This window comes from Hypanus sabinus, chromosome 7 (assembly GCF_030144855.1).
Source record: "Hypanus sabinus isolate sHypSab1 chromosome 7, sHypSab1.hap1, whole genome shotgun sequence".
Taxonomy (NCBI): Eukaryota; Metazoa; Chordata; class Chondrichthyes; order Myliobatiformes; family Dasyatidae; genus Hypanus; species Hypanus sabinus.
Genome location: NC_082712.1, coordinates 13,289,203 through 13,433,381, shown reverse-complemented (window position 1 = coordinate 13,433,381; position 144,179 = coordinate 13,289,203). Strand labels below are relative to the sequence as shown.

At 44.4% G+C, this 144,179-nt stretch overlaps 1 protein-coding gene across 1 annotated transcript; it reads right to left on the bottom strand.

The window, feature by feature from the left end:
- Positions 1-33,023: 33,023 nt before the first annotated feature.
- LOC132396474 (hepatitis A virus cellular receptor 1-like) lies at positions 33,024-122,091 on the bottom strand. The gene is made up of 4 exons (XM_059974016.1): positions 121,989-122,091; positions 44,343-44,726; positions 34,567-34,965; positions 33,024-33,079 (listed from the first exon to the last, which is right to left on the bottom strand). Exons 1-4 carry the CDS (start codon positions 122,089-122,091, stop codon positions 33,024-33,026), a joined length of 942 nt encoding a protein of 313 aa, XP_059829999.1.
- Between the last annotated feature and the right edge of the window lie 22,088 nt (positions 122,092-144,179).

The window sequence follows — 144,179 nt, the reverse complement described above, 5'->3', positions numbered from 1 at the left end:
GTCAGGCAAGACTGTCAACAGGTGCGCTTTGCACCTTGGACCCAGAGGAACACTGTTTCATTTGATTGTTTTCAAGTGCACCGGTGAATGACAATTGAATTTGAACAAACTCATTAACATTTCACACTACAGCCACATGTCTCTCAATCCCATAGATCAGACGAAGGGCCTTCAATCACAGGTACTCTGCTGCTTCAAACACCTACACTTATCTTTGGTTAATCCCAGGCTCATGAACATGCCTGAAAGAAACTAATGACTCTAGTGCTGGGTTGGAATTTATGCCATGGGCCGTTAACATTAAGCAAGGGGTCCATGGACCCCAGGTTGAGAAACCATGCTCTATAATTTACATAGAAGACAACTGTCTTACTGATAGAGGAAACTTTATTCATGTTATTATTTAGAGATACAGCAAAGTAACAAACCTGTGGCGCTTACATACACAAAAGTGACTAATTGCCCTCTCAACCCATACATCTTTGGAATGTGGGAGGTAACTGGTCCACCCAGAAGGAATCCATGCAGTCTTGGGATGAGCATACAGACTTATTACAGACAGTGGTGGGTAGTCGCTGGCACTGCTGTTTGCATGTTGTCCCTGTGGCTGTGGGTATCCCATGGGTGTTCTGTTTCCTTTCCGATGCACAAAGGATGCATGGGATGATTGGTTAATAAATTATCCTGAGTGCGTTTTGGAGGCAGTTAATGGGCATTTATGAGAGACAATTGGGGTACAAGAAAATAAAGAGGGAATGGAACAACTGGGACCACTCTGCTGGGAGCCAGCATAGTCCAATGGCTGGATGGTCTCCCTTGGAGTAATAAGCAATACCAAACAGTTCTTGATTTCAAGTACCGTCTGTAGATAGAGCTGAACAATTCAATACAACACACACAAAATTCTGGAGGAACTCAGCAGGTCAGCCATCATCTACAGGAATAAACATTTGACATTTCAGGCCAAATCCCTTCATCAGGACTGCAAAGGATGGAGAGAAGCCTGAATAAACAATACAGGGAGTAAAATGAGTACAAATTAGAAGGAAATAATTGAAGCCAGTGGGTTGGGGAGGGGGGTTGATGTAAGAAGTAGGGAGATGATAAGTAGAAAAACCAAGGGGCTGGAGAAGAAAGGATCTTATAGGAAATTATAATGGAAGATGGGAAATGGGGAAGGACATTAGGACGGCTCCGGGGCAGTTTATAGGCAGGGGATGGGATGAAAAGAGCTAAGGGGGCAGTGTGGGGAATTGAGGAAGAGGGATGGGGAGGGGGATTAGCAGAAGTTGGAAATATCGATGTTATTGCTTTCAGCTTGAAAGCCATCCAAACTGAATATGGTGTGCTGCTCCTCAAATTGAGAGTGGCCTCATTGTGGCAGCAGGTGGGACCATGGACCAACGTGTCCGAATGGGAATGGGGATTTTTGGATGGAACGAAGGTGGTTGATAAGAGAAACATTAAAAAGACAAACATAGTAACTGTTATGGATGGTTTTGGTAAGATGTTCCCAGTGTTTAAGTAGGTGCTTCCAAGCGAAACAATGGAAATAGATTAACTTATCACTACAGTTGTAGAGTCTGAAAGTGTCAGCACAAAAACTGACCCTTTGATCCATCGAGTACACACCAAACTATTTGGGCTTGGCCCATCGATCCACACATGGTCCATTGTCCTCCATACCCCTTTCATCTATGTACGTATCCAAACTTCTCTTAAGAATTGTAGGCATTCTGTTCAGTAAAGAAATTATCCTGTGGGCCCACAACGTGCATGACAACCTGTTGCCTATCTATGCAGCCCATTCCAGCCCAATAGGTGCATATTGCTGAATATTTGCCAAAGAAGTGTTCAGTGTCCTGCCTAAAGGGCTACTGTCCTGTTGCACTCATGTCCATTATCATGAAGTGTTTTGAGAGGCTTGTCATGAGGCATATCAAGATCCTGCTGCCCCCCTCACTGAACCCCCTGCAGTTTGTGGACCTTCCCAACCGCTCGACAGACGACATCATTGCCATCACCCTCCACCTGGCCCTAATCCACCTGGACAAAAAGGACACATACGTTCATACAACACACACAAAATGCTGGTGGAACACAGCAAGCCAGGCCGCATCTCTAAGGAGAAGGACTGTCAATATTTTGGGCTGAGACCCTCCTCACACATTCAAATGCCGTTCATAGACTTCAGTTCAGCATTCAACACTATCATCCCTCAGAAACTGATTGGAAAACTGAGCCTACTGGGCCTGAACACCTCCCTCTGCAACTGGATCCCAGACTTCCTGACTGGGAGACCTCAGTCAGTCCGGATCAGGAGCAGTATCTCCAACACCATCACATTGAGCACAGGGACCCCCCAGGGCTGTGTGCTCAGTCCACTGTTGTTCACTCTGCTGACCCACGACTGTGCTGCAACACACAGCTCAAGCCACATCATCAAGTTCGCCGATGACACGACCGTTGTGGGTCTCATCAGCAAGAACAACGAGTCAGCTTACAGAGAGGAGGTGCAGTGGCTAACGGGCTGGTGCAGTCAACAACCTGTCTCTTAATGTGAACAAAACAAAAGAGATAGTTGTTGACTTCAGGAGGGCACAGAGCAACCAATCCCTGCTGAACATCAACGGCTCCTCGGTAGAGATCATAAAGAGCACCAAATTTCTTGGTGTTCACCTGACAGAGAATCTCACCTGGTCCCTCAACACCAGCTCCATAGCAAAGAAAGCCCAGCAGCATCTCTACTTTTTGTGAAGGCTGAGGAAAGTCCATCTCCCAGCCCCCATTCTCATCACATTCTACAGGGGTTGTATTGAGAGCGCCCTGAGCAGCTGCATCACTGCCTGGTTCGGAAATTGCACCATCTTGGAACACAAGACCCTGCAGCGGATAGTGAGGTCAGCTGAGATCATCGGGGTCTCTCACCGCCATTATGGGCATTTACTGTACACGCTGCATCCGCAAAGTAACAGCATTATGAAGGATCTCACACACCCCTCATACAAACTCTTCTCCCTCCTGCCGTCTGGGAAAAGGCACCAAAGCATTCGGGCTCTCATGACCAGACTATGTAACAGTTTCTTCCCCCAAGCTATCAGACTCCTCAATACCCAGAGCCTGGACTGACACCTTATTGTCCTATTGTCTTGTTTATTATTCATTGTAATGCCGGCACTGTTTTGTGCACTTTATGCAGTCCTGTGTAGGTCTGTAGTGTAGTGTAGTTTTTTTTCTGTGTTGTATTTTACGTAGTTCAGTCTAGTTTTTGTACTGTATCATGTAACAGCATGGTCCTGAAAAAAACATTGTCTCATTTTTCCTATGTAGTGTACCAGCAGTTATGGTCGAAATGACAATAAAAAATGACTTGACATGACTTGATATCTTTCTACGCCTTGCCTATCTAGGTACCTGTGTCAATGCATCAAACACATTCCAGAGATTAAACAGTCAATGTGTAAATTTTGGTTCATGCAAAAACCCTTTCTCACTCTCACTCTATTAGCTCATATTGTATTATCTTCTGTGTAACGTCTGTTGGAAATTGGAAACACTCCGACAAACAGCAGATCGAAACTTCATCAATAATTGGCAGTCAGAGAAGATCTGTTTTCTCTAATAATGATGAGAGGAAATACCAATGCCCATGAATGTAAAACCGACAAAGTGTGTTGTATACAGTCCTGTCCGTCACACGCAACGTCCTCCCCACCATTGAGCACATTTAAAAGCAGCACTGCCACAAGAAAGCAGCACCCATCATTTAGGGCACCCACCATCCAGCCCACTCTCCCTTCTCTCTTGCTGCTATCAGGAAGAAGATAAATGCCCCTTAGGTTGAGGAAGAGTTATTACCCTTCAGTCATCAGGTTTCTGAAATAGTGTGGATGACTTCACCTGCCTCAGCACAAAACTGATCACTGAACACAGCTCGTGAACTCAGTTTCAAGGATTCTGCAACTTACATTCTTTTTTTTATTGCATTTTTAAGTAGTTACAAAATGAAGTATGGAAAAACAATGTATATATACCCTTCCCCCCTCCCCTTATCCCCTCCCCCCTAACTGCCCTATAGAGAAAAAAAGAAAGAAAGATTGCCTGGTTGCTGGAAGATCTCCACATGCTCCATGCAATTCGTAATAACTTTAATATGTATATTTATTTCTTTCCCCAAATAACCAATTGTTTCATCTTCAGAACATTTATAGATTTAATCCTGTCTTTTGTAAATAAGGGCTCCAAATTTTCAGAAATGTTTCATATTTATCTCTTAAATTATACGTAATTTTTTCTAATGGAATACAACCATAAATTTCTTTCTTCCAAGAATCTATACTTAAATATGTATCCGATTTCCAAGTAACTGCAATAGCTTTTTTGGCTACTGCCAGTGCAATTTTTATAAATTCTTTCTGCTATTTATTTAGTTTGAGTTTTGGTTTTATCCCTTCAATATCACCTAATAAGAGTAATATTGGATTATGAGGAAATTGTATTCCTGTAATTTGTTCCAGTAAAAGTCTTAAATTTGTCCAAAAAGGTTGAATTTTAGAACAAGACCAAGTAGAATGTAAAAAAGTACCAGTTTCCTGGTTACATTGGAAACACTGATCCGATAAGTTTGGATTTAATTTATTTATTTTTTGTGGTGTAATATATAATTGATTTAGGAAATTATACTGCACTAATCTTAACCGAACATTTATTGTATTTGTCATGCTATCAAGACATAGTCTTGACCAATTTGTTTCTTCAATTTTAATATTCAAATCACTTTCCCATTTTTGTCTTGACTTATGAACTCCTTGTTTAATTGCCTGTTTTTGAATCAAATTATACATACAAGATACAAATTTTTTTAATATTTCCTTTTTGAATTAAAATTTCTATTTCATTAGGTTTCGGCAATAACATTGTTTGACCTAATTTTTCTCTTAAATAAGCCCTTAATTGAAAGTAACAAAATAAAGTATTATTTGATACTTTATATTTATTCTTTAATTGATCAAATGACATTAATATACCTCCTTCAAAACAATTCCCTATATATCTAATCCCTTTTTGAATCCAATTATATAAAAGTTGATTGTCCATTGTGAAAGGAATAAGTCTATTTTGAATTAAAGATCTCTTTGCTAATAAAGATTTTTTTGTCTCATCATCAACATTTATCTTATTCCATAAATCAATCAAATGTTTTAATATAGGAGATTCTTTCTTTTCCCGTATCCATTTAGATTCCCATTTGTATATAAAATCTTCTGGTACGTTTTCTCCCATTTTATCTAGTTCTATTCTAACCCATGCCGGTTTATCTTTCTCGAAAAAAGATGCAATAAATCTAAGTTGATTTGCTTTATAATAATTCTTAAAATTTGGAAGTTGTAATCCTCCTAGATCAAATTTCCATGTCAATTTTTCCAACGATATTCTTGACATCTTACCTTTCCAGAGAAATTTCCTCACATATTTGTTTAACTCTTGAAAAAACTTCTGGGGTAATTGTATTGGTAATGATTGAAATAAATATTGTAGTCTAGGGAATATATTCATTTTTATAGTATTTACTCTACCTACTAATGTTATTGGTAATGCCATCCATTTATCAAGATCTTCCTGAATTTTTTTCAAAAGTGGTAAATAATTTAATTTTTATGTTTTTTATGTCATTATCAACTCTTATACCTAAATATTTTATACCATTTGCTGGCCATCTAAATTGAGTTATTAATCGACATTGATTATAATCTCCTTTAGTAAGAGGTAAAATTTCACTTTTATCCCAATTTATTTTATAACCCGATATTTTCCCATATTCTTCTAATCTACAGGATAATTTGCGTAGTGAATGTAGTGGATCTGTTAAATAAAGTAGAACATCATCAGCAAATAAATTAATCTTGTATTCTTCCTGATTAACTCTGAAACCCTTAATATCTGGATCCATTCTAATTAATTCAGCTGGTGGTTCTATTGCCAACACAAACAAAGCAGGTGATAATGGGCAACCTTGCCTAGTTGATTTTGTTAACTGAAATGATGTTGAAATTTGACCATTTGTCACTACTTTAGCTTTGGGATTAGTATTTAAGGTTTTAATCCGTTTTATAAATGATGTTCCTAATCCATATTTTTCCAATACCTTAAATAAAAAATCCCATTCCAATCTATCAAATGCTTTTTCTGCATCTAAAGCAACTGCCACACTCATTTGCGCTAAATGGATTATACTAAATAACCGGGTTACATTATCTGCCGATTGTCTATTTTTGATAAATCCTGTTTGATCCATATGCACTAATTTTGGTAAGCATTTAGATAATCTATTAGATAAGATTTTTGCTATTATTTTATAATCGGTATTTAATAAAGAAATAGGTCTATATGATGCTGGTTTTAAAAGGTCTCTATCTTTTTTTGGCAATACTATTAAAATAGCTGTTGAAAAAGATTCTGGAAGTTTATGCGTTCTTTCCGCTTGATATATTAACTCCATAAAAGGAGGAATTAATAAATCTTTAAACTTTTTATAAAATTCAGGTGGAAAACCATCTTCTCCTGGAGATTTATTACTTTGAAGTGATCCCAAATCTTCCTCAACTTCCTTCAATGTAAAAGGCGTATCTAATCCCTTTTGTTCTTCTGTATTTAATTTTGGAAGAGTTATTTGTGATAAAAATTCTTCTATCTTAACATCATCATTCTTTGATTCTGATTTATACAACTCAGAATAAAAATTCTTAAAAGCCTCATTAATTACTAGAGGCTTATAAGTAATTTCATTCACTTTTGTTTGAATTGCATTTATTGCTTTGGAAATCTGATCTGTTTTTAACTGCCATGCAAGAAATTTATGTGATCTTTCATCTAGTTCATAATATCTCTGTTTAGTTCTCATAATTACTTTTTCTGTTCGATATGTCTGGAGTGTATTATATTTTAACTTCTTATTAATAAGTTGTCTTCGTTTTTCTTCTGTCATATTTCTTTGAGATTCTTTTTCTAATTTTGTAATCTCTTTTTCCAATTGATCTATTTCTATCATATATTCCTTCCTAATTTTAGATGTATAACTTATTATCTGGCCTCTCAAATATGCTTTCATTGCTTCCCATAATATAAATTTATCATCAACTGAATGTAAATTTGTATCTAAAAAAAACAGAATCTGCTTTTTCATAAAATCACAAAAATCTTGACATTTTAATAGAATTGAATTAAATCTCCATCTATAAATTGATTCCTCTTTATCTATCATTGTCATTGTCATTATTAAAGGAGAGTGATCAGACAATATTCTTGCTTTATATTCCACATTTTTCAAGATAGAGAGTATTTGTTGATAATAGGAAAAAATCTATCCTAGAGTATGTTTTATGTCTATTTGAATAGAATGAATAATCCCTTTCTTTTGGATTGATTCTTCTCCATATATCAATCAAATTTAAATCTTTCATCAATGATAGAGTTAATTTTGCTACTTTTGATTTTGTAATAGCCTTTGTTGATCTATCTAAAACTGGATCTAAACAAAAATTAAAATCTCCACCTATTAATATTTTATCATGTGCGTTAGCCAAATTCAAAAAAACCTCCTGTATAAATTTTACATCATTTTCATTTGGTGCATAAATATTCATAAGAGTCCATAGTTCTGAAAAAATTTGACAATGTATAATTAAATATCTTCCTGCCGAATCAGTTAATACATTTTGTATTTTAATTGGTAAATTTTTATTAACCAAAATTGCAACTCCTCTCGCCTTTGAGTTAAATGAAGCTGCAATAACATTTCCAACCCAGTCTCTTTTTAATTTCTGATGTTCTATATCCGTTAAATGAGTTTCTTGTAAGAAAGCTATATCTATTTTCATTTTTTTAATATATGTTAAAATTCTTTTTCTTTTTATTGGTCCATTAAGCCCATTAACATTAAAACTTTAAAAATTCAATAGATTAGTCATTATTTTTAATTATGTTACTCCAATCTATAATAATATCTAATCTTTCAACTTTCATTGTATCCTGGGAAATCCTTTTAGAAGTCTCCATGTTGCTATGTGTGTCCCCACCAATCATCCAGGCAAAAGAATAGAAGAAAAATAGAAAGTAAAGAAAAAAACAAAATACCCCCCTACTAATGTTGTGAAAGAAAAAAAAACACAACATTACCCCCCTCTATTGTACGGGTCATGGCAATCGCCATGATTACACACGTGAATCCCGTAGTAACCGATTCAAAGCTCCCCAACCCCCCCGCAACATAAAAAGTATATATTAAAAAAAACATACTATTCTCAGTTATTATTTCTAAAATTTTACTTTTCTCCCTTATATCATCCTTAAATGTCGACTTACATTCTTCATATTGTTATCTATCTATCTATCTATCTATTACTTGTTATTTTTTGACAGCTGGTCTTCTTTTGCACAATGGTTACTTGTCAGTTCTAACTTTACTCGCTTTTTCCCTCTCAGGGACAATTCATCCCTTTAAACCCACCCACCACTGTGAGACCTATTAGCAGGTGTCGGCCATTTGTCTGACCGACCCTGCTCCCCCAGACAACACAATCATGATGGACCGTTCACCTCAGGATCCTTCATCTTTAATCTCTTTGCCATTAGGAGACTATGCAGGACCTCAGAAAGTCAGGCAACATCTATGAATAGAAATAAACCGTTGACATTTCTGGCCAAGATCCTTCATCAGGACTAGACTGACAAAGGGTTTCACTCCAAAATACCAGCTGTTTATTCCTTTCCATTGATACTTACTGATTTGCTGAATTCCTCCAGCTTGTTTTTGTGTGTTACACTGGGATTCCATCATCTGCAGTATGTTCAAAGGTTCATTTTATCATCAAGGTATATATGCATAATAGAACTCTGAAATTTGTCTTCTCCACGTAGCCATAGAGCACAGAAAATCATCTGTTGGAAGACATCAATGCCCTCCTGCATGAAAAGAAATAAACAAAAACCCAAAAACCACGAACACCCCAAACCCTCCCTTACACAAAAACTACAGATCACCCAAACCCCAGCCCGCCAATCTGCAGCAAGAAATAATGGGCGAGACCACGAGAAAAAAACATAGAACTGTAAGAGGCCAATATGAACTACAGTCCAATCCATAAATCTCAGAATTTCAATAACATCTCCAAGAAAATCAGGAGTTGTCTCAGGATGCAAGACAGATTATGTGTACAAGACTATAAGTCACAGGCACAGAGTTTGGCCATTTGGCCCATCAAGTCTGCTCTGCCACTCAATCCTGGTCAATCCTTTCTCTCCCTCCTCAGCCCCGCTCCCCAGCCCATTCCTCGTAACCTTTGATGCCCTGTCCAGTCAAGAAGTTATCAATCACTGCCTTAAAAACCCCAGTGACTTGGTCAGTACAGCTGCCTGTGGTGACAAATTCCACAAATTCATCACCCTCTGACAAAAGAAATGTCTCCACATCTCTGTCATAAGATTGTGCCCTCTCCCCTATCATGGAAAACTTCCTTTCCGCATCTACTCTGTGCAGACCTTTCAACATTTGGAAGGTTTCAATGAGGTCACCCCCCCCCCCATCCATCTAAATTCCAGTGAGTACAGTCCCAGAGCCATCAAACATTCATCATATGATTACCCTTTTGTTTCCAGAATTATCCTTGTGAACCTGCCCTGAACCCTCCCCAATGCCAGCACATCTTTTCTCAGATGAGGAGTCCAAGACTGGTCACAATACTCATGATGAGGCCTCACCAATAGGTTCAATAGGTACATTTAATGCCAGAGAAATCCATACAATATACATCCTGAAATTCCTTTTCTTCACTAACATCCATGAAAACAGACGAGTGCCCCAAAGCATGAATGACAATTAAACATTAGAACCCAAAGCCCTCCCCAGCACCCCGCTCCCTCGCACAAGCAGCAGCAAGACAAAGCCCCCCCCCCCCAGCAAAGCATCAGTAAAGACACAGACTTGCAGTACCCCAAAGACTATCCGTTCCCCTGGTAATTCGACATACCACAGGTTCCCTCTCCCACTTATAAGGGAAAAAGAGATGTTCCCATATCTCAGCGAGAGGGGATGCATAATGAAAAACTGATTTATGATCTTAAAAGTTTGCTGCATTGCATTTTCCGAGCTCTGCGCCCAGAGAATCGGCCCCGAGGCTCAAGTCCTGGACACACAATAGACAATAGGTGCAGGAGTAGGCCATTTGGCCCTTCGAGTCAGCACCACCATTCAATGTGATCATGGTTGATCATCCAGAATCAATACCCCGTTCCTGCCTTCTTTCCATATCCCTTGACTCCGTTATCTTTAAGAACTTTACCTAACTCTTTCTTGAAAGCATCCAGAGAATTGGCCTCCACTGCCTTCTGAGGCAGAGCATTCCATAGATCCACAACTCTCTGGGTGAAAAGGTTTTTCCTCAACTCTGTTCTAAATGGCCTACCCCTTATTCTTAAACTGTGGCCTCTGGTTCTGGAACACAACAGGCAGCTAACCCACTGCTCCTGATGTTCCATGTTCTCCCGCAATGCCTCAGTCAGGGGCACCGGCCTTGAATTTCCCGTCTCCAGAACCACGAAAATCCGGCACCCTGAAGGCGAGCTTGCAGGCCTCGTCCTTGGGGAATCAAAAAGCGCCGGTCATGAGGCCCTGAGAGCGGGTCCCATTCCCACAAAGAACCAAAGTCAGAGTGTAACTCTGGGTCAGGGTCTTAAAAAGATCCTTCAAAAGCGAAAAAAGACATATCAAAGATAGAAATAGAGCTGTTTTGGAAGATGCAAGCAAAAGAATCACCATTTGGCGCCATCTTCATTTTGCTCCACCCTTCCAGTGCCTTATAAAGCTTCAGCATCACATTTTGTCATTTTGTCACTCATAGTTCAGTCCCTCCCCACCTACATCCAGAATACATCCCATGCCCTCCACCACTTCAATAACTTCCAGTTCCCCGGTCCCGACCGCTTTATTTTCACAATGGATGTCCAATCCTTATACACTTCAATTCCTCATCTAGAAGGCCTCAACCCCCTCCACTACTTTCTGGACAACAGACCTCACCAGTTCCCCAACACCACCACACTCCTCCGGTTGGCAGAACTGGTACTCACACTTAATAACTTCTCTTTTGGCTCTTCACACTTTCTTCAGACCAAGGGTGTAGCTATGGGCACTCGCATGGGCCCCAGCTATGCCTGCCTCTTTGTTGGTTATGTGGAAGAGTCTATGCTCCAAATCTATACGGGTGCTGCTCCCCAACTTTTCTTTCAATACATTGACAACTACATTGGTGTTGCTTCCTGCGTCCATGCTGAGCTCATCAATTTCATCTACTTTGCCTCTCACTTCCACCCAGCCCTCAAATTCACTTGGTCCAGCTCTGACACTTCTCTCCCCTTTCTCAATCTCTGGAGACAGACTGTCCACTGACATCTTCTATAAACTGAAGGACTCTCATAACTACCTCGACTTCCCATCCTGCCAAATGCAAAAATGCTATTCCTTATTTCCAGTTCCTTCGTCTCCTCCGCATCTGGTCCCAGGTTGAGGCTTTCTGTTCCAGGACATCTCAGATGTCCTCTTTCTTTAAGGATCGTGGTTTCCCTTCTGCCATCATCAATGGTGCCCTCACTCACATCTCCTTCATTTCCCGCACTTCAGCCCTTACCCCATCCACCTGTCACCACAACAGGGACCGAGTTCCCCTTGTCCTCACCTACCACCCCACCAGTCTACAGATCCAGCACATTATCCTCCGCCACTTCTGCCAATTTCAACAGGACCCCACCATTAAGCACATCTTTCCCTCTCTACCCCACTCTGCTTCCTGCAGGGATCGTTCCCTCCACGACTCCCTGGTCCACTCATCCCTCTCCACAGATCTCCCACCTGGCACTTATCCCTGCAAGCGTAAGTGCTACACCTGTCCTTACATCTCCTCTCTTACCACCATTCAGGGCCCCAAACAGTCCTTCCAGGTGCGGCAACACTTCACTGCTGTGTCTGTTGGGGTCATCTATTGCATTTGGTGCTCCCTGTACGGCCTCCTCTACATCGGACAGACCCGACGCAGATTGGGGGACTGCTTCATTGCGCACCCTCGTTCCATCTGCCACAAGAAACAGGATCTCCCGGTTGCCACCCACTTCAACTCTGCTTCACATTCCCATTCGGATATGTCCATACATGGCCACGTCTACTACCATGGTGAGGCCAAACTCAGGTTGGAGGAGCAACACCTCGTATACCGTCTGGGTAGTTTCCAGCCCCTTGGCATGAACATTGAATTCTCAAACTTCCGGTAAATCCCTCCCTCTCCCTTCCCCCATCCCACTTTCACTCTGACTGCTCTTCCAGATGCCTATCACCTCCCTCATGGTTCCACCTCCTTCTACTACCCATAGAGCTTTCCCGTTACGTTCCTTCTTCACCTTTCCTGCCTATTGCCTCTGCTTCCCCTCCCCCGCCCTTCGTCCTTTCCTCTTACTGGATTTTCACCGGCACCTACAGCCTTCTCCTTCCCACCCTCCCCTCACCTTCTCTATAGGGCCCCTGCCCCCTCTCTCTTCAGTCCTGATGAAGGGTCTTGGCCCGAAACGTTGATGCTTGTTTCCACGGATTCTGTCCAACCTGCTGAGTTCCTCCCGCGTGTGGTACGTGTTGCATCAATCCACTGAATGCACACTTGCCACATTCCTGCAAAATTCCTCATTCTCGCAGAACTTGAGGGCACAGTCTCAAAACTGAGGAGTGACATTTTAGGACTGAGGTAAGGAGGAATTTTTTTAATCAGAGATCAGTGGATTTGTGGAATTCTCTGTAACTGACTGCTGTAGAGGCCAAGTCCGTGCGTATATTTGTGTAGGTGTGTGGCGAAGTGGTTAAGGCTTTGGGCTAGCGATCTGAAGGTCATTAATTCGAGCCTCAGCCGAGGCAATAGGCAGGAAAGATCAAGAAGGAATGTAAGCGTGTGTCCTTGAGCAAGGGACTTAACCACACACTGCTCCTGCATGTTCCAGACCACCAGTGGTGGCGGTTGGACAAGACAAGGTGAAGTTGATAGTATCCTGATTGGTCAGGGCATCAATGGATATGGTGAAAAGGCAGGTGTATGGGGCAGAGTGGGATTAGCCATGATGGAATGGCGGAGCCGACTCGATGAGCGGAATGGCGTAATTCTGATCCTATGTTTACATTCTTATGGGAATGCAGATTGTTTCAGAAGGGTGAAACGGAGGGAAGGCCAGGACGTCTCTGTACGCTAAAAGCAGGAGTTCAGCAGTGACAGTTTGGAAGCAAATGTTACATTGAACTTCATTGCAAGGTGATTTGAGAACAGAAGACAGAATGTTGCTGCAGCTGTACAGGGCCTTAGAGAGAACCTATCTGAAGTTTGTGCAGTTTGGAGTTTGTCTTTGTTGGGATGATTTATCAGAGAGTGAATGTAGTGAAGGTGTATGAAGAAACCAGAGGGAGCAAGAATAATGCCTGATGAGAGAGTGAATTAGTTGGCCCCATAGACACTGGAGTTGAGAGGAATGTCTAAGAACTCATAGAACCTTGTAAGATTCTAACAGGACAGGATAAATATCGGAGAGCATGGAACCGGAAAACACAGACACTGGGAAATCAGAAAGCTATTTGGAAGTAGGAACAGAAATGTCTACACCCAGCTGGTGGTAAACATATGGAGCGAGGAGGCCGGGTCTGCTGAACCGGTTTGGAAAACTGGTCTTCTCAGCCTCCCTTGGGGGATCGGTCTCGTCCGTCTCTGTGGACAGAACAAGATCAATTAACGTGATCCACGGCAGTTGTACAATGAGACCAAATCCGGCATCCCTCTTCACTTATAATTTTGGAAGGGAATAGGATTGAGACATGAACGGAATTCCCAAAGGGTAGATTTTATCGTCGGTGTCAGCGTTCGACACAGATATGGTTTTCAGCCCATGTACACATCAAATTGGAAGCTTTACAGTAACGCAGCAATAGAGGTAGTGGTGTTGATAGGAAGCCGAATGGCCTTAGGCTATAGGATAGTATTGATCGAATAGTATGGTTCTTAGATTAAGACCATAAAACAAAGGAGCAGAAATAGAAGATTCAGCCATTCTATTCTGCTCTGACATTCGACTGTGGTTAATTTACTATACCTATCAACCACACTCTCCTGCCCTCATCCCCTATGGTTCTCCGCCTTACATACATCCAGACAGACAGACATACTTTATTGATCCCGAGGGAAATTGGGTTTCATTACAGTAAGTTCCACAGACTCAGCCACCTGTGGTGTAAGGAAATTTCTCGTAATCTCTGATCTAGGGGGACGTCTTTGTATGAATGGCAGAGTGAAGTAATTCTGGCTGGGAAGTGGGTACAAAAATCCTGGGTGCAACGTAAATGCAACGTATTCTGTAATGGATCAAGGTTGTAAATTAAGGAGGAACCTGATTATCAGTAATATAAGAAAAAGTTACGTGAGTTGAATCACTTTTCGATTGTTAATATGTTTGAAGCGGTTATGACGACAGTTTAAACTGGATTACGGTGAAGGGAGATATGGCAGAGATTCAGTCAGGAGCCAGATCTCTGAGAGATTTGCGTCGTGGGCGAGCTTTGTGGAGAATGAGAAGAGCAGAATCACCCCGGGTTGACTGATTGCCCTGGTCCCAGTGCACGTGGGATGGCGGGAGTCGAGACTTCCCTGTATTGCTTTTTCCGCGGAGGTCCGGGGTGACATTTTGTGCACATCAGAGATTAGATTTGTAGTTAGAACATAGAACATTACAGCAGAGTTCAGGCCCTTCGGCCCACGATGTTGTGCCGAGCTGTCAGCCTTCTCTGAGCTCAAGCTTTTATTTATTATGTGATGGTTTACAGACACAGGGCTGAGCAGTCCCTACCAGCCCACCGAGCCGTGACACCTAGCACCTCACCGATGTAATCCCAGCCTAATCACCGGACGATTTACAATTAACAATTAACCTGCTGACGTCTTTAGATTGTGGGATGGAACCGTAGCAGCTGGAGGAAACCCACCCGCACACGGGCAGAACGTACACAGTTCCTAACAAAGGACGCCAGAAATGAACGCCCAATGTGTAATCGCATCGTGCTAACCCCTGCGCTACTGTGGCGTCCTAACCCATCCCTCCTGCAGATCCTCACATTTGTCTCTCATTCAGTAGGTATTTAGCGGGTACATTCAATCCAAAAGGTATCTCAAAACGCTAAGCAGCTTACAAACACTTCCGAAGCAGTCACTCTTATGATGTAGTAGTCACTCTGATGAGTATTTCTGCGAGCTCCAACAAACAGCGATCGGGCAGCGAGTTTTTGTTGACAACTAAAGACTGGGACGCCTCAAGTGTTTGAATCACGTCCCAGCACCCACCGACTGTCCCAGTGAATCAGATTAGAGTCACGTCACGGCCTGAGCCTTCAGCATTATTACATACAGTATCCGAGTAGATCACAGTAGAGAACGGCGCCCATCAATCAAAAGCCGAGAGTTTTCAGTCCGAGTGGGATACACAACGTCAGCACGGCACAAGCGTCTGTCCCTGAAGAGAAAGTGAGACAAGTCAATCCAGACTCAGGGAAAGGGGGAGAGACTGACTGAAATCTGTAGGTGTCGAGACATACATATAATGTAGCAGATTTACCCTGACGGAGCTACGGAAGATAATGTGTATGTGAAAGAAGAAGAAAAGGATATTACTAAGAATGTGGAGATCACAGTGACATGAATTAAACATTAGAACAGGAAGTTTAGCCTGGAGTCAGATCATAGATTATAAGATATAGGAGCAAACCTGTCCATTCGGCCCAACAGGTCTGCTCCCCATTCCATTATGGCTGGTTAGTTATCCCTCTCAACCACATTCTCCCGTCATCTCGCCGTTAACCTCCACAGTCATCTACGTCAATGTATTCCACATATCCACCACCATCTGGCTAAATAAATTCCTCCTCATCTCCGTTCTAAGGGACGTCCCGGTTTCTGAGGCTGTTCCCTCTGGTTCTTGACTCCCCCGCTATATGAACACTCTCCACATCCATTCTATGCAGGCCTTTCCACATTCGATAAGTTTCAATGGGACCACCCGCTCCCCACCCCCCCACACCCCCACATTTTTCTAAACTCCAGCGGCAGGCCCAGAGCTGTCAGATGTTCCTCATACATTAACCATTTCATTCCAGGAATCATTCTCCTGAAACGCCCCTGGAGATAGATAGATAGAATATATTGTACTCCAGTTTTCAAACACTCCCTTATTTAAAACCATGACAAATTATTGTCCTTCCGCTCTACCATATTCCGACTGACTTTCCGATCTTCTGCATATTACCCCACTGGGTAAAGTTCCCTTTCATTTGTAATGACCAGTGTGTGGAAATTTTTTCTTTGGCCAGTGACGGCAACCTGTGTGCTGTGAATAATTTCGTCAATAAAAAATAGTATAACTAAGCCCGTTCTAAAATCTGGAGATAAATAATTGCAAACCCCATGTTGTCAACTCCGTCCGCCTCAGAAACTGGAAAAGGAAATGTGACCGTGTATGATCGTGGAATATACTTAACATGCCAGCAAGGGAGAGGGTGACAACCTTCTGAGCGCAGTTTAAATTCCTCTGTGTGTCAGTAGCAGAAGATGTGTGTGCGTGGACACATGCACACGAGGGGGAACATTATACCCCAGATGAACACTTGACAGTCCCTCACATAACTATAGTAAGGGATCTTTACTCCATTAGTGTCATAGAGAAGTACAGCACAGAAACAGGCCCTTTGGCCCATCTAGTCCATACTGAAACCATTTTAACTGCTTATTCCTTTCGAGTTGCACCGGGGCCATCGGCATCCATGTACCCATCTAAACTTCTCTCTGAAACATTGAAATCGCGGTTGCATGCACCACTTGTACTGGCAGCTCGTTCCACACACTCACGGCCCTCTGAGTGAAGAAGTTTCCCCTCATGTACCCCTTAAACTATTCACCTTTCACCCTTAACACATGATCTGTGGTTGTAGCCCCACCGAACCTCAGTGGGAAAAGCCTGCTTACATTAACCCTGTCTATACCCTCAAAATGTTGTATACCTCTATCAAGCCTCCTCTCAATCTTCTACATTCTAATGAATAAAGTAACCCATTCAATGTTTCCTTACAAACCAGGTCCTTCAGACCTGGCAACATCTTTGTAAATTTTCTCCGTATTCTTTCGACCTTATTTACTTCTCTCTGGTAAGTAGTTGAGTGAAACTGCACGCAGGCTTTACCAAATACTTATACAACCTCGACATAACATTCCATCTCCTGTACTCAATACATTTATGTACAAAGGCCAATGTAGCAGAAGTCTTATTTACAGCCTTTATACTTGTGACACTTTCAATGAATTATGGACCAATATTCCCAGAATCTTTTTTCAAAGATTTTTTTGCAAGCCCTGATAACTTTCCCCACTGTCCACTACAACCCCATTCTTGGTGTCATCCGCAAATTTGCTGATCCAGTTAACCACAGTACCATCCAGATCACTGACACAACAAAGGGCCCGGCACTGAACACTGCAGCACTCCACTAGCTACAGACCTCCAGTCAGAGAGCGAACCATCTACTACAACTCTCTGGCATCTGCCTCAAATCCGATTTATTACATCATCTTGGATGGACATCATCTGTACCATTCTGACCAGTCTCCCATGTGGGACTTTGTCAAAGGTTTTACTGAAGTCAATGTAGACAACATCCACTGCCTTGCCTTCTTCAAATTTTTCGGTAATGTCCTCAAAAAACTCGACCAAATTGATTAGACATAACCTACCATGCATGAACCCGTGCTGACTAACCTTAATCAGTCCATTTCTATCGAAATACTTACATGGCCAGTCCCCTTAGAATACCCTCCTTTAGCTTTCCCACAACTGATGTCAGAATCACTGGACTATAATTTGATGGTTAATATTTGGAACCTTTAAAAACAGCGGAACATAGGTATCCTACAATCCTCTGGTACTTTTCCCGACACTAATGATGATGTAAATATCTCTGCTAGGTCTCCGGCAATTTCTGCGTTTGCATCGCTTAGGGTCTGAGGGAATACCTTGTAAGGCCCTGGGGATTTATCCACCCTGATTTGCCTCAGGATAGCAAACACCGACTCTGCAATCTGTACAGGACCCATGAAGTTAATGTGTTTTGCTTCACTTCTATAGAATCTGTGTCCACATCTCAAGTAAATGCAGGTGCAAAAAGTAATTAAAATCTCCACCATTTGTTTTTGCTCCACAGATTAATTAGCAATCTGGCCCTCCAGAGGATATTTTGTACATTGCAATCCTTTTGCTTTTAACATATCACTAAAACCCCTAGGATTTTGCTTCTCTGTTCCTGCTAGAGTAACGTCATGCCTTCTTTTAGCCTCCCTGATTACTTGCTTATGTGTCTCTTGCATTACTGCTACTCCATAAACTTCTCATTTGTTCCTTCCTTGTCATATGGGGGGCTTTGGGAATGGACCCAAATGCAGGACACAGACACTGAAGTACTAGGAACGGGACGGGACAAAACTAAAGGACAGGACAGGTTGCAGACCAGGCTAGGGAAGCAGGACCAGGCCTGGTTTCTTGGAGCTTGAGGCTCGTGGCTCGAGGCTGGGCTCTTGAAGGCAGACTCGGAACCGTACATCAACATAAAGCCAGGGCTTATCCATCAACAAGCTGGGACTCCTCTTTAACAAGACACAATCATGAGATTGGACAGTACATAGACACAGAGCCAGGACCTATCCTTCAACAAGCCAGGACTCAACTTTCACTCCACACCAAGGCAGGACAGGTCCACCCATCAGAACAGCCAGACTTACCCAATGGAGGCAAAGACAAAACAAGACAGATTCCATCTGCAGGGCAACAGCAGAACAGCCTGAATTACCCCACAGAGGAGAAAACAAGACAGATCATCCCACAGGGCAATGGCAGAACAGCCTGACTGACCCCACAGGGTGAAGACAGGAAGAGACAAACATCAAAGAACAACAGACAGTTCCATCTCTGCATCAGGGCTGCTCCAAGTCCCAGTTACAGCCATCAACCTCCACTGGCTACAGAAACAACCAGATCCCCACCTAGCTCGGAGAGGCTGACAGCCACCCAGCTGGCCCAGGAAGCAGCTGAATCCATACTGCAATGACAGCAAGACTCCAAGAAGCCATGGTTCTCCAACATGGCCTAAAGCTGGCAAGTAGCTGTTCTAGCCTTCCACCAGCCATTTGCTCCCAGGGAATCTTGACAAGACAACCACCCAAACACACTCAATCCCAGGGCCACTTAAGTACCCATCCCCAAGATGAGCATCAGCTGCTCATGGTTAAGTCCAACCAAAACAAGGGACAGCCGGAAGACCCGGAGCCCAGAGTCCGCGGACTGGACTGTGACATTCCTTCGTTTTCCTGCTATGCACCTTCTTTCTTTCTCTTAACCCGGGCCTCATTATCCCTTCAAAATGTTGAAACAAGCTAATGGCTTTAAGGTGGCTAAATGCAGTGTTCCCCTACAGAAACTTCTGTCACCTGTCCTATCTTATTCCCTAACAGCAGATCCTATCACACGCTCTCATTGGGACTTCCACGTACTGATGAAGATAACTTTCTTGAACACAAACTTTATCCTATCTAGTCCTTTTATGCCATGGGATCCCCAGTCAATAAGTGGAAATGCAAAATCACCTCCAATACCAACCTTATGTTTATTGCAGCAGTCTGCGATCTCTTTACATCTAAATCCTGCAGACTGTCAGATGGTCTGTAATATCGCCCCATTAACGTGGTCATAACTTCTTATCTCTCAGTTCCACCCATAACGCCTCTCCAGACGAGTTCACCAGTCTATCCTGATGTCCCACTGCCCTGACATTTGCTCTGACTAGTAACTCCACGCTTCCTCCTTTAACCCTTCCCACTCTGTTATGTCTAAAACAACAAAACCCCTGAATGTTAGGGTGCCAGTTCTGCCCCTCCTGCAACCAAGTTTCTCTCATGGCTACAATGTCATAATTCCAGGATCTGATCCATAGCCTGAACTCATCCACCTACATTATGATGCTTCTTGCATTGAAATATACGCCGCTCAGGACATAGTCGCACCATGCTGAACTTTTTGATTCTCGACTTTGAGGTTTTTCAACATCTGTTTCCACAACCTCTCCACTAATTGTTCTGGCACTCTATTTTCCATTCCACTGCAATTCTAATTTAAATACCACCATGCACCATTAACAATCCTTCACGCTGGGATGTTAGTTCCACACCAGTTTAGGTGCCAACCCTCCCTTCTATACCAGTCCACTTTCCTTCAAAGAGATCCCAGTGATCCTTCACTCCTACATCAACTCCTTACCTACGTGTTAAACTGTATAATTATCTAGTTCTGGTGTCACTAGCCCGTGACACGAATACCAATCCTAGGATCACAACCTTGGAGGTCCTGCCCTTTAACTTAGCAATTAACTTTCTGAACCCCCTGTGCAGAACTCGTCACTCGTCCTTGGTACCTGCATGGATCACAACCTCTGGGTGTTCACTCTCCCAATTCAGATTGCAGAGAACTTGATCCGAGATGCCCCGGAACCTGGCAGCCGGGAAGCCACATACCATCGGGAATCTCTTTTTCACCCACAGAGACTCCTGTCTGCTCCACTAACTAACGAATCCCTAACAACACAGGGTGCCTTTTCTCCGTACAACCCTTCTGGGTCACAGAGCCAGACTCAGTGACAGAGAAACGCCCGCTGCAAATTTCCACTGCGAGGTCATATTCCTCCCCCACCCCGCCCCCATAGTGTCCAAAGTAATAAACCTGATTTTGAGGGGGGTGGCCACAGGGGTACTCTGCACTGGCTCCTTTACCCCTTTCTATTTCCTGACTGTCACCCACTTCCCTATGACCTTGCCCTTGTGTGTAACTACCTCACTACATGTCCTATCTATCATCCCTTCAGCCTTTCGAATGACCAGAGTTCATCCAATTCCACTCCAACTCCTTAACACGGATTGTTAGAAGCTGCAGCTGGCTGCACTTGTCACAATTGTAATGATCAGAGATACTGAAGGAATTTCACAAATCCAAAAATACATCACATTGATATACCCTGAAGACCAAAGAGATTTTGGCATGTTGGTCCTCACAAATCAAAGTATTGAGTACTAGAATTGGCATGTTATGTTCAAGTTGTATCAGATGTAAGTGAGTATTTGTGCATTTCTGGTCACCCTCCTGTAGCCAAGATATCAATAAGTTTGAAAGAGTGGAATGAGCTTCCTGTAGAAGTAGTAGAGGCCAGTTCAGTTGTGTCATTTAAGGTAAAATTGGATAGGTATATGGACAGGAAAGGAGTGGAGGGTTATGGGTTGAGTGCGGGTAGGTGGGACTAGGTGAGATTAAGGGTTCGGCACGGACTAGGAGGGCCAAGATGGCCTGTTTCCATGCTGTGATTGTTATATGGTTATATGGTCATAAAAATATGACAAGATGTGTTGGTCTTGGGGACCTGAGCTACAGGGAAAAGTTACATACGTTAGGACCTTATTGTCTGAAGCGCAGGAGAATAAGAGGACATTTGATAGAGCGATACAAAGCTATGAGAGGAATAGAACAGGTCCATCCATCCGCCAAAAGCAGAACCTCCAAGTGACACAACATTTGAAATCTGATTTCCAACCCGTTCTGACATCTCAGTCTATGGCCTCTTTTTCTGTCACAATGAAGCCACCCTCAAGATGAGGAGCAACACATTATATTCCATCTGCGAAGCCTCCAACCTAAAGGCATGAATGTTGATTTCTCCTTCTGCCCTTTGTCGTTCCCAACCACCACCGATTACTTTCCAGCTATCCTTCTTCCCCTCAATCCACATGTTCATTCTGGAGCCTTCCGCCTTCCATTCTCGTCCCGAAATGCCGACGGTTTGTTCATTGTCACGGACGATGCCTGTCCTGCTGTGTTCCTCCTGCATTTTGTGCATGCTGCTTTCCATGTGCAGGATCTGTGAAATTCCAAGTGTTATGAACAGGGTAAATGCAAGGAGGCCTTTCCCCCGGAGGACGAGCGCGATCAGAACTAGACGTCAGGATACCGGGTGAAGGGTGAAATGTTCAGAGTGAACATGAGGGAGTGTTTTTTACTCAGTATGTGATGAGAACGTGGCTGGACGCGGGGTCAATTTCACCCCCTTATGCGGATGTGAGGGGTGTGAAGGGCTGTGGTACCACTGAATTTCCATGGGACTAGGCAGCACAATTGTTCAGCATAGACTAGATGGACCGATTGGCCTGCTCATGTGTTGTACTGTTCAACTGTTGTCAGGGCAAGAGGCTTATTTCACAATTGGTCCATTGAGATGTCCCATCGAAGCTGACCTTGAGCCTGGTGGTCGGTGATTTCAGGCTCTGGCATCTGGAGAGGACAGATGAGAGGACCTCCGGGGTATTCGGGCTGTCTGGTTCTGCTGGCCCTTTACCGAGCCGAAGTCCGCAGAGGGGAAGCTGGTTCCTGAGATGTGCTGAGCTGTGTCTACGGATTCCTATGGTTTCATGCAGAATAATTCCCACAGCAAAGCATTATATAAGCAATGCTTTCTATTGTGCATCGATAAAAACGTGTAATCTACATCGCGAGAACGTAAACATTCTTTGTTTGTGCCCTGCATCAGGGTCTGTGGTAAACTATGTATACCTGTCTGGACACGCCCCTCTGCTGACTGCTCCTGTGGCTTCTCCCACAGACCCCTGTATAGAGGCGATTGGGGCACTGCTCCTCCCTCAGTCTCCGAGATGTCGTGCTCCCTCTTGCTGCTAATAGAAGCCTATCGTTCACTTCCAGTCTCCGAGAGTTATTGATGGTGCATCAGGGTCCTTCCCCAGCAGCCTTGCTCCTACATTGTGACAGAGCGCTCTCGCCGAACATGGACCCAGCAGACACAAACACTGTTTTTTCAAACTCTCGTCAGCCAGAATCCCGCACAGAGTGCAATTCAAGACAGTGACTCAAAGTCCCAGTTATCACTTTAGCCACGGGGTAAATACGTCAGTTATATAAGGGCAAGGTGTTGTTCTGTCTTGCCCGCCGACCAAAACCCCCTTCACCACCCGGGTCATTGATAATCCGGGCAAACCTGTTGGTCGCCTGGAGGCTCCCATTGGGGGGTGGATACTGTCAGGGTCCGGATTGTGTTCACTTTAAATTTACCTTGTTTGTGTTACGATCCGACCGTTGGATCCTTATTTCCCTTTAATTCCTGGTTTTCCCGTGTCCCTTGGACTTGGTGATTAAAGGCAATTTACTCGCGACCGAACCGGCAGTTTATAAGTTTCCGGCTTCAGCCGTTCAGCGAGTGAGTGTTAACGAAGTTGGTGTGAGTCAAAGTCATCCAGCCGGAGCAAGCCACGTCTCCTCCTGAAGGAAGTACCAGCAAGCCCGAGCAGGTCCGGCAAGGTTAACCCGCCAGGGTGAGTCAAGAGCTCACCGCTGCTTGGGGCAAACTTGTGCCCAGTTATAGTACCGACTATCGTTGTGTGGTCTCCGTATCCATGCCCTGTGTTTCAAAGGCGTCCTGACACTGTGTCAAGAAGAGTCCCGACTCCGTCCTGTGTCTAAGGAGGATTCCCGGCTCAATGCTTTTTATCCTGTGTCTGAGTCTGTCCGGGGAATAAGAGTTCCGGCTCCATATACTGCGTCTAAGGAGTCCTGGCTCACTGCTCAATGTCCTGTGTTTAAGTATCGCGTCCTGGCTCCAAGGTCCACGATCCGAGTCCTGGTTGCGATGTCCGAGTTCCAAGTCCTAGCCCAGACCCTGAGTCCCAGCCTAGTCCAGGGCCTGAGTCCTTGTCCATTACACCTATTCCCGGTTCCACTTTGCTCTCCTTGATTTCTCTCTGTTCTATCCTTTCGTCCCGGCTCTCCTTGTAAGTAGTAATAAACTCTATTTAGTTAACCCGACAAAATGTGTTTGTGTCCTGCATTTGGGTCCTTCCCCAGCACCCTTGCCCCCACATTATGACACCCTCCATGACTTCCTCCTTCTCTGCAGCCGTGTCACTATCTCCGATCAGCAGTGTCACGCCTTCATCTCTCTTTCCTCCTCCCCTGTCCTTTCGGAAACATCTAAAGCCTGGCATTCGAAGTAGCCATTCCTGCCCCGAGCCATCGAAGTATCTTTAATGGGCGCAACATCACAGCACTGATCCACATTCTAAGCTCAGCCGCTGTGTTTGTGAATCGTTCAAGAGTGGAAGGGAAAATACTGGAAAACATTTTACAGGACAAAATTTATTATCAGAGATGAAGCAATAGTGATTCGAGGCAAATTTATACCCCTGAAGAACAATTCCAATGAAACCACAAGTACAAATCCAATCAGAAAGGAAACCAACTAGTATGGCAAAATGTCATGAGCATTCTTCAGGACTGGGAAGGAAGGGGGGAAGGTGCCAGAGTGTAAAGGTGGGGGTAGGGGAGGGCCAGCAGGAAGCTGAGCGGTGAAGCCAAATGGCTGGGGAAGGTCAAGAGCCGACAAAGGAATCTGATGGGACAGGAGAGTGGACCATAGAAAAAAGGGAAGGAGGAGACTCGGTGGGGGGGCGGGTGGAGTAATAGTTGAGAGGAGGTAAAATGGTCAGAGTGGGGAATAGAGGAAGATGGAGGTTAGGGTAGAATTGATTTACCGGAAGGAGAAATCGATATTCATGTATTCGGGTTGGAGCTTACCCAGGCGGAATATAAGGTGTCGCTGCTCTGCCCTGAGGGGGATCTCATCACGGCACAAGAGGAAACCATGGAACGACACATCAGAACAGGAATGGGAATACAATAAAAATGTTCAGCCATCGTAAAGTTCCTCTTCTGGCGAATGGAGCGGAGGTACTCTTTGAAGCGGTCCCCCAATTTACGACGAGTCTCACCAAAGTTGAAGAGGCCACATTGGGGCCACACTGGACACAATAGACAACCCCAGCAGATATTCAGGTGAAGTGTTGTCCCACCTGGAAGCACTGCCTTGGGCCCTGAAGGGAGGTGGTATATGGGCAGGTACAACACTTAGGCTGCTTACAGGGATAAGCGCCAGGAGCGAGATTAGTGGGAAGGGAGCGATCCCTATAGAAAGCGGGGGGGGGGGGGGAGGTAAAGATACGTATGTTTAGAGGTAGGATATTCAAATGAATGTTAGTGTTTTTCCAACAAAAGACGCCTCTGATAAAGCAATGATCCCTAATTACTGTGTCACTATGTCCTGCTAAGTACAGCTCACTGAACTGGGGTTTTCTTTTCATCTTGTGATGGAAAGGCTTCAAGCAGATTAACAATAAAGGTTCAGTTCATTGCAGTGTGCAAATAGATTAAATGGACTTCCTAACCAACAGAACAGGCTGCCGGCAACGGTGGTGGAGATGGATACGATAGGGTCTTTTAAGAGACTTTTGGATAGGTACATGGAGCTTAGGAAAACAGAGTAAGCCTAGTAATCTAGTAACTTCTAAGGTAGGGACATGTTCGGCACAACTTTGTGGGCCGAAGGGCCTGTATTGTGCTGTAGGTTTTCTATGTTTCTATTATAAGGCAAACCAGGAAGTGCGACGCCATGACAGGATGAATTGTGAGATCAAGAAACCATCTAAACTTACAATTATCAACAGTCTTATAACATTGAGATACTGTAGCATGCAAAAGTCTTATACCTGGGATGCCGAAGACTTTAGCACAGCAATGTATTTGACAGCATGAAGCAGAAAGTGAGTTTGTGAATCTGGCAGGAGCAAAGTATGTTTGAAATGGCGAGGGTGGAATGTCGAGGGAGGCTGCTGTAACACAAACCTCTTACTCAATGTCACCAAGACCAAGGAGCTGAGTATTGACTTCTGAAGGAGGAACAAAGAGATCCATAAGCGAGTACTCATGGGAGGATCAGAGGTGGAGAAGGTCAGCAACTCTAAATTCCTCCGTGTTTTTATCTCCGAGAATCGGCCCTGGACCCGCCACCTATGTGAAATTGCAAGGCACCTCTACTTCTATACAAGATATTTAGAGGAATAGACAGAGTGGACAGCCAGTGCCTTTTCCCCAGGGCACCACTGCTCAGTACAAGAGGACATGGCTTTAAGGTAAAGGGGAGGGAAGTTCAAGGGGGATATTAGAGGAAGGTTTTTCACTCAGAGTGGTTGGTGCATGGAATGCACTGCCTGAGTCAGTGGTGGAGGCATATACACTAGTGAAATTTAAGAGACTACTAGACAGGTATATGGAGGAATTTAAGGTGGAGGGTTATATGGGAGGCAGGGTTTAAGGGTTGGCACATCATTGTGGGCCGAATGGCCTGTACTGTGCTGTATTGTTCTTTATGAGTTTGCGAAGTATCGGCACGACATCTAAAACGTTGGCAAACTTCTACAGATGTGTGGTGGCGAGTACATTGACCGGGTGCGTCACAGCCTGACAGGGAAACACCAATGCCCTTGAACGGAAAATCATACAAATGTAATGGATACGACAGAGTCCTTCACGGGTACAGCCTTCCCCACTATTGAACACATGTACACAGGAGGCTGATGCAGGAAAGTAGCATCTGTCATCAGGGACCCCGACCACCCAGGACATGCTCCCTCTCACTGCTGCCATTGAGAAGAAGGTACAGGGGTCTCAGGACTGACAGAACGAGGGTCAGGAATACTTATTACCCCTCAAGCATCAGGCTCATGAACCAAACGGAATGACTTCATCAACTTCACTTCATCATTAGATAATAAAACATTAAGACACAGGAGCAGAATTAGACCATTTAGCCCATTGAGTCTGCTCCATCATTCCATCAATGCTGATCCAGATACACTTGCCTTCTCACCAAATCATTTGATGCCCTGACCGAGCAGGAAACGATCATCTTTTGCTTTAAATATGCCCACAGTCTCTGCCTCCACCACAGTCTGTGGCAGAGAATCCCACAGGTTTATACTCTGGCTAAAAAATTCCTGCTTCCCTCTGTTCTACAAGGTCACCCTTCAGTTTAGGGACTGTGCCTCTTAGCTCTGGTTACCTGCTACAGAGGAAACATCCTCTCTACATCCACACTATATAGTCCTTTCAACATTCGTTAGGTTTCAATGAGATCTGCTCACATCCTTCTAAATTCCAGCGAATACAGGCAGAAAACTGCCAAACAGAACTCGTATGTTAACCCCTTCATTCCTGGAATCCTCCTCGTGAACCTCCTCTGGACTCTCTCCAAAGAAAGCACATCTTTTTGGAGATATAGGCCCAAAACTTTTCTTCGAACTTAAAGAAAAAACAGCACAGTGTGTCTTAATGCACTCACCATATTCTGTGGAAATCAAACTTGCCAACTCTTATAAGCTGCACCTCTGCCCACTCCACAATACATTCGTCCCCACACACACACACTTCAAACTTTAAACTACATCTTGCTATATTTGGGGCCATGGAGCATTGTGACCAGTTTTGGGCCCCTTCTCTAAGAAAATATGGGCTGGCATTGCAGATGTTCCAGAAGAGGTTCACGAGAATGATTCAGGGAGTGAGAGGGTTAACATAAGAGGAAAGTGTGATGATTCTGGGTCTGTTCTCGATGGTGTTTAGCAGAGTAGGAGGGGGTGAGCTCATTGCATTCTGTCGAAAAGCCGAGATCGAGGAGATGGTGAGAGGATGCTTCCTATAGTGGCGAGTCTAGGACCAGAAGGGACAGTCTCCGAATAGAGGGGTGTCCTATTAAAACAGAGATGAGGAGGACTTCGCTAGTCAGGGTATAGTGAATCTGTGGAATTCATTGCCCAAGGTATTACATCGAATATCCTAACATGGATAAAAGAGATCAGGGTATGAAGGGTCCCAGCCAGAAACATCGACTGCTTACTCTTTTCCATAGATGCTGCCTAGCCCACTGAGATCCCCTCGCATGAAGGGAGCCTTTTCTGGGTGCCTGCCGGTAACTCGTGATGTTGCACAGGGGCCTGTGTTGGGACCAATTCATTGTACATTATACGTTAATGATTTGGATGATAGAATTGTTGGCTTTGATGCAGACTTTGCAGATGATACGAAGATATGTGGAAGGCAAGGTGGGTTTGAGGAAGTGGAATGACTACAGAAGGACCTAGACAGATTAGGAGAATGGGGAAAGAAGTGGAGATGGAATGCATTGTCGGTAAGTGTATGGTCATACACATTGGCAGAATAAATGAAAGGTTAACTATTTTTTTTAAATGGGGAGAAAATACAGAGAAAATACAAAAAAAGCAGCTGAGCAAAATGACTTGGGAGACCTTGTTTAAGAATCCCTCAAAGATAATTTCCAGACTGAGACTCAGAAAAGATGACCAGTTCAGGTCGACATCACACCTACTCACTGTCTTCTCCTGTCCATACTACACCAACTGCTGCCACTGGGCTATAAACGTGCAGGAGCAGTGTGGGGTTAAGTGCGTTGCACACTGCCTCAGCTGGGGCTCGAACTAATGACCTTCAGATCGCTAGCCCAAAGCCTTCACCAATTGGCCACACGCCCCACTCACTGTCCTCAGCCCAATAGTGATTGCTGTCTGTGCAGCGTTTACCACCGCCTTAATTAGGCCTCTATCTACGATCGTTCTCCAGTTCTACATATTTGGCATGTTCAGCCCAGAATTCTGCAACAGGTTGTAGAGTCAATGTAGGAAGAGGTCAATTAAAAACAGATAACATTTCTTCATGTGGAACATGGTGTTCTCGTTGGATCTTGTTGCGTCTGCACCTTGTGGTTGGAAAACCGGTCTTCTCAGTCTCCTGCGGTGGATCAGTCTTGTCGCTTTCTGTGGACAGAACGAAACGGTTAACACGAATCTAGATCATGCAATGACACCACATCCGACTCCCTCCCCCCAATTCATTTATAACCTTTGAAGGGATTTGGATCGAGAGATGACTGGGAATTCCCACAGAATAAATTTTGTCGTTGGCATCAGTGTTTGACAACAAAACTGGAGATGAGCCCAAACATTGATTCAGTTGGAAACTTTACGGTGACATAACAACATAGGTCATGTTGTTGACAGGAAGATGGTCTTAGGCTATAGGATAATATTGATAAACTTGTATGGAGCTTAGATTCAGACCGTAAGAGCATATGAAATAGCATCAGAGTTTTGGCATTCAGCCCATCTATTCTGCTCTGCTATCCCATTGTGGTTGATTTATTATCCCTAACAACCCCATTCTCCTGTCCTCATCCCGTCATCTTTGACACCCTTACTATTCAGGAACCCATCAATCTCTGTTTTAAGTATTCCCACAGGCATTTATGGCTGTAAATTCCACAGATTCAGCATCCTCTGGCTCAGGAAATCCCTCGGAATATCCATTCTGAAGGAAAATCCTCTGTGAATGGCAGAGTGAATTTAATCCTGTCTGTGATTCAATTTCTAGGATACAGGTATTTGAATATCAGATTTCTTAGGATGAATCTGGAAGAGAGGGAAGTGGATACAAAAATCATAGGAGCTAAGTAAATGAAACGTGTTGGGGACAGTAACAGATCGAGGCTGTAATTTAAGGAGGAACCTGATTATCAATGATATTAGAGACATGGAAATCATTTGAATACTTTTCAGTGTCAATATGTTTGAAGTTGATACACTAACAGTTTAAACTGGATTATTGTTGAGGGAGATGGCTGCAGAGATTCAGTCAAGAGCTAAATCTCTGAGGGATTTTGCCTCATGGACTAGTCTTGTGTAGACCAAGAGACCAGATTCACCCTGGGTTGACTGCACTACCTGATCCCAGTGCATGTGGGATGGCTAAGAGTCGAAACTTTCCCGTATTGTTTCTTCTGGGTTCCAGAGTGTCCTTTTGTGCACATCAACATTAGATTTGTAATTAGAATGTAGAACATTCCAGCACAGTACAGGCCCTTCAGCCCTCGACGTTATGCCAACCTGTCAGCCTTCTCTAAGCTCAATCTATTATTTATCATTTTGTTATTTACAGATACAACGGCCCACCAGGTTGCGACACCCAGAAACTCAGGGATGTAATCCCAGCCTAATCACAGGACGGTTCTCAATGAACAACTAATCTGATAACTGGAACATCACAGGACCGTGGGAGGAAGCCAGAGCACCCGGGGAAACCGACGTGCACATGGGAAGAGCGCACATTCTTTCTAACAAAGGGCGCCAGATGTCTAACCCTTTCCTCTAGACCTGCCGAAGGGTCTCTGCCCGAAACGTCGACTGTACTTTTTCCATAGATGCTGTCTGGCCTGCTGAGTTCCTCCAGCATTTTGTGTGTGTCGCTTTAAGTTACACCATCTGCACGTTTTCTCTTGTTTCCGGGTACGTTTAATCCGAAATGTATCTCAAAATGCTAAACAGTCTACAAACACTTCTGCAGGAGTCACTCTTATGATGCAACGAGTATTTTCTACGGTGCTCCCACAAACAGCAAACAACAAGTACTGACTGGGCCACCGCAAGTATTTGAGCCAGTTCCCAACGTCCACCGACTGTCTGAGAGAATCGGATTTCAGTCACGTCACGGCAAGAGCCTTCAGCATTAGTACATACAGTACCTGAGTTTGTCACAGTAGAGAACGGCGCCCATCACTAAAAGGGTGAGAGTTTTCAGTCCGAGTGGGCTACACAACATCAGCACGGTTTCAGAAGCGCCTGTCCCTGAAGAGAAAGTGAGAGAGGTCAATCCAGACTCAGGCAATGGGGGAGAGACCAATAATGTGGACTGATTAAAATCAGTCGCTGTGCAGATGAATTTATCATTCAGCAGATTTTTACTGAAGATGATAACTTGTGTGTGACTCCCATCCACTCCATAATGTACTGGTTAGGCACAGGAGTACATTCAGCCAGAGACTCATTCCACCGAGATGTAACACTGAGCGTCATAGGAAGTCATTCCTACCGGTGGCCATCAAACTTTACAACTCCTCCCTCGGAGTGTCAGACACCCTGAGCCAATAGGCTGGTCCTGGACATATTTCCACTTGGCATGATTAACTTATTATTTAATTATTTATGGTTTTATATTGCTATATTTCTACACTGCTCTTGGTTGGTGCGGCTATAACAAAACAAAATTGCCCTCGGGATCAATAAAGTACGTCTGTCTGTCTGTTTTTCTGCTCAACTCCATTCTACTGCCATCTCCCATAAAATTTGATGTCCTTTCTAATCAAGAAGTTCTCAACCTCCACTTAAAGACCAAGATTTGACCTTCACTGTCATCTGTGGCAACAAATTCCTCAGATTCACCACCGTCTGGCTGAATAACTTCCCCCCAACTCTGTTCTAAAGGGACATTGTTCTATCCTGAGGCTGTGTCCTCCGGGTGCTCCGGTTTCCTCCCACAGTCTAAGGATGGACCGGCTCGTCGGTTAATTGATCATTGTAAATCGTTGTGGGTTCAATAGGTGGGTTTCTGGGTGGTGTGGCTCGTTGGGTCGGAAGGGCCTGTTCCGTGCTGTATCTCTAAATGAATAAACAAATAAATAATGAGGTGGAGAGTCCATCTTATCATACTGGGGGACCACTCCGTAGTTATAACTGTAGGATAAAAGCTGTTCTTCAGCCTGGTGGTCCGTGCATCCAGGCTGTTGTACCTTCTGCCCAGTGGGAGAGGGCCGAAGAGAGAATGTCCAGGGTGGATGGGAGGGTCTCTGATTTTGCAGTCTGTTTCACAGAGACGGTGAGAAGTGTGGACAGAATCCATGGTGGGGGGCTGGCTTCTGTCTTGATGAAGGGGTTAACCTGTGAGGGGAGGTTCAGTCGCCTGGGACTATACTCTGTAGAGTTCAGAAGAATAAGGGGGGATCTTATAGAAAGATACAAAATTTTGAAAGGGAAAGATAAGATAGAAGCAGGAAAGTTGTTTCCCTTGGTAGGTGAGACTGGAACTAGGGGGCATTGCCTCAACATTCGGGGAGAAGATTTAGGATGGGGATGAGGAGAAACTGTTTTTCCCAGAGAGTGGTGAATCTGTGGAATTCTCTGCCCAGGGAAGCAGTTGAGGTTTCTTCACTAAATATATTTAAGAAACAGTTAGATAGGTTTTTACATAGTAAGGGAATTAAGGGTTTTGGGGAAGAGGTAGGTAGATGGAGCTGAGTTTACGGACAGATCAGCCATGATCTTATCGAATGGCGGGACAGGCTCGATGGGCCGGGTGGCCAAATCCTGCTCTTATTTCTTATCTTCTTATGTTCTAATTGATCCATGTGACAGGTTGAGCCCTGTAATCGTGTCCTGTCTGCCTCCTCCCCCTGACATTCTGCAGAACCGCAGTCGGGATTAGGATAATTTCACCGGCTTGTGCTTTGTGCAGCAGTACATTGCAATCATCATCATTGGTATGTGCTGTGTTGTGTGATGTGGGCAATCACAGTCTCGTAACCATGATGAACACACACAAAATGCTGGAGGAACTCAGCAGGCCAGGCAGCATCTCTGGAGAAGAGTAAACAGCTGATGTTTCAGGCTGACCCCTTCATCAGGACTCACACCGTGCAGAACAGGCCCTTTCATGAGTTCTGATGCAGAGTCTCAGCACAAAGCATCGACTGTTTACTCAGTTCTGGTGGGAGGAATGTTTGAAATTCTGAGATTGATGTGGCTGTTGGGCTGTAGTTTATTTTGCTCTCCTTCAGTTTCTGTTTTCTTTCCTGTTGCTGATTGGTGGGTTGGGGTTCTAGAGGGACGATGTATTGTTTTTGTGTGAGGGAGGGGTTGGGAATTGGTGTCTGATGTTCCTGTTGACTGTTCTGTGTGGGTGATCTGTGTGGGGAGAGGGTGTTGGGTTTGGTGTTGTCGGCACTGTATTTTTTGAGAGGGAGGGGGTTGGGGGCTTGAGGCTTTCGATCTTCTGACGATCATCTTCCATGTGGGTGATCTGTTGGCTTTTGTGCGAGGGAGGGAGGTGGGGGGTTGAGGTTGCGAGATTTTTCTTTTTCCTTTTCATGTGGGGGTATTGACGTAATGAATCCCATGGTTTATCTGGATATCATGGTTATCTGGAGAAGATGAATATCAGAGTTGTATTCTACATGCAAACTTTTGACAATAAAATGAACCTTTGATCCTTTCCCCATAGACGCTGCCTGACCTGCTGAGCTCCTCCAGTATCTTGTGTGTGTTGCTCTGGATTTCCAGCAACGGCAGATATTTTCCTGTTTATGACCATGATTGTTCTTGGCAAATTTTCTACAAAAGTGGTTTCCATCACCTTCTTCTGAGCAGTGTCTGTACAGGATGGGTGAGCCCAGCCATTATCAATACTCTTCAGAGATTGTCTGCCTGGTGTCAGTGGTCACATAACCAGAATTTGTGATCTGCACCAGCTGCTCATACAACCATCCACCACCTGATCCCATGGATTCACGTGACCCTGATCAGGGGCTAAGCAGGGGCTACACCTCGCCCAAGGGTAAAGTGAAGACTAGTGGAGGGAAGGAGTGTCTTACACCTCCTTTGGTAAAGACGTATCTTCACCCTGACACCCCGTTATACATTGCAATACATATTAATTAAAAAACTGTAAATTTCAATAAGAAATATATACCTACATGTATAATTTTAAATTAAATAAGTAGCACAAAAAGAGGGAAAAATAGGGAAGAAAGTGAGCTGGTCCTCACTTTTCTGATTGTCCATTCAGAAATCCGACGGCAGAAAGGAAGAAGCTCTTCCTGAAACGCTGAGTGTGCATCTTCTCTGGGAAGCTTCCTGATCCTCCGTTAGAACTCCACTCATTCCTCCCAAGTTCAGGCAAGGCCCCACCAGGGGGCCCGTTGAAGGTCTGGGGGCCACCCTGTGTGAGGGACCGTCTGAGATGGAGTTGTGGTGGGGAAATGGAACTCATCACCAGCTGAGGCTGGGAGTGGCCGATATAACATTCATCCCCAGAGTCTGGACACAGAATACAATGGGTGCTGGAGGTTCCGACCCATCCCTGAACACTGCAGAAGATGCCGAGATGGTGTGGGAGAGAGCAGAGGCCTCTGTGGACGTGCTGGAGTCCGTCGTGGGTTGGGGACAGGCCCCTCCCATTGGTGCTGCCTTCCTCTTTTGCTCAGTGCTGCCCCCCAGTGTTCACTTAGTGAGAGACAAGCTGGACCAGGACAATATCCAATCTACCATCCAGCTCCAAGCCAGACCACTCAGGAACTTGGGCTATATTATGTCTTTTTGTGACTGTATGCTTTTCTGCCATCATAACAATGTGTACTGTGTGCTGTTGCTACTCTGCTTTACACCTTGTCCCTGGAGGAACACTTTTGTTTTGCTGTATGCACGTGTGGCTGATTGACAATTAAACTTGAACTTGAATGTGGTGACGGGTTCTTTTCCGGGTCTGATCTACAGTCAGATCTCACTCGGGGACAGACAGATAAACACGGGGGTGGGGATTGATTAGAGAAAGGATAATGGTAGCAGGCTTCCCCCCACCCACCCCTAAAACCCTCCCCATGCCCTGCAGAATGTGTCAATGATTTCTTACCTGATCTGACCTGCAGCCGGATCTCACTCTGGAACACATGGATATATGGGGGTTTGACGTGGTCTCTGGTGGGCCAATAATAATAATAATAATGCTGGCTTTTCCTGAACTCAGCCAGACACAGGTAGCTGTGACTGTCCTCCACTCTCAGCTGCTTTATACTGGTCGAGGCGTTTCCATGCTCTGGGTCCCCGACGAGCTCGTACCGAGTCACTCCGTTTTCTGCTGCCCACGGTCCATTTCGAATACGCCTGAAGGTGACGATGTGTCGATAGGGATCCTTCCTCATCCACGTCACCGTGTGTGCGGTGAATCTCTGCTGAGGCCGTGTGAACACACAGGGTAACGTGGCCGAAGCTCCTTCAGTCCCGTTCAGCACTGGAACACTCTCGCCGGGAGCTGAGGGAAGGACAGGTGCCTGAATATATCAGTTAACACCCACCAAACATGTTTAACCACTGACAAAATTTCCAGCCAACAAAACAATAAATACTCCCCTCAGTGACCACCAGAATGAAAAGACCCCCACATGTGTCTCACTCATTGCAAACCATTCAAACTAGGGAACCTCTTTCGAATATAAAACAGCCCCATCGGACTGGAGGCAGAGAAGCCTAAATCTCACACCACCACGTTCAGGAACAGCTAATTCCCTTCAGACATTCAGTTGTTGAACCAATTGACACCATCACTAATCAGTGGAGTGTAACAAGACCAATCAGTACAGTCTAACAACACCGATCAGTACAGTGTAACAAGACCAATCAGTACAGTGTAACAACACTGATCAGTACAGTACAACACCAATCACCAGTAGATACAGTCACTGTACAATGTCACTTCAGCGTAACAACACTAATCATTACAGTGTAACAACACTAATCAGTACAGTGTAACAATACTAATCACTACAGTGTGAATACACTAATCAGTACAGTGTAACAACACTAGTCACTACTGTGCAATAATGCTAATGACTGAAGTATAACATTAACCAGTACCGTGTAAGAACATCAGTCACTACATTGTAACACTAGTCACTGTAGTGTGACCACTCTATTCACTAAAGTGTAATAACACTACTCACTACAGAGTAACATATCTAGTCACAACAGCATAACACGAGGCATAACAGTGTCATGGCACTAGTCACTACAGAATTATAACACTACTCAGTACAGTGTAACAACACTGATCTGTACAGTGTGATATCACTAATCAGTACAGTGTGACAACACAATCACCACAATGAAACAACACCAGTCAGTATTGTATAACAACACCAGTCAGTCCAGTGTAATGGCATTAGTCACTAACTTATTAACTTAGCTGTGGGAATATTTTGCATTATGAGCTGTGTGTGATGTGATACTGTAGATGTTTTCTGGGTGCACCGTGATCCAGAGGAACACTGTTACATTTTGTTGTGGAGATGTACACTCAGACGACAATGAACATGATCTTCATCTGTACTTCATCTTCATCTTCATCTGTATCTTCATCTACACTGAACCCACTCCAGTGTGATACTTACCGTACTGAAAGTGTTCAACAGCCTGAGCTGGTGTGTTTGAAAGGGAATCCTACAGTGAACCCACTCCAGTGTAATACTTACTGTACTGAAAGTGTTCAACAGCCTGAGCTGGTGTGTTTGAGAAGGAATTCTACACTGAGCCCTCTCCAGTGTAATACTTACTGTCCTGAAAGTGTTCTACAGCCTGAGCTGGTGTGTTTGAGAAGGAATTCTACAGTGAACCCTCTCCAGTGTAATACTTACTGTACTGAAAGTGTTCTACAGCCTGAGCTGGTGTGTTTGAGAAGGAATTCTACAGTGAACCCTCTCCAGTGTAATACTTACTGTACTGAAAGTGTTCTACAGCCTGAGCTGGTGTGTTTGAGAAGGAATTCTACAGTGAACCCTGCTTTCTACAAAGATGGTGCACTGAGCTGTTTACTGTTTACCTGTGCTGCAAACTACATGCATTCTCAGTTATACTTAAAGAGTAGGGGTCCCAGGACAGATCCTTGTGGCACTCCACTAGTCACCGACCTCCAGGCAGAATACTTTCCTTCCACTACGATCCTCTGCTTTCTTCCTGTAAACCAATTTTTTATCCAAACAGCTAAGGTTCCATTGATTCCACGCCTCATGACTTTCTGGATGAGTCTCTCATGGGGGACCTTGACAAATGCTTTGCTAAAATCCATGTAGACCACATCTACTGCCCTACCCTCATCAATTTCTTTTGTTACCTCTTCAAAAAACTCAGTCAGGCTGGTGAGGCACAACCTTCCCTTCACAAAGCCATGTTGACTATCCTTGAGCAGACTGGACTTCTCCAAATGCTCATAGATCCTATCCTTAAGAATCCTTTCCAATAGTTTTCAGAGCACCGACGTAAGACTCACCAGTCTCTAGTTCACAGGATTCTCCCTATTAACATTTTTAAACAAGGGGAGCTACATTTGCCATTCTCCAATCCTCCGGCACCTCCCCTGCAGCCAAAGAGGATTCAAAGATCATAGCTACTGTTCCAGTGATTTCTTCTCTCACCTCCCACAGCAACCTGGGGTATATCACATCCAGTCCTGGGGACTTATCAATTTTGATGTTTTTAAGAAGATCCAATATTTCTTCCTTAATCTCCACATTGTCCAGTGCACAGACCTGCTCTATTTCGATCTCACCCTGATCAAGGTCCTTTTCACTTGTCAATACTGAAGCAAAGTATTCATTTAGGACCTCCCCAACCTCCTGCACCTCCAAGCACATATTGCCCTCCTTATCCTTTAGTGGCCCCACCTTTGTTCTATTCATCCTTCTGTTCTTCACATACGTGTAGAACGCCTTGGGGTTCTCCTTAATCCGACATGCCAAGACTTAGAGCTCTCCTCAGTCCTTTCTTAAGCACCTTCCTGGCTATCCTATATTTCTCATGAGCCCCCCCTGTTTCCTGCTTCTTATATCTAACATATGCTTCTTTCTTCCTCTGGATGAGTTGCCTCACGTGTTTTGTCAGACATGGTTCCCTTTTCCTATCATTTTAAACTTGTCTCAGTGGGACAAACCTATCCTGAACACAGCACAAGTGGTCCCTAAACTTCTCCCACATTACTTCTGTGTTTTCACCCTTGGACATCTGTTTCCAATTTACTCTCACTAGTTCCTGCCTCATCCCTTCATTGTTAGCCCTTCCCCAGTTAAGCACTTTCCCATTTTGTCTGTTTTTATCCTTTTCCATAGCTATGCTGAAGCTAAGGGAGTTGTGGTCACTCTCACCAAATGCTCCCCCACCAAGAGGTCTGTCACCTGACCAGGTTCATTACCCAGAACTAGCTCCAGTATGGCCTCTCCTCTCGTCGGCCAGTATACATATTGTGTCAGGAATCCTTCTTGAACACACCTGACAAATTCAGCCCCATTTATCCCCCTTGCAGTCAGGAGATGCCAGTCAATGTGTGGGAAGTTGAAATCACCCATAACTACAACCCTGTATTTCCTGCACCATTCTAAAATCTGCCTGCTTATCTGCTCCTCGGTGTCCTGAGGGCTATTTGGGGGCCTATAGACTACTCCCAGCACAGCGATTGATCCCTTCCTATTTCTGACTTCCACCCAGACCAACTCAGTGGACATTCCCTCTGCAGCGTCCTCCCTTTCTATAGCCGTGATACTATCCCTGACCAGTAATGCTACTCATCTCCCCCTTTCTACCTCCCATTCTGTTCCTTTTAAAACAGCTAAATCCTGGTACCTGCATCAGCCAATCCTGTCCTTCCTCCAGCCAAGTTTCAGTAATGGCCACAACATCGTAGTTCCATGTACTGATCCATGCTCGAAGTTCATCCCCTTTATTCCTAATACTCCTAGCATTGAAATAGACACATTTCAACCCCTCTAACTGGCTACATTTATGTTTTGTCCCCTGCCTGTCCTTCCTCACCAACTCAGAACACATAGCATCATGCCCTTGTCCTTCTACCTTAATCTCTGCACTCACATTCTGATTCCCACCCCCCCGCCAAAATAGTTTAAACCCTCCCCAACAGCTCCAGCAAACCTGCCCGCCAGGATATTGGTCCCTTTCCAGTTCAGGTGCAGCCCGTCCTTTTTGTACAGGTCAGACCGTCCCCAGAAGAGATCCCAATGATCCAGAAACCTGAACCCCTGCCCCCTGCACCAACTCCTCAGCCACGCATTCATCTGCCATAACTTCCTGTTCCTACCCTCTCTGTCTCGTGGCACAGGCTGCAATCCCGAGTTTACAATAGACAATAGGTGCAGGAGTAGGCCATTCGGCCCTTCTAGCCAGCACTGCCATTCACTGTGATCATGGCTGATCATACACAATCAGTACCCCATTCCTGCCCTCTCCCCCATATCCCTTGACCCCGCTATCTATAAGAGCTCTATCTAACTCTCTCTTGAGTGCATCCAGAGACTTGGCTTCCACTGCCTTCTGGGGCAGAGTATTCCACATATCCACCACTCTCTGGGTGAAAAAATTTTTCCGCATCTCAGTTCTAAATGGCCTACCCCTTATTCTTAAACTGTGGCCTCTAGTTCTGGACTCACCCATTAGCCAGAACATGCTTCCTGCCTCCAGCATGTCCAATCCCTTAATAATCTTATATGTCTCAATCAGATCCCCTCTCATCCTTCTAAATTCCAGTATATACAAGCCCAGTCACTCCAATCTTTCAACATATAACAGTCCCGTCATTCCGGGAATTAACCTTGTGAACCTACGCTGCACTCCCTCAATAGCAAGAATGTCCTTCTTCAAATTTGGAGACCAAAACTGCACACAGTACTCCAGGTGAGGTCTCACCAGGGCCCTGTACAACTGCAGAAGGACCTCTTTACTCCTATACTCAATTCCTCTTGTTATAAAAGCCAGCATGTCATTAGCTTTCTTCACTGCCTGCTGTACCTGCATGCTTACTTTCATTGACTGATGTACAAGACACCTTGACGTTCTGTATCTGTGTACAGTCAGATGGCAATAAACTTGACCTTGATTGCTGCTTTTCTGATGCAACGCTCTGTGCCTGTGTTGCTACGGCAACTGGATTTTCACTGTACCTGTGCAGACACGTAGGCAGACATGCAATGAAAATCATCCCTGCAGCAGCAAGTAAGTTCAGTTCCACTCACCTCATTACAGGAAGGATGAGGAAGCTTTCGTGAGGATGTAGAGGAGATCTACCAGGATGCTGCCTGGACCAGAGAGGATGTTTAATGAGGAAAGGTTGAGCGAGCTGGAGAATTTCTCTTGGGAGTGAAGAAAGATGAGAGGTGACTTGATAGAGGTGAACAAGATGATAAGAGGCATAATCGAGCAGACAGCCAGAGACTTTTCCTGGAAAGTATTGGGGGGATGTCAGAGGTCAGAGGCAGGTTCATTACACACAGAGTGGAGGGTGTGTAGAACAGATGGAGTTCAACCCAGATAAGTGTGAAGTGATTCATTCTGGTAGGTCAAATTTGAATACAGAATATATGAATGGTAAGACTGGTGGCAGTGTGGAGGATGAGCTGGATCTTGGGGACTCTGTCCATAGGACACTCAAAGCTGCTGCACAGGTTGACAGTGGTGTTAAGAAGGTGTCTGGTGTACTGGCATTCGTCAGCTGTGGGATTGAGTTCAAGAGCCCTGAGGTAATCTCTCTTTTTCAACAAACTATACCGAAGAGATTGACAGAGGAATACTTTGGGACTCTTTTAAGGCTTTTATTCATGGACAAATTATCTCATATTCTGCTGGGAAAAGAAAACAAAGATATTTAGATATAGCTTTATTGGTGGATAAAATTAAAGAAATTGATAAGATTTATTCCGTTACTCCTACCAAGGAACTTTATAAGAAGAGAGTTGAGCTGCAAATGGAACATAGCTTACTGTTATCTTCTTCAATTGAGAATCAATTAATTAAGACCAGGGCTCAATTTTATATTCATAGTGATCGAACTGGTAAATTGTTAGCTAATCAATTAAAAGCTATTTCGACTAAGCGACAAATTATTAAAATTTGTAAACAAGACGGTAATCTGACTACTGATCATAAAGAAATTAATAATACTTTCCAAGATTTTTATAAATCTTTATATCAATCAGAATTTGATGGTGATATGTCTATGATGGATAATTTTTTTAACAATTTGAATATTCCCAAACTGACAGATGAAGATCGAAGTTTATTTGATGCTCCTATTTCTATGGCGGAGGTAGGAGAAGCTATTTCATCGATGAATTCAGGGAAAGCTCCTGGCCCCGATGGTTATATTATAGAATTTTTTAAAACTTTTTCTTCTTTGCTTTCCCCTTGGTTATGTGAAATCTTTAATGATGCATTTATTAAGAAGAGACTACCCCAGTCTTTTTATGAAGCTACTATTTCTTTAATTCTTAAAAAAGATAAAGATCCTACTTTATGTGCATCTTATCGCCCTATATCGTTACTAAATGTAGACTCTAAGATTCTTACAAAAATTTTAGCTGTTAGGTTAGAAAAGGTACTATCACAGATTATTTCAGGAGATCAAACTGGTTTCATTAGGAACCGATACTCCTTTTTTAATGTTAGAAAATTGATCAATATAATTTACACTTCCTCACCCACAACCCCAGAATGTGTTATTTCATTAGATGCTGAAAAAGCTTTTGATAGAGTTGAATGGATATACTTATTTAATGCCTTGAAACATTTTAACTTTAGTTCTAATTTTATATCATGGATTAAATTAATATATTATAAACCTGTTGCTTCTGTCCTTACGAATAATTATAGATCCTCTTTTTTTCAATTATCTCGTGGTACGAGACAAGGTTGTCCCTTAAGTCCTTTATTATTTAATATTGCATTAGAACCTTTAGCCATTGCTATTCGTGAATCCCCTAATATTTTTGGTATTACCCGTAATGAGAAATTATACAAGTTATCGCTCTATGCTGATGACTTGTTGTTATATATTTCTGATCCTGATAATTCTATTCCCGCTATTCTATCCTTGTTGGTTCAATTTGGTAGTTTTTCTGGTTACAAATTAAATTTGGATAAGAGTGAACTCTTCCCTTTAAATGCACAAACTTTACTGAATGACAGGATACCATTTAAAATTGTTACTGACAATTTTATTTATTTAGGTATAAAAATTACCAAGAAATATAAAGATTTATTCAGATTGAATTTTTTACCTATGCTTCATCAAATTCAACAACTTACTACTAGATGGTCTCCTTTATCCTTATCATTGTTTGGTCGGATCAATGCTGTTAAAATGATGATTTTACCGAAATTTTTATATTTATTTCAAGCCTTACCAATTTTTATTCCTAAGTCTTTTTTTGATAGCATTGATTCAAAAATTTCCTCATTTGTGTGGCAAAATAAAAACCCCAGATTAAGTAAAAGACAGTTACAGAAATCTAAAAAAGATGGTGGTTTAGCTTTACCCAATTTTAGATTTTACTATTGGGCGAATAATATTCGGAATTTATTATACTGGAAATTAGATTTAGATTTACCATTGTGCCCACAGTGGGTAAATTTAGAATGTAATGATACACAAGGATATTCTCTATTTTCTGTTCTTGGTTCTTCTCTCCCTGTTGATTTAGTTAAACTTAATAAACAGATATCTAACCCTATTGTCAAACATACATACGAATTTGGTTTCAATTTCGTAAATTTTTTACTCTAAAAAACTTCGTTCTTGATAGCCCTATCTTAATTTTTTCTTTAAACCTTCTTTAATAGATCAAGCTTTTAGCATATGGAAAAGGAAAGGTATAATATGTTTTCGTGATCTTTTTTCTGAAGGTAGTTTGATGTCTTTTGATCAACTTTCTAACAAATTTAAATTACCTAAATCTAATTTTTTTAGATATTTACAAATTAGAAACTTTTTGCATAAAGTTTTACCATCCTTTCCTAATTCAGCTTTGATAGATTTTTCAGATATGATTTTTACTTTAAATCCCTGTCAGAAGAGATTAGTGGCTCTTATTTATAATATGATTATGAAAATACAACCAGAGGTATCGGGTAGAATTAAACAGGAATGGGAAAAAGAACTTCAATACAATATTTCAACGGAAAAATGGGAAAAAATTTTACAAATGGTTAATTCTTCTTCTATATGTGCTAAACATGCTTTAATACAATTTAAGGTTGTACATAGAGCTCATATGTCTAAAGATAAGCTTGCTCGGTTTTATTCTCATGTTAACCCTCAATGTGACAGATGTCATTTAGATGTGGCTTCATTGACCCACATGTTTTGGTCATGTCCTACTTTACATAATTATTGGAAGGACATATTTGCTACCATTTCCTCAATTTGGAATATTGATTTACAACCTCATTTTATCACTGCAATTTTTGGTATACCAAATGAAGATGATAGTCGATTCTCCCCTTCAATTAGACGAATGATTGCCTTTGTAACATTAATGGCCAGGAGATCTATATTACAAAATTGGAAAGAAATAAATCCTCCTACCACATTTCAGTGGTTCTCTCAAACTATTTCTTGTTTAAGTTTAGAGAAAATTAGAAGTACTATTTTTGATTCATCAATTAAATTTGAAGAAACTTGGGGACCATTCATTCGACACTTTCATATGAATTAATTTGGCTTCTTCCGGACCTTTATTCTTATTATTCTTGTTCTGGTATGGAGTTCCGGAGTTTTTTGACACTATCATATACATATAAACTATTATTACTGCCCATGTTAGTTTAGTTTTTTTTCATTATTTTCTTAAATATACATTTTTTCTTGTATTTTATACTTTTTTTTCTTTTGATGATTATTTTTAATCTTTTTCATGTATAATCAATGTAGATTAGATTGATTATTGTACGATCTTTTTTCGCTGATAGTTTAATAAGATATTTTTATCTTGTTACTAATTTAATTTCAAATCTATTGTATTCATAACCTATTTAATATAATATTATGTTTTTTTATAAAAACTAATAAAAAGATTGAAAAAGAAAGAGGTAATCTCTCTAGAGTAGGTTACATGGTCAGTACAGCATTGTGGGCCGAATGGCCTGTAATGTGCTGTAGATTTCTGTTTCTATATTCTCTGTAAGAGAGGATCACTGATCCTCCAGGTTCGGGGGTTCAGCTCAGGGTAACAACCCTGACGGGTAAAACAATGTTGTTATGGAAACTGCAATGGAGAATCCTTCGACATCTGAGTGTGACGGTATTCCTGAGTCCCACTCGGGAATTGTATGACTGACAGCAGTGAAAACCGAGAGGAAGCTACTGACACGATGAAGGAAGCCCCGAATGCTGCCAGAGATGGAGGCCCTTCATTGCTGACTGAAATGGCAGCAGCGTCACGGACCGGGGAGAGAGGGGGAGGGAGAGAGAGGGAGGGGAGAGGGAGGGGGAGAGGGAGGGGAGAGGGAGGGGGAGGGGAAGAGGGGGAGGGCGGAGAGTGGGGGGGGGGGGGAGAGGGAGGGGAGAGGGAGAGAGACTCTTAGAGACACGGATGATGTAAAAATGGAGGGCATGTGGGAGGCAAGGGGGAGAAATTGATCTTGGAGCAGGTTTAAGGGTCAGCACAACATTGTGGGCTGAAGGGCCTGTACAGTGCTGTTGTTCTATGTGCTAGTGCACATGACAATCACATCTATTTGACATGATCGTCCTGCAAAATATACTTGTACATTATGAATAAAATGAGCTTTCAGTGAGATGAAATGTGAAATGATTAGTGTAGATTTACAACTCAATGCTTAAACATCGGTCCTCACCTCTCACAGACAGATTTGTTAGAACCACCGTTTGAAAGCTGTCAACATTGAGCTCCACCCGGCACCGATACCGACCACCGTCACTCCGGTTCAGTCGATCCACCATTATCGAGGCATCTCTCCGACTGAGGTTCCCCACGAATCGGAACCGCCCTCCTCCAGCCTCCTGTGTCGTTGTATCGCACCCGGAGGGGCCGGAACCGGGATGTGTGCACTTAAACACCGGTTTTGTAGCACCTGGTTCGGTCTTGTACCAGATCACGGAGCCGTTCAGGGCGACATCAGGAGGTGGGTGGGTGAAAGTACACGGTAACACGGCGGAGGCTCCTTCCACTGCCGAGACCACATCAGCGCCGGAAATTGACCAACCATATATCGAATAGTCTGGGGACAGAGAGATAGTGAGAGTGTATGTGAGTGAGTGAATGAGAGAGTCAGAGAGAGAGATAGTGAATGAGTGAGAGTGAGAGAGTGAATGAGAGAGAGTGAGATAGAGAGAGACAGTGAAAGAGAGAGAGAGGCAGTGATAGAGAGAGTGAGTGAGAAATTGAGTGAGAGAGAGAGATAGAGGACGATATTTGAACAACAATCTGCTGAAGGAATTCAGCCGGTCGAGCTGCATCTGTGGGTGTGAAAAGACGTTGAAGTCTTGGTTTGCATCGGGACTGTTAGAGGAATGTCGAATGGCCAGAGGGAAAGGGGAAGTGAAACTGGAATCTGAGGTGATTGATGGACAGAGGAGGGGTGAGAGAGGAGTCAGAGGTGATAGAGGAGGGGTGGGACAGGATACTGAGGTGATTGATAGATTGAGGAGGGTGGGACAGGAGTATCAGGTGATTGAGGATTGAGGTGGGGTGAGACGGGTCTGAGGTGATTGAGGTGGGGTGTGAGGTTAAGGGCAGGTTGTGCTGGGTAGGGAGGGGAAGGGGGATGGGAGATGTGGTAAGTGGTGACAGATGGAGAAGAGGGAAGGAAAGGAGATTCAGATGGAGAGAGGTGATTGTAATCAGTTGTTTGAGGGAGGACCACCAAGGACTCACTCTCCAGCCTGATACTCTGAGATGAGAATGGGACCCACTGGGGGAGATGCGTCTGGCAGGTGGAACCGGGTCAAGCGTGGGGAAGGTGGGGAAAGTGGGTGAAAAATCTGGGAAACAGACATGGAGATTCACAAACCTGCCTGTCCAGGCAGACCCATTGTCTCTGCTTGCTCCTGCCCCACTGAACTCATTTCTGCCTATCTCGACTCTGTTTTATCTCCCCTTGTTCAAACCCTTCCCACCTATGTCCGTGATTCTTCCCATGCTTTACATCTCTTCAAAGATTTCAAGTTTCCTGGCCCCCACCACCTCATTTTCAACATGGACGTCCAGTCCCTATATACCTCTATCCCCCACCAGGAAGGTCTCCGAGCTCTCCGTTTCTTCCTGGATTCCAGACCCAGTCAGTCACCCTCTACCACCACTCTTCTCCGCCTTGCGGAATTAGTCGTCACGCTTAACAATTTCTCCTTGGCTCCTCCCACTTCCTCCAAACTAAAGCTGTAGCCATGGGCACCCGCATGGGTCCTAGCTATGCCTGCCTTTTTGTCAGCCATGTGGAGCAATCTATGTTCCAAGCCTACACCGGTATCTGTTCTCCTCTTTTCTTACGTTATATCGACGACTGCATCGGCGCTGCTTCCTGCACACATGCTGAGCTCGTCGACTTCATTAACTTCACCTCCAACTTTACAATAAATATATATAAAAGTTCAATTTGATAAGCAGTGCAAAGGTTTTGCTGTTGTCCGGGTGAGCCAAGGCCACGTGAGAAGCCAGTGAGATTGCATCTACTGTAGACCTGTTGTGGTGACGGGCAAATTGCCATGGGCCCAGGCTCTTCCTGAGGCAGGAGTGGATTCCAGCCAAGACCAACCTCTCAAGGCATTTCATGGCAGTAGATGTGAGTGCCACTGGGTGATGGTCGTTAAGGCAGCTCACCCTGCTCTGCCTGGGCATCGACCGGTCTGATGTTACCCTTTTGAAGCAGGTGGGGCTTCTGACTGCAGCAGTGAAGGATTGAAGACATCCTTCATCTTTCCCAACAGTTGATTGACACAGGATTTCAGCGATCTTCCAGATACACCAGCAGGGCCTGACAACTAAATGATCAGTAATGGATATCCAGGACTGGGAACAGGCTGTGATCCATAGGAGGGTCCAGGCTGGGGGGTTTACATGTGCAATAATGGATACTCAGGAGTGGGCTACACGCTGCAGTTGGTGCTGTAGAGACCGGAGTGGGGGTTACGTCAGAATCAGAATCAGATTTAATATAGAAACAATAGAATAGACAACGAGATTGCATCACTGGCGTATGTCATGAAATTTGTTGTTTTGCGGCAGCAGTTCAAGGCAATGTATAATAATAAAACCTATAAATTGCAGTCAGTGCATATAAACTAAGGAAAGGAAATAAACAAGTTGGGCAAAAAGAGTGGAAAAATTCTGAGGAAGAGCTCATGGATTCATTGACCATTCAGAAATCTGATGGTGGAGGGGAAGAAGCTGTTCCTGAATTGGTAAGTGTGTGTCTTCAGGCTCCTGTTCCTCCTCCCTGATGGTGGCAATGAGAAGAGGGCATGTCCTGGGTGCTGGGTCCGTAATGATGGATGCCACCTTTTTGAGGCGTTGCATTTTGAAGGTGTCCTGGGTGCTGGGGACACCAGTGCTCACGATGGAGCTGATTGAGTTTATAACTTTCTGCTGGTCTTTCTGATCCTGAGCAGTGGCCCCACCAGACCAGACGGTGATGCAGCCAGTTAGAACGCTCCCCAGGTATCTCTGTAGAAATTTGCCAGTGTCTCTGGTGACAAACCAGTTCACCTCAGACTCTTATTGAAATATAGAGCGTTACAGGCTGGGGTCGAGTCAGGGTTTCGGGGGTTTGTCATTCTCGTCTGTTCCCCGGGGCCGATGGCTTTTACAATCCTGCCACTTCATTTTCAGGTGGGGAAGTGTTTGGAGAATCGGGGGCACCGGTTACGGAGAGGAGAGCTCTTGGAATTAGCACGGAGTGACGGAACAGTTGTAGCATTCAGGAGGACATTCAGCCCATTGAGTTCATACTGGCCCTGTGTAAGAACAACCCAGCCATTCCCCCTCCCCTCACCACCAGATTCTGGCATCTTTCACCTTCCTTTCCAGTCCTGGTGAAGGGTCCCAGGCCAAAATATTGACTGTTTATTCCCCTCCATAGAAGCTGCCTGAGCTGCTGAGATCCTCCAGCATTTTGTGTGTTACTCACGTTGTGGTCGATCGTGATGTCAGAAGTTCATTTTTATTACCTGATAATGGGAAACAGAATGGCTCCGTGAACCACAGGCACCTGGTGAGCCAGGGAGGCAACAACCGGGATTTCTCAGTAGCAGATGATCATAGATTTACTGTATTTAACATGAGAACATACAACACAGAGCAGTAGAGCACAGGCACAGGCCCTTCAGCCCACAATGTTGTGCTAAACCAATTAAATTAGTGACCTACTAAACTAACCCCTCTGCCTACACAATGTCCATTTCAATGTCCAATGTCTGTTCATGTGCTGATCAAAATGTCTCTTAAAAGCCACTAATGTATCTGCCTGTAACACCTCCCCAGGCAGAGCATTCCAGTCACCCGGCACTGTCTGTGTAAAACATTTACCCCTCACATCCCCTCTAAACCCCTTTCACCTTCAACGCAGGCCTTTGGTGTTAGACATTTCAACCCTGGGAGGAAGATACTCTCTGTCTGCTCTCTCTGTGCCTCTCATAATCTTACAAACTCTATCAAATCTCCCCTCAGACTCCGTCGCTCCAGAGAAAACATATAGCACATGCCCTCTAATCCAGGCATCATCCTGGTGAACCTCGTCTGTACCCTCTCCAAAGCCTCAACATACCTCCTACAGTGGGGTGACCAGAACTGTACACAATACTCCAGATGTGGCCTAGCTAGAGTTTTATAAGGCTGTAACAAAACTTCATGACTTTAGCCTGGGTGGAGAAGGGGAAAGGACACCGAGAATAAGAATCAAGAGGTTATAGTCATTGAGGGGGGATCTCTTTGCAACCTGATAGGTAACCTGAATATTTATAGGCCTAGATAGAGTGTATGTGGAGAGGATTGTTCCTGTAGTCGGTTTGAGTATTGATAGGCCTGGGTAGAGTGGATTTGGAGAACATCTTTCCTATAGTCATTTGGTGGAAGAACATCTCAGATTCCATCGGGGGGGGGGGGGGGGTCCTCCATCCTGAAAGCATCAGCATCGATTTCTCCAAGTTGTGGTAATTTCTCCTCCCTTCTCCCTTCTCTCTGATACGCCCTCCTTTTCTCCTTACCTGCCTATCACCTCCCTCTGATTCCCCTTCTCCATCCTTTCCTCCCATGGTCTACTCTCCTATCCTATCAGATCCCTTCTTCTTCAGCACTTTACCTTTTCCACCTATCACCTCCTAGCTTCTTACTTCATTCCACTGCCCTACCCAGACACCCTCTCTCTCACCTGGTCTCTTCTCTCACCACCATCTTGTACTCCATCCCCTCCCCCCCACCTTTGTATATTGTCTTAGAACACAGAATATAGAAATTTACAGAACATTGCAGGTGCTTCGTAGCATAATGTTGTACCAACCATGGAAACCTGCTCTAAAAACGGCCTAGAATTTCCCTAGCGCATAGTTCTCTACTTTTCTAAGCTCCACGTACTCTTGCGGGCTCTTAAAAGACCCTATTATACACTTTCATCACCGCCACTGACAGTGCATTCCACGCACTCACTTGTGAAAAACTTACTCCTGACATCACCTCGGTACCTATTTCCAAGCACCTTCAAACTATTCCCCCTCATTTTAGCCATTTCAGCCCTGGGAAAAAGCCTCTGGGTATCAACATGATCAATGCCCCTCGTCATCTTATACACCCCTATCAGGTCACCTCTCATCCTCCGTCACTCCAAGGAGAAAAGGCCAAGATCACTCAACCTATTCTCATAAGGTATGCTCCCCAATCCAGGCAACATCCTCGTAAATCTCCTCTTCGCACTCTCTATAGTATCCACATTCTTCCTGTAGTGAAGTGACCAGAACTAAGCACAGTACTCCAAGTAGGGTCTGACCAGGGTCTTATATCGCTGTAACATTACCTCTTGGCTCTTGAACTCAATCCGACAACTGATAAATGCCAACACACCATATACCTTCTTAACAACACTGTCAACCTGTGCAGCAGCTTTGAGTGTCCTATGAACACAGACCCAATGATCTCTTTGATCCTCCACACTGCCAAGACTTACCATTAATACTATATTCTGCCATCATATTTGACCTAGCAAAATGAACCACTTCACACTTATCCAGGTTGAAGTCCATATGCCACTTCTCAGCCCAGTTCTGCATCCTATCAATTTCCCACTGTAGCCTCTGACAGCCCTCCACACTATCCAAAACACCTCCAATCTTTGTGTCATCAGCAAACTTTCTAACCCATCCTTCTACTTCTTCATCCAGGTCACTTAAAAATTACAACGAGGACGGAAACCAGTACAGATCCTGGCGAAACTCCACAGTCCACCGACCTCCATGCAGAACATGGACCATCTACGTCACCCTTTGTCTTCTGTGGTCAAGCCAATTCTGGATCCACAAATCAAGGTCTCCTTGGATCCCATGCCTCCTGACTTTCCGAAGGAGCCTTGCATGGGAAACCTTATGGAATGCCCAAATGAAATCCATATTCACTACATCAGCTGATTTACCTTCATCCATGTGTTTTGTTACATCCTCAGGGACTTCAATCAGGCTCGTAAGGCACGACCTGCCCTTGACAAAGCCATGCTGATTATCCCTAATCAGATGATGTCTCTCCAAATACTCATAAATCCTGCCTTTCAGGATATTGTCCAGGAAATTGCCCACCACTGAAGTCAGACTCTCTGGTCCATACTTTCCTGGGTTATCTCTACTCCCTTTCTTGATCAAGGGAACAACATTTGTAAACTTCCAATACTCTGGTACTTCTCCCATTCCTATCGATGATGCAACGATCATTGCAAGAGGCTCAGCAATCTCCTCCCTCACTTCCCACAGTACCCTGGGCTATATCTCATCCAGTCCCAGTGAACTATCTAACTTTATGCTTTTCGAAAGGTCTGGCACATTCTCTCTCCATGCACACGTTTCCACCATCGCACCTAATGGGTCCTATTCTCACACGGGTCACCCTCGTGCTCTTCACATACTTGTAGAATGTTTAGGGTTTTCCTTAATCCTGCTCACCAAGACCTTCTCATGGCCCCTTCTGGCTCTCCTAATTCCATTCTTAAGCTCCTTCTTAGCAACCTTGGAAGTTTCTAGAGCTCTAACAGTACCTAGTTTCTTGAACCTTTTGTACGCTTTTCTTTTCTGCTTAACTAGATTTTCTACATCCTTTGTACACCATGGTTCATTAACCCTACCAACCTTTCCTTGCCTCAATGGAACATACCTATGCAGAACTCCATGCAAATCTTCCCTGAATATTTGACACATTTTGGCCGTGCATTTCATTGAGAACATCTCCCAATTTATTCTCCTAAGTTCCTGTTTGTTACGTACCCATAATGGTTTAAATGAGCCAGCAGCAATAGACCACGCCTGTAGTCTGGATTTGATGTTGAAACCACTATCTTTATTAGTATCTACTTAACATAGCAGTGTAAACAAGAATAATCAAAAGTTAACAGTGTTATGAGTATCCATATGTGTAAATATAACTCCCAAACTACTGAGCTCGGGGGGCGGGGGGGCTCCAGGCTTAAAATCGTGAGATGGTGAGGTATGAAAGTTCAGTTCATCCTCAGATTAAATGATGTGAGAGAGAGATTTGTAATCCAAGGTGAATGTCGAGAGAGGGCATTTATGTCGTATTCCACAAGTTCCATGGTGGTAAAACAAGATAACAATTGCCATAGGATTTATCCGTTGTTTTTCAAATCCTTTTACAGATTATCACCAATAGTAGCTTATCACAAGGATAAGGGAACTACAAATGGAACTACCACCCAGGCAAGGGTTAACACATAGGTAGATTCCACAAGATTGCCCCCATTCACACAACGTGATAGCCACTTATCAACGTGCTGGGTCAATGCTCAACCCACCCTTGTGGGCACTCGGAAGTTCCAACCATGACCCCTTAGTCACTGGCTTCCTTCCCTTGTCCGACTCCAACTGCGACTGACTGTGTGTGAGTGAGTGTCCTTGCTTAAATCAAAACAAGCTGCAGAGGTGAACAGTTCTGCCCCTCTCTCTCTCTTAGTGAGAATCAAACAGGAGCTGAGAAAGCTGGTGGCTGACGTCACTCAGGCATTCTCTCTTAAAATGACAGTCCACAGCAAGATAGACCTAGGGGTTCATCACACTGCCTAACAGCATCATATTTCCCCCGACCCCAATTACGTGTTTTCCCAAATTGTCCGCTCCTATCCCTCTCCAGAGCTATGGTGAAGAAGACAGAGTTGTGCTCATTACCTCCAAAATGTTCTCCCACAGAGAGATCTGACACATGACCAGGTTCATTTCCCAATACCAGATCGAGTACAGCCTCTCCTCTTGTTGGCTTATCTACATATTGTGTCAGAAAGCCTTCCTGAACACACCTAACAAACTCCACCCCATTAAACCCCTCTCTCTAGGGAGATTCCAGTCAATAGTAGGACAGTTAAAATCACCAATCACAACAACCCTATTATTAGAATAATCTGTCTCCCTATCTACTCCTCGGTATCCACATTACTATTGCAGGGTCTGTAAAAACACCCAGTAGAGTTATTACCCCTTTCTGTTTGTGACCTCCACCCACACTAACTCAGTAGACCATCCCTCCATGACTTCCTCCTTTTCTGCAGCCATGACACTATCCCTAATTAGCGATGTCATGCCCCCAGCTCTTTTGCCTCCCTCTCTGTTCTTTTTGAAACCTCTGAAGCCAGGCATAATCAGCAGCCATTCCTATTCCTGAGGCATCCAAGTCTCTGTAATGACCACAACGTCAATGTATTGATCCACGCTCTAAGTTAATCAGTCTTGTTTATGATACTCCTTGCATGAAAATAGACACATCTCAAACCAAAAGGCTGAGTGCAACTTCGCTCTAACATCTGCCCATCCCTCCTCACAAACTCACTACTGTCTCTACTTGTGCTCCAACCTCCCCATCTTCTGCCTTTTCACTTCGGTTCCCACACCCTGCAATTCTAGTTTAAACCCTCCCCAACAGCCTTAGCAAACCTCCCCGCAAGGATATTGGTCCCCCTCAGATTCAAGTGCAACCCGTCCTCTTTGTACAGGTCATACCTGCCCCAGAACAGGTCCCAATGATCCAAAAATCCTTCAGTCACACATTGATTCTCCATCTCATTCTATTCCTATACTCACTGTCGTGTGGCACAGGCAGCAATCCCGAGATTACTATCTTCGAGCTCCTGCTTCCCAGCTTCCTTCCGATCTCCCTGTATTCTGTCTTTAGGACATCCACCCTTTTTCTGCCTTTGTCGTTGGTACCAATATGTACCACAACCTCTGGCTGCTCACCCTCCCATTTCAGGATATTGTGGACTGTCCCCATCCTTTCCAGCCCAAAACGATGACTGTATATTCCTCTCAGTAGTTGATGGCTGATCTGCTGAATTCCTCCACCATTTCCTGTGTGTTACTCCATAGTGCACAGCTTCAGCTTAGAGGGACGTACCTTTAGAATGGAGATGAGGAGGGATGTCTTTAGCCAGAAGGGGTTGAATCTGTGGAATTTATCGCCACAGAAGTTTGTGGAGACCGTCATTGGGTGTACTTAATGCAGAGGTTGATAGGTTTTTGACTTCTAAAGGCATCAAAGGTTATGTGGAGAAGGCAGGAAAATGGGGTGAAGAAGGATAATAAATCCTTCTAAAATTGCGAGTTGCTACAGTGGTTACAGTGTACAGTGGTTACAGTTATGCTGTTACAGAACCAGCAACCTGGGTTCAATTCCCACAGTTGCCTGTATGGAATTTGATGAAAGGTCTTGTCTCAAAACCTCAACAGTTTATTCCCCTCCATAGATTCTGCCTGACCTGCTGTTTCTCCAGCATTTTATGTGGCTCTGAATTTCCAGCATCTGCCAAATCTTTCCTGTTTGTGCTTTTGCATGGAGCCAGCCTGAGGTCAATGGGCAGAATGGCCTTTTAAAAGGGCTACAACCAGTGCTCAATGCCATCAAGCAGTAAAACCTCTCACTTCAATGCACTTCAGTGGAACCTGTGACAGTTTTGCAAACAGCAATCCAATAGAGCACTCGATCAAAATGTCCATTATTGTCAGGTAGATTATTGAACTTGTAAAGCTTCTGGCAAGCAATAAACAAAAGCTGGAAATCTCGAGCAACAAACACAAAATTCTGGAGGAACTCAGCAAATCAGGCAGCACCAATGGAGAGGAATAAACTGTCAACATTTCAAGCTGAGATCCTAATGCAGTTCTTGCATCCTTTACAGATAGGGTAAATGCAAGCAGGCTTTTTCCACTGAGGATGGGTGGGACTACAAACAGAGGTCACGGGTAGAGGGTGAAAGGTGAAAATTTTAAGAGGAACTCAGAAGGTGGTGAGACTGGAATGACTCTATCAACAACACGGCTTCATTGGGAGGTTGAGATGGGGGTCAAACTATGACCATGTCCAACAAGACAGAGTTACTTACATACCCAGAGCAGAACTGGCTAATATGAGAGGGTCTAATTTTAAGGTGACTGGTGAAAGTATAGGGAGTAAGTTTTCGACTGAGAGTGGTGGGTGTGTGGAACGTCCTGGTGGTCGTAGAGGCTGAGACATTAGGGACACTTAGATAGACACACTGATGGAAGAGAAATGGAGGGTTATGTGGGAGGGAAGGGTTAGATTGATCTTGGGGCAGGATAAAAGATTGGAGCAACATTGAGAGCTGAAGGGACTGTACTGTGCTGGACCGTCCAGTGTTCTCTGCGTCCTTTTGGTATTCAATAGATGGCCACAAGTGTGAAGCAGAAAAAAACCATTGTTACTCTGGATCCAATGCAGCACAAAAATACAATAAAATAAAGAGCCAATAATAATAACACAATAAATATAAATACTGTACATATGATAGTTTCTATACATAGATTGATATATAGATTGACAGATAGACTTTATGTCCATAAAGTGACTCCAGGCTCAGGAGTGTCTGTACTTCAGGTGACTGACAGGAAATGATAAAGTTGTCATTCATATGGAACTTTATGTATATACAATCAATCCACGTATATAAGCTGTCTAATGTACTAATACTTATTGTGTTCTTTAGTATTATAAATTATTATGTTATTCTTCTCAACTTCAATATAATATCCCAACTCTGTACTCAATATGTCTTCACCAACATCTTGTACAACTACAACATCACACAACCCAGGACAACAGTGACCACTTGAGCACCCAGTCAGTACTCCCTCCTTCCACCGCCAGCGCACAGTGGCCGCGGTGTGCGCCGTCTACAACACGCAACGCAGTTACTCGCCCTGCTATTCCAGCAGCCACCACCTCTCCACATCAGGGTATCGGGTGGATGTGAACACCACCACCCGCAGGCACCCCTCCCAAGTATATTCATTTACTGAGACACAATACAGAATAGGCCCCCTCCGGCCTTTTGAGCCGTGATGCCTAACAACCCGAGCCTAATCACGGGACAATTCACAATGACCAGTTAACCCACCAACCAGTAGATTGTGGGAGAAAACCAGAGCACCTGGAGGAAACCCATGAGGTCACAGTGAGTTCAGAGTTCAGAGTTCAATGTATATATGGATTATACAACCTTGTGATTTCTCTCCTTACAGGCAGCCACAGAACAAAGAAACCCAAAAGAACCCATCATTACTACAGTCCTGATTGATTAGTTACAGAAACTGGGCCTCAGTACTTCCCTCTTCAACTGGATCCTCGAATTCCTAACCGGAATGTCACAATCTGTGCAGATTGCTAATAACATCTCCATCTCACTGACAATCAACACTGGTGCACCTCAAGGCTGTGTGCTTAGCCACTGCTCAAGTCTCTCTACACCCATGACTGTCTGGCTCAAACACCATCTATAAATTTGCTGACAATACCACCATTGTTGGTAGAATCTCGGGTAGTGATGAGAGGGCGTACAGGAGTGAGATATGCCGATTAGTGGAGTGGTGTCGCAGCAACAACCTTGCACTCAACGTCAGTAAGACCAAAGAGCTGACCGTGGACTTCAGAAGGGTAAGACGAGGGAACACAAACCAATCCTCATCAAGGGATCAGAAGTGGAGAGAGTGAGCAGTTTCAAATTCCTGGGTGTTTCAAAACATCGGAGGACTGAACCTGGTCCCAACATGTTGATGTGATTACAAAGAAGGTACGACAGCGGTTATATTTCACCAGGAGTTTGAGGAGATTTGGTATGTCACGTAAAAGACTCGCCCATCTCTACAGACGTACGGTGGGGAGCATTCTGACTGGCTGCATCACCGCCTGGAATGGGGGATGGGGGGTGGGGGGCTACAGCATAAGATGGAAGGAATCTGCAGAGAGTTGTAAAATTACTCGGCGCCATCGTGGGCTCGAGCCTCCGTAGTTTCCAACACATCTTCGAGGAGTGGTGCCTCAGAAAGGCAGCATCCATCATTAAGGACCCCCATCACCCAGGACATGCCCTATTGCTCCCTCCAGGCAGGAGGTACAGGAGCCTGAAGACACACACTCAGCGATTCCGGAACAGCTTCTTCCCTCTGCCATCCGATTTCTGAATGAACAATGAACCCTGAATACTACCTCATTACTTTTTTATTTCTGTTTTGGTGCTATTATTTAACTACTTTATACACATATATACACTTACTGTGATTCAGTTTTTCTCTGTTATTAGGTATTGCATCGTACTGCCGCCACAAAGTCAACAAGTTTCACAACATATGTCGGTGATATTAAGCTTGATTCTGATTCTGAAGGCCGTCGAACAGCCAATGTGCAAAGGGGAAAGATCGTGAAAACAATAAAAATAAGCAAATAGCATTGAGAACTGAAGAACGTACAGACAGCGGCGAGAATTGAACCTGGGTCACAGGGAATGTAAAGCATCACGCTAACCACCACACTACAGCTTCGCTCCAAATTCATCACCACCCAGGCTTGGAATTGTGCCCGGCCTTTAACTGGGATCAAACTTGGACGTCTCTTCCCAATAGTACTGGGGTTCATCGTCACCGGAAGGCAGTCCACCCCAGCACTCAGGGAAGGACAGGGTCCCAACGCCAACCCTCCACTGGCAGAACCAACGTCCAAATAGATCGCGCTGCGCCACAAAGTAAAACGAGCCTTTAGGAGAGAGACAACGGGGAGATAGGGGACAATGGAAAACACCTACTGTATCCCCGGACTGAGACGGACAACAGGACCGTGCAGAGACAAACCCGGAGAGAGAGCATTTCCAGCGCTTCAGTGTGGAGTCCTCTCACACTTCAGTTCTTTCTTCATTCTCTCGCTGAAATACAGAAGCTGCTCGATTTGCTGCTTCACTTCCTCAAAAAAAAATTCTCAGCCACTGTCGAAGTTAGTAGCTGGCAGGAAGTCATTTCAAACACAGTGCACTTTCTCATGACGGTAGTTACAAACTCTTCGCATTTACTGGAAGCAAATTTTATGCAAGTACGATGCTGTGGGAAAGTCTTAGGCACTTACATATATATAGCTTGGTGCCAAAGACTTTTGCACAGTCCTGCAGTAATTTGCAAACACCAGATTCTGCAAGTCCAGAGCAACACACACAAAATGCTGGAGGCACTCAGCAGGTCGGGCAGGAGGGGAGTGAACAGTCGATGTTTCAGGCTGAGACCCTTTCATTTCCATCCTGAAGAAGGGTCTCGGCTCGAAACTTTGACTCTGGGCTCTTGTCACTAGATGCTGCTTGATCTGCCGACATTAGGGTTAAGATGAGGGTTGAAATGTCCAATACCAGAGGGCATTGAAGGTGAAAGGGGGGTAGGCTCAAGGGGGCCGTAAGGGGTAAGTTTTTTACTCCGAGTGTGATGGATGCCTGGAATGTCCCCCCTGGTAGGGTGGTGAAGGCAAATACATTGGAGGCTTTTAAGAGACGTTTGGATAGGCGCATGGGTGTGAGGAAGGTGGAGAGATGGTGGTGGGGGGGTTGATTTACTTTTTAGTTGGTTCAGTGAACATTATGGGCCGAATGGCCTGTTCCTTCACTGTACTCTTCAATGTTCTCTGTTCTGTGGCATTTGTGAGTGATGATAAACCTGATGCTGATAGGGGACTCGATTGTGGACTGAGAGTGGGAAAGGGGACAGGGAGGGGGCAATCATGGCTGGGAAAAGGGGAAGGGAGCGGGAAACACCAGAGAGACATCGTGTAGTGATCGGTAAAACAGTTGTTTGGAATCAGATGATCTTGGCGTCTCAGGTCTGGGGGTGTCTGCACCCACACCATCCCTTGCCCCAGCACTCCTTCTCTGCCCCCGTCCCACACTTCATCCTCACCATTCCCAACAGCTTTTGCTTCCACCAGATTTACAAACTCTCTCTCCGCTCCACGTTGACAAATACAGAAGTCTTTGGCACCCCAGCTATATATAGGTGTCTAAGACTTTTGCACGGAACTGTAGAATTTCCAGAGAATTCTGCAGGGGGCTGGATAGAAAGTCATAGAACAGGATAGCACGGGAAAAGACATTTCGGTCCACAAACTACTTAAACTCGTAATTGAATGCTTAACTAAACTAACTGCTTCTGCTACACAAAGTCTATATCCCAAACCACAATTCATGCATCAGTCCAAGAGTCTCTTAAACGCCTCTACGGAATCTGTCTCCCCCCCCCCAACCCCGGCAGTGTGTTCTGCACACCCACCACTCTCTCTGTAAAGATAAATTTGTCCCCACACCCCCTTTGAACTTACCCCCTCCCAGCTGAATCACACACCCTCTGGTATCAGACATTCTTCAGCCAGACAGTCGTGATTCTGTGAAATTCATTGCCACAGACGACTGTGGGAAGCCAAGTCACTGCGTATATTTGAAACGGAGTCTGATAGTTTCTTCATTAGGAAGTGTATCAAAGGTTACAGAGAGAGGGCAGGAACATGGGGTTGAGGGGGAAACTAAATCAGACATAATGGAATGGGGGAACAGACTCAATGGACCGAATGGCCTAATTCTGCTCCTATATCTTCTGACCTTACAGTCCAATTCCTAGAGTGAACATGGATAAGATACATGGATCTGGCAATTGAAATTAGTGGGTGAGGTCAATGGGAAAGAAACCATAAAGCAAGGGACTGGAGGGGGAGAACTGACCAGGAGGAAGAGGTCCTGCAGATAACTGGACACAGGCGGAGTTAGTGTCCGGGGTTTCACCGAAGGCAGTGTGACCATCATCATGGGGGCACAGGAGACTGCAGATGCTGGAAACAAAATGCACCGCAGGAACCCCGGATTCAACATTCAACATTCAAATTGTTTCATATCATTTCCAGTAGACAAGTGTAAAGGAGAATGAAATAACTGTCACACTGGGTTCGAAGCAACACGAAAAAACACTGAGATAAAGAACACAATAATACAAAAAATACACAAAATAAGTATAAACGCATAAGATAGTTTCTATACACAGATCGGTTGTGTGTCCATAAAGTGACACGAGGCATAGGAGTGTGTGTACATAAGGAGATGTCAGGAAATAATGAAGAGGTGGTGGTGGGGGTGTGGAGAGGGGAGGGGTTGATCAGACTTGCTGCTTGGGGAAAGTAACTGTTTTAGAGTCTGGTGGTCCCAGTGTGGTGCTGATGGGAGTGGGACAAACAGTCCATGAGCGAGGGGTGGGTGGGTGTGAGATCATTCATGGTGTTACCTGGTCTTTATTGGCACATTTCTGTGTATATATGAGTTTGATGCTGGGTAGGCTGCTGCCAGCAATGCGTTGGGCAGTTTTGACTACCCGTTGTAAAGGGTTACTGTTGTTATAGCTGAGAGTGGTAATACGGACAAGCTCCCACTACCTATTAAATGCTCCCAATGGCGTGTGCCTCAAATGGCCTCTGACAACGAAGTCCAGCTCCTGGCCATCACGTGTGGCTCAGCTACTAAACCCAGAGGAACCGTTTCTAATGACAGGTGAAGGGGCATATGTGGGTTACTGACACTTTAAAACCAGTTGCTTTGGGCAGATGGGGCTTGTCAGCCGTGGTTGGCAGCTCATCTAGGAGAGGGAAAACTCTGATCTCAAATCTCCACCCTGTGGTGAACTATGTGCCTGTCTGGACACGCCCCCCGCTGACTGCTCCTGTGGCTCCTCCCACAGGCCCCTGTATAAAGGCGATCTGAGGCCTTTCGCTCGGCCTCAGTCTCCAGGACATGGTATGATGGACACTCACTCCTGGTTCCTTCTTCCAGTCAATAAAAGCCGATATCTCGCCTTTCGTCTCAGTGTGAGTTATTGATGGTGCATCACACCCTTTGTGACTGTACTCACTCATGAGGAAGGCTTCGGGAGTAAACCCCCAAGATGAAATTCTGGAGCTGGAGTCCATCAGGCAGATCTACATTAAGTTCAACACTGACTGGCAACTCCTCGATGCAACTGGTGCCAAACTGTACCAGTCTCTGCCATTCCTTTGGGTTCATCAGATGCTTGGAGAGGGGGAACGACACCCCTCTTAAATATACATAATGACTAGGCCTCCATAGCTGCCTACGGCAACAAACTCTAGAGATTCACCACTCTCTGGCTAAAGAATTTCCTCCTCATCTCTGTTCTAAAAGGATGCCCCTCTATTCTGAGGCTGTGTCCTCTGGTCTTAGACTCCCCACCATAGGAAACATCCTCTCCACATCTACTCTATCGAGGCCTTTCACCATTCGATAGGTTTCAATGAGGTCACTCCTCATTCTAATGAATTCTGGTGAATACAGGCCCAGAGACATCAACCACTCTGAATGTGACAAGCCATTCAATCCTGGAATCATTTTCGTGAGCCTCCTTTGAACCCTCTCCAGTTTCAGCACATCCTTTCTAAGATAAGGGGCCCAAAACTGCTTCCGATATTCAGAGGAACAAACAGAAGATTCTGTGGATGTGAACAGGACACCCAGATGCTATGTTGCCTCCCAGGTGCCAGAGTCAGGGGCATCACGGATCACGTCCTCAGCTTTATGTAGAGGGAGGGAGAGCAGCCAGACATTTTGATACATATTGGTACCAATGACATCGGAAAGAAAAGCAAAGAGAGAATTTAGACAGCTCGGTAGAAAGCTGAGAAGCAGGACCTCCAGGGTAGTAATCTCTGGATTGCTGCCTGTGCCACGCGGCAGTGATGGTAGAAACAGGATGATTTGGTAGATCAATGTGTGGCTGAGAAGCTGGGGCAGGGGGCAGGGCTTTGGTTTTGGATTATTGGGATCTCTTCTGGGGGAGGTATGACACTGTTCAAAAGTGACGGGTTTCACCTGAACTCAAGGGAAATCAATATTCTCACGGGCATGTTTGTTAGAGTTGTAGGGGAGAGTTTAAACTAATTTGGCAGGGGGATAGGAACTGGAGTTCAGGGACTCAGGATAGGATGGATGGTTGATGCAACATCAATAACTCTCGGAGACGGGAGGCAAAAGATAGGCTTTTATTAGCTGAAAACATGACCACGACATCTCGGAGACTGAGGGAGGAGCAGTGCCTCCAATATCCTTTATACAAGGGTCTGTGGGAGGAGCCACAGGAGCAGTCAGCAGAGGGGCGTGTCCAGACAGGTATACACATAGTTTACCACAATGGTAAAAAAGCAAAGATTGCATGCAGTCAGATTGTCAGGAAGGGCAGGCAGCCATCAGGGTGAGTGTCAGTGCATTAGGGGTGCAGAATCAAAAAGGGTAGCAAATACAGTAGGCAGCCGTCAATCCCAGGGGATCATGGGTCTGTGCCTCTGGTGGACTGTGTCTTCTCCAGGGTGTAAGCCTGGGTGGGAAGATTTGAAGAATCAGCTGTTGCCAATGCAGCGGGTTCCCCATCTCCACGTCACTGATGGAGTCCAAGGGAAGGGCAAACACCGATACAGGTTGGCACCAGTGTCATCGCTGGGGTTGCCAGAGTGAAGTTGTAAACAACATCAAACTGCTTTAAGGACCCCGGCTACGGATTTCTTCCTCAGGGTTTACTCCCGAAGCCTTTCCCATAGATGGGTACGGCCACAAGTAATGAAGGCCTAAAATCAGAGTTTTCCTTGTCCTCGGCAGGCTGCCGTCCAAGGCTGATGAGCCCCACCTGTCTGAAAAGCAAATACAGTACTCAAAGTGTTATATCACAATGTACTGAGAATAAGAAATGAGGTGGATGATCTTGTTGCACAATTACAGATTGTCAGGTTTGATGTTGTGTCTATCACTGAATCATGACTGAATGATGATTGTAGTTGGAAGCTGAATGTCCAAAGTTACATGTTGTGTCAGAGGGATATGAAGGTAGGCAGAGGGGGTGGTGTGACTCTACTGGTAAAGAATGGCATCAAATCAGTAGAAAGATTAGGGAACTGGAGCTGGAGCTGAATGAACTTCGGATCATTTGGGAGGCAGAGGCAGAAGTAAACAGGAGTTACAGGGAGATCGTCACCCCTAAGAGTCAGGAGACAGGTAGCTGGGTGACTGTCAGGAGAGGGAAGGTTAGACAGAATGAGCAGAGCACCCCTGTGCCTGTTCTCCTCAATAATAAGTGTACCATTTTGGATACAAATGGTGGGGATGACCGACCAGGGACAAGTTGCAGTGGTTGCATCTCTGGCACCGAGACTGGACCCTCAGCTCAGAAGGCAAGGAGAGAAAAGAGGAGAGCTGCAGTGATAGGGGATTTGATAATTAGGGGGACAGATAAGAGGTTCTGTGGGAGAGATTGAGAATCCTGGATGGTCTGTTGCCTCCCGAGTGCCAAGGTCCGCGATATCTAGGAACGAGTTCTCAGTATTCTCAAGAGGGAGGGTGAGCAGCTGGATGTTGTGGTCCATGTAGGGACCAATGATGTGGATAGGAAGAGTGAGGACGTCCTGAAAGGTGACTTTAGGGTGTGACTGGGTCCTGAATTGACCCTATGAACTATGCTCTTAAAAAGAAAGAGATAGAGGGAGGTGTCCAATGCAGAGACCTTTTTATTAAGAGAGAGAGAAGTGAAGAGTGCTCGGAAGATTGATGTTATGGTTTCTCGGCAGTTTGTTTTCATTTCCACAAGGACAGTGGCTGCTTGTACGTTCTGACAGAGAGAGAAGGGCAGAGCAGTTTGATGGACAGCTGGTGTTCGGCCTGCTGAATTAAATACCAGGTCAGCTGCTGGACTCGGACACACACAGTTTTGGACACTGGATGAGCTTGTTGTGCCCACAGCAAGGTGGGTTTTTGGAGGATCGATTCGGGGAAATTGATCAGTGACTCTCGCAGTGCAGAAAAGCTGTGATAAAAATATAATATAATATAATATAATATAAATATAATATAAAATATATAATCATTGTTAACCCGTTTGATATATCTGCATTTATATCTCTGTATTGTGTAGTTACTAATAAATAGCTTTGGTTTGTAGCAGTACCAGACCACGGTGTTTCCTATTTCTGCTGGTTCTTTAACCCATCACGGGCTACGTGACAAGGGGGTTAGGCACCAAGTTAAAGGACAGGACCTCCAGGATAGCAATCTCAGGATTCCTACCAGTGCCACGTGCAGGCGGGTTTAGAAATAGTAAGATAGCGCAGATCAACATGCGGCTGAAGACATGGTGCAAGAGGGAGGGCTTCAGATTTATAGATATTGGGAAGTCTTCCAGAGAAGGTGGAACCTGTTCCAGCAGGATGGTTTACATCTGAACTGGAGGGTAACAAATATTCTTGCAGGTAGGTTTGTGAGAGAGGCTCCAGTGGATTAAAACTAGATATGAGGCGGGAGGGGAACCAGAGTGTAGGAACAGATGTATGGGAGAGCAAGAAAAAGGAGACAGTAAAGTTCTTTGTACTTTAAGAGATAAACAGAGAGGAGGAGGTGGACAATTTCTTAAATGTATTTATTTTAATGCTAGGAGCATTGTAAGAAAGTTGGATGAGCTTAGAGCATGGATTGATACCTGGAAATATGATGTTGTACATATTAGTGAAACATGGTTGCAGTAGGAGTGTGATTGGCAACTAAATATTCCTGGATTTCATGCTTCAGGTGTGATAGAATCGGAGGGACAAGAGGGGGAGGTGTTGCATTGCATGTCAGAGAAAATATTACAGCAGTGCTCTGGCAGGATGGATTAGAGGGCTTGTCTCGGGAGACTATTTGGGTGGAATTGAGGAATGGAAAGGTGTAGTAACACTCATAGGGGTGTATTATAGACCACCTAATGGGGAGCAAGAATTGGAGGAGCAAATTTGTATGGAGATAGCAGATATTTATAGTAAGCATGAGGTTGTGATTGTGGGAGCTTTTGATTTTCCACACATAGACTGGGAAGCCCATTCTGTAAAAGGGCTGGATGGTTTGGAGTTTGTAAAATGTGTGCAGGACAGTTTAGTCCTAGCAGTACCAACTAGAGAAGGGGCAGTGTTGGATCTCCTGTTCGGGAATGAGATAGGTCAGGTGACGGAGGTACGTGTTGGGAAGCACTTCAGGTCCAGTGATCACAATGCCATTAGTTTCAATATAATTATGGAGAAGGTTAGGACTGGACCCAGGGTTGAGATTTTTGATTAGAGAAAGGCTAACTTTGAGGAGATGCAAAAGGATTTAGAAAGAGTGGGTCGGGACAATTTTTTATGGGAAGGATGTAATAGAGAAATGGAGGTTATTTAAGGTGAAATTCTGAGGGTACAGAATCTTTATGTTCTTGTTAGGTTAAAAGTTTGAGAGAGCCATGGTTTTCAAGGGATATTGAAAACTTTGTTTGGAAAAAGAGAGATATCTACAATAAATATAGGCAGCATGGAGTAAATGAGGTGCTTGAGGAATATAAAGAATGTAAAAAGAATCTGAAGAAACAAATTAGAAAAGCTAAAAGAAGGTACGAGGTTGCTTTGACAATAAGGTGAAAATAAATCCAAAGAGTTTCTACACTTATATTAATAGCAAAAGGATAGTGAGGGATAAAATTGGTCCCTTAGAGAATCAGTGGACAGCTAGTGTGCGAAATTGAACAATTTCTTTTCATCGGTATTCACTAAGGAGAAGGATATTGAATTGTGTAAGGTAAGGGAAACAAGTAGGGGAGTTATGGAAACAATGATGATTAAAGAGGAGGAAGTACTGGTGTTTTTAAGGAATATAAAATTGGATAAATCTCCAGATCCTGACAGGATGTTTCCCTAGGACCTTCAGGGAGGTTCGTGTAGAAATAGCAGTGGCTCTGACAGGAATATTTCAAATGTCTTTAGAAATGGGTTTGGCGCTGGAGGAATGGTGTATTGCTCATGTTGTTCCATTGTTTCAAAAGGATTCTAAGAGTAAACCTAGCAATTATAGGCCTGTAAGTTTGATGTCAGTGGTGGGTAAATTAACGGAAAATATTTTTAGAGATGGTATATATAATTTTCTGGATAGACAGGGTCTGATTAGGAACAGTCAACATGGATTTGTGCGTGGAAGGTCATGTTTGACAAATCTTATTGAATTTTTTGAAGAGGTTACTAAGAAAGTTGACGAGGGTAAAGCAGTGGATGTTGTCTACATGGACTTCAGTAAGGCCTTTGACAAGATTCCACATGGAAAGTTAGTTAGGAAGGTTCAATCAGTAGGTATTAATATTGAAGTAGTAAAATGGATTCAACAGTGGCTGGATGGGAGATGCCAGAGAGTAGTGGTGGATAACTGTTTGTCACGTTGGAGGCCGGGGACTAGTGGTGTGTCTCAGGGATCTGTACAGGGTCCAATGTTGTTTGTCATCTACATTAATGATCTGGATGATGGGGTGGTAAATTGGATTAGTAAGTATGCAGATGATACTAAGATAGGTGGTGTTGTGGATAATGAAGTAGGTTTTCAAAGCTTGCAGATAGATTTAGGCTAATTAGAAGAGAGGGCTGAAAGATGGCAGATGGTGTTTAATGCTGATAAGTGTGAGGTTCTACATTTTTGTAGGACAGGTCAAAATAGGACATACATGGTAAATGGTAGGGCATTGAAGAATGCAGTAGAATAGAGTGATCCAGGAATAATGGTGCATAGTTCCCTGAAGGTGGAATCTCATGTGGATAGGGTGGTGAAGAAAGCTTTTGATATGCTGGCCTTTATAAATCAGAGCATTGAGTATAGGAGTTGGGATGTAATGTTAAAATTGTACAAGGCATTGGTAAGGCCAAATTTGGAGTACTATGTACAGTTCTGGTCACCAAATTATAGGAAAGATGTCAACAAAATAGAGAAAGTACAAAGAAGATTTACTAGAATGTTGCCTGGGTTTCAGCACCTAAGATATGGAGAAAGGTTGAACAAGTTAGGTCTTTATTCTTTGGAGCGTAGAAGATTGAGGGGGGTCTTGACAGAGGTATTTAAAATTACGAGAGGGATAGATAGAGTTGACGTGGATAGGCTTTTTCCATTGAGAGTAGGGGAGATTCAAACAAAAACACATGAGCTGAGAGTTAGTGGGCAAACGTTTAGGGGTAACACGAGGAGGAACTTCTTTATTCATTGAGTGGGTAGCTGTGTGAGCTTCCAGTAGAAGAGGTAGAGGCAGGTTCAATATTGTCATTTAAAGTACAATGGGACAGGTAAATGAACAGGAAAGGAATGGAGGGTTATGGGCTGAGTGCAGGTCAGTGGGACAAGGTGAGAGTAACATTCAGCAAGGACTAGACAGGCTGAGATGGCCTGTTTCCATGCTGTAATTGTTATATGGTTATATGGTTGTAAGATGTGACATTGGTTCAGAAGATGTTGAGTCCTTGTGGGTTTAGTTATGAAACTGCAAAGGTAAAAGGACCCTGATGGCAGTTAAATACAGGCCTCCAAACAGTAGTTGGAATTTGGAATACAGATTACAAAAGAAAAAAGAAAAAGCATGTCAAAAGGCCATTTTATGATAGTCATGGGAGATTTTAACATGCAGGTCAATCGGGAAAATCAGTTTGGTAATGGATCTCAAGAGAGTGAGTTTGTTGAATACCTGAGTGATGGCTTTTTAGAGCAGTTTGTCATTGAGCTGACTAGAGAATCAGCTCTACTGGATTGGGTGTTATTTAATGAACTGGAGGTGATTAGGGAGCTTAAGGTAAAAGAACCCTGAGGAAACAGTGATCACAATATGATTGAGAGTTCATCTTGAAATCTGAGAGGGAGAAAGTAAAGTCTGATGTAGCAGTATTTCAGTGGTGTAAAGGAAATTATTGTGGTATGAGAGAGAAGTTAGCCAAAGTAAATTGGAAGGAGAAGCTGGCAGGGATGACAGCAGAGCAACAATGACATGAGTTTCAGTGCAAAGTGAGGAAGGTGCAGGGTAGATGCATTCCAAAAACAAAGCAAATCTCAAATGGCAAAATATACAATTGTGGTTGACAAGGGAAGTCAAAGCGAATGTAAAAGCAAAAGAGAGGGCAAGAGGCTGAGTACAGAGGAGTGGTGGACAACTTTGTTGAGTGGTGTGGGCTCAACATCACCAAGACAAAGGAGTTGGTGGTGGAGTTCAGGAAGGCGAAAGCACCCTGCATCCCCATCTCCATCAGGGGAACAGGTGTGGAGGTCGTCCAAGACTACAGATTCCTGCGAACTCACATGGACAATAAACTGGACTGGACTAAAACTACAGTAGCTCAGTACAAGAAGGGACAGAGCCGACTATACTTCCCCAGGAGGCTCCAGTCATTCAACGTCTACAGTCCTCTGCTGCAGATCTTCTACAACTCAGTGGTGGCCAGCATTCTACTCTGCATTGTGGTCGCTGGGGCAGCAGGGTGAGAGCAGCTGATGCTTAGAAGATCGATAAGCTTGCTAGGAAGGCTGGTTCTGTTCTGTGTGTGGAACTGGATCCCCTGGTGGCTGTCTGAGAGGAGGATTATGCTGAAGCTACGGAGCATTATGGACAATCCCTCTCACCCCTCCATGACATATGGGACAAAGAAAGGAGGTCCTTTAGTAACAGAGTGATTCCACCGAGGTGAATCACTGAATGCCACAGGAGATCCTTTCTCCCTCTGGCTCTAAGTCTCTACAAATCCAGCTCCTTAACTATATTAGTATCTGGCTGCATTGTTCATCTGTATTTTCCGCTGTTAATTTTTAATGCACATTTTGTATTTTTTAATATCCCAATGCTTACATTTTGTATTTTAAGATTATATTTCTGACTGAGCAACCTTGCAACAATAATTTCCTTTGGGATAAATTAAGTGTTACCTTATACAAGAAAGCAAAAATGAGCAGGAAGATAGAGGATTGGGAAGCTTTTAAATACCTAAAAAAGTCATCAGGGGTTAAAGATGAAATATAAAGCAAGCTAGCAAACAGTATCAAGGTGGATAGAAAAAGCTGTTTTCAAGTACACAAAACATAAGAGAGAGATGAGAGTAGATACAGGACCACTAGAAAATGAGGCCAGAGAGATAGTAAGGAGATGGCAGGTGAACTAAATGAGTATTTTGGAAGACACTAGCATTGAGCCAGGTGTTGGATAGTGTGAGGGAAGAGAAGCGAGTGCAATTACTATTATCAGGGAGAAGATGCTCAAAAAGCTGAGAGACCTAAAGATACATATGTCACGTGGACCAGATGAACTGCACTCAAGGGTTCTGAAAGGTAATGGTAAAGATTGCAGAGGCATTTGTAATGATATTTCTGGCATGGTTCTGGAAGACTGTAAAATTGCAAATGTCACTCCACTCTTTAAGAAAGGAGGGAGTCAGCAGAAAGGAAACAATAGACAATTTATCGTCACCTCAGTGGTTGGGAAGATGTTGGAGTCAATTGTTAAGGATGAGCTTATGCAGTACTTGGTGACACAGGACAAGATAGGACAAAGTCAGCATGGTTTCCTTCAGGGAAAATCTTGCCTGACAAACCTTTTGGAATTCTTTGAGGAGATTAGATGTAGGATAGATAAAGTGGATGCAGTAGATATTGTATATTTGGATTTTCAGAAGGCCTTTGACAAGGTGTCACACGTGAGACTGCTTACCAAGTTAAGAGCCATGGTATTACAGGGAAGCTATTGACATGTTTAGGGCATTGGCTGATTGGTAGGAGGAAGAGAGTGGAAATTAAAGATTCTTTATTTGTTGGCTACCAGTGACTAGTGGTGTTCCACAGGGGTTGGATTTGGGACTGCTTCCTTTTATGCTGTATATAAATGATTTAGATGATGGAATAGTGGCTGTGTTGCTAAATTTGCAGATGATATGAAGATTGGTGTAGGGACAGATAGTGCTGAGGAAACAGGAAGGCTGCAGAAGGATTTAGACAGGTTAGGAAAACTGGCAAGAAATTGGCAAATGAAATACAATGTTGGTAAATGTATGGGCATGGTAAAAGAAATAAATGTGCAGACTATTTTCTAAACAGGGAGAAAATTCAAAAATCTGAGATGCAAAGAGACTTGGGAGTCATTGTGCAGAACACCCTAAAGGTTAACCTGCAGGTAGAGACAGTGGTGAGGAAGGCAAATGCAATGTTAGCATTCATTTCAAAAGGTCTAAAATACAAGAGCAGGGATGTGATGCTGAGGCTTTATAAGGCACTGGTGAGGCCTCTCCTTGAGTATTATGAATAGCTCTGGGCTCCCTATCTAAGAAAAGATGTGCAGGCATTGGGGACTCTTCAGAGGAGGTTCACAAGGATGATTCTTGGAATGAAGTGGTTATCATATGAGGAACATTTGATGACTCTGGGCTTGTATTCGCTGGAATTTAAAAAGGATGAGGGGAATCTCACCGAAACCTTTAGTATGTTGAAAGCCCTAGACAGAGTAGATGTGGAAAGGATGTTTCCCATGGTGGGGGAGTCTAGGACAAGAGGGCACATCCTCAGGATAGATGTGTGTCCATCTAAAGCAGATGTGCAGAGAAATTTCTTCAGCCAGAGGATCATGAATTTGTGTTATTTATAACCACAGGTAGCTGTGCTGACCAGGATGTTGGATGTATTTAAGACGGTGATTGGTGGGTTCTTCATTCACCATGACATGAAAGATTACTGGGAGAAGGCTGGGTAGAAGTGCTGAAGAGGGAACAAGAAGTATCAACCATGATTGAATGATGGAGCAGACGCAATGGGCAGAATGGCCTAATTCTGTTCCAATGTCTTATGGTCTTATTTTCTAATTGTAGAAACATAGAAACATAGAAAACCTACAGCACAATACAGGCCCTTCAGCCCACAAAGTTGTGCCGAACATATCCCTACCTTAGAAATTACTAGGCTTACCTATAGCCCTCTATTTTACTAAGCTCCTTGTACCTATCTAAAAGCCTCTTCAAATACCCTATCATATCAGCCTCCACCACAGTTGCTGGCAGCCCATTCCACACACTCACCACTCTCTGAGCAAAAAACTTACCCCTGACATCTCCGTGGTACCTACTCCCCAGCACCTTAAACCTGTGTCCTCTTGTGGCGACCATTTCAGCCCTGGGAAACAGCCTCTAACTACCCACACACACGATCAATGCTTCTCATCATCTTGTACACCTCTATCAGGTCACCTCTCATCCTCCGTTGCTCCAAGGAGAAAAGGCTGAGTTCACTCAACCTATTCTCATAAGGCATGCTCCCCAATCCAGGTAAGAATCTTGTAAATCTCCTCTGCAGCATTTCTATGGTACCCACATCCTTCCTGTAGTGAGGCGGCCAGAACTGAGCACAGTACTCCAAGTGGGGTCTGACCAGGGTCCTATATAGCTGCAAAATTACCTCTCGGCTCCTAAATTCACTTCCATGACTGATGAAGGCCAATACACCATACGCCTTCTTAACAACAGAGTCGGCCTGCGCAGCTGCTTTGAGCTTCCTATGGACTCGGACCCCAAGATCCCTCTGATCCTCCACACTGCCAAGAGTCTTACCATTAATACTAAATTCTGCAATCATGTTTGACCTACCAAAATGAACCACCTCACACTTATCTGGGTTGAACTCCATCTGCCATTTTCAGCCCAGTTTTGCATCCTATCAATGTCCCACTGTAACATCTGACAGCCCTCCATACTATCCACAACACCCCCAACCTTTGAGTCATCAGCAAATTTACTAACCCTCCCCTCCACTTCCTCATCCAGGTCACTTATAAAAATGTTCATAAATACTGCCTCTCAGGATCTTCTCCATCAGCTTACCAACCACTGATCCAAGACTCACTGGTCTATAATTTCCTGTGGTATCTCTGCTCGCTTTCTTGAATAAAGGAACTACATCTGCAACCCTCCAATCCTCTAGAAGCTCTCCCATCCTCATTTATGATTGAAAGATCATTGCCAGAGGCTCAGCAATCACCTCCCTTGCCTCCCACAGTAGCCTGGGGTACATTTTGTCTGGTCGCAGCGACTTATCCAACTTGATGCTTTCCAAAAGCTCCAGCACATCCTCTTTCTTAATATCTACATGCTCAAGCATTTCAGTCTGCTGCATGTCATCACTACAATCACTAAGATCCTTTTCCATAGTAAACACTGAAGTATTCATTAAGTATTTCTGCTATTTCCTCTGGATCCATACACAATTCCCCACTGTCACACTTGATAGGTCCTTTTCTTTCACGTCTTATCCTCTTGCTCTCCACATACTTGTAGAATGCCTTGGGGTTTTCCTTAATCCTTCCCACTAAGGCCTTCTGATGGCCCCTTCTGGCTCTCCTAATTTCCTTCTTAAGCTCCTTCCGATCAAATCTGACCATCTCCTTACTCATGCCTCTGTAATCCCCTTTGCTCCACTGGAATACTGATACATCTGGCTTCCACCTCTTCTTCTCAAATTTCAGGGTGAATTTGATTATATTATGATCACTTGTACCTTAGGGTTCTTCTACCTTAAGCTCTCAATCAATTCTGGTTCATTGCACAATACCTAATCCAGAATAGATGATCCTCTGGTGGGCTCAGCGACAAGCTGATGTAAAAAGCCATCTCGTAGGCACCCTGGAAATCCCTCCTCCTGGAATCCAGCACCAACCTGATTTTCTCACTCTATTAGCATATTAAACTCCCTCATAACTATTGTAACATTGCCCTTTTGGCATTCATTTTCTAACTCCCAGTGTAATTTGTAGGCCATGTCCTTACCTTTGTTTGGGCGTCTGTATACAACTGCCATCAGGCCGTTTTGAACCTTGCAGTTCCTTAGTTCTATCCACAATGATTCAACACCTTCCGACCCTCTGTCACCTCTTTCTAATGATTTTGTTTCACTTTTTACAACAGAGCAACGCTTCCCACTCTGCGTTGGCCTCGTGACCGCGGGGGTTTCCTCCAGTTTCCTCCCACACTCTAAAGACACACATTTAGTAGGTTAATTGTTCACTGTTGAGGGCTGCTCCTTCCTGTTGGAACAAGTGACAGGGGGAAGGGTTGATGTTTTGTGGCTGCTTTGGAGTAGAGGGGGTGGGGGGCTTTGGGGGCAAACATTTTACAAAATTTCCTTCTTCTGTTTTTTTCATGGATGTCTGTGAAGAGTAAGAATACTGTAAACTCTTACTGTCTCTCTTCTGATTTTCAGTTCCCTTCTGATTATTTGTAATCGGCCTGGTTTTTATTGGTATTTTTGTTATTTGCAAGTCACAAGCCAGACAACTCATTTGCTCATTAACTTTGTCAACAGGTCCTTTCACGTCCTAACTGATCGATCTCTTCCTTAGAGGTTCAAAGTTCAAAGTGAATTTATTGTCGAAGTACGAATATGTGGCCAGACGCTACCCTGAGATTCATTTTCTTCCAGGCATTTACAGTAGAACAAAGAAATCAATAGAATCAATGAAAAACTACACACAAACAAAGACACATACAACCAATATGCAAAAAAAGACAAACTGGGCAAAAAAATGAGTTAAGTAATACTGAGAACATGAGTTACAGATTCCTTGAAAGTGAGTCTATAGTTGTCGAATCAGTTCAAAGTTGAGGTGAGTGAAGCATTCCACTCTGGTTCAGGAGCCTGATCGTTGAGAGGTCATAACTGTCCCTGAACCTGGTGGTGTGGGTCCTCAGGCTCCTGTACCTCTTGCCTGATGGCAGCAGTGAGAGGTGAGCATGGTCTGGATGTTGGGGGTCCTTGATGATGGAAGCTGCTTTCTTGTGGCAGCGCTCCTTGTAGATGTGTTCAATGGTGGGGAGGGCACCTCCTGTGATGGACGGGGCTGTACCCAGCTCTCTTTGTAGGATTTTTGGTTCTTGGGCATTGGGGTTTCCATACCAGGTCATGATGTGACCAGTCCACATACTCTCCACTGTGAATTACAGAAGTTAGTCACACCAGAGATCACACGTTCATGTTACAATATTGGTTACAATAGTGACAACCAGAAAGAGGAACTTAGATGGTGCCAGAGAATGACTTCTTTGAGCTTGTCTGCAAAAGAGCTCAAATTCCAGTCTCTTTTTTCCCTTTTCAAGGGTGAAGGAGTCCTGTCGGAGTCCATGATCTCCGACTGCACTCAAACTGCAGTTCTTCACGGCAGTGGGTTCCAGCTCCCAGAGCTTGCTGACTGCCCATTTTTGATATCTCCAGGAGTGGCCTGAAAGACATGTATCTTTGGGCTGTGGTCTTGCACAGCTCCTGTGGACTGGGTTTCTTGGCAGTGTCACCAACTGAACCGTTGCAAAAGATTGAAACATTGAGTCAGGGGGTGTGGCTGGTGAAGGCCTTTGCACTACACTCTCTTTCTCTCCCTTCCCCTCTCTCTCTCTCTCTCTCTCTCTCTCTCTCTCTCTCTCTCTCTCTCTCTCTCTCTCTGTCGAGGTGGGCAGAGGGTCTGGTGGTTCTTGAATTGGGTGAGCTTGAATAAGCATCGTTTCAAATTGTAAGGTTGAAACATCGATCTGTTGATCTCCCCTCTTGCAATGCCCTGAATTGCAAAGAAGATCAACAGGTTAACATAATCATTAGAAACACCCCACACACATGTAGACATATAGGTGGTTTTCAAAACCCTTTTGAGATCCCTCATACGTATTAAAAATATATACAAACAAGGAAGCTACAAAATCTTTATATTCAGGTCATTAATTAGTGTTCACCAATCTTTAGCAATTATACCACCACTGTCATGTAAGTGGCCTCGAGGCTGTTCAAGGGGCTTCCCCACCGGACAGCCCTCCAACTGAGGTACTGAACATCTCGTTTCTCTGGGTGACCAACAAGTTTAGGGCAGATCAAAGTATCAGGCTCACTCACATTGACAACCCCAGCCTGCACATTCAGGCACTTCGCATCTCTACCCAGCCAATAGGATTCACCTGCCGATCGTTCCAGAATCGTCACCGGCAGCCTATTTCAACCCAGCTCCCTTCCACACTCCTTGTTCACTCATCGAACGAGCTGACCTCAAATAGTTGCTCCCAGTCCTCAATCTACCTGCCTAAAGTTGACCTTGTTGCCTGTTGTGTTCAGTTTCAGTCTCACTCGTTTTGTGCCCCCACCCCCGTGGCTTGTTATTTTACAGTCTGTTAATAAAGTTATTGTTCACAGCTCAATCATCAAGAATTCCCCACAATCAGAAACACCCTCTCCATGTCAAATCTATCCAAGCCTCTCAGTATTGCATAGGTTTCAATGAGATTCCCTGCACCCCACCAACGTTCTTCTAAACTGCAGTGAGTACAAGGCCAGAGTTATCAAACACCATAGACAGCACCCTGTCTGGGTGCATCTCGGCTCGATGTGGTATATCTCTGTCTGTGACACAAGAAACTCTTTATTTCGATGAATATCTGACAGTTAAAGCGAATCTGTAGCATAATCCTGCCCAAGTCACTGATAGTTCTGTGTTGTTCTTCCTACCACTATAAAAGAGGAGATATTTCCAGCTACTTCCTCATTTACCACATCCCCAAAAGGCAAGTTCAGTCTTTTCAGCTGTGAAACGAATTGGTCATTATCATTATCTCCCCTCAGACCAAACCCAGTCTGTCCGATCTCCCTCAGACCAACCCCAGTCTGTCCGATCTCCCTCAGACCAAACCCAGTCCGTCTGATCTCCCCTCAGACCAAACCCTATCTGTCCGATCTCCCTCAGACCAAACCCAGTCTGTCTGATCTCCCCTCAGACCAAACACAGTCTGTCCGATCTCTCCTCAGACCAAACCCAGTCTGTCCGATCTTCATTCAGAACAAACCCAGTCTCTGTGATCTCTCCACAGTCTCTCATCAGTACAACCTAACTCTCCGATCACACCTCAGTCACTCCAGAAAACAAAGCCAGTCTCCCTCTGATCTCACCTCAGAGCAAACCCAGTCCCAACGGGGGGAACATGAATATGGACATAGTGATTGGCATGATTTAGCTGGAGAAGCTACTGGGTACAGTTACGATAATTACAAAACAACATTTCCCAAGGAACTCCCACCGACACCCTCCCAACGGGAGCCGGTGCTACTGTCTGCACGATTGGCACCCCTCGTTACTATCAGAGAGGAGGGAGCAGGACAGCAAATCAAACTCAGACTGTAACATACACCACACTGTTCAGTGTACAGCAACTTAAAGATATTGCTGAGGATATCAGGACACGTGTGCTCAGAGACGATACTCAAGATCTTTTCTAAGCAATTAGCCATCAGAGAGAACTTCAAGGAAAGGAGATTGATTATAATGTGTCCCATCCAAATATGCACTCGGCTTTGCCGGATCTACAGTGAGATGGTGGGGAACAGAAGAACGCAATATTGACTGCTAAGGGTGTTAACAGAGGGGACCCAGTCAACGCACTGGACAGATTTTACCGGAGAAGAGGGGAACATCCCACTGCATTTGCTTCCCATTTATGGACTGTGTTCCAAGGAGTGTAGGAACAGCAGTAGAGTGCGGCCATTTAGATGGTTGTGGATACTGGCGTCTCAATATACCGTTGAATCTAAAAAGGCACTGGAAATGTTTGATCCTTCTGAACCCACACATACTGAGGCACAGTCACTGAGGAAAATGTGTAGAGCGAGGGAAAAGGAGATACAGAGACCATCTGAACTCCCTAATGGGAAGGTGATGCTTGTTAAAAGTCGGGCACCTGTCTAGAGAAATGAGGGTGGGGGACACACCTCGAAGGCTTCCCTGCCACCCTATCAAGGGGCAAGGAAAGGCATTGGAAATGGAACAGGGAGAACTGAAGGTGGAATATTCAAATGCTATACCCCTCCTACCCCTCCTCACAGCCCCCCACCCTGCTCTAATGACTATACCCCTCCCTCACCTGAAAGCACCATGGTGGGCTTCACAGCTGAACAGGTGAGAAGACAGCTGAATCGTCTCCATCCAAGCAAGGCTGCAGGCCCGCATGGTTTCAGCCCCAGGGTTCTCAAAGCCTGTGCCCCCAGCTATGTGGAGTACTTCACCATGTCTTCAACCTGAGCCTGAGTCTCCAGAGGAAGATGTCCTGCCTAGTTCCTGTACCGAAGATGCCGCACCCCAGTGGCTCCAATGACTATAGACCGGTGGCATTGACCTCCCACATCATGGAGAGACTTGTTCCAGAGCAGCTCCGGCCTACTTAGACCCCCTCCAGTTCGCCTCTCAGCTCCGACTAGGAGTTGAGGATGCCATCATCTACGTGCTGAACCATGTCTACGTCCACCTGGACAAGCCGGCGAGCACTGTGAGGGTCATGTTTTTTGACTTCTCCAGTTTGTTCAACACCATCCGCCCTGCTCTGCTGGGTGAGAAGCTGACAGTGATGCAAGTGGATGCTTCCCTGGTGTCATGGATTATTGATTACCTGACTGGCAGACCACAGTACTTGCAACACTGTGTGTCAGACAGAGTGGTCAGCAGCACTGGGGCTCCACAAGGGACTGTCCTGTCTCCCTTTCTCTTCACCATCTACACCTTGGACTTCAACTACAACACAGAGTCTTGCCATCTTCAGAAGTTTTCTGATGACTCTGCCATAGTTGGATGATTCAGCAAGGGAGATGAGGCTGAGTACAGGGCGACAGTGGGAAACTTTGTCATGTGGTGTGAGCAGAATAATCTGTAGCTTAATGTGAAAAAGACTAGGGAGCTGGTGGTGGACCTGAGGAGGGCTAAGGCACCGGTGACCCCTGTTTCCATTCAAGGGGACAGTGTGGACATAGTGGAGGATTACAAATACCTGGGGATACGAATGGACAATAAACAGGACTGGTCAAAGAACACTAAGACTGTCTACAAGAAGTGTCAGAGCCGTCTCTATTTCCTGAGGAGACTGAGGTCCTTTAACATCTGCTGGACGATGCTGAGGATGTTCTACGAGTCTGTGGTGGCCAGTGCTATCATGTTTGCTGTTGTATGCTGAGAGAGCAGACTGTGGGTAGAAGACACCAACAGAATCAACAAACTCATTCGTAAGGCCAGTGATGTTGTGGGGGTGGAACTGGACTCTCTGACGGTAGTGTCTGAAAAGAGGATGCTATCCAAGTTGCATGCCATCTTGGACAATGACTCCCATCCACTCCATAATGTACTGGTTAGGCACAGGAGTACATTCAGCTAGAGACTCATTCCACCGAGATGTAACACTGAGCGTCATAGGAAGTCATTCCTGCCTGTGGCCATCAAACTTTACACCTCCTCTCTCAGAGTGTCAGACACCCTGAGCCAATAGGCTGGTGCTGGACTTATTTCCACTTGGCATAATTAACTTATTTTTATTTCATTATTTATGGTTTTATATTGCTATATTTCTTCACTGTTCTTGGTTGGTGTGACTGTAACGAAACCCAATTTTCCTCGGGATCAATAAAGTATGTCTGTCTGTCTGTCTCTCTGAAACTGTGGGAGAGAGAGTGTCCAAACCTGAGATGAGAAAGAGCAGAGCAATGCAGTTTGCACTTGGAGGGGCCAGAAAGATGGAGCCCACAAAATAACATGGTAGAGACAGCACCATCCAGGGAATTGTACCCTGAGCCTGAATGATGGTGTCAGGCCTCACCAACATGGGTGTGAGACAAGGTGGGATGAAACCGGAAGACCTCCAGTGATTGGTAGGGTTGGAGGCCACCCTGTTACCTTTTTATGGGACACTGGAGGATCCCGAACCACCGTCAACACCACTAATGTAAATAACGTAAATTGGGAGATACAAGGTAGAGTTATCCTCATTGGATTCTCGGACATCCACCAGTGGGACGTGTGAGTGTGACTTTGGAATTAAGGATAGGAGACATAGCATCGAAACATTCAACAGTGCTGGTGGAATTACCCAGGGAGCAGGAACACATACTGGGGACTGATTACTTGGCCAAAGTGGGGCTTTGCTTTGATCCAGTTAATTGTATGATTTGGCAGATGCTAACTGTCATGAATAACATACACCACATACAGATCCTGGAGAATATACAGGAGAATATTGGATAGAATCTGCACAATGGACGAAATGTGGATAAAACCGGGGGAGATGAGCAATGATCAGATGGTGCAGTAAATTATTGCACAGAACTCGGGGGCATTTGCAAGACACAAGCATGACTGTGGAAAGATGGCCGGCAGAGTGTGCATCCAAGGTCCAGACCCCAAAGCACCGAACTAAAATGAGTTTCCAAAAAAGCAGAGGAAGATGTAGGCAAGGGAATACAGAGTTTGGTGCAACAAGGGGTACTGAGGCCAGTAACCTCCACAAATAGCTCACCCATATTGCCCGTGAGGGAACCAGATGGTAGTTGGAGGTTGATTATCGAGAGGTAAATAAAGTGACTCGGTTAACAGCCCCAACTGTAGCAACTAACCCAGAAACAATGTTCAAACAGAATGAAAGAGCACAATGGTTCAGTTTTAAACATAAATAATGGGTTTTGGTCATGGTCAAGTTTGCACTTGCCCTTCAGAGACAGCAGTGTACGTGGACTACCCTACCACAGGGGTTCCATAATTCCCCATCTATATTTCACCAGCGCTTAGGGCAGGGGCCGGCAACCTTTACCACTGAAAGAGCCATTTGGACCTGTTTCCCACAGAAAAGAAAACACTGGGAGCCACAAAACCCGTTTGACATTTAAAATGACATAACACTGCATACAACGGTTTTTTTGCCTTTATGCTATGTATAAACAAACTATAATGTGTTGCATTTATGTAATCGATGAACTCCTGCAGAGAAAACAAAATTACATTTCTGCATGCAACAAAAACATTTTGAACTCCGAAAAAAAGACGTTGGGTTGAAGGTTACTTTTAAGTAAAATACTCAATCTATTTGAGTCCTTCTTGTATTTATGAAAAACGCCAAACTTAAATTGTCCGCCAGCAGCAAACCAAAAATAGCGTCAGCCAGCTGTCAACCTGAAAATAAAAGTACTATTTCACTGAAAAATGAAAAAAATTGAATATACATAAAATAATAGGCAATTAAAATACTTATCATTCTTGGTTAATGGGATCTCTGCTCCTGGACCTCAGCGCACAGCGTCTGCACATCAGGGCTTTATGACGTCACCTTCATCTTTACACAGGATCGCAAGCTGTCATCTGTGAGGCGTGCGCGATGTTTGTTTTTAATAAAGTTCATGTAGGAGAACACCTGCTCACATACATATGTGGATCCAAAGATCGACAGGACTCCAAGCGCATACTTTTTAATGTTTACATAAATGTCAGGGATAGCATTCCATGTTTCCAACACAAGTTTGTCCGGATTGGGGAGGTTTTCAATATCACTCCATTTATGATTCTGAGCAAGAACGGCCTTCTGACCGGCAACATCTTCAAGGTCTGCTGTCAAGCGTCTAAACTTGGACACCCATTGTCGGCTATGTCGGCCAGTTCCATCTCAAGATCAGGTTGACTCACACCTGCCAATGCAGTCGTATTCAGTAGGGATGGATCGATGCTTAGGGGAGTGACCGGGAAGGATAATGTGTTTTTTCCTTCTCTGAACTCACAGAAGCATTTCCCAAATGATGCGGCATTGCGATGATTGCAGAATGTCAATACTCTGAATTTATCATGTTGTGAGCTTGTTTGAACTCTCTCAAATTGGGGAAGTGAGACAATGTGCCTTTCTGTAAATCTCTGGCAAGCACTGTCAACTTGCGCTCAAATGCCAAAACATCCTCCAACATGTGCAGGGCTGTGCGTCCTTTCCCCTGAAGAGCTGTGTTCAGCGTGTTCAGGTGCGCTGTCATGTCTACCATGAAGTGTAGCTTTTACAGCCACTCTGGCTGTTCCAGCTCAGGAAAGGTGAGCCCTTTGCTGCCCAGGAAAGTTTTCACTTCTTCCAGACACGCGACAAATCGTTTCAGCACCTCCCCTCTTGACAGCCACTGGACTTTGTTGTGCAGCAGGAGATCTGGATATGCGCTTTCCAGCTCGTCCAGTAACAAACTGAATTGACGGTGTTTTAAACTTTTTGCCATTATTTTATTGACAATCTGAATGACAACATCCATTACCTGTGCATTCCGGAGGAAATGTTTGAGTGCACAAAGCCTCTTGGTGCAAGATGCAGTGAAAAGTCAGCAGCTTTCTGCCCAGCGACTTCTGCAGTAAAGCCACAAATCCCTTGTACGCTCCTGTCATACTTGGTGCCCCATCAGTAGCTACTGACACCAGGTGGGTGGTCGTTAGTACTTTGGCTCTTAAACAATTCAAGACAGCCTCATAGATGTCCTCCCCCTGTGTTTGGCCTTTTAGAGGTATCAACTCAATCATTTCTTCCTGTGGCCAGGCAGAGTTTACATACCAGCAGAACAGCGCTATTTGTTCAATATCACCTTTGTCTTTAGACTCGTCACAGGCAATCGAGTAGGCCACAGCTGAATTGATGTCTTTAATTTGCTGTCTTGTGATGTCTTCTGCCATTTTTATGGTTCTGTCTTTGACAGTCTTTGCAAAGAGGGGCATATTCCTGATTTTCTGCACAATTTCACTTTTATTTTGAAAGTCCGTGAATAGATATTCTGAAATCTTAATGAAAGATTATTTTATATATTCACCATCTGTAAACTGCTTCCCGTGCCTGACTATTTCCTGAGCGGCAACAAAACTAGCATATGTAGTTGATTTTCCAGACTTCATCCACTTCTTGAAATGATTTTTGCTCAGCTCAACCTTCCGCATCATTTCCGAAACGGCTTTTTTTCTCTCATCTCCATCTGGATATTTTTGAGCAAAGCCTGCGTGTTTGCTGGAAATGTCTTGCGACTTTTGACTTTTTGCTGGTTGCTAGTTTCTCATTGCATATTAAGCATACCGGTAAACCAGTCTCGTCAACAGTGAAAGCAAATGAATCTGCCCACGTATCATTAAAAGTTCTGTTTTCTTCAGTCACTTTTCTTCTTTTAGAATTCTCCATAGTTCGCCTAACTTGGATCGAAAAATTAAAGAAATCACGCACTGGCGGGTGTCAGGCATTGGTAGTGGTGACATATATTAATAGCGACAAAAAACACGTTTTATTTAGATTGTACAAGATCACCATAATCTTCAAATTTAGAATTACATTTCAAAAACTAACAAACTAACATAAAATACATTTTAATTAAATACTCATCATTTATTTTCCAAAGCCACAAGGAGCCGCAGCACAGAGATGAAAGAGCCGCATGCGGGTCTGGAGCCGCGGGTTGCCGACCCCTGGCTTAGGGGAAAGGTTTAAACGGTTTTCAAAACCCGAGTGTTTGATTCAGTACATATGTGATCTACTCCTGCAGAGTGAACTAAGCAGGAACTTTATCAGTTATTGACAGAACTGCTGCAATTATTAGGAACACACACAAAATGCTGGAGGAAGTCAGCAGGCCAGTTAGTATCTATGGAAAAGAGTAACACCTTAACACCTCCAACCTGATGGCATGCACATCGATTTCTCAAAGTTTCAGTAATACCCCCCACCTCCGCCCCTTCAACATTTCCCAACCCTTTTCCCTCTCTCATGATATCTCCTTTCCCACCCATTGCCTCCCCTTGGTGCTTCTTCCCCTTTTTCTTTCTTCCATGGCAGACTGTCTCTTTCACCAATCAACTCCCCAGCTCTTTACTTCATCCCTTCCCCTCCAGGTTGCACCCGGTGTTTCTCTCTCCCCCCACCTTTTAAATCTACTCCTCAGCTTTTTCCCTCCAGTCGCACTGAAGGGTTTTGGACTGAAATGTTGACTGTACTCTTTCCCATAAGATGCTGCCTGGCCTGCTGAGTTCCTCCAGCATTTTGTTTGTGTTGCTAATAATTGCAGCAGTTCTGTCAATAGCTGATAATATTCCTGCTTAGTTTCAATCTGCAGGAATAGATCTTCTATGTACTGTATCAAGCACTCAGGATTTGAAAATCATTTAAACCTTTCTCTAAGCGCTGGTGAAATATAGATGGGGAATTATGGAGCAATACAATTATGGGAATCATACAATTAACTGGATCAAAACAAAGTCCCACTTTGGCCAGGTAATCAGTCCCCAGTATATGTTCCTGCTCCCTGGGTAATTCCACCAGCACTGTTGAATGTTTCGATGCTATGTCTCCTATCCTTAATTCCAATGGCACACTCACACGTCCCACTTGTGGATGTCTGACAATCCAATGAGAATAACACTACCTTGAATCTCCCAATTTACGTTATTTACATTAGTGGTGTTGACGGTCGTTCAGGATCATCCAGTGTCCCATAAAAAGGTAACAGGACAGCCTCCGACCCTACCAATCACTCAAGGTCTTCTGGTTTCATTCCACCTTGTGTCACACCCATGTTGGTGAGGCCTGACACCATCACTCAGACTCAGGGTACAATTCCCTGGATGGTGTCTCCACCATGTTATTCTGTGGGCTCCATCTTTCTGGCCCCTCCAAAGACAAACTGCATTGTTCTGCTCTTTCCTGTCTCAGGTTTGGACATTCTCTCTTCATCTGTCCCTCTTGGCCACAGTTATAGCATTTAATTACTCCACCTTCAGTTCTCCCTGTTCCTGGCCCTGTTCCATTTCCTCTGCCCTTCCTTGCCCCTTGATGGTGTGGCAGGGAGGCCCTTGGGGTGTGTCCCCTACCATTAATTCTCCATTCAGGTGCCTGAATTTAACAGGCATTACCTTCCCATTAGGGAGTTTAGATGGTCTCTGTATCTCCTTTTCCCTCGCTCTACATATTTTCCTCAGTGACCGTGCCTCAGTATGTGTCGGTTCAGAAGGATCAAACATTTCCAGTGCCTTTTTAGATTCAACGGTATAGTGAGATGCCAGTATCCACAACCGTCTAAATGGCCACACTCTACTGCTGTTCCTACACTCCTTGGAACACAGTCCATAAATGGGTTGCAAATGCAGTGGGATGTTCACCTCTCCTCCGGTAAAATGTGTTTAGTGCGTTGACTGGGTCCCCTCTGTTAACACCCATAGCAGTCAATATTGCGTTCTTCAGTCCCCCACCATCTCACTGTAGATTCGGCAAAGCCGAGTGCATATTTGGATGGACACATTATAATCAATCTCCTTTCCTTGAAGTTCTCTCTGATGGCTAGTTGCCTGGAAAAGCTCTTGAGTATCGTCTCTGAGCACACTTGTCCTGATATCCTCAGCAATATCTTTAAGTTGCTGTACACCGAACAGTGTGGTGTATGTTACAGTCTGAGTTTGATTTGCTGTCATGCTCCCTCCTCTCTGAGAGTAATGAGGGGTGCCAATCGTGCAGACAGTAGCACTGACCCCCTATGGTAGGGAGTCGGTGGGAATTCCTCAGGAAATGGTATTTTATAATTATCATAACCATATCTAGTAGCTTCATCTGCTAAATCATGCCAATCACTACCTCCATATTCACATCCCGCCCTCCCCCCTTGGGACTGGGTTTGCTCTGAGGAGAGATCAGACAGAGACTGGCTTTGTTTTCTGGAGTGACTGAGGTGCTTTCAGAGAGTGAGTTTGTACTGATGAGAGACTGTGGAGAGATCACAAAGGCTGGGTTTATTCTGAGTGAAGATCGGACAGACTGGGTTTGGTCTGAGGGAGATCGAACAGACTGGGTTTGATCTGAGAGGAGATCAGACAGACTGGGTTTGGTCTGAGGGGAGATCGGACAGACTGGGTTTGGTCTGAGGGGAGATCGGACAGACTGGGTTTGGTCTGAGGGGAGATCGGACAGACTGGGTTTGGTCTGAGGGGAGATCGGACAAACTGGGTTTGGTCTGAGGGGAGATCCTACAGATTGGGTTTGGTTTGAGGGAGATCGGACAGACTGGGTTTGGTCTGAGGGGAGATCAGTCAGACTGTGTTTGGTCTGAGGGGAGATCGGACAGACTGGGTTTGGTCTGAGGGGAGATCGGACAGACTGGGTTTGGTCTGAGGGGAGATCGGACAAACTGGGTTTGGTCTGAGGGGAGATCCTACAGATTGGGTTTGGTTTGAGGGAGATCGGACAGACTGGGTTTGGTCTGAGGGGAGATCAGTCAGACTGTGTTTGGTCTGAGGGGAGATCAGACAGACTGGGTTTGGTCTGAGGGGAGATCGGACAGACTGGGTTTGGTCTGAGGGGAGATCGGACAGACTGGGTTTGGTCTGAGGGGAGATCGGACAGACTGGGTTTGGTCTGAGGGGAGATCGGACAGACTGGGTTTGGTCTGAGGGGAGATCGGACAAACTGGGTTTGGTCTGAGGGGAGATCCTACAGATTGGGTTTGGTTTGAGGGAGATCGGACAGACTGGGTTTGGTCTGAGGGGAGATCAGTCAGACTGTGTTTGGTCTGAGGGGAGATCGGACAGACTGGGTTTGGTCTGAGGGGAGATCGGACAGACTGGGTTTGGTCTGAGGGGAGATTGGACAGACTGGGTTTGGTCTGAGGGGAGATCGGACAGACTGGGTTTGGTCTGAGGGGAGATCGGACAGACTGGGTTTGGTCTGAGGGAGATCGGACAGACTGGGTTTGGTCTGAGGGGAGATCGGACAGACTGGGTTTGATCTGAGGGGAGATTGGACAGACTGGGTTTGGTCTGAGGGAGATCGGACAGACTGGGTTTGGTCTGAGGGAGATCGGACAGACTGGGTTTGGTCTGAGGGGAGATCAGACAGATTGGGTTTGGTTTGAGGGAGATCGGACAGACTGGGTTTGGTCTGAGGGGAGATCAGTCAGACTGGGTTTGGTCTGAGGGGAGATCGGACAGACTGGGTTTGGTCTGAGGGGAGATCGGACAGACTGGGTTTGGTCTGAGGGGAGATTGGACAGATTGGGTTTGGTCTGAGGAGATCGGACAGACTGGGTTTGGTCTGAGGGGAGATCGGACAGACTGGGTTTGATCTGAGGTGAGATCGGACAGACTGGGTTTGGTCTGAGGGGAGATTGGACAGACTGGGTTTGGTCTGAGGGGAGATCGGACAGACTGGGTTTGGTCTGAGGGGAGATCGGACAGACTGGGTTTGGTCTGAGGGAGATCGGACAGACTGGGTTTGGTCTGAGGGGAGATCGGACAGACTGGGTTTGATCTGAGGGGAGATTGGACAGACTGGGTTTGGTCTGAGGGAGATCGGACAGACTGGGTTTGGTCTGAGGGAGATCGGACAGACTGGGTTTGGTCTGAGGGGAGATCAGACAGATTGGGTTTGGTTTGAGGGAGATCGGACAGACTGGGTTTGGTCTGAGGGGAGATCGGACAGACTGGGTTTGGTCTGAGGGGAGATCGGACAGACTGGGTTTGGTCTGAGGGAGATCGGACAGACTGGGTTTGGTCTGAGGGGAGATCGGACAGACTGGGTTTGATCTGAGGGGAGATTGGACAGACTGGGTTTGGTCTGAGGGAGATCGGACAGACTGGGTTTGGTCTGAGGGAGATCGGACAGACTGGGTTTGGTCTGAGGGGAGATCAGACAGATTGGGTTTGGTTTGAGGGAGATCGGACAGACTGGGTTTGGTCTGAGGGGAGATCAGTCAGACTGGGTTTGGTCTGAGGGGAGATCGGACAGACTGGGTTTGGTCTGAGGGGAGATCGGACAGACTGGGTTTGGTCTGAGGGGAGATTGGACAGACTGGGTTTGGTCTGAGGGAGATCGGACAGACTGGGTTTGGTCTGAGGGGAGATCGGACAGACTGGGTTTGATCTGAGGGGAGATTGGACAGACTGGGTTTGGTCTGAGGGAGATCGGACAGACTGGGTTTGGTCTGAGGGGAGATCGGACAGACTGTGTTTGGTCTGAGTGTTGATAAAAATAATGCCAAATAATTTCACAGTTGAAAAGACTGAACTTTTCTTTTAGGGATGTGGTAAGTGAGGAAGTAGCTGGAAATATCTCCTCTTTCATTGCGGTAGGAAAAACAACACAGAACTATCAGTGACTTGTGCAAGATAAAGTTACAGGTTGGCTTTATCTGTCACACATTCATCAAAATAAATAGCTTCTTGTGTCACAGACAGAGATGGACCACATCGAGCCGAGATGCACCCAGACAGGGTGCTGTCTATGGTGTTTGATAACTCTGGTCTTCTACTCACTGAAGTTTAGAAGAATGTTGGGGGCTGCAGCGGATCTCACTGAAACCCATACAATACTGAGAGACCTGGAGAGAATGTTTCCAATTTTGGGGAAGTCTTGGAACTGAGGGCACAGCCTCAGTATAGATGGACGGCAATTTAGAACAGAGATGAGGAGGAATTTCTTTAGCCAGGGAGTGGTGAATCTGTGGAATTCATTTCCACAGGCAGCTGTGGAGGCCAAGTCATTGACCATATTTAAAGCAGAACTTCATAGGTTCCTGTTTAGTCAAGGAGTTAAAGGTTGTGGGGAGAAGGGAGGAGAATGGGGTTGAGATGGAAAACAAGAGAAACAGAAAGTGAACACAACAGGGGGTTTGTTTCAGCTAATGCAGGCCCCTCCCATCTGCTGATTTATTACAATATATATTTGGAGTTGCAAAGTGAAAATAATATGGAGTCATAAAGGTGAAGTCTCACTCTAAATCATCTCCTGAGGGAAATAGAAAAGCTGATAAATTGGCGAAGCAAGGTGCAACTGTGAATTGGGCAGAAATGGCAGCTACAAGTTGGGAGTCTGGAAGGCAGAAGGGAAAACAGATTGTTATGGATTTAACAGAGGACTCCGCAAGGGTTGAGCAGAAAGGACATTAGAGGATTAGAGCAGTTAGAATTAGATTTTCCTTGTACCTTGATGACAATAAGGAATACAGTGGTGTCTTCAACTGGTTATATCCCGTATAAATTCATGACCGGAAGGGATATGAAAGGAGGAGTTGTTAGGATTAGATTTGTCAGAACTTGATATCAATGGGTTTGTTTCAGAAAAGTGGTACAGCAATTAGTAGAGGCAGTGAAAGAGGCCAGTTATGTGGCAGCCTACCAAATAGGAAAGAAGAAGCAACAGAGTAAATTCGGCTTTGACTCAAAAGTCAGTCCCATGGAATTAAACCCAGGACAATGAGTGATGATTAGAAACACCAACCCACTCATTGTTAAATCCAAGGTTCGCAGGGCCCTATGAAATTATAGACAAAGCAAACCCTTTAGTGCACAGTGCTGACTTCTCACGATAAAAGTGGGTGGTACCATATCAACCAGCTGAAATTGGTGGGGGAGAAACAGGAATGTTATCACCATCAGGACATAACAATTGATGTACATGGTAGTCCTGATTTGGGGGACTTGAGGATGGAGCAACTGTTCCAAGAAGATGGGAACCTGCCCACTCAAGGAGGTGATTTTTATTTTCCACATCCTGAGAAACAGGGGAATTTTGTCAAAAAAATCAAACGGAAAGGAAGATATGCCAGTGTTTGTCTCTCCTATCTAAAAACAAAATTGGGTGAGGAAAAATGGATGCCTTGAATCCAAAGACAACTGGGAGTCTGGACTGGTTTGTCTAGAAAAACAAGTAGAAAATATGCACAAAATAATTTAAGATTTAAACTGGAAGTAAGAGCGGATATTATCCTTAAATATTACAGTTTTTGTCAGTGGCCAGGCCCTTTCCAGGTTTTCAAAACTATTAGAAAAATCACTACTCCATACCCACAGGTGATGGAAACTATACCAGAGCCTAAATGTAGTGAGACCCAGCGTAACACAAATGGGACAGGCTTAGTGTTAGGAGATACAAGGGAATTTGACACTTTGGCACCAGGGTACGAGCACTCCTAGATAATTTTTAATTTAACTGAAATAATGGTGCCTGAATAGTGCTCACCTACAACAAAACAATTATTTGCTCACCCTTGTGAGAGACAACGAAGCAGAGCGAGGTTAGGCCTGTCAAGTCAGTAGGAAAAGAGGACTACTGGAATTAGTGGGAGTAGGTTATGCATCAGGGGCAGCAACAGTCAACAGCCTCGATGTAGCAGAATTAGAAAACCAGACACAGTCCCTCCAGCAGAAAATAAGGGATATTACTGGAGAGAATTACAGAGATTGGGTACAAACTAATCAGATTGGTTGAGATGCATCCGGGTAACCCTGTTACTGGTAAATTTCTGTAGCCCCTTCATGATACAACAAATCCGATTACTGACCACATAGACCTCACGTCTAAGGAAATGCAGAAAACTGAGATCCGTGCTCCGTATGCTAGTTGGTTGCTCACCATGACTGGCACTAATCTGTTGCAACTTGATGCACATCAAGGAGCAAACTGGGTCTCAGATGAGCATCTGAAAGAATGGGTTGGAGAAAGGGTGCCATTGTATCATATCAGAAGCCTTACAGTAACCAACAGAGAACTCGATACCCGTGATGATGGTAAAGGAAGGTTTTTTTTATGTCAGAGTGGTATTCCATATTTTCCCCATATGGAAATAATTCAACCTACATTTTGAAAAGATGTTCACAATGTTGGAAAGTATCATCAGAATACATAGATATCCTTAAGTAACCCACTGATATATGCTACTGTTATGAATGGTACTGGGAAAGGGAGCGATTTATCAAGATGCCATCAAGAGGGAGACAACTGATCTTGTCCAGAAGGAATGACAAAGCAGAAGCTTAAAACCTGTACTTGTGAAAATTATTCATTGTCCATTTTGCCTGTGAATAACTAGGCTTTCTTACAATATGCATTGGTGGGACAGACGTATTACATAGCAACAGGGCCCACAAGTTATACCAAGGGATGGAAACAATGCCCTTTTGGAAAGTCACAATATCATGAGAGGGAACGTGACTTTAGACCTGGCCATTGGAGGATGAACTTTGCCTCAGCCAGGGGGAGAACTTCAAGACTCGATGCACAGATACAGATCAATATCTGTGGGACTGTGTTGTTACTGAGTTGCCACCACTTCCTCACTTGACTGCAGACTGGACACGTGTTGTGGCAGAGAAAACGGAGATAATCCATCGATGGACTAAACACACTAAAGTAATTAAAACACACGCTGCAGAAGCAAATGAAATATTGAGTCACCAGGCTTTTGGAGTAAGTTTTGGAATTGGAGGACAAATGTTCAAATACATCCATGGGTAAGAATAGTATCACATACCGCTGCAGTACTAATTTTATGCCCCCTGAGGTATATCAACTGAGAAGACGCAATAATGGAAAAAAAATGGAGGATAAGGTTTTCATGAAAAAGCAGAGACGATTGTCAGTATAAAGTGGGTGAAGTTAGTTAGTAAATGTTAAAATTATTTATAGAATGTAAGTGTTACACACCTACAAGGCAGTCCTATGGGCAGTCATCTGAATGAGAGGAGGATAATGATCTCAGGATAAATATCTTTGGATGAAGAGGAGGAAGATGTTGGCCAGAAGAATCTACAGTCTACAATTAGTGGATTTGATGAATCAAGTTCAGGGGAAGGAGACAGACCAGTTGTCTTTGTTCCCTCACACCCCCATTTTGTGGATTCTGAACTATATTCATGCTCTTGGATAATCTAATCAGAGCAACTGAAAGTGGACATGAGAAACTTCAGGACCCGAAGGACCTGCTAAACCTGAGCCCATTCTCGGAGGAGGAGCTACTTATTATGTAAAATGCCAGACCTACCAAAGAATCAATCTGTATTCTCGTTAGACTCTGTCTGGGTCACCAAGTTTAATGGGTTTGGACCAGTCAGAGTTGAAAGACTCAAATACACAAGTCTGGGGTGGGCAGGACCAGGAAACAATGTGGGTTGTTGCCCTGTATAATGAGCAATGAGAAGGTGACCCAGGTAGGTCAGGTGACCTTGAGTCAAAGGGATGGAGATCCACCAGTTCAATTGATGAGGAACAGTATAAAATTCAGGAGCTCCAAATACGTAGGAGCCATAACTCTCCCGCAGTCAGAGAACAACCATCAGGGATAAGGAGGACATGTGGAGATCGAGACCATGAGGAACACCTAGCCAGTGTGGACTCATTTCCCAGATAATCGCTTTCTTCTTCATTCACTATTCATGGAGGGTCAGGGATTCCAGTAGGGTGCACATACGTAGTTCGTTGGAGAACCCACATTCTTTTCAGTTGTGAAGTTGCTCATCATTACAAGTGGTGCTTTGTGTAACAGTCCGCAGAGTAGACCCTGATTCTCCAATGTCACTTCACTTCTTCCTCAGAAAAAGAGAGCGCTATGTGGAAGGGGAATTCCAGGCAGTGCCTAAAGTAGTTTACATGGTCAGCACAACATTGTGGGCTGAATGGCCTGTAATGCACTGTAGATTTTCTATCTTCCTATGTTTCCAACACACTTTCCTCAGGACAAGCCCAGTCTGTCCAACCACTCATCAGAACAAAGCCAGACTCTTGAATCTCCCCTCAGAACAAAGCCAGTCTCTCTAATCTCCACTCAGAACAAATCCAATCTCTCTAATCTACCATAAAAAACAGAAATTATCTCTGATCTCACCTCAGAATAAACCCAGACTCTCTAATCTCCCATCAGAACAGACCCAGTCCGACCAATCTTTCCTCAGAAAAAATAGTGTCTGCGATCTCCACTCAGAACACACCCAGTCCCTCCAATCTCCCATCAGAACAAATCCAGCATTAAATCAATTTCTTCAGCGGTTTGATCGGGGCATGACTGCGCAAGCGCGTGGACGTCAGCCAGTGAGAACCATGGGAAGAGTTTAAAAGGAGACAGCTTTACAGAGCAGGCACTATAGTAGAGGGAAACAGACGAGGAAGGCTTTGGCTCAACAGGGCTTCGGCGGTAACAGGTCGAGGCCAGGTAGGTTATCTGTGTAGAATACAGACAGGAAGAATGTCTGTGCTCGGTGTCAGATGACTCCCAGCCTCTTGGACGGCCACATCTGCACCTGGTGTGTCGAGCTGCAGCTTCTTAGGAACCATGTTAGGGAACTGGATCTGCAGCTCAATGAACTTCGCATGGTCAGGGAGAACAAGGAGGTGATAGAGAGGAGCTATAGGCAGGTAGTTACACCGGGGCCTCGGGAGTTAGGTAAATGGGTAACAGTCAGGAGAGGGAAGGACGAGTCAGATGCCAGACAGTACCCTTGTGGCTGTCCCCCTTAACAGTAAGTACTCCTGTTTGAGGACTGTTGGGAGGAACAGCCTACAGGGGGAAGCAACCGTGGTCACGTCTCTGGCACAGAGTCTGGCCCTGTGGCTCAGAAGGGTAGGGAAAGGAAGAGGATGGCAGCAGTGATAGGGGACTCCATAGTTAGGGGGTCAGATAGGCGATTCTGTGGATGCAGGAAAGAAACGCGGATGGTAGTTTGCCTCGATGGTGCCAGGGTCCAGGATGTTTCTGGTCACGTCCACGATATCCTGAAGTGGGACGGTGAACAGCCAGAGGTCGTAGTACATATTGGTACCAACGACACTGGTAGGAAAAGGGAGGAGGTCCTGAAAGCAGACAACAGAGAGTTAGGAAGGAAGTTGAGAAGCAGGACCACATCTCGGGATTACTGCCTGTGCCATGTGACACCGAGTACAGGAATAGAGTGAGGTGGAGGATAAATGCGTGGCTGAGGGATTGGAGCAGGGGGCAGTGATTCAGAGTTCAGGATCATTGGGACCTCTTTTGGGGCAGGTGTGACCTGTACAAAAAGGTCGGGTTGCATTAAATCTGTTTGGGGAGAGGGTGTTGGGTTTGGTGCTGTCAGCACTGTATTTTTTGAGAGGGAGGGGGTTGGGGTCTTGGGGCTTTTGATCTTCTGACGATCGTCTTCCAGGTGGGCGATCTGTTGGCTTTTGTGCGAGGGAGGGAGGTGGGGGGCGGGGAGTGAGGTTTGTGGTTTGCGAGATTCTTCCATTTCCTTTTCATGTGGGGGTATTGATAACTATTCTAGTAATGAATCCCATGGTATTTCTGGATATCAGGGTTATCTGGAGAAAGTGAATATCAGAGTTGTATTCCACGTGCAAACTTGGACAATAAAATGAACCTTTGATCCTTTCCCCATAGACGCTGCCCGACCTGCTGAGTTCCTCCAGTATTTTGTGTGTGTTGCTCTGGATTTCCAGCAATGGCAGAATTTCTCCTGTTTATGACCATGATTGTTCTTGGCAATTTTTCTACAAAAGTGGTTTCCATCACCTTCTTCTGAGCAGTGTCTGTACAGGATGGGTGAGCCCAGCCATTGTCAATACTCTTCAGAGATTGTCTGCCTGGTGTCAGTGGTCGCATAACCAGAATTTGTGATCTGCACCAGCTGCTCATACAACCATCCACCACCTGATCCCATGGGTTCACGTGACCCTGATCAGGGGCGAAGCAGGGGCTACACCTCGCCCAAGGGTAAAGTGAAGACTAGTGGAGGGAAGGAGTGTCTTACACCTCCTTTGGTAAAGACGTATCTTCACCCTGACACCCCGTTATACATTGCAATACATATTAATTAAAAACTGTAAATTTCAAAAGAAATATATGCCACCATGTATAATTTTAAATTAAATAAATATCACAAGAAGAGGGAAGAAAGGAAACAAAGTGAGCTGGTCCTCACTTTTCTGATTGTCCATTCAGAAATCTGACGGCAGAAAGGAAGAAGCTCTTCCTGAAACGCTGAGTGTGCAACTTCTCTGGGAAGCTTCCTGATCCTCCATTAGAACTCCACTCATTCCTCCCAGGCTCAGGCAAGGCCCTGGAGGAACGCTGTTGTGTTTTGTTGGCTGCACGTGTCACTGATTGACAATTAAACTTGAACTTGAATGTGGCGACGGGTTCTTTTCTGGGTCTGATCTACAGTCAGATCTCACTCGGGGACAGACAGATAAACCCAGGAGTGAGGGTTGATTAGAGAAAGGATAATGGTAACAGGGTTCACTTGCTGCCCCCAAAACCCACCCCATCCCCTCCAGAACGTGTCTATGGTCTCTTACCTGCAGTCGGATCTCACTCTGGATCACATGGTTAAATGGGGGTTTGACGTAGGATAAGTAATCATGCTTCCCTTTCCCGAATTCAGCCAGACGCAGGTGGCTGTGACTGTCTCCCTCACTCAGCTGCTTTATCCTGATCAAGATGTTTCCTCCCTCTGGGTCCCTGACGAGCTTGTACTGAGTCAGTCGTTTTCTGCTGCCCACGATCCATTTCCTCAGTGCCTGAAGGTGACGATGTATTGGTAGGGATCCTTCCTCATCCACATCACCGTGTGTGCGGTGAGGCTCTGCCGAGGCCGTGTGTACACACAGGGTAACGTGGCCGAAGCTCCCTCGGTTCCAGTCATCACAGAGACACTCTCATTGGGAGTTGAGGGAAGGACAGGCGATCTTCTGTGAGTTATAAATATACATTCCTTATGGACTGTTTGTCCCACTCCCATCTTTCCTTTTTTACCATCCATCCTTTCCTGGGTCCCTTTAATCCAGTTCCCACTCCCCTATCAAGTTAGTTTAAACCCTCCCCAACGGCTCTAACGAACCTGCCCATGAGAATATTGGTCCCGTTCGAGTTCAGGTGAACTCATCAATTTTATGGAGGTCCTGCCTCCCCCAGAGGAGATCCCAATGACCTCAGAACCTCGTCCTGCCCCCTGCACCCGCTTCTCAGCCACACATTAATTTGCCAAAACATCATGTTTCTACCCTCACTGGTGCATGGCACAGGAAGCAATCCAGAAATTATTACCCGGGATGTCCTGCTTCTCAGCTTCTACCTCGCTCTCTAAATTCCCTTTTCAGGACAACTTTGCATTTTGTTCCTATGCCATTGGTACCAATATGTACCAAGACATCTGGCTGCTCTCCCTCCCCCTCCAAAATGTTGCGGACGCAATCTAAGATGTCCCTGACCCTGGCACCTGGGAGACAACGTACCATTCAGGCATCCCGTTCACATCCACAGAATGTTCTACCTGTTCTCCTGACTAATGAGTCCCCTATCACTACCGCTGCCCTCTTTCCCTTCTGCACCACAGACCTATGCTCAGTGCCAGTAACCCGGTCTCTGTGGCATTCCCTGGGAAGTCCTGTGCCATGACAGAATCCAAAACAGTGTACTTACTATTGAGGGGAATGGCCACAGGGGTGCTCTGCACCAACTGCCTATTCACATTTCCATTTCTCCTGACAGTCACCCAACTACTCACTTCCTGCAATCGAGGGGTGGCTACTTCCCTATAACTCTCGAACAAGAGAAAATCTGCAGATGCTAGAAATCCAAGAAATGCTCTCAAAATGGTGGAGGAACTCAGCAGGACAGGCAGCTTCAATGAAAAACAGTCCAGTTGACATTTTGGGCTCTTACTCTATCCTGCAGCCACCTTATCAGGGATAGGGTTCCTCTTGTCCTCACCTACCACCCCACCAGCCTCTGCATCCAGCATATAATTCTCTGGAACTTCTGCCACCTCCAACAGGATCCCACAACCAAACATACTTTTCCCTCTCCCCATCCCCCCCACTATCCAAAGGGATCAATCCCTGCATGACTCCATTGTCAATTCATCCATCCCCACGATCTCCCTCCTGACACTTATCCTTACAAGCAGAAGCAGTGTTACACCTGTCCCTACACTTCCTCCCTCACTACCATTCAGGGCCCGAAACAGCCCTTCCAGGTGAGGCAACTGTGAGTCTGTTGGGGTCATATACGGTGTTTGCTGCTCCTGATGTGGCCCCCTATATAACCTGATGTAGACTGGGAGTCCGCTTTGCCGAGCACCTATGCTCCATCTACCAGAAAAAGCAGGATCTCACAGTGACCACTTACTTTAATTCCACTGTGTCCATCCATGACCTCCTCCACTATTGCAATGAGACCACACCTAGATTGGAGGAACAACACCTTATATTCTGGTTGTATAGTCCCCGACCTGATAGCATGAACATTGTGCAGTGGCTCCCACCTACCCCCTCCTTCACTATTACCCATCCCCTTTTCCTTGCCTCACCTCATCTCCTTGCCTGCCCATTGCCTCCCTTTGATGTTTCATGTTCTTGGATCATTGGGATCTCTTCTGGGGGAGGTATGACCTGTTCAAAAGAGACGGGTTGCACAGGAAAGAGGAAGAAGAGGACAGCAGTAGTGATAGGGGACTCATTGGTCAGGTGAACAGGTAGAACATTCTGTGGATGTGAACGGGATGCCTGAATTGTACGTTGTCTCCCAGGTGCCAGGGTCAGGGACATCTTAGATTGCGTCCGCAACATTTTGGAGGGGGAGGGAGAGCAGCCAGATGTCTTGGTACATATTGGTACCAATGGCATAGGAACAAAATGTGAAGAGGAGGTCCTGAAAAGAAAATTTAGAGAGCTAGGTTAGAAATCTGGATTTCTGGATTAAATCTGGACCAAGACTACACATTGTATCAGACAGATAGGAAGGTAGGCAGAGGGGGTGGTGTGGCTCTGCTGGTAAAGAATGGCATCAAATCAGTAGAAAGATGTGAAATCAGATCAGAAGAATTTGAATCCTTGTGGGTTGAGTTAAGAAACTGCAAGGGTAAAAGGACCCTGATGGTACTTACATACAAGTTTCCCAACAGGAGCTTGGAGGTGGACAACAGATTACAATGGGAAATAGAAAGAGTACGTCAAAACAGTAATGTTATGTTTATCATGGGAGATTTCAACTTGCAGGTCGATTGGGAAAATCAGGTTGGTCATGGATCTCAAGAAAGTGAATTCGTTGAACACCTAAGAGATGGCTTTTTAGATCAGTTTGTCATTGAGCCTAATAGGGGATCAGTTATACTGAACTTGATGTTTTGTAATGAACTGGAGGTGATAAGGGCGTTTAAGGTAAAAGAACTCCTCGGAGACAGTAATTACAATATCATTAAGTTGAACTTGACATTTGATAGGGAGAAAGTAAAGTCTGATGTAGCAGTCTTTCAGTGGAGTAAAGTAAATTACAGTGGTATGAGAGAGGAGTGGGCCAAAGTAAAGTTAAAGAATTTGCTAGCAGGAATGACAGCAGAGCCGCAATGGTGGGAGTTCCTGGAAAAATGAGGAAGGAGCAGGATAGATGTATTCCAAAAATGAAGAAATACTCAAATGGAGAAATAGTACAAACATGGCTGACAAGGGAAGTCAAAGCTAATATAAAAGCAAAAGAGAGGACATACAACAAAGCAAAAATGTGTGGGAAGGCAGAAGATGGGGAAGCTTTTAAAACCCTACCAAGATCAACTGAAAGAATAGTTAGGAGGGAAAAGATGAAATGTGAAAGCAGGCAAGCAAACAATATCAAGGTGGATAGTGAAAGCTTTTTCAAATATGTAAAAATTAAAAGAGAGATGAGAGTAGATTTAGGACCGCTAGAAAATGAGGCTGGAGAAATAATAACGAGGGCTAAGGAGATGATTGATGAATCATCAGGCTTCACTGTGAAAGACACTCACAGTGTTCCAGATGTTGAAGGGTGTGAGGGAAAAGAAGTGGGTGCAGTTACTATTACAAGGGAGAACTTGCTCAAAAAGCTGAAAGACCTAAGGGTATATTAGTCACCTGGACCAGATGAACTGCACCCTAGGGTTCTGAAAGTGGTAACAGTCGAGATTCTGGAGGAATTTATAAGGATCTTTCAAATCAATGATTGGACTGGCATGGTGCCAGAGGACTGGAAAAATGCAAATGTCACTACACTCTTTAAGAAAGGAGGAAGGCAGCAGAAAGGAAACTCCCTATACAGACCATCTTGCTGGTGAACGTGCAGTCTCTGGTGAATAAAATCGATGATCTCAGAGTTAGGGTACTGAATCAGAGGGACATTAGGATCGTGTGTGTCCTTTGTTTCACAGAATCCTGGTTAACCCTTTCCGTACTGGATGCAGCGATCCTGATTGATGGGTTTACTATACACTGTCAGGATAGATCTGTAGAGTGTCTCAAAAGCAGAGGTGGAGGAGTATGCCTCATGATGAACTCCTCTTGGTACACAAATATATCAGTGCTGTCCCAATTCTGCTCACCAGACCCGGAATATCTAGTGGTTAAGTGTCGTCCATTTTAGTTACCACAGGAGTTCTCCTGGGTCATTTAGTTAGCAGTATACATTCCACCTCAGGCCATTGTCAATCAGGCTTTAGATGATCTGGGCATGGGATTAACATGCATTAAACAGCACACCTTCACCATCGTTTTGGGGGATTTTAACCAGGCCAGTCTAAAAAAAACACTAAACAATAACCATCAACAGATCACTTGCAATACCAGAGGAAACAACACACTGGACCATTGTTACACCACCATCAAGAATGGTTACAGTGTTATTCCATGCCCTCACTTCAGGAAGTCTGATCACCTGGCTGTACTACGACTCCCTGAGTACAGGCAGAGGCTGAAGACGGCTGCACCAGTAGTGAGGACCAAGAAGGTACGGTCAAGGGAAGCACAGAAGCTTTTGTAGCACTGCTTTGAATCAGTGGACTGGACTGTATTCAGGGATTCATCTTGGAATCTGGATGAGTATGTATCCATTGTTACTGACTTCATAGAAACGTGTGTGTGTGTGTGTGTGTGTGTGAGTGTGTGTGTGAGTGTATGTGTGTGCGTGTGTGTGTGTGTGAGAGTGTGTGAGTGTGTGTGTGTGTGAGTGTGTGTGTGTGAGAGTGTGTGTGTGTGAGAGTGTGTGTGTGTGCGTGTGTGTGAGTGTGTGTGTGTGAGAGTGTGTGTGTGCACATGTGTGTGAGTGTGTGAGTGTGTGTGTGAGTGTGAGTGTGTGTGTGTGTGTGAGTGTGTGTGTGAGTGTGTGAGTGTGTGTGTGTGTGTGAGTGTATGTGCGTGTGTGTGAGTGTGAGTGTGTGTGTGTGTGTGTGTGTGAGTGTGTGTGTGTGTGTGCGCGTGCATGTGTGTGTGTGTGTGTGTGTGTGTGAGTGTGAGTGTGTGTGTGTGTGTGCGCGTGCATGTGTGTGTGTGTGAGTGTGTGTGTGAGTGTGAGTGTGTGAGTGTGTGTGTGTGTGTGTGAGAGTGTGTGTGTGTGCGCATGTGTGTGAGTGTGTGAGTGTGTGTGTGAGTGTGAGTGTGTGTGTGTGTGTGCGCGTGCATGTGTGTGTGTGTGAGTGTGAGTGTGTGAGTGTGTGTGTGTGTGTGAGAGTGTGTGCGTGTGTGTGAGTGTGTGCGTGTGTGTGAGTGTGAGTGTGAGTGTGAGTTTGTGTGTGAGTGTGAGTGTGTGTGTGTGAGTGTGTGGGTGAGTGTGAGTGTGTGTGCGAGTGTGTGTGAGTGTGAGTGTGTGTGTGTGAGTATGTGTGTGTGAGTGTGAGTGTGTGTGTGCGTGTGTGTGTGTGTGTGCGCTTGTGTGTGTGCGTGTGTGTGTGTGCATGTGTGTGTGTGAGTGTGAGTGTGTGTGTGTGTGTGTGAGTAGGAGTGTGTGCTGGTGCCTGCAAAGACTCGCTTTACATTCGCAAACCAAACGCTGTGGATGAACCAGGAGGTACATCATTTGCTGAAGGCTGGATCTGTGACATTCTGGACTGGAGACAGAGATCTGTACCAACAAAACCAGTTCTGACTCGCGGAGGGCTATTTTAAGGGCAAAGAGACAATTTTGAATGAAGTTGGAGGTGACATTGGATGCACAGCAATTCTGGCAGGGTATGCAAGACATTACTTCCTACAAAGCGAAACCCAAATAGCATGAATGGCCACGATGCCTCAGTACCAGATGAACTCAACACCTTCTAGGCCCACTTTGAAAGGGAGAACACAACGACAGCTGTGATGATCCCTGCTGCACCGGATGACCCTGTGACCTCTGACTCGGAGACCAGTATTAGGCTACCTTTAAAGAGGTTGAAACCTCGCAAGGCGGAAGGTCGGGAGCATTCAAGGACATTTTCAAACTCTCACTGCTACAGGCGGAAGTTCCCACTTGCTTCAAAAAGGCAACAATTATACCGGTGCCTAAGAAGAATAATGTGAGCTGCCTTAATGACTATTGCCCAGTAGCACTCACATCAGCAGTGAAGAAATGCATTGAGAGGTTGGTCATGACTCGACTGAACTCCTGCCTCAGCAAGGAACTGGACCCATTGCAATTTGCCTATCACTACAATAGGTCAACAGCAGATGCAATCTCAATGGCTCTTCATACGGCCTTAGACCACTTGGACAATACAAACACCGAAGTCAGTTTGCTGTTCATCAACTACAGCTCAGCATTTAACACCATCATTTCAACACTCCTGATTGAGACGCTGCCGAACCTGGGCCTCTGTACCTCCCTCTGCAATTAGATCCTCGACTTTCTAACCAGAAGACCACAATCAGCGTGGGTTGGTGACAACATATCCTCCTCGCTCACATTCACTACTGGTGCACCTCAGGGGTGTGTGCTTAGCACACTGGTTGGATGATGCTTTTGTTGTTGCCTCTGAGTGAGTGGGCAGTGGGGGTCTTTGGGACTCTGGGATTTTCATTCTTTGGAGGCTTTCTTTCTGCGTCATGGACGTCTGCAAAGAGTAAGAATTTCAGGTTGGATAGAAACATAGAAAACTTGCAGCACAATACAGGCTCTTCAGCCCACAAAGTTGTCCTGACCATGTTGCTAATGTAGAAATTACTCGGGTTACCCATAGCCCTCTATTATATGTGGAATACATTCTCTGATATTAAATTCAACCATTAAACCATTGAATCAGCAAGTCAGGCAGCATCTATGAAAGGAAGTCGACGTTTTGGGCCAAGATATTTCATCATGACTCAACTGCTTATTTCTTTCCATTGATGCTGCGAGACTTGCTGGGATCCACCAGAATTTGTATGTGTTGCTCTAGATTTCCAGACTCCCTTTATTTATGATTTGGCATCATAAAATTGTTGCTACTTGAAAATATTTTGGGAGTCGGCCGCCTCTGCATTCGATGCTGGAGACAATTCTGTAATGTTCACTTCACTTGGAGATAGGGAAATTTAAAGTGTCTTCGGTGTGGTACCATGTGTGTCCCATGGCTGTGGCCAGAGGTCTTGGACATCACATTGAGTATGAACAACTAAAGTGAAGGATGAATCTGCTATTGGTACCCCACCCTGACACTAACTACAGGAAACTGCAAAGACAACCCTAGAGTCCTTCACCCACTCCTCAGTGCTTTGGACTTCTCACTCACTGCACTTTACTTCCTGACCCTGAAATACTGACCTTTTTTCAGTTGCTGTAGGATATTGAGGAACTGTCAAACTGTTCTTACGACTCACAAGAACCACAATGCTGACCACTCAAAAGAAGAAGAGGTCGAACAGAGGGGAAAATTATTCTAAGAACTTAAGGGAACAACTGCAAAGTGTGCCTCAATGCACTCACCATATCCTGTGTAAAACAAACCTGCCCTGCCCTTTAAAGTGCACACCCTCCCCAACCAACACACATACACAAAGCTTAAGGTAGTGCTTGTGCTATTTGTAGCAATGGAGCAGTTTGGGAACAGTTTGTTCTCCTTCTCTGATGAAAGATGTGCTGGCATTGGGGGTGGGGGGGGGCAGAGGAGGGTGAGAAGAAAGATTCCAGGAGTGAAATGGTTAACACATGAGAATCGTTTGACAGCTCTGGGCCTGTCCTCGCTGCAGCTTAGAAGAATGAGGGGACATCTCACTGAATCCTGTTGAATATTGAAAGCCTGAGATAGAGTTGAAGTGGGGAGGATGTTTTTAATGTGGATGAGTCTAGGACCAGAGGGCATGAATCAGAATTGAGTGATTTCCATTTAGAACAGAGCTGAGGAGGAATATGGTTTGGCAGGTGGCAATGAATTGTGGAATTCATTGGCACTAACGGCTGTGTATGCTAAATCATTGAGTACATTTAAAGTTGAGGAAGATAGGTTATTGGTATCAGGGCGTCAAAGGTTAGGGGAAGAAGGCAGAAGAGAGGGATACATTGGGATAATAAAATAATCATGATGGCATAGCAGGGGATAGTCGATGGGTCGAATGGCCGAATTATTCTCTTGTGTGTTATGGTCTTAACTACAAAAGCCTTTACAAACTCACTGCAAATTAAGTAATGTAACACACAGACAAGAACATGACAATACCCGATCATACACACTTCCATATAGGGGAAGATGTACCACAGACATGAAAGTGCCAGATAATCAAACATTTCACAGTCAAAGGCATTTAGATCACGTCTTCCCCATTCTGAATTTGTTCTGAGCAACAATTGAACCTTTCAAACATCTCTGCATTGGGCTGCTGCCACATGAGTGTTTGAAGGGGATTAATTGAGCTGGAGGTCTGTAATTAGGGATGTTTCATAGGGTTTTGTGCTGGGACCTCTGCTGTTTGTGATGTACGTAAATGACCTGGATACAAATGCAGATTGGTGGGTTATTAAGTTTGTAGATGACACTAAGATTAGTGGATTGTGGATTGTGTAGCAGACTGGCAAAGAATACAATACGATATATATCAGTAGTAGGTCTGGACAAAGAAATCGCAGATGGAGTTTAACTCAGATAAATGTGGGGTTTTACATCTTGGTAGGGACATTGCAAGGAGACAATACACTGTCAGGCAAGACTGTCAACAGGTGCGCTTTGCACCTTGGACCCAGAGGAACACTGTTTCATTTGATTGTTTTCAAGTGCACCGGTGAATGACAATTGAATTTGAGCAAACTCATTAACATTTCACACTACAGCCACATGTCTCTCAATCCCATAGATCAGACGAAGGGCCTTCAATCACAGGTACTCTGCTGCTTCAAACACCTACACTTATCTTTGGTTAATCCCAGGCTCATGAACATGCCTGAAAGAAACTAATGACTCTCGTGCTGGGTTGGAATTTATGCCATGGGCCGTTAACATTAAGCAAGGGGTCCATGGACCCCAGGTTGAGAAACCATGCTCTATAATTTACATAGAAGACAACTGTCTTACTAATAGAGGAAACTTTATTCATGTTATTATATAAAGATACAGCACAGTAACAAACCTGTGGCGCTTACATACACAAAAGTGACTAATTGCCCTCTCAACCCATACATCTTTGGAATGTGGGAGGTAACTGGTCCACCCAGAAGGAATCCATGCAGTCTTGGGATGAGCATACAGACTTATTACAGACAGTGGTGGGTAGTCGCTGGCACTGCTGTTTGCATGTTGTCCCTGTGGCTGTGGGTATCCCATGCGTGTTCTGTTTCCTTTCCGATGCACAAAGGATGCATGGGATGATTGGTTAATAAATTATCCTGAGTGCGTTTTGGAGGCAGTTAATGGGCATTTATGAGAGACAATTGGGGTACAAGAAAATAAAGAGGGAATGGAACAACTGGGACCACTCTGCTGGGAGCCAGCATAGTCCAATGGCTGGATGGTCTCCCTTGGAGTAATAAGCAATACCAAACAGTTCTTGATTTCAAGTACCGTCTGTAGATAGAGCTGAACAATTCAATATAACACACACAAAATTCTGGAGGAACTCAGCAGGTCAGCCATCATCTACAGGAATAAACATTCGACATTTCAGGCCAAATCCCTTCATCAGGACTGCAAAGGATGGAGAGAAGCCTGAATAAACAATACAGGGAGTAAAATGAGTACAAATTAGAAGGAAATAATTGAAGCCAGTGGGTTGGGGAGGGGGGTTGATGTAAGAAGTAGGGAGATGATAAGTAGAAAAACCAAGGGGCTGGAGAAGAAAGGATCTTATAGGAAATTATAATGGAAGATGGGAAATGGGGAAGGTCATTAGGAGGGCTCCGGGGCAGTTTATAGGCAGGGGATGGGATGAAAAGAGCTAAGGGGGCAGTGTGGGGAATTGAAGAAGAGGGATGGGGAGGGGGATTAGCAGAAGTTGGAAATATCGATGTTATTGCTTTCAGCTTGAAAGCCATCCAAACTGAATATGGTGTGCTGCTCCTCAAATTGAGAGTGGCCTCATTGTGGCAGCAGGTGGGACCATGGACCAACGTGTCCGAATGGGAATGGGGATTTTTGGATGGAACGAAGGTGGTTGATAAGAGAAACATTAAAAAGACAAACATAGTAACTGTTATGGATGGTTTTGGTAAGATGTTCCCAGTGTTTAAGTAGGTGCTTCCAAGCGAAACAATGGAAATAGATTAACTTATCACTACAGTTGTAGAGTCTGAAAGTGTCAGCACAAAAACTGACCCTTTGATCCATCGAGTACACACCAAACTATTTGGGCTTGGCCCATCGATCCACACATGGTCCATTGTCCTCCATACCCCTTTCATCTATGTACGTATCCAAACTTCTCTTAAGAATTGTAGGCATTCTGTTCAGTGAAGAAATTATCCTGTGGGCCCACAACGTGCATGACAACCTGTTGCCTATCTATGCAGCCCATTCCAGCCCAATAGGTGCATATTGCTGAATATTTGCCAAAGAAGTGTTCAGTGTCCTGCCTAAAGGGCTACTGTCCTGTTGCACTCATGTCCATTATCATGAAGTGTTTTGAGAGGCTTGTCATGAGGCGTATCAAAATCCTGCTGCCCCCCTCACTGAACCCCCTGCAGTTTGTGGACCGTCCCAACCGCTCGACAGACGACATCATTGCCATCACCCTCCACCTGGCCCTAATCCACCTGGACAAAAAGGACACATACGTTCATACAACACACACAAAATGCTGGTGGAACACTGCAAGCCATGCCACATCTCTAAGGAGAAGGACTGTCAATATTTTGGGCTGAGACCCTCCTCACACATTCAAATGCCGTTCATAGACTTTAGTTCAGCATTCAACACAATCATCCCTCAGAAACTGATTGGAAAGCTGAGCCTAATGGGCCTGAACACCTCCCTCTGCAACTGGATCCCAGACTTCCTGACTGGGAGACCTCAGTCAGTCCAGATTGGGAGCAGTATCTCCAACACCATCACACTGAGCACAGGGGCCCCCAGGGCTGTGTGCTCAGTCCACTGTTGTTCACTCTGCTGACCCACGACTGTGCTGCAACACACAGCTCGAACCACATCATCAAGTTCGCCGATGACACGACCGTTGTGGGTCTCATCAGCAAGAACAACGAGTCAGCTTACAGAGAGGAGGTGCAGCGGCTAACGGACTGGTGCAGTCAACAACCTGTCTCTTAATGTGAACAAAACAAAAGAGATGGTTGTTGACTTCAGGAGGGCACAGAGCAACCAATCCCCGCTGAACATCAACGGCTCCTCGGTAGAGATCGTAAAGAGCACCAAATTTCTTGGTGTTCACCTGACAGAGAATCTCACCTGGTCCCTCAACACCAGCTCCACAGCAAAGAAAGCCCAGCAGCGTCTCTACTTTTTGTGAAGGCTGAGGAAAGTCCATCTCCCAGCCCCCATTCTCATCACATTCTACAGGGGTTGTATTGAGAGCGCCCTGAGCAGCTGCATCACTGCCTGGTTCGGAAATTGCACCATCTTGGAACACAAGACCCTGCAGCGGATAGTGAGGTCAGCTGAGATCATCGGGGTCTCTCACCGCCATTATGGGCATTTACTGTACACGCTGCATCCGCAAAGTAACAGCATTATGAAGGATCTCACACACCCCTCATACAAACTCTTCTCCCTCCTGCCGTCTGGGAAAAGGCACCAAAGCATTCGGGCTCTCATGACCAGACTATGTAACAGTTTCTTCCCCCAAGCTATCAGACTCCTCAATACCCAGAGCCTGGACTGACACCTTACTGCCCTATTGTCTTGTTTATTATTCATTGTAATGCCGGCACTGTTTTGTGCACTTTATGCAGTCCTGTGTAGGTCTGTAGTGTAGTGTAGTTTTTTTTCTGTGTGTATTTTACGTAGTTCAGTCTAGTTTTTGTACTGTATCATGTAACAGCATGGTCCTGAAAAAAACATTGTCTCATTTTTCCTATGTAGTGTACCAGCAGTTATGGTCGAAATGACAATAAAAAATGACTTGACATGACTTGATATCTTTCTACGCCTTGCCTATCTAGGTACCTGTGTCAATGCATCAAACACATTCCAGAGATTAAACAGTCCATGTGTAAATTTTGGTTCATGCAAAAACCCTTTCTCACTCTCACTCTATTAGCTCATATTGTATTATCTTCTGTGTAACATCTGTTGGAAATTGGAAACACTCCGACAAACAGCAGATCGAAACTTCATCAATAATTGGCAGTCAGAGAAGATCTGTTTTCTCTAATAATGATGAGAGGAAATACCAATGCCCATGAATGTAAAACCGACAAAGTGTGTTGTATACAGTCCTGTCCGTCACACGCAACGTCCTCCCCACCATTGAGCACATTTAAAAGCAACACTGCCACAAGAAAGCAGCACCCATCATTTAGGGCACCCACCATCCAGCCCACTCTCCCTTCTCTCTTGCTGCTATCAGGAAGAAGATAAATGCCCCTTAGGTTGAGGAAGAGTTATTACCCTTCAGTCATCAGGTTTCTGAAATAGTGTGGATGACTTCACCTGCCTCAGCACAAAACTGATCACTGAACACAGCTCGTGAACTCAGTTTCAAGGATTCTGCAACTTACATTCTTTTTTTTATTGCATTTTTAAGTAGTTACAAAATGAAGTATGCAAAAACAATGTATATATACCCTTCCCCCCTCCCCTTATCCCCTCCCCCCTAACTGCCCTATAGAGAAAAAAAGAAAGAAAGATTGCCTGGTTGTTGGAAGATCTCCACATGCTCCATGCAATTCGTAATAACTTTAATATGTATATTTATTTCTTTCCCCAAATAACCAATTGTTTCATCTTCAGAACATTTATAGATTTAATCCTGTCTTTTGTAAATAAGGGCTCCAAATTTTCAGAAATGTTTCATATTTATCTCTTAAATTATACGTAATTTTTTCTAATGGAATACAACCATAAATTTCTTTCTTCCAAGAATCTATACTTAAATATGTATCCGATTTCCAAGTAACTGCAATAGCTTTTTTGGCTACTGCCAGTGCAATTTTTATAAATTCTTTCTGCTATTTATTTAGTTTGAGTTTTGGTTTTATCCCTTCAATATCACCTAATAAGAGTAATATTGGATTATGAGGAAATTGTATTCCTGTAATTTGTTCCAGTAAAAGTGTATTCCTGTAATTTGTTCCAGTAAAAGTCCAAAAAGGTTCCAGTAAAATTGTTCCAGTAAAATTGTATTCCTGTAATTTGTTCCAGTAAAAGTCCAAAAAGGTTGAATTTTAGAACAAGACCAAGTAGAATGTAAAAAAGTACCAGTTTCCTGGTTACATTGGAAACACTGATCCGATAAGTTTGGATTTAATTTATTTATTTTTTGTGGTGTAATATATAATTGATGTAGGAAATTATACTGCACTAATCTTAACCGAACATTTATTGTATTTGTCATGCTATCAAGACATAGTCTTGACCAATTTGTTTCTTCAATTTTAATATTCAAATCACTTTCCCATTTTTGTCTTGACTTATGAACTCCTTGTTTAATTGCCTGTTTTTGAATCAAATTATACATACAAGATACAAATTTTTTTAATATTTCCTTTTTGAATTAAAATTTCTATTTCATTAGGTTTCGGCAATAACATTGTTTGACCTAATTTTTCTCTTAAATAAGCCCTTAATTGAAAGTAACAAAATAAAGTATTATTTGATACTTTATATTTATTCTTTAATTGATCAAATGACATTAATATACCTCCTTCAAAACAATTCCCTATATATCTAATCCCTTTTTGAATCCAATTATATAAAAGTTGATTGTCCATTGTGAAAGGAATAAGTCTATTTTGAATTAAAGATCTCTTTGCTAATAAAGATTTTTTTGTCTCATCATCAACATTTATCTTATTCCATAAATCAATCAAATGTTTTAATATAGGAGATTCTTTCTTTTCCCGTATCCATTTAGATTCCCATTTGTATATTAAATCTTCTGGTACGTTTTCTCCCATTTTATCTAGTTCTATTCTAACCCATGCCGGTTTATCTTTCTCGAAAAAAGATGCAATAAATCTAAGTTGATTTGCTTTATAATAATTCTTAAAATTTGGAAGTTGTAATCCTCCTAGATCAAATTTCCATGTCAATTTTTCCAACGATATTCTTGACATCTTACCTTTCCAGAGAAATTTCCTCACATATTTGTTTAACTCTTGAAAAAACTTCTGGGGTAATTGTATTGGTAATGATTGAAATAAATATTGTAGTCTAGGGAATATATTCATTTTTATAGTATTTACTCTACCTACTAATGTTATTGGTAATGCCATCCATTTATCAAGATCTTCCTGAGTTTTTTTCAAAAGTGGTAAATAATTTAATTTTTATGTTTTTTATGTCATTATCAACTCTTATACCTAAATATTTTATACCATTTGCTGGCCATCTAAATTGAGTTATTAATCGACATTGATTATAATCTCCTTTAGTAAGAGGTAAAATTTCACTTTTATCCCAATTTATTTTATAACCCGATATTTTCCCATATTCTTCTAATCTACAGGATAATTTGCGTAGTGAATGTAGTGGATCTGTTAAATAAAGTAGAACATCATCAGCAAATAAATTAATCTTGTATTCTTCCTGATTAACTCTGAAACCCTTAATATCTGGATCCATTCTAATTAATTCAGCTGGTGGTTCTATTGCCAACACAAACAAAGCAGGTGATAATGGGCAACCTTGCCTCGTTGATTTTGTTAACTGAAATGATGTTGAAATTTGACCATTTGTCACTACTTTAGCTTTGGGATTAGTATTTAAGGTTTTAATCCATTTTATAAATGATGTTCCTAATCCATATTTTTCCAATACCTTAAATAAAAAATCCCATTCCAATCTATCAAATGCTTTTTCTGCATCTAAAGCAACTGCCACACTCATTTCCTCCCTCTTTTGCGCTAAATGGATTATACTAAATAACCGGGTTACATTATCTGCCGATTGTCTATTTTTGATAAATCCTGTTTGATCCATATGCACTAATTTTGGTAAGCATTTAGATAATCTATTAGATAAGATTTTTGCTATTATTTTATAGTCGGTGTTTAATAAAGAAATAGGTCTATATGATGCTGGTTTTAAAAGGTCTCTATCTTTTTTTGGCAATACTATTAAAATAGCTGTTGAAAAAGATTCTGGAAGTTTATGCGTTCTTTCCGCTTGATATATTAACTCCATAAAAGGAGGAATTAATAAATCTTTAAACTTTTTATAAAATTCAGGTGGAAAACCATCTTCTCCTGGAGATTTATTACTTTGAAGTGATCCCAAAGCTTCCTCAACTTCCTTCAATGTAAAAGGCGTATCTAATCCCTTTTGTTCTTCTGTATTTAATTTTGGAAGAGTTATTTGTGATAAAAATTCTTCTATCTTAACATCATCATTCTTTGATTCTGATTTATACAACTCAGAATAAAAATTCTTAAAAGCCTCATTAATTACTAGAGGCTTATAAGTAATTTCATTCACTTTTGTTTGAATTGCATTTATTGCTTTGGAAATCTGATCTGTTTTTAACTGCCATGCAAGAAATTTATGTGATCTTTCATCTAGTTCATAATATCTCTGTTTAGTTCTCATAATTACTTTTTCTGTTCGATATGTCTGGAGTGTATTATATTTTAACTTCTTATTAATAAGTTGTCTTCGTTTTTCTTCTGTCATATTTCTTTGAGATTCTTTTTCTAATTTTGTAATCTCTTTTTCCAATTGATCTATTTCTATCATATATTCCTTCCTAATTTTAGATGTATAACTTATTATCTGGCCTCTCAAATATGCTTTCATTGCTTCCCATAATATAAATTTATCATCAACTGAATGTAAATTTGTATCTAAAAAAAACTGAATCTGCTTTTTCATAAAATCACAAAAATCTTGACATTTTAATAGAATTGAATTAAATCTCCACCTATAAATTGATTCCTCTTTATCTATCATTGTCATTGTCATTATTAAAGGAGAGTGATCAGACAATATTCTTGCTTTATATTCCACATTTTTCACTCTATCTTGAGTATTTGTTGATAATAGGAAAAAATCTATCCTAGAGTATGTTTTATGTCTATTTGAGTAGAATGAATAATCCCTTTCTTTTGGATTGATTCTTCTCCATATATCAATCAAATTTAAATCTTTCATCAATGATAGAGTTAATTTTGCTACTTTTGATTTTGTAATAGCCTTTGTTGATCTATCTAAAACTGGATCTAAACAAAAATTAAAATCTCCACCTATTAATATTTTATCATGTGCGTTAGCCAAATTCAAAAAAAACTCCTGTATAAATTTTACATCATTTTCATTTGGTGCATAAATATTCATAAGAGTCCATAGTTCTGAAAAAATTTGACAATGTATAATTAAATATCTTCCTGCCGAATCAGTTAATACATTTTGTATTTTAATTGGTAAATTTTTATTAACCAAAATTGCAACTCCTCTCGCCTTTGAGTTAAATGAAGCTGCAATAACATTTCCAACCCAGTCTCTTTTTAATTTCTGATGTTCTATATCCATTAAATGAGTTTCTTGTAAGAAAGCTATATCTATTTTCATTTTTTTAATATATGTTAAAATTCTTTTTCTTTTTATTGGTCCATTAAGCCCATTAACATTAAAACTTTAAAAATTCAATAGATTAGTCATTATTTTTAATTATGTTACTCCAATCTATAATAATATCTAATCTTTCAACTTTCATTGTATCCTGGGAAATCCTTTTAGAAGTCTCCATGTTGCTATGTGTGTCCCCACCAATCATCCAGGCAAAAGAATAGAAGAAAAATAGAAAGTAAAGAAAAAAACAAAATACCCCCCTACCAATGTTGTGAAAGAAAAAAAACACAACATTACCCCTCTCTATTGTACGGGTCATGGCAATCGCCATGATTACACAAGTGAATCCCGTAGTAACCGATTCAAAGCTCCCCAACCCCCCCGCAACATAAAAAGTATATATTAAAAAAACATACTATTCTCAGTTATTATTTCTAAAATTTTACTTTTCTCCCTTATATCATCCTTAAATGTCGACTTACATTCTTCATATTGTTATCTATCTATCGATCTATTACTTGTTATTTTTTGACAGCTGGTCTTCTTTTGCACAATGGTTACTTGTCAGTTCTAACTTTACTCGCTTTTTCCCTCTCAGGGACAATTCATCCCTTTAAACCCACCCACCACTGTGAGACCTATTAGCAGGTGTCGGCCATTTGTCTGACCGACCCTGCTCCCCCAGACAACACAATCATGATGGACCGTTCACCTCAGGATCCTTCATCTTTAATCTCTTTGCCATTAGGAGACTATGCAGGACCTCAGAAAGTCAGGCAACATCTATGAATAGAAATAAACCGTTGACATTTCTGGCCAAGATCCTTCATCAGGACTAGACTGACAAAGGGTTTCACTCCAAAATACCAGCTGTTTATTCCTTTCCATTGATACTTACTGATTTGCTGAATTCCTCCAGCTTGTTTTTCTGTGTTACACTGGGATTCCATCATCTGCAGAATGTTCAAAGGTTCATTTTATCATCAAGGTATATATGCATAATAGAACTCTGAAATTTGTCTTCTCCACGTAGCCATAGAGCACAGAAAATCATCTGTTGGAAGACATCAATGCCCTCCTGCATGAAAAGAAATAAACAAAAACCCACAAACCACGAATACCCCAAACCCTCACTTACACAAAAACTACAGATCACCCAAACCCCAGCCCGCCAATTTGCAGCAAGAAATAATGGGCGAGACCACAAGAAAAAAACATAGAACTGTAAGAGGCCAATATGAACTACAGTCCAATCCATAAATCTCAGAATTTCAATAACATCTCCAAGAAAATCAGGAGTTGTCTCAGGATGCAAGACAGATTATGTGTACAAGACTATAAGTCATAGGCACAGAGTTTGGCCATTTGGCCCATCAAGTCTGCTCTGCCACTCAATCCTGGTCAATCCTTTCTCTCCCTCCTCAGCCCCGCTCCCCAGCCCATTCCTCGTAACCTTTGATGCCCTGTCCAGTCAAGAAGTTATCAATCACTGCCTTAAAAACCCCAGTGACTTGGTCAGTACAGCTGCCTGTGGTGACAAATTCCACAAATTCATCACCCTCTGACAAAAGAAATGTCTCCACATCTCTGTTTTAAATGGACACCCCTCTATCATAAGATTGTGCCCTCTCCCCTATCATGGAAAACTTCCTTTCCGCATCTACTCTGTGCAGACCTTTCAACATTTGGAAGGTTTCAATGAGGTCACCCCCCCCCCCCCCCCATCCATCTAAATTCCAGTGAGTACAGTCCCAGAGCCATCAAACGTTCATCATATGATTACCCTTTTGTTTCCAGAATCTTCCTTGTGAACCTGCCCTCAACCCTCCCCAATGCCAGCACATTTTTCTCAGATGAGGAGTCCAAGACTGGTCACAATACTCATGATGAGGCCTCACCAATAGGTTCAATAGGTACATTTAATGCCAGAGAAATCCATACAATATACATCCTGAAATTCTTTTTCTTCACTAACATCCATGAAAACAGACGAGTGCCCCAAAGCATGAATGACATTTAAACATTAGAACCCAAAGCCCTCCCCAGCAACCCGCTCCCTCGCACAAGCAGCAGCATGGCAAAGCCCCCCCCCCCCAGCAAAGCATTAATAAAGACAGACTTGCAGTACCCCAAAGACTATCCGTTCCCCTGGTAATTCGACATACCACAGGTTCCCTCTCCCACTTATAAGGGAAAAAGAGATGTTCCCATATCTCAGCGAGAGGGGATGCATAATGAAAAACTGATTTATGATCTTAAAAGTTTGCTGCATTGCATTTTCCGAGCTCTGCGCCCAGAGAATCGGCCCCGAGGCTCAAGTCCTGGACACACAATAGACAATAGGTGCAGGAGTAGGCCATTTGGCCCTTCGAGTCAGCACCACCATTCAATGTGATCATGGTTGATCATCCATAATCAGTACCCCGTTCCTGCCTTCTTTCCATATCCCTTGACTCCGCTATCTTTAAGAACTTTACCTAACTCTTTCTTGAAAGCATCCAGAGAATTGGCCTCCACTGCCTTCTGAGGCAGAGCATTCCATAGATCCACAACTCTCTGGGTGAAAAGGTTTTTCCTCAACTCTGTTCTAAATGGCCTACCCCTTATTCTTAAACTGTGGCCTCTGGTTCTGGAACACAACAGGCAGCTAACCCACTGCTCCTGATGTTCCATGTTCTCCCGCAATGCCTCAGTCAGGGGCACCGGCCTTGAATTTCCCGTCTCCAGAACCACGAAAATCCGGCACCCTGAAGGCGAGCTTGCAGGCCTCGTCCTTGGGGAATCAAAAAGCGCCGGTCGTGAGGCCCTGAGAGCGGGTCCCATTCCCACAAAGAACCAAAGTCAGAGTGTAACTCTGGGTCAGGGTCTTAAAAAGATCCTTCAAAAGCGAAAAAAGACATATCAAAGATAGAAATAGAGCTGTTTTGGAAGATGCAAGCAAAAGAATCACCATTTGGCGCCATCTTCATTTTGCTCCACCCTTCCAGTGCCTTATAAAGCTTCAGCATCACATTTTGTCATTTTGTCACTCATAGTTCAGTCCCTCCCCACCTACATCCAGAATACATCCCATGCCCTCCACCACTTCAATAACTTCCAGTTCCCCGGTCCCGACCGCTTTATTTTCACAATGGATGTCCAATCCTTATACACTTCAATTCCTCATCTAGAAGGCCTCAACCCCCTCCACTACTTTCTGGACAACAGACCTCACCAGTTCCCCAACAACACCACACTCCTCCGGTTGGCAGAACTGGTACTCACACTTAATAACTTCTCTTTTGGCTCTTCACACTTTCTTCAGACCAAGGGTGTAGCTATGGGCACTCGCATGGGCCCCAGCGATGCCTGCCTCTTTGTTGGTTATGTGGAAGAGTCTATGCTTCAAATCTATACTGGTGCTGCTCCCCAACTTTTCTTTCAATACATTGACAACTACATTGGTGTTGCTTCCTGCACCCATGCTGAGCTCATCAATTTCATCGACTTTGCCTCTCACTTCCACCCAGCCCTCAAATTCACTTGGTCCATCTCTGACACTTCTCTCCCCTTTCTCAATCTCTGGAGACAGACTGTCCACTGACATCTTCTATAAACTGAAGGACTCTCATAACTACCTCGACTATCCCTCTTCCCATCCTGCCAAATGCAAAAATGCTATTCCTTATTTCCAGTTCCTTCGTCTCCTCCGCATCTGGTCCCAGGTTGAGGCTTTCTGTTCCAGGACATCTCAGATGTCCTCTTTCTTTAAGGATCGTGGTTTCCCTTCTGCCGTCATCAATGGTGCCCTCACCCACATCTCCTTCATTTCCCGCACTTCAGCCCTTACCCCATCCACCTGTCACCACAACAGGGACCGTTCCCCTTGTCCTCACCTACCACCCCACCAGTCTACAGATCCAGCACATTATCCTCCGCCACTTCCGCCAATTTCAACAGGACCCCACCATTAAGCACATCTTTCCCTCTCTACCCCTCTCTGCTTTCTGCAGGGATCGTTCCCTCCACGACTCCCTGGTCCACTCATCCCTCTCCACAGATCTTCCACCTGGCACTTATCCCTGCAAGTGTAAGTGCTACACCTGTCCTTACATCTCCTCTCTTACCACCATTCAGGGCCCCAAACAGTCCTTCCAGGTGCAGCAACACTTCACTGCTGTGTCTGTTGGGGTCATCTATTGCATTCGGTGCTCCCGGTACGGCCTCCTCTACATCGGACAGACCCGACGCAGATTGGGGGACTGCTTCATTGCGCACCCTCGTTCCATCTGCCACAAGAAACAGGATCTCCCGGTTGCCACCCACTTCAACTCTGCTTCACATTCCCATTCGGCTATGTCCATACATGGCCACGTCTACTACCATGGTGAGGCCAAACTCAGGTTGGAGGAGCAACACCTCATATACGGTCTGGGTAGTTTCCAGCCCCTTGGCATGAACATTGAATTCTCAAACTTCCGGTAAATCCCTCCCTCTCCCTTCCCCCATCCCACTTTCACTCTGACTGCTCTTCCAGCTGCCTATCACCTCCCTCATGGTTCCACCTCCTTCTAATACCCATAGAGCTTTCCCGTTACGTTCCTTCTTCACCTTTCCTGCCTATTGCCTCTGCTTCCCCTCCCCCGCCCTTCGTCCTTTCCTCTTACTGGATTTTCACCGGCACCTACAGCCTTCTCCTTCCCACCCTCACCTCACCTTCTCTATAGGGCCCCTGCCCCCTCCCTCTTCAGTCCTGATGAAGGGTCTTGGCCCGAAACGTTGATGCTTGTTTCCACGGATTCTGTCCGACCTGCTGAGTTCCTCCCGCGTGTGGTACGTGTTGCATCAATCCACTGAATGCACTCTTGCCACATTCCTGCAAAATTCCTCATTCTCGCAGAACTTGAGGGCACAGCCTCAAAACTGAGGAGTGACATTTTAGGACTGAGGTAAGGAGGAATTTTTTTAATCAGAGATCAGTGGATTTGTGGAATTCTCTGTAACTGACTGCTGTAGAGGCCAAGTCCGTGCGTATATTTGTGTAGGTGTGTGGCGAAGTGGTTAAGGCTTTGGGCTAGCGATCTGAAGGTCATTAGTTCGAGCCTCAGCCGAGGCAATAGGCAGGAAAAATCAAGAAGGAATGTAAGCGTGTGTCCTTGAGCAAGGGACTTAACCACACACTGCTCCTGCATGTTCCAAACCACCAGTGGCGGCGGTTGGACAAGACAAGGTGAAGTTGATAGTATCCTGATTGGTCAGGGCATCAATGGATATGGTGAAAAGGCAGGTGTATGGGGCAGAGTGGGATTAGCCATGATGGAATGGCGGAGCCGACTCGATGAGCGGAATGGCGTAATTCTGATCCTATGTTTACATTCTTATGGGAATGCAGATTGTTTCAGAAGGGTGAAACGGAGGGAAGGCCAGGACGTCTCTGTACGCTAAAAGCAGGAGTTCAGCAGTGACAGTTTGGAAGCAAATGTTACATTGAACTTCATTGCAAGGTGATTTGAGAACAGAAGACAGAATGTTGCTGCAGCTGTACAGGGCCTTAGAGAGAACCTATCTGAAGTTTGTGCAGTTTGGAGTTTGTCTTTGTTGGGATGATTTATCAGAGAGTGAATGTAGTGAAGGTGTATGAAGAAACCAGAGGGAGCAGGAATAATGCCTGATGAGAGAGTGAATTAGTTGGCCCCACAGACACTGGAGTTGAGAGGAATGTCTAAGAACTCATAGAACCTTGTAAGATTCTAACAGGACAGGATAAATATCGGAGAGCATGGAACCAGAAAACACAGACACTGGGAAATCAGAAAGCTATTTGGAAGTAGGAACAGAAATGTCTACACCCAGCTGGTGGTAAACATATGGAGCGAGGAGGCCGGGTCTGCTGAACCGGTTTGGAAAACTGGTCTTCTCAGCCTCCCTTGGTGGATCGGTCTCGTCCGTCTCTGTGGACAGAACAAGATCAATTAACGTGATCCACGGCAGTTGTACAATGAGACCAAATCTGGCATCCCTCTTCACTTATAATTTTGGAAGGGAATAGGATTGAGACATGAACGGAATTCCCAAAGGGTAGATTTTATCATCGGTGTCAGCGTTCGACACAGATATGGTTTTCAGCCCATGTACACATCAAATTGGAAGCTTTACAGTAACGCAGCAATAGAGGTAGTGGTGTTGATAGGAAGCCGAATGGCCTTAGTCTATAGGATAGTATTGATCGAATAGTATGGTTCTTAGATTAAGACCATAAAACAAAGGAGCAGAAATAGAAGATTCAGCCATTCTATTCTGCTCTGACATTCGACTGTGGTTAATTTACTATACCTATCAACCACACTCTCCTGCCCTCATCCCCTATGGTTCTCCGCCTTACATACATCCAGACAGACAGACATACTTTATTGATCCCGAGGGAAATTGGGTTTCATTACAGTAAGTTCCACAGACTCAGCCACCTGTGGTGTAAGGAAATTTCTCGTAATCTCTGATCTAGGGGGACGTCTTTGTATGAATGGCAGAGTGAAGTAATTCTGGCTGGGAAGTGGGTACAAAAATCCTGGGTGCAACGTAAATGCAACGTATTCTGTAATGGATCAAGGTTGTAAATTAAGGAGGAACCTGATTATCAGTAATATAAGAAAAAGTTACGTGAGTTGAATCACTTTTCGATTGTTAATATGTTTGAAGCGGTTATGACGACAGTTTAAACTGGATTACGGTGAAGGGAGATATGGCAGAGATTCAGTCAGGAGCCAGATCTCTGAGAGATTTGCGTCGTGGGCGAGCTTTGTGGAGAATGAGAAGAGCAGAATCACCCCGGGTTGACTGATTGCCCTGGTCCCAGTGCACGTGGGATGGCGGGAGTCGAGACTTCCCTGTATTGCTTTTTCCGCGGAGGTCCGGGGTGACATTTTGTGCACATCAGAGATTAGATTTGTAGTTAGAACATAGAACATTACAGCAGAGTTCAGGCCCTTCGGCCCACGATGTTGTGCCGAGCTGTCAGCCTTCTCTGAGCTCAAGCTTTTATTTATTATGTGATGGTTTACAGACACAGGGCTGAGCAGTCCCTACCAGCCCACCGAGCCGTGACACCTAGCACCTCACCGATGTAATCCCAGCCTAATCACCGGACGATTTACAATTAACAATTAACCTGCTGACGTCTTTAGGTTGTGGGATGGAACCGTAGCAGCTGGAGGAAACCCACCCGCACACGGGCAGAACGTACACAGTTCCTAACAAAGGACGCCAGAAATGAACGCCCAATGTGTAATCGCATCGTGCTAACCGCTGCGCTACTGTGGCGTCCTAACCCATCCCTCCTGCAGATCCTCACATTTGTCTCTCATTCAGTAGGTATTTAGCGGGTACATTCAATCCAAAAGGTATCTCAAAACGCTAAGCAGCTTACAAACACTTCTGAAGCAGTCACTCTTATGATGTAGTAGTCACTCTGATGAGTATTTCTGCGAGCTCCAACAAACAGTGATCGGGCAGCGAGTTTTTGTTGACAACTAAAGACTGGGACGCCTCAAGTGTTTGAATCACGTCCCAGCACCCACCGACCGTCCCAGTGAATCGGATTAGAGTCACGTCACGGCCTGAGCCTTCAGCATTATTACATACAGTATCCGAGTAGATCACAGTAGAGAACGGCGCCCATCAATCAAAAGCCGAGAGTTTTCAGTCCGAGTGGGATACACAACGTCAGCACGGCACAACTGTCTGTCCCTGAAGAGAAAGTGAGACAAGTCAATCCAGACTCAGGGAAAGGGGGAGAGACTGACTGAAATCTGTAGGTGTCGAGACATACATATAATGTAGCAGATTTACCCTGACGGAGCTACGGAAGATAACGTGTATGTGAAAGAAGAAGAAAAGGATATTACTAAGAATGTGGAGATCACAGTGACATGAATTAAACATTAGAACAGGAAGTTTAGCCTGGAGTCAGATCATAGATTATAAGATATAGGAGCAAACCTGTCCATTCGGCCCAACAGGTCTGCTCCCCATTCCATTATGGCTGGTTAGTTATCCCTCTCAACCATTCTCCCGTCATCTCGCCGTAAACCTCCGCAGTCATCTACGTCAATGTATTCCGCATATCCACCACCATCTGGCTAAATAAATTCCTCCTCATCTCCGTTCTAAGGGACGTCCCGGTTTCTGAGGCTGTTCCCTCTGGTTCTTGACTCCCCCGCTATATGAACACTCTCCTCATCCATTCTATGCAGGCCTTTCCACATTCGATAAGTTTCAATGGGACCACCCGCTCCCCACCCCCCCACACCCCCACATTTTTCTAAACTCCAGCGGCAGGCCCAGAGCTGTCAGATGTTCCTCATACATTAACCATTTCATTCCAGGAATCATTCTCCTGAAACGCCCCTGGAGATAGATAGATAGAGTATATTGTACTCCAGTTTTCAAACACTCCCTTATTTAAAACCATGACAAATTATTGTCCTTCCGCTCTACCATATTCCGACTGACTTTCCGATCTTCTGCATATTACCCCACTGGGTAAAGTTCCCTTTCATTTGTAATGACCAGTGTGTGGAAATTTTTTCTTTGGCCAGTGACGGCAACCTGTGTGCTGTGAATAATTTCGTCAATAAAAAATAGTATAACTAAGCCCGTTCTAAAATCTGGAGATAAATAATTGCAAACCCCATGTTGTCAACTCCGTCCGCCTCAGAAACTGGAAAAGGAAATGTGACCGTGTATGATCGTGGAATATACTTAACATGCCAGCAAGGGAGAGGGTGACAACCTTCTGAGCGCAGTTTAAATTCCTCTGTGTGTCAGTAGCAGAAGATGTGTGTGCGTGGACACATGCACACGAGGGGGAACATTATACCCCAGATGAACACTTGACAGTCCCTCACATAACTATAGTAAGGGATCTTTACTCCATTAGTGTCATAGAGAAGTACAGCACATAAACAGGCCCTTTGGCCCATCTAGTCCATACTGAAACCATTTTAACTGCTTATTCCTTTCGAGTTGCACCGGGGCCATCGGCATCCATGTACCCATCTAAACTTCTCTCTGAAACATTGAAATCGCGGTTGCATGCACCACTTGTACTGGCAGCTCGTTCCACACACTCACGGCCCTCTGAGTGAAGAAGTTTCCCCTCATGTACCCCTTAAACTATTCACCTTTCACCCTTAACACATGATCTGTGGTTGTAGCCCCACCGAACCTCAGTGGGAAAAGCCTGCTTACATTAACACTGTCTATACCCTCAAAATGTTGTATACCTCTATCAAGCCTCCTCTCAATCTTCTACATTCTAATGAATAAAGTAACCCATTCAATGTTTCCTTACAAACCAGGTCCTTCAGACCTGGCAACATCTTTGTAAATTTTCTCCGTATTCTTTCGACCTTATTTACTTCTCTCTGGTAAGTAGTTGAGTGAAACTGCACGCAGGCTTTACCAAATACTTATACAACCTCGACATAACATTCCATCTCCTGTACTCAATACATTTATGTACAAAGGCCAATGTAGCAGAAGTCTTATTTACAGCCTTTATACTTGTGACACTTTCAATGAATTATGGACCAATATTCCCAGAATCTTTTTTCAAAGATTTTTTTGCAAGCCCTGATAACTTTCCCCACTGTCCACTACAACCCCATTCTTGGTGTCATCCGCAAATTTGCTGATCCAGTTAACCACAATACCATCCAGATCACTGACACAACAAAGGGCCCGGCACTGAACACTGCGGCACTCCACTAGCTACAGACCTCCAGTCAGAGAGCTAACCATCTACTACAACTCTCTGGCATCTGCCTCAAATCCGATTTATTACATCATCTTGGATGGACATCATCTGTACCATTCTGACCAGTCTCCCATGTGGGACTTTGTCAAAGGTTTTACTGAAGTCAATGTAGACAACATCCACTGCCTTGCCTTCTTCAAATTTTTCGGTAATGTCCTCAAAAAACTCGACCAAATTGATTAGACATAACCTACCATGCATGAACCCGTGCTGACTAACCTTAATCAGTCCATTTCTATCGAAATACTTACATGGCCAGTCCCCTTAGAATACCCTCCTTTAGCTTTCCCACAACTGATGTCAGAATCACTGGACTATAATTTGATGGTTAATATTTGGAACCTTTAAAAACAGCGGAACATAGGTATCCTACAATCCTCTGGTACTTTTCCCGACACTAATGATGATGTAAATATCTCTGCTAGGTCTCCGGCAATTTCTGCGTTTGCATCGCTTAGGGTCTGAGGGAATACCTTGTAAGGCCCTGGGGATTTATCCACCCTGATTTGCCTCAGGATAGCAAACACCGACTCTGCAATCTGTACAGGACCCATGAAGTTAATGTGTTTTGCTTCACTTCTATAGAATCTGTGTCCACATCTCAAGTAAATGCAGGTGCAAAAAGTAATTAAAATCTCCACCATTTGTTTTTGCTCCACAGATTAATTAGCAATCTGGCCCTCCAGAGGATATTTTGTACATTGCAATCCTTTTGCTTTTAACATATCACTAAAACCCCTAGGATTTTGCTTCTCTGTTCCTGCTAGAGTAACGTCATGCCTTCTTTTAGCCTCCCTGATTACTTGCTTATGTGTCTCTTGCATTACTGCTACTCCATAAACTTCTCATTTGTTCCTTCCTTGTCATATGGGGGGCTTTGGGAATGGACCCAAATGCAGGACACAGACACTGAAGTACTAGGAACGGGACGGGACAAAACTAAAGGACAGGACAGGTTGCAGACCAGGCTAGGGAAGCAGGACCAGGCCTGGTTTCTTGGAGCTTGAGGCTCGTGGCTCGAGGCTGGGCTCTTGAAGGCAGACTCGGAACCGTACATCAACATAAAGCCAGGGCTTATCCATCAACAAGCTGGGACTCCTCTTTAACAAGACACAATCATGAGATTGGACAGTACATAGACACAGAGCCAGGACCTATCCTTCAACAAGCCAGGACTCAACTTTCACTCCACACCAAGGCAGGACAGGTCCACCCATCAGAACAGCCAGACTTACCCAATGGAGGCAAAGACAAAACAAGACAGATTCCATCTGCAGGGCAACAGCAGAACAGCCTGAATTACCCCACAGAGGAGAAAACAAGACAGATCATCCCACAGGGCAATGGCAGAACAGCCTGACTGACCCCACAGGGTGAAGACAGGAAGAGACAAACATCAAAGAACAACAGACAGTTCCATCTCTGCATCAGGGCTGCTCCAAGTCCTAGTTACAGCCATCAACCTCCACTGGCTACAGAAACAACCAGATCCCTACCTAGCTCAGAGAGGCTGACAGCCACCCAGCTGGCCCAGGAAGCAGCTGAATCCATACTGCAATGACAGCAAGACTCCAAGAAGCCATGGTTCTCCAACATGGCCTAAAGCTGGCAAGTAGCTGTTCTAGCCTTCCACCAGCCATTTGCTCCCAGGGAATCTTGACAAGACAACCACCCAAACACACTCAATCCCAGGGCCACTTAAGTACCCATCCCCAAGATGAGCATCAGCTGCTCATGGTTAAGTCCAACCAAAACAAGGGACAGCCGGAAGACCCGGAGCCCAGAGTCCGCGGACTGGACTGTGACATTCCTTCGTTTTCCTGCTATGCACCTTCTTTCTTTCTCTTAACCCGGGCCTCATTATCCCTTCAAAATGTTGAAACAAGCTAATGGCTTTAAGGTGGCTAAATGCAGTGTTCCCCTACAGAAACTTCTGTCACCTGTCCTATCTTATTCCCTAACAGCAGATCCTATCACACGCTCTCATTGGGACTTCCACGTACTGATGAAGATAACTTTCTTGAACACAAACTTTATCCTATCTAGTCCTTTTATGCCATGGGATCCCCAGTCAATAAGTGGAAATGCAAAATCACCTCCAATACCAACCTTATGTTTATTGCAACAGTCTGCGATCTCTTTACATCTAAATCCCGCAGACTGTCAGATGGTCTGTAATATCGCCCCATTAACGTGGTCATAACTTCTTATCTCTCAGTTCCACCCATAACGCCTCTCCAGACGAGTTCACCAGTCTATCCTGATGTCCCACTGCCCTGACATTTGCTCTGACTAGTAACTCCACGCTTCCTCCTTTAACCCTTCCCACTCTGTTATGTCTAAAACAACAAAACCCCTGAATGTTAGGGTGCCAGTTCTGCCCCTCCTGCAACCAAGTTTCTCTCATGGCTACAATGTCATAATTCCAGGATCTGATCCATAGCCTGAACTCATCCACCTACATTATGATGCTTCTTGCATTGAAATATACGCCGCTCAGGACATAGTCGCACCATGCTGAACTTTTTGATTCTCGACTTTGAGGTTTTTCAACATCTGTTTCCACAACCTCTCCACTAATTGTTCTGGCACTCTATTTTCCATTCCACTGCAATTCTAATTTAAATACCACCATGCACCATTAACAATCCTTCACGCTGGGATGTTAGTTCCACACCAGTTTAGGTGCCAACCCTCCCTTCTATACCAGTCCACTTTCCTTCAAAGAGATCCCAGTGATCCTTCACTCCTACATCAACTCCTTACCTACGTGTTAAACTGTATAATTATCTAGTTCTGGTGTCACTAGCCCGTGACACGAATACCAATCCTAGGATCACAACCTTGGAGGTCCTGCCCTTTAACTTAGCAATTAACTTTCTGAACCCCCTGTGCAGAACTCGTCACTCGTCCTTGGTACCTGCATGGATCACAACCTCTGGGTGTTCACTCTCCCAATTCAGATTGCAGAGAACTTGATCCGAGATGCCCCGGAACCTGGCAGCCGGGAAGCCACATACCATCGGGAATCTCTTTTTCACCCACAGAGACTCCTGTCTGCTCCACTAACTAACGAATCCCTAACAACACAGGGTGCCTTATCTCCGTACAACCCTTCTGTGTCACAGAGCCAGACTCAGTGACAGAGAAACGCCCGCTGCGAATTTCCACTGCGAGGTCATATTCCTCCCCCACCCCGCCCCCATAGTGTCCAAAGTAATAAACCTGATTTTGAGGGGGGTGGCCACAGGGGTACTCTGCACTGGCTCCTTTACCCCTTTCTATTTCCTGACTGTCACCCACTTCCCTATGACCTTGCCCTTGTGTGTAACTACCTCACTACATGTCCTATCTATCATCCCTTCAGCCTTTCGAATGACCAGAGTTCATCCAATTCCACTCCAACTCCTTAACACGGATTGTTAGAAGCTGCAGCTGGCTGCACTTGTCACAATTGTAATGATCAGAGATACTGAAGGAATTTCACAAATCCAAAAATACATCACATTGATATACCCTGAAGACCAAAGAGATTTTGGCACGTTGGTCCTCACAAATCAAAGTATTGAGTACTAGAATTGGCATGTTATGTTCAAGTTGTATCAGATGTAAGTGAGTATTTGTGCATTTCTGGTCACCCTCCTGTAGCCAAGATATCAATAAGTTTGAAAGAGTGGAATGAGCTTCCTGTAGAAGTAGTAGAGGCCAGTTCAGTTGTGTCATTTAAGGTAAAATTGGATAGGTATATGGACAGGAAAGGAGTGGAGGGTTATGGGTTGAGTGCGGGTAGGTGGGACTAGGTGAGATTAAGGGTTCGGCACGGACTAGGAGGGCCAAGATGGCCTGTTTCCATGCTGTGATTGTTATATGGTTATATGGTCATAAAAATATGACAAGATGTGTTGGTCTTGGGGACCTGAGCTACAGGGAAAAGTTACATACGTTAGGACCTTATTGTCTGAAGCGCAGGAGAATAAGAGGACATTTGATAGAGCGATACAAAGCTATGAGAGGAATAGAACAGGTCCATCCATCCGCCAAAAGCAGAACCTCCAAGTGACACAACATTTGAAATCTGATTTCCAACCCGTTCTGACATCTCAGTCTATGGCCTCTTTTTCTGTCACAATGAAGCCACCCTCAAGATGAGGAGCAACACATTATATTCCATCTGCGAAGCCTCCAACCTAAAGGCATGAATGTTGATTTCTCCTTCTGCCCTTTGTCGTTCCCAACCACCACCGATTACTTTCCAGCTATCCTTCTTCCCCTCAATCCACATGTTCATTCTGGAGCCTTCCGCCTTCCATTCCCGTCCCGAAATGCGACGGTTTGTTCATTGTCACGGACGATGCCTGTCCTGCTGTGTTCCTCCTGCATTTTGTGCATGCTGCTTTCGGTTTGCAGGATCTGTGAAATTCCAAGTGTTATGGACAGGGTAAATGCAAGGAGGCCTTTCCCCCGGAGGACGAGCGCGATCAGAACTAGAAGTCAGGATACCGGGTGAAGGGTGAAATGTTCAGAGTGAACATGAGGGAATGTTTTTTACTCAGTATGTGGTGAGAACGTGGATGGACTGCCAGCGTAAGTAGTGGATGCGGGGTCAATTTCACCCCCTAATGCGGATGTGAGGGGTGTGAAGGGCTGTGGTACCACTGAATTTCCATGGGACTAGGCAGCACAATTGTTCAGCATAGACTAGATGGACCGATTGGCCTGCTCATGTGTTGTACTGTTCAACTGTTGTCAGGGCAAGAGGCTTATTTCACAATTGGTCCATTGAGATGTCCCATCGAAGCTGACCTTGAGCCTGGTGGTCGGTGATTTCAGGCTCTGGCATCTGGAGAGGACAGATGAGAGGACCTCCGGGGTATTCGGGCTGTCTGGTTCTGCTGGCCCTTTACCGAGCCGAAGTCCGCAGAGGGGAAGCTGGTTCCTGAGATGAGCTGAGCTGTGTCTACGGATTCCTATGGTTTCATGCAGAATAATTCCCACAGCAAAGCATTATATAAGCAATGCTTTCTATTGTGCATCGATAAAAACGTGTAATCTACATCGCGAGAACGTAAACATTCTTTGTTTGTGCCCTGCATCAGGGTCTGTGGTAAACTATGTATACCTGTCTGGACACGCCCCTCTGCTGACTGCTCCTGTGGCTTCTCCCACAGACCCCTGTATAGAGGCGATTGGGGCACTGCTCCTCCCTCAGTCTCCGAGATGTCGTGCTCCCTCTTGCTGCTAATAGAAGCCTATCGTTCACTTCCAGTCTCCGAGAGTTATTGATGGTGCATCAGGGTCCTTCCCCAGCAGCCTTGCTCCTACATTGTGACAGAGCGCTCTCGCCGAACATGGACCCAGCAGACACAAACACTGTTTTTTCAAACTCTCGTCAGCCAGAATCCCGCACAGAGTGCAATTCAAGACAGTGACTCAAAGTCCCAGTTATCACTTTAGCCACGGGGTAAATACGTCAGTTATATAAGGGCAAGGTGTTGTTCTGTCTTGCCCGCCGACCAAAACCCCCTTCACCACCCGGGTCATTGATAATCCGGGCAAACCTGTTGGTCGCCTGGAGGCTCCCATTGGGGGGTGGATACTGTCAGGGTCCGGATTGTGTTCACTTTAAATTTACCTTGTTTGTGTTACGATCCGACCGTTGGATCCTTATTTCCCTTTAATTCCTGGTTTTCCCGTGTCCCTTGGGCTTGGTGATTAAAGGCAATTTACTCGCGACCGAACCGGCAGTTTATAAGTTTCCGGCTTCAGCCGTTCAGCGAGTGAGTGTTAACGAAGTTGGTGTGAGTCAAAGTCATCTAGCCGGAGCAAGCCACGTCTCCTCCTGAAGGAAGTACCAGCAAGCCCGAGCAGGTCCGGCAAGGTTAACCCGCCAGGGTGAGTCAAGAGCTCACCGCTGCTTGGGGCAAACTTGTGCCCAGTTATAGTACCGACTATCGTTGTGTGGTCTCCGTATCCATGCCCTGTGTTTCAAAGGCGTCCTGACACTGTGTCAAGAAGAGTCCCGACTCCGTCCTGTGTCTAAGGAGGATTCCCGGCTCAATGCTTTTTATCCTGTGTCTGAGTCTGTCCGGTGAATAAGAGTTCCGGCTCCATATACTGCGTCTAAGGAGTCCTGGCTCACTGCTCAATGTCCTGTGTTTAAGTATCGCGTCCTGGCTCCAAGGTCCACGATCCGAGTCCTGGTTGCGATGTCCGAGTTCCAAGTCCTAGCCCAGACCCTGAGTCCCAGCCTAGTCCAGGGCCTGAGTCCTTGTCCATTACACCTATTCCCGGTTCCACTTTGCTCTCCTTGATTTCTCTCTGTTCTATCCTTTCGTCCCGGCTCTCCTTGTAAGTAGTAATAAACTCTATTTAGTTAACCCGACAAAATGTGTTTGTGTCCTGCATTTGGGTCCTTCCCCAGCACCCTTGCCCCCACATTATGACACCCTCCATGACTTCCTCCTTCTCTGCAGCCGTGTCACTATCTCCGATCAGCAGTGTCACGCCTTCATCTCTCTTTCCTCCTCCCCTGTCCTTTCGGAAACATCTAAAGCCTGGCATTCGAAGTAGCCATTCCTGCCCCGAGCCATCGAAGTATCTTTAATGGGCGCAACATCACAGCACTGATCCACATTCTAAGCTCAGCCGCTGTGTTTGTGAATCGTTCAAGAGTGGAAGGGAAAATACTGGAAAACATTTTACAGGACAAAATTTATTATCAGAGATGAAGCAAATTTATACCCCTGAAGAACAATTCCAATGAAACCACAAGTACAAATCCAATCAGAAAGGAAACCAACTAGTATGGCAAAATGTCATGAGCATTCTTCAGGACTGGGAAGGAAGGGGGGAAGGTGCCAGAGTGTAAAGGTGGGGGTAGGGGAGGGCCAGCAGGAAGCTGAGCGGTGAAGCCAAATGGCTGGGGAAGGTCAAGAGCCGACAAAGGAATCTGATGGGACAGGAGAGTGGACCATAGAAAAAAGGGAAGGAGGAGACTCGGTGGGGGGGCGGGTGGAGTAATAGTTGAGAGGAGGTAAAATGGTCAGAGTGGGGAATAGAGGAAGATGGAGGTTAGGGTAGAATTGATTTACCGGAAGGAGAAATCGATATTCATGTATTCGGGTTGGAGCTTACCCAGGCGGAATATAAGGTGTCGCTGCTCTGCCCTGAGGGGGATCTCATCACGGCACAAGAGGAAACCATGGAACGACACATCAGAACAGGAATGGGAATACAATTAAAATGTTCAGCCATCGTAAAGTTCCTCTTCTGGCGAATGGAGCGGAGGTACTCTTTGAAGCGGTCCCCCAATTTACGACGAGTCTCACCAAAGTTGAAGAGGCCACATTGGGGCCACACTGGACACAATAGACAACCCCAGCAGATATTCAGGTGAAGTGTTGTCCCACCTGGAAGCACTGCCTTGGGCCCTGAAGGGAGGTGGTATATGGGCAGGTACAACACTTAGGCTGCTTACAGGGATAAGCGCCAGGAGCGAGATTAGTGGGGAGGGAGCGATCCCTATAGAAAGCGGGGGGGGGGGGGGGGGAGGTAAAGATACGTATGTTTAGAGGTAGGATATTCAAATGAATGTTAGTGTTTTTCCAACAAAAGACGCCTCTGATAAAGCAATGATCCCTAATTACTGTGTCACTATGTCCTGCTAAGTACAGCTCACTGAACTGGGGTTTTCTTTTCATCTTGTGATGGAAAGGCTTCAAGCAGATTAACAATAAAGGTTCAGTTCATTGCAGTGTGCAAATAGATTAAATGAACTTCCTAACCAACAGAACAGGCTGCCGGCAACGGTGGTGGAGATGGATACGATAGGGTCTTTTAAGAGACTTTTGGATAGGTACATGGAGTTTAGGAAAACAGAGTAAGCCTAGTAATCTAGTAACTTCTAAGGTAGGGACATGTTCGGCACAACTTTGTGGGCCGAAGGGCCTGTATTGTGCTGTAGGTTTTCTATGTTTCTATTATAAGGCAAACCAGGAAGTGCGACGCCATGACAGGATGAATTGTGAGATCAAGAAACCATCTAAACTTACAATTATCAACAGTCTTATAACATTGAGATACTGTAGCGTGCAAAAGTCTTATACCTGGGATGCCGAAGACTTTAGCACAGCAATGTATTTGACAGCATGAAGCAGAAAGTGAGTTTGTGAATCTGGCAGGAGCAAAGTATGTTTGAAATGGCGAGGGTGGAATGTCGAGGGAGGCTGCTGTAACACAAACCTCTTACTCAATGTCACCAAGACCAAGGAGCTGAGTATTGACTTCTGAAGGAGGAACAAAGAGATCCATAAGCGAGTACTCATGGGAGGATCAGAGGTGGAGAAGGTCAGCAACTCTAAATTCCTCCGTGTTTTTATCTCCGAGAATCGGCCCTGGACCCGCCACCTATGTGAAATTGCAAGGCACCTCTACTTCTATACAAGATATTTAGAGGAATAGACAGAGTGGACAGCCAGTGCCTCTTCCCCAGGGCACCACTGCTCAGTACAAGAGGACATGGCTTTAAGGTAAAGGGGAGGGAAGTTCAAGGGGGATATTAGAGGAAGGTTTTTCACTCAGAGTGGTTGGTGCATGGAATGCACTGCCTGAGTCAGTGGTGGAGGCATATACACTAGTGAAATTTAAGAGACTACTAGACAGGTATATGGAGGAATTTAAGGTGGAGGGTTATATGGGAGGCAGGGTTTAAGGGTTGGCACATCATTGTGGGCCGAATGGCCTGTACTGTGCTGTATTGTTCTTTATGAGTTTGCGAAGTATCGGCACGACATCTAAAACGTTGGCAAACTTCTACAGATGTGTGGTGGCGAGTACATTGACCGGGTGCGTCACAGCCTGACAGGGAAACACCAATGCCCTTGAACGGAAAATCATACAAATGTAATGGATACGACAGAGTCCTTCACGGGTACAGCCTTCCCCACTATTGAACACATGTACACAGGAGGCTGATGCAGGAAAGTAGCATCTGTCATCAGGGACCCCGACCACCCAGGACATGCTCCCTCTCACTGCTGCCATTGAGAAGAAGGTACAGGGGTCTCAGGACTGACAGAACGAGGGTCAGGAATACTTATTACCCCTCAAGCATCAGGCTCATGAACCAAAGGGAATGACTTCATCAACTTCACTTCATCATTAGATAATAAAACATTAAGACACAGGAGCAGAATTAGACCATTTAGCCCATTGAGTCTGCTCCATCATTCCATCAATGCTGATCCAGATACACTTGCCTTCTCACCAAATCATTTGATGCCCTGACCGAGCAGGAAACGATCATCTTTTGCTTTAAATATGCCCCAGTCTCTGCCTCCACCACAGTCTGTGGCAGAGAATCCCACAGGTTTATACTCTGGCTAAAAAATTCCTGCTTCCCTCTGTTCTACAAGGTCACCCTTCAGTTTAGGGACTGTGCCTCTTAGCTCTGGTTACCTGCTACAGAGGAAACATCCTCTCTACATCCACACTATATAGTCCTTTCAACATTCGTTAGGTTTCAATGAGATCTGCTCACATCCTTCTAAATTCCAGCGAATACAGGCAGAAAACTGCCAAACAGAACTCGTATGTTAACCCCTTCATTCCTGGAATCCTCCTCGTGAACCTCCTCTGGACTCTCTCCAAAGAAAGCACATCTTTTTGGAGATATAGGCCCAAAACTTTTCTTCGAACTTAAAGAAAAAACAGCACAGTGTGTCTTAATGCACTCACCATATTCTGTGGAAATCAAACTTGCCAACTCTTATAAGCTGCACCTCTGCCCACTCCACAATACATTCGTCCCCACACACACACACATCAAACTTTAAACTACATCTTGCTATATTTGGGGCCATGGAGCATTGTGACCAGTTTTGGGCCCCTTCTCTAAGAAAATATGGGCTGGCATTGCAGATGTTCCAGAAGAGGTTCACGAGAATGATTCAGGGAGTGAGAGGGTTAACATAAGAGGAAAGTGTGATGATTCTGGGTCTGTTCTCGATGGTGTTTAGCAGAGTAGGAGGGGGTGAGCTCATTGCATTCTGTCGAAAAGCCGAGATCGAGGAGATGGTGAGAGGATGCTTCCTATAGTGGCGAGTCTAGGACCAGAAGGGACAGTCTCCGAATAGAGGGGTGTCCTATTAAAACAGAGATGAGGAGGACTTCGCTAGTCAGGGTATAGTGAATCTGTGGAATTCATTGCCCAAGGTATTACATCGAATATCCTAACATGGATAAAAGAGATCAGGGTATGAAGGGTCCCAGCCAGAAACATCGACTGCTTACTCTTTTCCATAGATGCTGCCTAGCCCACTGAGATCCCCTCGCATGAAGGGAGCCTTTTCTGGGTGCCTGCCGGTAACTCGTGATGTTGCACAGGGGCCTGTGTTGGGACCAATTCATTGTACATTATACGTTAATGATTTGGATGATAGAATTGTTGGCTTTGATGCAGACTTTGCAGATGATACGAAGATATGTGGAAGGCAAGGTGGGTTTGAGGAAGTGGAATGACTACAGAAGGACCTAGACAGATTAGGAGAATGGGGAAAGAAGTGGAGATGGAATGCATTGTCGGTAAGTGTATGGTCATACACATTGGCAGAATAAATGAAAGGTTAACTATTTTTTTTAAATGGGGAGAAAATACAGAGAAAATACAAAAAAAGCAGCTGAGCAAAATGACTTGGGAGACCTTGTTTAAGAATCCCTCAAAGATAATTTCCAGACTGAGACTCAGAAAAGATGACCAGTTCAGGTCGACATCACACCTACTCACTGTCTTCTCCTGTCCATACTACACCAACTGCTGCCACTGGGCTATAAACGTGCAGGAGCAGTGTGGGGTTAAGTGCGTTGCACACTGCCTCAGCTGGGGCTCGAACTAATGACCTTCAGATCGCTAGCCCAAAGCCTTCACCAATTGGCCACACGCCCCACTCACTGTCCTCAGCCCAATAGTGATTGCTGTCTGTGCAGCGTTTACCACCGCCTTAATTAGGCCTCTATCTACGATCGTTCTCCAGTTCTACATATTTGGCATGTTCAGCCCAGAATTCTGCAACAGGTTGTAGAGTCAATGTAGGAAGAGGTCAATTAAAAACAGATAACATTTCTTCATGTGGAACATGGTGTTCTCGTTGGATCTTGTTGCGTCTGCACCTTGTGGTTGGAAAACCGGTCTTCTCAGTCTCCTGCGGTGGATCAGTCTTGTCGCTTTCTGTGGACAGAACGAAACGGTTAACACGAATCTAGATCATGCAATGACACCACATCCGACTCCCTCCCCCCAATTCATTTATAACCTTTGAAGGGATTTGGATCGAGAGATGACTGGGAATTCCCACAGAATAAATTTTGTCGTTGGCATCAGTGTTTGACAACAAAACTGGAGATGAGCCCAAACATTGATTCAGTTGGAAACTTTACGGTGACATAACAACATAGGTCATGTTGTTGACAGGAAGATGGTCTTAGGCTATAGGATAATATTGATAAACTTGTATGGAGCTTAGATTCAGACCGTAAGAGCATATGAAATAGCATCAGAGTTTTGGCATTCAGCCCATCTATTCTGCTCTGCTATCCCATCGTGGTTGATTTATTATCCCTAACAACCCCATTCTCCTGTCCTCATCCCGTCATCTTTGACACCCTTACTATTCAGGAACCCATCAATCTCTGTTTTAAGTATTCCCACAGGCATTTATGGCTGTAAATTCCACAGATTCAGCATCCTCTGGCTCAGGAAATCCCTCGGAATATCCATTCTGAAGGAAAATCCTCTGTGAATGGCAGAGTGAATTTAATCCTGTCTGTGATTCAATTTCTAGGATACAGGTATTTGAATATCAGATTTCTTAGGATGAATCTGGAAGAGAGGGAAGTGGATACAAAAATCATAGGAGCTAAGTAAATGAAACGTGTTGGGGACAGTAACAGATCGAGGCTGTAATTTAAGGAGGAACCTGATTATCAATGATATTAGAGACATGGAAATCATTTGAATACTTTTCAGTGTCAATATGTTTGAAGTTGATTCACTAACAGTTTAAACTGGATTATTGTTGAGGGAGATGGCTGCAGAGATTCAGTCAAGAGCTAAATCTCTGAGGGATTTTGCCTCATGGACTAGTCTTGTGTAGACCAAGAGACCAGATTCACCCTGGGTTGACTGCACTACCTGATCCCAGTGCATGTGGGATGGCTAAGAGTCGAAACTTTCCCGTATTGTTTCTTCTGGGTTCCAGAGTGTCCTTTTGTGCACATCAACATTAGATTTGTAATTAGAATGTAGAACATTCCAGCACAGTACAGGCCCTTCAGCCCTCGACGTTATGCCAACCTGTCAGCCTTCTCTAAGCTCAATCTATTATTTATCATTTTGTTATTTACAGATACAACGGCCCACCAGGTTGCGACACCCAGAAACTCAGGGATGTAATCCCAGCCTAATCACAGGACGGTTCTCAATGAACAACTAATCTGATAACTGGAACATCACAGGACCATGGGAGGAAGCCAGAGCACCCGGGGAAACCGACGTGCACATGGGAAGAGCGCACATTCTTTCTAACAAAGGGCGCCAGATGTCTAACCCTTTCCTCTAGTCCTGCCGAAGGGTCTCTGCCCGAAACGTCGACTGTACTTTTTCCATAGATGCTGTCTGGCCTGCTGAGTTCCTCCAGCATTTTGTGTGTGTCGCTTTAAGTTACACCATCTGCACGTTTTCTCTTGTTTCCGGGTACGTTTAATCCGAAATGTATCTCAAAATGCTAAACAGTCTACAAACACTTCTGCAGGAGTCACTCTTATGATGCAACGAGTATTTTCTACGGTGCTCCCACAAACAGCAAACGACAAGTACTGACTGGGCCACCGCAAGTATTTGAGCCAGTTCCCAACGTCCACCGACTGTCTGAGTGAATCGGATTTCAGTCACGTCACGGCAAGAGCCTTCAGCATTAGTACATACAGTACCTGAGTTTGTCACAGTAGAGAACGGCACCCATCACTAAAAGGGCGAGAGTTTTCAGTCCGAGTGGGATACACAACATCAGCACGGTTTCAGAAGCGCCTGTCCCTGAAGAGAAAGTGAGAGAGGTCAATCCAGACTCGGGCAATGGGGGAGAGACCAATAATGTGGACTGATTAAAATCAGTCGCTGTGCAGATGAATTTATCATTCAGCAGATTTTTACTGAAGATGATAACTTGTGTGTGACTCCCATCCACTCCATAATGTACTGGTTAGGCACAGGAGTACATTCAGCCAGAGACTCATTCCACCGAGATGTAACACTGAGCGTCATAGGAAGTCATTCCTACCGGTGGCCATCAAACTTTACAACTCCTCCCTCGGAGTGTCAGACACCCTGAGCCAATAGGCTGGTCCTGGACATATTTCCACTTGGCATGATTAACTTATTATTTAATTATTTATGGTTTTATATTGCTATATTTCTACACTGCTCTTGGTTGGTGCGGCTATAACAAAACAAAATTGCCCTCGGGATCAATAAAGTACGTCTGTCTGTCTGTTTTTCTGCTCAACTCCATTCTACTGCCATCTCCCATAAAATTTGATGTCCTTTCTAATCAAGAAGTTCTCAACCTCCACTTAAAGACCAAGATTTGACCTTCACTGTCATCTGTGGCAACAAATTCCTCAGATTCACCACCGTCTGGCTGAATAACTTCCCCCCAACTCTGTTCTAAAGGGACATTGTTCTATCCTGAGGCTGTGTCCTCCGGGTGCTCCGGTTTCCTCCCACAGTCTAAGGATGGACCGGCTCGTCGGTTAATTGATCATTGTAAATCGTTGTGGGTTCAATAGGTGGGTTTCTGGGTGGTGTGGCTCGTTGGGTCGGAAGGGCCTGTTCCGTGCTGTATCTCTAAATGAATAAACAAATAAATAATGAGGTGGAGAGTCCATCTTATCATACTGGGGGACCACTCCGTAGTTATAACTGTAGGATAAAAGCTGTCCTTCAGCCTGGTGGTCCGTGCATCCAGGCTGTTGTACCTTCTGCCCAGTGGGAGAGGGCCGAAGGGAGAATGTCCAGGGTGGATGGGAGGGTCTCTGATTTTGCAGTCTGCTTCACAGAGACGGTGAGAAGTGCAGACAGAATCCATGGTGGGGGGCTGGCTTCTGTCTTGATGAAGGGGTTAACCTGTGAGGGGAGGTTCAGTCGCCTGGGACTATACTCTGTAGAGTTCAGAAGAATAAGGGGGGATCTTACAGAAAGATACAAAATTTTGAAAGGGAAAGATAAGATAGAAGCAGGAAAGTTGTTTCCCTTGGTAGGTGAGACTGGAACTAGGGGGCATTGCCTCAACATTCGGGGAGAAGATTTAGGATGGGGATGAGGAGAAACTGTTTTTCCCAGAGAGTGGTGAATCTGTGGAATTCTCTGCCCAGGGAAGCAGTTGAGGTTTCTTCACTAAATATATTTAAGAAACAGTTAGATAGGTTTTTACATAGTAAGGGAATTAAGGGTTTTGGGGAAGAGGTAGGTAGATGGAGCTGAGTTTACGGACAGATCAGCCATGATCTTATCGAATGGCGGGACAGGCTCGATGGGCCGGGTGGCCAAATCCTGCTCTTATTTCTTATCTTCTTATGTTCTAATTGATCCATGTGACAGGTTGAGCCCTGTAATCGTGTCCTGTCTGCCTCCTCCCCCTGACATTCTGCAGAACCGCAGTCGGGATTAGGATAATTTCACCGGCTTGTGCTTTGTGCAGCAGTACATTGCAATCATCATCATTGGTATGTGCTGTGTTGTGTGATGTGGGCAATCACAGTCTCGTAACCATGATGAACACACACAAAATGCTGGAGGAACTCAGCAGGCCAGGCAGCATCTCTGGAGAAGAGTAAACAGCTGATGTTTCAGGCTGACCCCTTCATCAGGACTCACACCGTGCAGAACAGGCCCTTTCATGAGTTCTGATGCAGAGTCTCAGCACAAAGCATCGACTGTTTACTCAGTTCTGGTGGGAGGAATGTTTGAAATTCTGAGATTGATGTGGCTGTTGGGCTGTAGTTTATTTTGCTCTCCTTCAGTTTCTGTTTTCTTTCCTGTTGCTGATTGGTGGGTTGGGGTTCTAGAGGGACGATGTATTGTTTTTGTGTGAGGGAGGGGTTGGGAATTGGTGTCTGATGTTCCTGTTGACTGTTCTGTGTGGGTGATCTGTGTGGGGAGAGGGTGTTGGGTTTGGTGTTGTCGGCACTGTATTTTTTGAGAGGGAGGGGGTTGGGGGCTTGAGGCTTTCGATCTTCTGACGATCATCTTCCATGTGGGTGATCTGTTGGCTTTTGTGCGAGGGAGGGAGGTGGGGGGTTGAGGTTGCGAGATTATTCTTTTTCCTTTTCATGTGGGGGTATTGACGTAATGAATCCCATGGTTTATCTGGATATCATGGTTATCTGGAGAAGATGAATATCAGAGTTGTATTCTACATGCAAACTTTTGACAATAAAATGAACCTTTGATCCTTTCCCCATAGACGCTGCCTGACCTGCTGAGCTCCTCCAGTATCTTGTGTGTGTTGCTCTGGATTTCCAGCAACGGCAGATATTTTCCTGTTTATGACCATGATTGTTCTTGGCAATTTTTCTACAAAAGTGGTTTCCATCACCTTCTTCTGAGCAGTGTCTGTACAGGACAGGTGATCCCAGCCATTATCAATACTCTTCAGAGATTGTCTGCCTGGTGTCAGTGGTCACATAACCAGAATTTGTGATCTGCACCAGCTGCTCATACAACCATCCACCACCTGATCCCGTGGATTCACGTGACCCTGATCGGGGGCTAAGCAGGGGCTACACCTCGCCCAAGGGTAAAGTGAAGGCTATTGGAGGGAAGGAGTGTCTTACACCTCCTTTGGTAAAGACATATCTTCACCCTGACACCCTGTTATACATTGCAATACATATTAATTAAAAAACTGTAAATTTCAATAAGAAATATATACCTACATGTATAATTTTAAATTAAATAAGTAGCACAAAAAGAGGGAAAAATAGGGAAAAAAGTGAGATGGCCCTCACTTTTCTGATTGTCCATTCAGAAATCCGACGGCAGAAAGGAAGAAGCTCTTCCTGAAACGCTGAGTGTGCATCTTCTCTGGGAAGCTTCCTGATCCTCCGTTAGAACTCCACTCATTCCTCCCAAGTTCAGGCAAGGCCCCACCAGGGGGCCCGTTGAAGGTCTGGGGGCCACCCTGTGTGAGGGACCGTCTGAGATGGAGTTGTGGTGGGGAAATGAAACTCATCACCAGCAGAGGCTGGGAGTGGCCGATATAACATTCATCCCCGGAGTCTGGACACAGAATACAATGGGTGCTGGAGGTTCTGACCCATCCCTGAACACTGCAGAAGATGCCGAGATGGTGTGGGAGAGAGCAGAGGCCTCTGTGGACGTGCTGGAGTCCGTCGTGCGTTGGGGACAGGCCCCTCCCATCGGTGCTGCCTTCCTCTTTTGCTCAGTGCTGCCCCCCAGTGTTCACTTAGTGAGAGACAAGCTGGACCAGGACAATATCCAATCTACCATCCAGCTCCAATCCAGACCACTCAGGAACTTGGGCAATATTATGTCTTTTTGTGACTGTATGCTTTTCTGCCATCATAACAATGTGTACTGTGTGCTGTTGCTACTCTGCTTTACAGCTTGTCCCTGGAGGAACACTGTTTTGTTTTGCTGTACGCACGTGTGGCTGATTGACAATTAAACTTGAACTTGAATGTGGTGACGGGTTCTTTTCCGGGTCTGATCTACAGTCAGATCTCACTCGGGGACAGACAGATAAACCCGGGGGTGGGGTTGATTAGAGGAAGGATAATGGTAGCAGGCTACCCCCCACCCCACCCCCCCCCCCCAAAACCCTCCCCATGCCCTGCAGAATGTGTCAATGATTTCTTACCTGGTCTGACCTGCAACCGGATCTCACTCTGGAACACATGTATAAATGGAGGTGTGACGTGCTCTCTGTCGGATGAGTAATCATGCTTCATGTTCCTGAACTCAGCCAGACACAGGTAGCTGTGACTGTCCTCCACTCTCAGCTGCTTTATCCTGATCCAGGCGCTTCCCAGCTCTGGGTCCTCGACGAGCTCGTACCGAGTCACTCTGTTTTCCGCTACCCATGATCCATTTCCATGGTGCCTGAATGTGACGATGATTCGGTAGGGATCCTTCCTCATCCACGTCACCGTGTGTGCGGTGAGGCTCTGCCGAGGCCGTGTGAACACACAGGGTAACGTGGCCGAAGCTCCCTCAGTTCCAGTCATCACAGAGACACTCTCATTGGGAGCTGAGGGAAGGACAGGTGCCAGAATAAATCGGTTAACCCTCAGCAAAAACGTTTAACACTGACAAAATTTCCAGCTAACAAAATAATAAAAACTCCCCACAGCACCCTCCTGAATGAAAACGGCCCCACATGTGTCTCACTCATTAAAGTCCATTCAAACTAGGGAAACTCTTTAGAACATAAATCAGTCCCATCGGGCAGGAGATCAAGAAGCCTAAATCTCACACCACCACGTTCAGGAACAGCTAATTCCCTTCAATCATTCGGTTGTTGAACCAATTGACACCATCACTAATCAGTGAAGTGTAACAACACCAATCAGTACAGTCTAACAACAACGACCAGTACAGTGTAACACTGGCCATTACAGGGAAACAGCACAAATCAATACACTGCAGCAACACCAATCAGTACAGTGTAACAACACTGATCTGTACAGTGTGATATCACTAATCAGTACAGTGTGACAACACAATCACCACAATGAAACAACACCAGTCAGTATTGTTTAACAACACTAGTCACTGTACTGAAACAACACTAATCAATACAGAGTAATAATACTGATCAATACAGTATAACAACACCAGTCAGTCCTGTGTAATGGCATTAGTCACTAACCTATTAACTCAGCTGAGGGAATATTTTGCATTATGAGCTGTGTGTGATGTGAGACTGTAGATGTTTTCTGGGTGCACCGTGATCCAGAGGAACACTGTTACATTTTGTTGTGGAGATGTACACTCAGACGACAATGAACATGATCTTCATCTGTACTTCATCTTCATCTTCATCTGTATCTTCATCTACACTGAACCCACTCCAGTGTGATACTTACCGTACTGAAAGTGTTCAACACCCTGAGCTGGTGTGTTTGAAAGGGAATCCTACAGTGAACCCACTCCAGTGTAATACTTACTGTACTGAAAGTGTTCAACAGCCTGAGCTGGTGTGTTTGAGAAGGAATTCTACACTGAGCCCTCTCCAGTGTAATACTTACTGTCCTGAAAGTGTTCTACAGCCTGAGCTGGTGTGTTTGAGAAGGAATTCTACAGTGAACCCTCTCCAGTGTAATACTTACTGTACTGAAAGTGTTCTGCAGCCTGAGCTGGTGTGTTTGAGAAGGAATTCTACAGTGAACCCTCTCCAGTGTAATACTTACTGTACTGAAAGTGTTCTACAGCCTGAGCTGGTGTGTTTGAGAAGGAATTCTACAGTGAACCCTCTCCAGTGTAATACTTACTGTACTGAAAGTGTACTACAGCCTGAGCTGGTGTGTTTGAGAAGGAATTCTACAGTGAACCCTGCTTTCTACAAAGATAGTGCACTGAGCTGTTTACTGTTTACCTGTGCTGCAAACTACATGCATTCTCAGTTATACTTAAAGAGTAGGGGTCCCAGGACAGATCCTTGTGGCACTCCACTAGTCACCGACCTCCAGGCAGAATACTTTCCTTCCACTACGATCCTCTGCTTTCTTCCTGTAAACCAATTTTTTATCCAAACAGCCAAGGTTCCATTGATTCCACGCCTCATGATTTTCTGGATGAGTCTCTCATGGGGGACCTTGACAAATGCTTTGCTAAAATCCATGTAGACCACATCTACTGCCCTACCCTCATCAATTTCTTTTGTTACCTCTTCAAAAAACTCAGTCAGGCTGGTGAGGCACAACCTTCCCTTCACAAAGCCATGTTGACTATCCTTGAGCAGACTGGACTTCTCCAAATGCTCACAGATCCTATCCTTAAGAATCCTTTCCAATAGTTTTCAGAGCACCGACGTAAGACTCACCAGTCTCTAGTTCACAGGATTCTCCCTATTAACATTTTTAAACAAGGGGAGCTACATTTGCCATTCTCCAATCCTCCGGCACCTCCCCTGCAGCCAAAGAGGATTCAAAGATCATAGCTACTGTTCCAGTGATTTCTTCTCTCACCTCCCACAGCAACCTGGGGTATATCACATCCAGTCCTGGGGACTTATCAATTTTGATGTTTTTAAGAAGATCCAATATTTCTTCCTTAATCGCCACATTGTCCAGTGCACAGACCTGCTCTATTTCGATCTCACCCTGATCAAGGTCCTTTTCACTTGTCAATACTGAAGCAAAGTATTCATTTAGGACCTCCCCAACCTCCTGCACCTCCAAGCACATATTGCCCTCCTTATCCTTTAGTGGCCCCACCTTTGTTCTATTCATCCTTCTGTTCTTCACATACGTGTAGAACGCCTTGGGGTTCTCCTTAATCCGACATGCCAAGACTTAGAGCTCTCCTCAGTCCTTTCTTAAGCACCTTCCTGGCTATCCTATATTTCTCATGAGCCCCCCCTGTTTCCTGCTTCTTATATCTAACATATGCTTCTTTCTTCCTCTGGATGAGTTGCCTCACGTGTTTTGTCAGCCATGGTTCCCTTTTCCTATCATTTTAAACTTGTCTCAGTGGGACAAACCTATCCTGAACACAGCACAAGTGGTCCCTAAACTTCTCCCACATTACTTCTGTGTTTTCACCCTTGAACATCTGTTTCCAATTTACTCTCACTAGTTCCTGCCTCATCCCTTCATTGTTAGCCCTTCCCCAGTTAAGCACTTTCCCATTTTGTCTGTTTTTATCCTTTTCCATAGCTATGCTGAAGCTAAGGGAGTTGTGGTCACTCTCACCAAATGCTCCCCCACCAAGAGGTCTGTCACCTGACCAGGTTCATTACCCAGAACTAGATCCAGTATGGCCTCTCCTCTCGTCGGCCGGTCCACATACTGTCAGGAATCCTTCTTGAACACACCTGACAAATTCAGCCCCATTTATCCCCCTTGCAGTCAGGAGATGCCAGTCAATGTGTGGGAAGTTGAAATCACCCATAACTACAACCCTGTATTTCCTGCACCATTCTAAAATCTGCCTGCTTATCTGCTCCTCGGTGTCCTGAGGGCTATTTGGGGGCCTATAGACTACTCCCAGCACAGCGATTGATCCCTTCCTATTTCTGACTTCCACCCAGACCAACTCAGTGGACATTCCCTCTGCAGCGTCCTCCCTTTCTATAGCCGTGATACTATCCCTGACCAGTAATGCTACTCATCTCCCCCTTTCTACCTCCCATTCTGTTCCTTTTAAAACAGCTAAATCCTGGTACCTGCATCAGCCAATCCTGTCCTTCCTCCAGCCAAGTTTCAGTAATGGCCACAACATCGTAGTTCCATGTACTGATCCATGCTCGAAGTTCATCCCCTTTATTCCTAATACTCCTAGCATTGAAATAGACACATTTCAACCCCTCTAACTGGCTACATTTATGTTTTGTCCCCTGCCTGTCCTTCCTCACCAACTCAGAACACATAGCATCATGCCCTTGTCCTTCTACCTTAATCTCTGCACTCACATTCTGATTCCCACCCCCCCGCCAAAATAGTTTAAACCCTCCCCAACAGCTCCAGCAAACCTGCCCGCCAGGATATTGGTCCCTTTCCAGTTCAGGTGCAGCCCGTCCTTTTTGTACAGGTCAGACCGTCCCCAGAAGAGATCCCAATGATCCAGAAACCTGAACCCCTGCCCCCTGCACCAACTCCTCAGCCACGCATTCATCTGCCATAACTTCCTGTTCCTACCCTCTCTGTCTTGTGGCACAGGCTGCAATCCCGAGTTTACAATAGACAATAGGTGCAGGAGTAGGCCATTCGGCCCTTCTAGCCAGCACTGCCATTCACTGTGATCATGGCTGATCATACACAATCAGTACCCCATTCCTGCCCTCTCCCCCATATCCCTTGACCCCGCTATCTATAAGAGCTCTATCTAACTCTCTCTTGAGTGCATCCAGAGACTTGGCTTCCACTGCCTTCTGGGGCAGAGTATTCCACATATCCACCACTCTCTGGGTGAAAAAATTTTTCCGCATCTCAGTTCTAAATGGCCTACCCCTTATTCTTAAACTGTGGCCTCTAGTTCTGGACTCACCCATCAGCCAGAACATGCTTCCTGCCTCCAGCATGTCCAATCCCTTAATAATCTTATATGTCTCAATCAGATCCCCTCTCATCCTTCTAAATTCCAGTGTATACAAGCCCAGTCACTCCAATCTTTCAACATATAACAGTCCCGTCATTCCGGGAATTAACCTTGTGAACCTACGCTGCACTCCCTCAATAGCAAGAATGTCCTTCTTCAAATTTGGAGACCAAAACTGCACACAGTACTCCAGGTGAGGTCTCACCAGGGCCCTGTACAACTGCAGAAGGACCTCTTTACTCCTATACTCAATTCCTCTTGTTATAAAAGCCAGCATGTCATTAGCTTTCTTCACTGCCTGCTGTACCTGCATGCTTACTTTCATTGACTGATGTACAAGACACCTTGACGTTCTGTATCTGTGTACAGTCAGATGGCAATAAACTTGACCTTGATTGCTGCTTTTCTGATGCAACGCTCTGTGCCTGTGTTGCTACGGCAACTGGATTTTCACTGTACCTGTGCAGACACGTAGGCAGACATGCAATGAAAATCATCCCTGCAGCAGCAAGTAAGTTCAGTTCCACTCACCTCATTACAGGAAGGATGAGGAAGCTTTCGTGAGGATGTAGAGGAGATCGACCAGGATGCTGCCTGGACCAGAGAGGATGTTTAATGAGGAAAGGTTGAGCGAGCTGGAGAATTTCTCTTGGGAGTGAAGAAAGATGAGAGGTGACTTGATAGAGGTGAACAAGATGATAAGAGGCATAATCGAGCAGACAGCCAGAGACTTTTCCTGGAAAGTATTGGGGGGATGTCAGAGGTCAGAGGCAGGTTCATTACACACAGAGTGGAGGGTGTGTAGAACAGATGGAGTTCAACCCAGTTAAGTGTGAAGTGATTCATGCTGGTAGGTCAAATTTGAATACAGAATATATGAATGGTAAGACTGGTGGCAGTGTGGAGGATGAGCTGGATCTTGGGGACTCTGTCCATAGGACACTCAAAGCTGCTGCACAGGTTGACAGTGGTGTTAAGAAGGTGTCTGGTGTACTGGCATTCATCAGCTGTGGGATTGAGTTCAAGAGCCCTGAGGTAATCTCTCTTTTTCAACAAACTATACCGAAGAGATTGACAGAGGAATACTTTGGGACTCTTTTAAGGCTTTTATTCATGGACAAATTATCTCATATTCTGCTGGGAAAAGAAAACAAAGATATTTAGATATAGCTTTATTGGTGGATAAAATTAAAGAAATTGATAAGATTTATTCCGTTACTCCTACCAAGGAACTTTATAAGAAGAGAGTTGAGCTGCAAATGGAACATAGCTTACTGTTATCTTCTTCAATTGAGAATCAATTAATTAAGACCAGGGCTCAATTTTATATTCATAGTGATCGTACTGGTAAATTGTTAGCTAATCAATTAAAAGCTATTTCGACTAAGCGACAAATTATTAAAATTTGTAAACAAGACGGTAATCTGACTACTGATCATAAAGAAATTAATAATACTTTCCAAGATTTTTATAAATCTTTATATCAATCAGAATTTGATGGTGATATGTCTATGATGGATAATTTTTTTAACAATTTGAATATTCCCAAACTGACAGATGAAGATCGAAGTTTATTTGATGCTCCTATTTCTATGGCGGAGGTAGGAGAGGCTATTTCATCGATGAATTCAGGGAAAGCTCCTGGCCCCGATGGTTATATTATAGAATTTTTTAAAACTTTTTCTTCTTTGCTTTCCCCTTGGTTATGTGAAATCTTTAATGATGCATTTATTAAGAAGAGACTACCCCAGTCTTTTTATGAAGCTACTATTTCTTTAATTCTTAAAAAAGATAAAGATCCTACTTTATGTGCATCTTATCGCCCTATATCGTTACTAAATGTAGACTCTAAGATTCTTACAAAAATTTTAGCTGTTAGGTTAGAAAAGGTACTATCACAGATTATTTCAGGAGATCAAACTGGTTTCATTAGGAACCGATACTCCTTTTTTAATGTTAGAAAATTGATCAATATAATTTACACTTCCTCACCCACAACCCCAGAATGTGTTATTTCATTAGATGCTGAAAAAGCTTTTGATAGAGTTGAATGGATATACTTATTTAATGCCTTGAAACATTTTAACTTTAGTTCTAATTTTATATCATGGATTAAATTAATATATTATAAACCTGTTGCTTCTGTCCTTACGAATAATTATAGATCCTCTTTTTTTCAATTATCTCGTGGTACGAGACAAGGTTGTCCCTTAAGTCCTTTATTATTTAATATTGCATTAGAACCTTTAGCCATTGCTATTCGTGAATCCCCTAATATTTTTGGTATTACCCGTAATGAGAAATTATACAAGTTATCGCTCTATGCTGATGACTTGTTGTTATATATTTCTGATCCTGATAATTCTATTCCCGCTATTCTATCCTTGTTGGTTCAATTTGGTAGTTTTTCTGGTTACAAATTAAATTTGGATAAGAGTGAACTCTTCCCTTTAAATGCACAAACTTTACTGAATGACAGGATACCATTTAAAATTGTTACTGACAATTTTATTTATTTAGGTATAAAAATTACCAAGAAATATAAAGATTTATTCAGATTGAATTTTTTACCTATGCTTCATCAAATTCAACAACTTACTACTAGATGGTCTCCTTTATCCTTATCATTGTTTGGTCGGATCAATGCTGTTAAAATGATGATTTTACCGAAATTTTTATATTTATTTCAAGCCTTACCAATTTTTATTCCTAAGTCTTTTTTTGATAGCATTGATTCAAAAATTTCCTCATTTGTGTGGCAAAATAAAAACCCCAGATTAAGTAAAAGACAGTTACAGAAATCTAAAAAAGATGGTGGTTTAGCTTTACCCAATTTTAGATTTTACTATTGGGCGAATAATATTCGGAATTTATTATACTGGAAATTAGATTTAGATTTACCATTGTGCCCACAGTGGGTAAATTTAGAATGTAATGATACACAAGGATATTCTCTATTTTCTGTTCTTGGTTCTTCTCTCCCTGTTGATTTAGTTAAACTTAATAAACAGATATCTAACCCTATTGTCAAACATACATACGAATTTGGTTTCAATTTCGTAAATTTTTTACTCTAAAAAACTTCGTTCTTGATAGCCCTATCTTAATTTTTTCTTTAAACCTTCTTTAATAGATCAAGCTTTTAGCATATGGAAAAGGAAAGGTATAATATGTTTTCGTGATCTTTTTTCTGAAGGTAGTTTGATGTCTTTTGATCAACTTTCTAACAAATTTAAATTACCTAAATCTAATTTTTTTAGATATTTACAAATTAGAAACTTCTTGCATAAAGTTTTACCATCCTTTCCTAATTCAGCTTTGATAGATTTTTCAGATATGATTTTTACTTTAAATCCCTGTCAGAAGAGATTAGTGGCTCTTATTTATAATATGATTATGAAAATACAACCAGAGGTATCGGGTAGAATTAAACAGGAATGGGAAAAAGAACTTCAATACAATATTTCAACGGAAAAATGGGAAAAAATTTTACAAATGGTTAATTCTTCTTCTATATGTGCTAAACATGCTTTAATACAATTTAAGGTTGTACATAGAGCTCATATGTCTAAAGATAAGCTTGCTCGGTTTTATTCTCATGTTAACCCTCAATGTGACAGATGTCATTTAGATGTGGCTTCATTGACCCACATGTTTTGGTCATGTCCTACTTTACATAATTATTGGAAGGACATATTTGCTACCATTTCCTCAATTTGGAATATTGATTTACAACCTCATTTTATCACTGCAATTTTTGGTATACCAAATGAAGATGAT

What these genes read in the sequence shown, in the direction of transcription:
- LOC132396474 (XM_059974016.1), bottom strand. Translation starts at nt 122,091, where the DNA reads ATGGTATGTGGCTTCCCGGCTGCCAGGTTCCGGGGCATCTCGGATCAA. An exon ending in AACAAATCTGTCTGTGAGAG is followed by an intron (nt 34,966 to 44,342) that starts GTGAGGACCGAT and finishes TCCTTCCCTCAG; the next exon opens with CTCCCGGCGAGAGTGTTCCA. An exon ending in CCGGCTGCAGGTCAGATCAG is followed by an intron (nt 33,080 to 34,566) that starts GTAAGAAATCAT and finishes CATCTTCTCCAG; the next exon opens with ATAACCATGATATCCAGATA.